We start from the raw sequence: 144,179 nt of genomic DNA on the forward strand, positions 1-144,179 counted from the left end.
TATCAGGGAGTAATCTCTGTTCTGTTTTTAACAAATAAAAAATATACAGTTTATTTCAGTAAAAAAACAATAGCTTAATTTAATCATTATGCCAAACACTCTCATTTTGCATACTATTTGTAACCTTTTAAAATCCAATTATAGGAGTTAAAATGTTCATTGAGAATATTTGGAAAAATATAAAAATAATATGAGGGAAAGAATATTCCATGGAACAACACCATTGATAGTGTTATGTAGGATCTAGGTTTTCCAGGATTAAATTCTGGCTGCTTAATAGCTAATGATTTTAGGCAACTTAATCTTTCTTTGCTATGGTTTAATCATTATTAAAATTGGGGTTGAAATAGTATCCATCCTGTGAATTATTTTGATGAGAAATAAAATAGTTCATTAAAAGTTTTATCATATTCTTTGTTACTTAGGAAACCTTGTTCAGTGTAGTTTTTTATCCTTTCTCCACTTTTTTGTATGCATATTACATATCATAAGCACATGTATATACAAAACTGTGATCATATTGCATTTAACATACCATGGCCTGCTTTTTAACTTAATATTATCTTGTCAGCATTTTGCACTTTGAACACATGGTTTTTAATGGCTGAATAGCATTCTGTTCTATGGATTTACTATAATTTACTTAACTAAATCTCTATTGTTGGCTAATTAGGCAGTGCCTATTTTTTGCTATTATAAATAGCATTGCAACGAACATCCATGTACATAATTCTTTGTTTCTCTGATAATTTCCTTGGGATAAATTCCAAGAAGTGCAATTATTAGGTCAAAGGGATCAGAACGTTTGTAAGAATCTTGATGTATGTGCCCAATCTGCTCTCCAGGAAGTTTGTCTTAATTTATATACTCTGCAGAAATATGTAGGAGCTTTTATTTCATCATACCTTGACCACTGATGGATAATGCACAATATCTCATTTTGGAGACTGCTAGCTTCTTAGTAATAGGAGAACTTCTAGCACTTTTAATTTATCAATTTTCTTTATCAGAGTGAGCTTTGGGTGATACTAGAATAGACCTTAAGGGCAGATTTCTTTTAGGCAATTACTCCTGGGGTGCTAAAATTAATTTGAAAATCTTTAAGATATAAACATGAAAAATTAAATGTAGCTCTCAAACATTATTTTTCAGACAAATATACTTATTTTTTAAATGTTTATAATACTTTTACTTGGTAATTAATCTGCAGTACTTGACACCAGCAGTTTCACCTTCCCTGTAACTTGAGGGATGCCAGAGTGTCCCCAGGAACTGAACATGAGCCATGGCTTTTAACCCCTCTCAAGATTGGGTATCAACTCTAGGTACATGTCCCTGGGTATGTTGGAGTTTGCTCTTGGTGTTTAAAATGGGATCAAAGGGAAGTCTTATTTATTCATAATGCACTGCTTCCTAAGACTTCCTGGTGGAGAAAGAAGTTGGAGATAGGATTAGGCTGGAGAGCTGATCTCATCAGAGATGCTGGACTTACTACATGCAGATGCCTTCGCTAATATTTTTGAGTCCCTTTTGTCACTTGCTCTTTAACTGGGTGAATGGTGTATTTTATATGAATTTGTGTGTGAATTGTGTGTGTGCACATGAGGTTAAGTCATGAGGGTTTTTTTTTGTTTGAAAGAATGTGTACAGTTAGAGAAGAGGGACTTGTACTTGCATCTGTGAGATGGAGGTTGTAGTTTGTGTTGAATCTCAGCATGTGTACTGAGTATGGTATAAAGAAAGTCTTTCATTTCAACTGTGAGTGTGATGGCAATTAACACGTTTGTCTGAACAAATGAGGAGCAGTTGCTCTGTGCTGTGGAGGACTGATTAGAGCACGCTCAGAGCGAGAAGCGGATGGGGTTGTAGGGCGGTTGGTATCAATACCGCCAGCACTTGCGTTGGCCAGACAGCTGGCCAACAAATCATTCAGGATGCTGAACGTCCATGAAGCAACCCATAGCTGAGATGTTGAGAAAAGGGCAGAGCTCATGTGAATAGAGCTCAGTAATACATTGGTTAACAAAATGGTGGTTTTGAAATAGATTTGGCTGGTTTTCTTCATGACTTCTTATTTATCATGCTCTCTTGGTCACAGGTTTGAGTTTGCTCTGTGTACATTTTTAAGGAAAGCCCAGGTTAGATATTGTCAGGTATTAATCTGAAACTTAGATGCTTTGGTGTTAGGCATACAATACTTGTGAAGCAATAATGATTGGTGTTTTTAGATCACATCATCATCCCTGAGGTGGAAGGAGTGACTGGATTACCATGGCAATTTTTTCAAGGTTTTGGTAGCTCTGTGCAGCAAATCCCCAGAAAGATGTACTGCGTTGCCAAACGCACTCTTTGATTTGGGTTTAGACTCAGTGGCTGCCTGGGACAGTTTTCTTTGTTTGCATGTGATGTGCCACAAGGCTCAAGCAAGCCCAGCACCCAGAGGCTGTGTGGCAACAATTCTAGAGTCTCAGTCCGAGCTGGGACTCTGACTTCCTCTCACAGCTTAAATTTGTGTTTTTGGCATGTGAATCCTTCTTGATTCTTATCTTAGTCTGTAAATAGTACAGAAATTGGACATGGAAAATGGAACAAATCATACTTTCTTTCAAAGGGTGAATTAAACATTCCATAGAATAAGGGACAGTTGTTAGGAGGAAAAAACATTCACCCTTGCTAGGGCCAGTATGAAAAAAGAAAGGAGTCAATTGGACTCAAACTCCGCCTTAAAGAAAGTCTTGAGCATTTGCACTTTTTTCTGTAACCACCCTCTTAGCCGTCCTGCCAAATATCAAATCCTGAGTTTTCCGAAGGTTTGAAAATATTCCCATTAATTTTCTTTCTCTCCTAGCCCTGTATTTACCAGGGCTTAAAATGGAAATACTGAAACCCAGTAATGAAGGGCACTGTGGTATTCCTGGTCTGTCTGAGGCCAAGCACTCCTGGCAAAAGCCTCAGGAAGTCCCATTCCTACCAGGCTACAGTGGAGTTTTCAGTTACAGACTGTTTTGAAAATTCAGGTAAATTTAGAATAAGCAGTTTACTCAGAGAGAGGAGGAGGTGAGCTATTCCTTTGACTGAAAAATAAGTAAGTGGATGAAATTCAGAAACTATCTTCCTGAAGAGAAAGAGAGACGAAGCTTCTGTGGGAATGACCTTGGGGTTGTAGGATCTTCTCATTCTTGTGTGGGAGACCCTGGGTACGTCAGGGATGATGCGATCAGAGGTCATGAACAGCATGGGTCCCCTGTGGAACTTAAGAATGTAACACTGCATATTTAATCCATCATGCCTTCAAGAGGAATCCCGGATGTGAGCTCTTCAAGAGTGTGGATATTTGTTTCACAGTGACCCCCAGCCCCCAGCAAGATGCTCAGTCCACAGCCAATATTCCGCTGATTGTTCAGTGGGTGACTAGAATGAGGGAAGGAATAGTGGATGTGAAAAGAAAACCCAGCCTCAGACAGAGCAGAGCAGCAGTGCAGGGAAGCTGGGTCTTGCCCACGTTCACATAAGCCTGGAGTCCATACCCTGCCCCTCAATTCCACATCCGTTCACCAACCACGCTAGCTCAAGTCTTTCCCAAGTATGTGGCTGGCTCCACTGCACATCACTCATCTCCTGCTGGCCCTCGATTTTAAACCCACCCCTCTCCTGGTCCACTTTCTCATCTACAACAGCGACACCATTCACCTTTCCACCCTGGCCCTCCTGTGCTTCTGAGCAAAGGGAACAATTTCTCCACCTGTCTCACTCTGTGCCTCTAAGAGGGCATCTCCAACTGTCTTTCTTTTTCTGGGAGGGGCACCCCATTCCTCTCTGGGGGAAAGCCCTTCAGCCAGGGTCTCAGTTCCATCGTCTTCCACCCTTCACGGTGTGAGCCCTTCTACCTCCAGTCATGCTGGGTCCCAAGCCATTCTCTGGACAGGGTGCACCCTGGCATGAGGGTGGGCTGCTCAGATCTCCAGTCTCTGCACGGGGAGCTCTTTCAGAGCTTCCTTCCCCTGTATTGCTTGTCTCTTATTGCTCATGGACATTTGTTTTCAGTATGTAAACTAAGATATTAAGAAAAAGCTCATTTCAGAAAATATTGGAAAACAAATCATGTAATAAAGCAAAAATCACGACAGTCCTATAAGCCATTTTGGATAGTTTCATTTTTTTCCAAGGTATTTTAAAAGCAAATTCATAATCCTGTAGAATAAGAAAACCCCACTGTATATGCTATTTATTTGATTAAAAAAACATGTGTGCTCTTTGTAGAATATATGAAAAATGTAGAGAAGCCTGAAGGGAAAAAAGTCCCAGATTTTTACCCTGCATTTCAGAGCACTTCTTTGGAAGCTTTTTTCCATGCATATATTATGAGCATACTGTATGAGTGAATTTTTTAGAATAACCTGGCACAAGAATCTTCACAGAAAGAGTATATAGAGGGAGTTTAACAACAGGTAACAGTTGCCTTGGGTGACTTAGTTATCTTTACCAGTTAAAAGAACAACAACAAAAAATCCCAAATAGTTTAGATCATTCTAAAGATGCAATAAATCATTACTCAAGTTTTTGGCAATAAAAATACTATGTTATTTTATTTACAGACATCGTGGAAGAAAAAGTGCTTTTTAAATTTAATAGTTCTCCTAGTGTCTCACCAGTATAAAAAGAACACTATCATTTATTAGACTGAGAGGCAGCACAGTTTAGTGGCTAAACATAGGATACTCCTGGCTTTATGGTTCTTCATGCATTAACTGCAACTTATTAGCTGATGGTAAGAAGTTTTCTTTGTCTTCATATCTTAGAAGAAGCTGGGTGAATCAATGTTAACAGCCACTTTTGGCCAAAATGCCCGATGGCATGTACCCCTTTCAGAGTTCTCTCAGGCTTCCCCGATCTGAACCTTACTTCAGTTAAATTAATATCTTCCTTTCTTGAGCTCTTATAGCTTATGTACTCAAGTCTCTTTCAATGTGTATTCTATTTATTTGTCTAAGTGTCTGTCATCCCTTCCTCTCCATTGCCAAAATTTACAGCCTGTGAGCTTATTAAATAATCAGAACTTTTAAGAAAAATGTTTGTGTTACCAGAGCCCAGCCTAGACCTAGTGGGTACTTAATAAAAATGCCTGTCAAAGGTGTGAATCCTCTACTTCTGGAATTGATTTTCAAACTTAAATGCATTTTACCTGTGGGGCCTCAACTTCCCAGGGGTGTTTATTGTTATTTTGGTGGGAGACAGGCAGAAGAAGTCTGAACAAATCGGAAGAACACTGCGTGTCAGTGGGATGCAGCGACGTGGCTTACCGGTCTGAATGCTCCACCTGCACTGACTCACTTATACAACATTCACTCCCTCCAGCGAATGAGGTACAGTGGAATTTACAAAAGTAATAGTGGTCAAGTAACAACGGAATTTATTACTTATTATTGTACTTTGTTCGTATTTTTACAAATGAGCCTATCGAGGCCCAAACAGGCTTGCTGTTTAAGGACAACATAGAGACTTAATGAGAGAACTGACTGCAACATGGTAGGAAGGAATGAAGTTCTGGAGATAACATGGTAAGCAGATGTTATATGAAGAAACCTTAAGAGAAGAGGCATCACAAGTTGATTCTTACAGCGAACAGACTAGAGAACAGAGAGAATTCCAGGGTGCAAAAGCACAGCAGCTGAGGATGGCATGAAGTAGAGTGAGCACAGAAGAGGAGGAAGGCACGTGAGGGTGACCAGGTGTCCCATCAGGGAAGGCGCAGAGTCACTATTCTTATGTAGCTTGTTATTCTTTCTCCTCCAGAAGTCAGCAATGGGCTCATGCATTTAAGCAGCCTACAGTTTTATCCACTGCCCCTGAAATCCACTGTCCCTACTCCCTTCCTCATTACCTCTGAATTCAGAGGGACCAAATTCAGAGTCGAAGGAATGATGCAGGTTATGAAGGCCCGGCAGCAGAGATATCAAGCTGTCCTTGGGAACTACGGTCTGAATTTTAGCAATTCATTATTAGGTTAATATACTTTGGTGCGGAAACACAACATGTTAGTTGAACTATTTTTAAAAGATCTGAGAACTATAGTTTACAAATGCAACCATTTCAGGTTATCTACTTTGAAAGTTGTTTGTATCCTAGACATGATAGAAACTTTTGACTTGTCAATGACAGGGAATATGGAAAAATAAAGGTTTTATTAAGAATGTAATACACATTATCAGAAAAATTTCAAAGTTAATATAATAAGAATTTAGAGAAACAACATCATTGTAGATAAAAAAAAAAAACCCTTTAGGGTTTGTGTCTGAGAACTGTGCGTGGCTGTGGGTTTTGCCAGGCACACATGAGCCACAGTATGCTATAAAAATTTTGTGTAAGGCTTTTGCATCCCTAATGCAGTTTCTGAGTGTTATCAATTAATAAAATGGATGCTGTAGCAAACATTTGGTAAATATTTACTATAATTACTGAATTGTACCTTTAAGTTTATTTCTTTCCACTTATGAAAACGCCTGGTATAGACTGCAGTGGAGGTAGAAGAGCAGACAGATATGATGTTTGCAGGCTGTAAATACATGGAATTTTGATCATGACTGGAAGTTTAACATTACAGCCTTACATGGTTGGAAAAATTCTCTAAGAGCAACAGTGTCGCATTTACATCAACAGCTTTATTATATTTGGGGTAATATGCAGAAGAACATAAATCACTCTGACCAGAGTTAAACCTACAAAGCAATCACATTTGAATGAGGATTTTACTGAAATTCACAGACTCATCAACTTTGAAGTGTTTTTATCTTTCACTAGAGACAAATTTAGCCTGTTATGAAAAAAATCCCTTAATATTTGCCTTTTTTTGGCTGGCATATGTGCATTGCCTCCATTGAACTTTAAAATAAGACCACACATATGAAGAAATTTAAAAAGAGGCAGAGAACCAAAACACTTGACCAGAAAATTCTATTTTTGACTCCAAATAGTAAAATAATTGAGTCTAAAGTGTTTATTTTAATTGAATTGTAAGCCTATAATCCCTTTCAATTTTTGACTTCATTTTCAGAGTGCAGAGGGTATAGAAACAGCTAGAAGCTTTTGAGATTTATCCTTCTCTTACCTTCTGTTGGTGTTGGCACCATTTCTCTCTCTTCACTTGGTGGAAGTATTATTTTGGTGGTGAAGTTTTAGAGGTATTTTGTTAAAATAGTCAGAGACTTAAGCAGCTACATTCTAAGTGCAACAGATTACAAGGTGCTTTTTTTGATTAAGGAGAACACTTTCTCATACCTTCGTAAGCCTAAGGTTGAAAACAATTTGTGTATCACCATCAAAAGTGTGATTTCATTTGAAAAATTATGTAAGTTCAGCATCTTGGTTAAATGTTGGACTAATTATTTAGCTCCTAGGAAATTTCACTCAGGCATGTCTTAGTTGCCTATAGTTTGAAAATAAAAAGCAATTGAACTTAGAAATACAAATATAGTATTGCATGCTATTGCTATTTTTATTGTAACCCTAAGTCAGTTTTATATAGCAAAACTCTGAACTTCGATTGAGGAATCCTTTATGGTTTTTAATACGTTTTAGCTCAAGTGGTTATTAACTCCATCTCTTAAAAATATTAATTTGTAAGTTTGAAGGGAATGTAACAAAATTGTCTAATCATTTGAAAACTGGTAAAACCATTTAAATGAAAGCACTCATCTACAGCACTTCATTTCTCTAGTCTCATTCAGATTGATGTTAACTTGTCAAAGCCATTCTCTTTTTTATATATTTTCCTCATTCTTAAAACACTGAATGGTGTTTTCCTTTTTTCAGTTCAGAAGTGGAGTGTTAATTCAGGAGACAGAGCTGCAAAAGTGTGAGTCTCTTTGTATTCTTTTTCCTGACAAATCAATGGTTTGTGCAGATATGAGGAGAAAAAATTGCATTTCCAAGTTGGAGTTCTTTGAATACTACTAATGCTTCTGTAAATATCAGCTGGAGATTGGAGTATAGCTTGGCTGATTTTTGTCTGTTCTTAAAATTTGAAAATTGAAATTTAGTAATAAATCCTTCACTTTGTTACACAACTGGAATTTTATACACAACCCTATGAAGCAGATACAGATATTATACCCATTGTACAGATGTATTAACAGAGGAAGACAGAAGTTACACAACCTGGCCATACTGCTAGCAATTTGAACTGATGGGGTCTGCTTCTAGAGTACACAGTATGTCATCTTGCCTTCCCGCAGTTTAAATTAGTATGACTGCATTTTGTTGTGAACCCTGAGCAAAGGGTATGACAAGTAATTCTGAACATCATTGGTTTCTTGAAGATGATTTGAAAATGAAACAAAGCAAAGAGAATGAATTTAAAATCACATGAGATTCCATTATGAAGAGGTGCAGATGATAAATATTGGGGCGTGTAATTCCAGGTTTTTCAATATGTATGGACACATCCACACATAACATACGTTTGCTGATCCCTCAGCTCTGCTCAGGAGAACAGTGTCCAGTGACCCACCATCCCTGTCACCTCTCATTCTGGGGCATAACTACATGGAGTCGCTTAGTTAGACAGCTCAATGGAAAATTAACATGCACACTTTGCCAATGTATGCCCCGTGTGTGTGTGTGTGTGTGTGTGTGTGTGTGTGTGTGTGCGCGCACGCGTGCATGCACATGTTTTGGCTATTTTCCTCCAAAATTGTTGTGCTCCTTTTAATTCTTGCCTATAGTATCTTAATATACGTAGCATTTGTCTATCAGCTGCTGGTTGCAGTCATCTTGTAACTCTTGCTTAGTTGCCCTTGAGGTTGACTGCTTAGGTCTTGGAAGTACTAAATTTTCTGATAGCAAGTAGCCTGTTTTTAACTCTGATGATCTCAAGCGTACTCTCCAAAATTTGTGTATGTTGTCTCTCTGTAGCACTTGTTAGGACTACTACCAAGTATTTCCCATTCATTGGATAGCATTTTCTGGCCGCCGTGTGATTGTCTGGGGGTCATGTGACTGACTCTAGCCCATGAGGTGCAGCATTTAATTGCTTGTGCAGGACACTCTATATCACTGTGGTTCACACAAATGTAAGTCACATGCTGTTTAAATTTTCTAGTAGGCACATTAACACAGTAAAAGAAACCGGTGAAATTCATTTTAGTAATCTATTTTCTTTAACCTAAGATATTCAAAATACATTCACTCTAAGATGTAACTAACATGCAACTGTTGAGCTATTTTACATTGTTTTCTTATTATTATTTCTACAGAGTCTTTGAAATCAGGTGCATGTGTTACACTTACAGAAATCGCAGTTCACACAGGCTGGGTGCCATTCAAGTACTCAATAGCTGTACATGGCTAGTGGCTGCTGTACTGGCTAGGAAGACTCCCTTCTCTGCCATGCTGACCAGCAATCTTTGAGACGGTGGCTGCTTCACTCTGGGTTCTGAGTGAGAAGACGTGGAGCAGAGCTTGCAGTTGTCCACAAGCAATCTGAAATATAAGTGGGATCAAACGTTTGTTTTATAAGAGACTACAATTCTGAAGTATCTGTTACATGTATGCTTAAACTGGCCCGTCCTGCCTGAGACTCCTTCCTTCTTGCCTCTAAATGGGGTCATGCCTTTAAAAAAATTTTCTCATCTACTTCTGCGTCTAACACATTTTAAGTATCCTCTGTTTGATATGCATTCTTTTACATATAGCACCTTTCCTATTATCTATATAATAGTGCATTTTATGCACACACCACAGTTTATTGAACCAGTTGCCCCACTGTAGCATGTTTAGAGTTGTTTGCAATTATACTATACAATAAAAATCATCCTTATACTTAAATTGTGTGTACAAAGGCAATTTTTTTCTTTTTAACACAAACTCCCAGAAGTGGAGTAGCTGGGATACAGGGCACAGCACTTTGTATAGTGTTTAATAATTAGCTCTGGTTATTTACTCAGAAAGTATAAGTGTATTCTCCACCCTGAAGCACGGCATAGGGTAGTTTATTTTTAATTTCTTATGAGGTTAAATGCTTCACATGTGAGTTTGGCAATTGCATTTAGCTAATTGTCCATGTCAGTTATTCCTTTTTCCTACTTAGTTGTTTATTTTTCTTTATTGACTTGTAATAATTCTCTGTGCATGCTAATACCTTTTACTACCACGAAATTCCACATGCTCATTTGTCATTTTAAAAAATTTTGAGATTTTACAAAAACGGAAACATAAACTTTGTTTTTTTAAATCAAACTTGTCTTTAAATTTGATAATTTTGGTTCTTCAAAAGTAAACCCAAGTAAAACATTACAGAACATTCAGTTAATCATTACACATTCTCCTATCCTGTTTAAAAAGCCACCTGTACAACCCTCCATATTCAGAGAAGAAGACATATATTATAAATACTAAAGCCACTCCAAGTTATGTATAAATAAATTACCAAAGTTGGGTATCTTTCACATGTAAAAATGTATAACATTTATCCAATATTTCTACAATTTTAGATTAACTATACTAACAATATCTTGTTTTTTAACACCAAAATTACTTTTGACAATAACTTAAATAAAAAATTTAAATTTTGAAGTTAAAATTTGGACTTTTAATTTCCATACATGGTCCCTAATTCTTAAAAGATGTAAAGGGTATGATTCTATTTTGAGGAAAGAAGGAAGGAGTCTCAGGCAGGATGAGCCACTTTAATGCTGCAAAGTAACAGATACTGCAGAATTTTAGTCGTTTATAAAACTAAGGTTTAATCCTCGCTTATATGTAAATCTCTTTTCCCACTTTGCCATTTTGGTAGCGACTCATCATGAATTCTTTCTAAAGGATTCTCTTGGTTCTAATTTGTTTGGTGGTCCCTAAGTCCTCTTATCATTCCATGCTTGCAATATCCTGTTGTTTCTGGAAAAGTGTATTGTGAACTACAAGCTTATGCTCTTTCTTAGCACTTGTATGTCATTCTTAACACACACAAGATGATTTGTATTCATTTGTAATCATTGTTCTTTGCAAAATACTGGTAAGAGGGTTATTATAATAACTGCCATCTTGCCCTTAGGGAAACTGAGACCCAGAAAGGTTAAGTGACTTACCCAAAGGCATACAGTGAACTGATGGCAGAGCCAGGACTGCAGATGAGAATCCTTAGAGGTTGTCTATTGTCCTGCACACTCAGCAATGAGGCCTCTTGGCTGTGTTTTCTTTCTTATACGTGTTGTGTTTTATTTTTCCTCCACTACGTGAACAATTCTTTAGGAACATGTGACATGCTTATAACACAAGGTTGGAATAATAATATCTCTTATTCTATTTTGTCTTTCTTTTTTTAAGTGTATTACTCCAACAACTTGGAAGGAGGTGGGAAATGGAGAAATCATTCAAGCTTTTTACAGGGAACAACTTGAATGGACTCACTGAAGAATCAGAAGTGCATCTAGTCTTTTCCCGCTGGGGATGGAAAATCTGCTCAAGAGAGTGACCATGCACTTTCCCAAGATTCACACATATTTAAGTAATAGGAGGTAAGGAAGAGATATTAATAGTACCACAAATACGTGCTGTGATTTCAAAAGTCTTTTTAATTTGTTTAGTCACTAAACAATGTACAGTGGAAAGTCTGTAGGGACATTAGTTTCTTATCCTTTATTTTGCACTCTAACTTAAAAAAAATTTTGTAACCACTCTAGGCAATAGCAATACTATTAAACTGTTAAATAACAGTTGTTCATGGAAAAGGCTTCAAGCCTCAGAGAACAGAACCCTTTGCAACATTCTCCAAAAGTGCAGACTAATATTGTTTTCAGCATAAGATTTGGGGAATAGTTAGGGAATTCTGCATTAGTGTATGTTTTGGAAAATCAGTTTCGTATTCTTAAAGAACAAGCTATAACTTAGAAACTGCTATCTCACACTGCCCCCATATCTTAGTTTCATTTTAAAGAAAATGTGTGTTTGTTCTATTTGGAATCCTTCTTGTGGATAGATTTCCCACAGTTTGAAAGGTATGCGTTGGCTTCTCTTTCTATATAAATTATAAGAAAATGTGATTTTAATAGGGATCTTTGGAAAGCACCTAAGGTATGTGAACAAAATGGTTGTTCAGCTTAATTTAGGGCTCTAATTTACAACATATACTTTGTTTTTTGGCCTCTAAATGGTTTTTCAAAACCCTCTGCCCCAAGAAGTTATCAATTATTCCCTGCCCCCAGGAAGCAAGCCATATATTGGAGGTAATCAGATTAAGAGGAAACTCAGTTCAGCTTACCTTAGAAATAAGTTTTCTTTTTCAAACTTTCAGGAATAACTCTTAAATACACATTTATCTAATTTTGTGGTTCTGTAAGAAGAGTATTAGGTCACCTTGCTTCCTGGAGAGGAATGCTTACCTACATTTTCTTCTTATTCCAAAATGCTCCTCCTGCTCTAGGAAAAACTGGGGATAAGAAGGAAAACTCACCCTCTTTTAGGCAGCTTTAGGCTTTAGGTTCCAGGGAATCAGAAAATAGGACCATCAATCAATCAAACAGAAAGTCCTTTAGTTGGCCCCTCAGTCCCATGGTTCATGTCTTTTATGTAAAAGCATAACCCCCTTCCTTGTCTTTTGTTATCACCCCATCTCCTCTCTGCCTTTCTACCCACCGTCCCATTTGGAGGGGGGGCACACCCCCTTTACTCCACAAAGGAGAGAGAATGAGAGACGCTTGTACCAGGGGGTTTCCTCTGCCTGGATACTGGGCTGCCCAGGACCCGCATGGAGCTCAAATAGCACCCTGGTCTCTATGCATTTCTGGCCGCTGAGGCCAGGACCTTAGGCTGCTGGCAGGAGAGGGGTTGGCCAGGTATCTTCCTCACCCTGCCCTGGGCCAGTGAAAAGCCATATGTCCTGCCCCAAGGGACATTAGAAGGGCAATCTTTGCAAACTCATTTTTTTTTTAGCAGCATAGAATGGGCCTTGCACAGATCCTTGTGTGATGTGAATTAGAATCTTTCAGGAGTCTAGAAGACTCAGAGCTGGGGACACGGAATGCTCAGTGCTGGGCTGAGTTCCTTCCGGCTCAGAATGGCCAGAGCCACCATTGCCTGCTGGGTGTTCAGCTGACCTTTGTCCTCTAATGGGTCATATTCTCATCTTCAATAGAACTAAGAAAAAGAAGGAAACTTCTCCAATCCCGGTGCATGTAAACACAATTTCAGAGGTAAACAGTTACCATGTCTAGTAATCAACATTTTGGGCTCATTTAACTGATATCCCTGACTTTGGGGAGGTCATGATTGGCGGGGCATTTTGGTGGGCCCTAAGGCTGCAACAGACTGAAAGTCCTGAATCATCCTATTAAAACCAGATATCTGGCCACATTTATTAATGCTATTTTGGCAAACATTTTTGAAACTACATTTTTTCAAGTTAAAGGCTCACTTAAATCCTTCTAATATAAGCTTCCCCGTCCTCCCCCACGAGGTCTTTCTCTGATCTGGTCCCTGGTGAGATAAAAAGCCCTATTGACACTAAATAAGGACCAGAAAGAACAACTTTGTCATTTATTTCTCTGGGATTGAGAAAAAAGTAATTTTTTTCTTAGAAAACTCTTTTGGTTTAATACAAAAACACTTCAGAAGGTACTTTGCATTATGTGTATATTTGTGTGGGGAAAAAAAAAAGGAAAATCCACATCTAGTGATTTTCTCATCTTTTCTCTGTCTTGACAATCTCTGTACTAAATACCTTTCAAAAATGAAAAAAAACAAAACAAAACCGGAAGGGCAGAAATGGGAAGAAAACCGGTGTGTGAGCAGCAGCAATCTCGCCTTCAATCTGGCCATTCCTTTGCCTGGGGTGGGCCCCCACCGCGCCGGGCTTTCAGACCAGGCTGCCCGCGACCCTCGCGTCAGGGGACCCTTGTAGGCCCCCGACTGCAACTCCCGCCCGTTCCTTCTGCTCGTCCTGGGAGCGCGGCCTCGGCCTCCCCCGGAATGCACCCGGGGACCCTACTGTGGTCCCCCTCGTCCGCCCTCTGCCACGCTGGGCCCCACCCAGGTGACTGGAAGGCACGCCCCGCCCGCGCCGGCCCCCGCCTCGCCCTCCGGCGCTCTGGGCGGCGGGCTTCCCGCAGGGGCCGCCGCGCGCTCGGCTCTGCAGGCCGATCGGTGGCGCCGGCAGGGCGCGGGCGCTGCGCCCCCGTGCGGGGCTCCGGTGCCCGGCTGAGCCCCAGCGGGGCGGTCGTGGGGGGTGCGCAGAGGCTCGCCTTCCTTTCCCACCGTCCGACAACCCGGGATGAGTGAGGGGCGCAGCGAGGGGCGCTGGGGAGGAGGCGCCTGCGAGTGGAGCCCGGTGCCCCGCATTCCCACGCGAGGCGGCGGCAGCGCGCGCAGCCCCACGCCACAGCCCGAGAGCCGCCGGGGCTGGTTTTGCCAGGGCTGCGGCGGGGTTGGGGCCCCCAGGAGAGCCGCTGCGGGGGGCGCGAGGATGTGCCTTGCGAAAGCAGAGTCGGGAGTCCCCAAGCATCGAAGGGCCGCCAGGAGCCCGAGCACGGCGGGCCTGCGTGCGCGGGGCCGGGCCCACCCGGCTGTGACCAGCAGGCCGCCCCCCAGAGCTGCCCGGCGGGGACCGTGGCCGCCGGCAGGAAACGGGCGCGGGGCTGAGCGGCGGGCCCGGCGCAGGGGCACGAGCACCCGCCGCGCCGCGCCAGGCCAGGCCCGCTTGAACCCTGCCTCTGGGGCCAGCTGCTTTTCTCCTTGGTGATGTTTGTCCGAAATGTGTGTGCTGCTGCCTTTTTTCCTCAGTGAACGAGTCTCCCAGAGAAGTTAGGGAGCCTAGACTGCAAACTTTCACACCCTCACTTTTCCTCCTGGCCAGCAGAGTGAGGAAAGGAGCGCAGACCTCGCCCTTCCTCCCCCGCCCTCCTCTCCGGCCTGCTCCACTGAAAGGGCCTTCTCTAAAACAGCAAATAAAGATCACAGCCTCAGACAAACCGGGCAAAGGCTCAAGGGGAAGGGACAAAAAGGACTATCTCTGTCGCTCCCTCTTAGATGTGCACAAAAGGCTGTGCTCCAATTCTTAGGTCTGTGAAATGCCGTTTGAGTTGAGACACAATACCCGCCTCACAGGGAAGTGAGTTTAGGCACGATGACGTAGGGCAATTCTCTTTATTTTATAAACATCATTAACTCACGAGACGATGCAAAAAATATTGAGTATTTTTCTTTCGTACTTTTCAGAAAAGTGGATTCTGGGCTACCTCAGGGAACAATCACATTTATTAGCAGGTGATTCAAAGTTGTGCACCCCAAAGGAAAACTGGTTGCAAGAAGTTGGAGGAAGAATACACCACCGTGTTTTCACTTCAAAACTCTTGCCAATACTGTTTTCAAATTGCAAATATGTTTATCTCTTTCGTAGAATATAAAATTGGAATTGAAAAGAAAGTTTATATTCCAAGACACTACTTGTATGAAATACATATTCAAAGATATCAATTGTCTATATTTCAACTACATTTAAAAATTCCAAGTACTCGAGAATTTTAAATTATTTTAAAGCAGAACTAAAGATATTTTCATGATTGCAAAATTGTGTGAATTAAACTTCGTCAGAAAGAAGTCTTATCTCTGAAGTGCACCTTGTTCTATGATTTTTGTCTCAGCTACCAAAGCTTTCTTGACAAGGTAGATAGAAAGTTTTCCAGGTTCTTGTTTTTTAGTGTTATCACAATATTAATTATAAGGTGTCAGCTTAAGGCAATTTGTGTAGTTTATCAAATCAACTGCAAAGATTAATTTGGTTGTGGCAGTTCTGCTTTTTTTTTTTTTTAAGCAGATGGCTTTCTGTTCACTGTTAAGTTTACACAAATGTGTAAAGCTTTTCTTTAACAAAAATAGTGGTCTTAATTTGAGGCACATTGTGTGTATTGAAGTTTGTGAGGGCTGGTGTTTGGTGGTGGTGGTGCGGTTTCTTTTAAATTTTTGGTTTTCTCTAAGTCTGTTAAATTTCACCATTCTTGTAGTTCTGGTCCAGTAAATCTACACTTGATCTGGGCCCAAACATATTTTGATTGTAAATAAAAAGTCTTCTTTTATGAGGATGTTCACTTCACAGCTTGAGCAGTGTAATTTTTATACAGGTCTTAGCAATCAATAAAAAAGCCACAGGAGGAATGATTTATCTTGTTGGTTACAGAGACTGTCACCGAGAGAAATTGTAAAAGATCAATTTACACAACCTGGTGTGTGAATGTTATTGATATAACACAGTTGATCAGTTTCTGGTTGTCTGTGCACTGGCGCAGCAGACAGAGCATCACCGTGCGATGGGCCCCCTTGCCAAGGTCTTAATAGACTCCGAACTCCATAAAATGGACACAGAGCCAATGGCAGCGGAGGTGGCCGGACACGCAGGCTCCCGGCAGAGGGGACCAGGCATTGGCTGCACTCCGATTCCTTCGTTAAGCAGTGTCATGCTACCCTTTCTCTTCATCTCTGTCTCTGTCTCTCTTTAATTTTTCCCCTCCTACTGTGAGAACTGTTCACTTGGAGACCCCTGTCTTAATTACAAAGAGCCCTTTTAACCACAGGTCACAGAACTTGGCTCTCCTGACAGGAAATAAGGAAACAAGCTACCTTCCTGGAGAAAAAAAATTCAAACTTCCACTTCTCAAATTAGTTAAATGAAGCTTATCAACGGTTGGGAGTTGAGCCTTTGACAGTTGGCTAATTGCAGTTGGTACATTAACTATGTTTTAACCAGAGCTGTTTGGGATGTAAGGAAATAAAAAATAAATAAAGCGTAGGCACTTCCAATGAAAGGCAAAGTGCTGCAGCAATGAAAAAAAAGAATTAAAAAAATTCAATCTGTCTTACTTGCTATAAATATTACAATACAAAATGGTGTCCTAGGTCTTTAACATTTTAATTAAATGGATTTATAAGAATTAATGTTTTTGTAAATGACACTGAAACTACTTTCAATCTAAGGATCTTCTCTCTATTCTATCTTCAAAATATATTTTATATTAAATATACCATGGAAAGTCTACCTAGTAAATATCTGGTTTTAAGTCTGTGTACAGCATTATTAAATACAGAACTTTTTCAAGTGAAGATAAGTCCTAGTTGAATTAATTTATTTTCTGATTTGCACTTATTTAATACTATTACAGAAGATGGAATATCAGCTACAGTAAAATAATAACAGAAAACACCTATGCTGGGGTTTTCTTATTGAGAGACTATTATAAGGCCAACAGAAAAAAAAAACAACAACCAAGAGTTAGGAAAATATAATAGCGTTTTATGAATTTAATTTATTATTATTTTCACTAAGACATAATGTCAGGGTAGTAATTATAGTGTAGCTTGAGCTACATGGATATAAAGGAATGAAAAGTCTAAGAAGACGAGTTATTGTACACTTCCAGCTTACACTTTTAGCTGTAATTTTAGTAATATTGTCTCATGTTGTTTTGTTTTTTAACAATTCCTCCATTTCCTTGTGTCTATGTATATGTGTGTGCATGTGTGATATGTGTATGTATTTATTTTATACTTGAATATTTTAAGTCTGTCTTTGATTTTTTCATTTTCTGGGACACACACACACACATACACACATTTCACTTGGAAAATGGATGAATCTCATGCCTTCTGAACACCTATTTAAAAGGTAAGAATCAACTAGTCCATGCATTCTATTAGATGAAATTTTAATTGCCAAATGTCCAATTAGTATTTATTTGCTTTTATTTACAGAAGAGTAAATAAATGTGATTTTACTTTCATATTTCTGTATATTAAAATTCCCTAATAGCTCTCCTTGTCTTTTCATTAGCCAAAATTAGTCCTCAAACCTCTTATCATACTCATTATAAACTGAACACAAACAAAAGACTGCTCACAAAATGTGCTTTCCCTTCATCTCCCCTCAAGCTCTTTCACGGCATGTAGATATTCCTATCAGTATCAATGATGCCTGTAATCTGGCATCAGACAGCTTGGCCGCTTATTTCTTCTTCAGGGCTGTAAATGAATCAGCACTTGTATTACGTAGCTAGGAAGGGTACACCAACTCTACAGTGCAAAGAATGTTCTCCCTCAGATCAGAAAAATAGCTCCTCAATTTCTGCACATCTGAAGAAGACAACGTTCAACACATGCCTTTTTTTTTCTTTTTCTTTTTAATACAGTTTCAATTTAGCCAAGCTCCTGATGGCGGCAGGCCCCACGAAGGTCTGGTACTGACTGTTCTCTGTCCTGGTCTTCCTCCCACCTCCACCCTCCTAACCAGACCAGCCCCACCCGCCAGGCATCCTACAGATTCAAGTTAAAATGCAATTTCCTGCTTTTGATAAGTAGATGCGATCCAGCCAGAAAAAAACAGAACACTCTGATACGATTGTCTTATGGCCAAGGGGGGAGGCAGCTCCTACCCTTCCAGTCGCCCCTCGTTTAAGCCAAGCAGGAAATGCAATTTCTGATCTTCATTCCTGTACATTTCACCAGACTCCCCAGAAACATATTGACAGGGTCTGTACATGCAAATCATTCAGGGAGCTGAGGCCAAAACCTCCATCACCTGGACGTGGTAGACAACCCCACCCTGTATTAATTCTAACATTAATAGACATTTCCAATCTTAAATAGGCAAATAATCTGAGGAACCTAGTTGGACAGTTCAAAAATGTATTTTTGTACCTCACATAATTGTCTACCAGAGTGTGCTTAATCTTAGGAGGGTGTCAAACTACCTAGAAATCTGGCCTGACTTTAGCCGAATGACTTTCTGTAGGAGCCATCCAACAACATTCTCTCTCTCGAATACTTTTGGTTCTTATTTAATTATCATTAATATTTGCTCCCTCTGCTTTTCTTGGACTACTTAAAGAACATACAATTACGAACAGTTTCCTAGAATATACAGTAGGACAAATAAATGGGAGGGAGCTAAATAATCAACCAACATGTTTTCTCTATATGCAATCATGTCCCCCAAGGAATTGGAGAAGAATAAGACATGGATTCTATCTGAATAAGCTTATAAACTGGTTGGAATTCAATGATAAAGAGTAAATATGATATTGGATTGAACTGACTACAGCAGAATATGCTTTCAATAAGATATGGAATTATCAGGAAAATTTTCCAAAATAGAAATGATTTGGTTTGAAGGAAGGAAGAACGGAGAGGATTAAAAGTGAAAAAAGAATATGAGAGATGATGTGGAGGCAGCAATGGGTCCAGCATGGTCTGGGGTCCATATTATCTACTGGGTAGTGATGGGAAGCAGGTTGGAAAGAATGGAGATAATATTATGAAGAGTCTTGGGTGGTACATCATATGTTTAGTAAATGTCTAGTAATTAAATACAAGCTCATTTAGTTTATATTTGAGGTGTCCCTTAATGAAAGAGACCCTTTAAAGCTATTGCTTAGGTATCAGTGGACATGTCTTCTGGTGTGTGTGTGTGTGTGCACACTTGTGTGTGCGTAATGGGGGGATTCAGAAGAGGCAACTGTGGGAAAACGTGCAGTGATCTAGGGAGGAGGTGATGGGAACCTTACCTAGAACAACAGGGTAAAGAAGAGAAAGGAATGGGTTTCAGAAACTTCATGGTGCTCACTAGGCAGTCAGTATAGGACGGATGACTAAACACTAATGTCATTAGAATAATATTGGAGGTAAGATGTGAATCCAAGAAGGCACTGGGTTTGGAAAGTACGGTCCTGGTCATACCACTGGCAGGGATAGAATTTCTGATTTGCTTGGGGGAAGATACACATAGTTTGGGGCACATACTGGGAAGAAATTGTGACCATGTTAAACACCCAAAAGGAAATTAGATATAGACTAGACCTTGGTTGAACAGTAGGACTGGTGATACACATGGGGAGTTGTGAACATTTGATGTTAATTGATAAATCCAACAAGCCATAGATGTGGGCTATCTATCTATAAGCATCTAATCTGGGTTTGAAGATGGATAGTTTTAGTCACGTGCTTTTTATTTTTAGTAAAAAGTGTATACAGATTAATGTAGCAGATATTGTATATACAAATATAATGTATGTACGTAATTTAAAATAAGTAAAATGAAATCTTTTTAGATCAAACCAGGCCCTCTTATTATAATTTTGAAGGTAGAGGATTCATTCTATTGCATTTTTTTTTGATGAACAAAGGTGAATGCATAGAGAAACATGAAAAATGTAACCTCTTTTTCCACTGCAAGTGCCACATAATGGAAGCTCTCCACACTGAACTCGTGTTTCACAACCAGGATTTTGTGAACACAAAAAAAAATGTTTTAAGGGAAAAGGAGTTGGTGAGTGAGTGATTGATGTAATAAAAGCAGGACTCAGGGTCAAATGATCAGAAACAAATTTCAAGCATGTAACTGGGCACCAGGGTGCTAATCAAAGGCTGACTTGTTCAGGAGAGCTATGAAGATTTTTCTCAAGCAGTGTCTTTAATTTGATCTTTGCCAGAATTAGCAATAGAAAAGAAAGCAAGCAAATTATTTATGTAACAAACATACTAATGCTAATGGATTTAACTACTGGTAGTATTGCCAGCTCAATTTTGAAATTATTTCCTGATCATGTAAAGAATATTTTAATTTTAATTCAGATTGACACTATTCAAGAGAGACATAAGTGATGTTGGTTGAGCAAACAGACAAAAGAACAAACTAGTTATAAAATTTCACTTCAAAAACTTTAAAAAAACAAATGCATAGAGTCTTATATGCCAATTAACTCCTTTCCAGAAGGTTTGATCTGGATTTGGGTAAACTCAACTTTAAATTACTTAAGAATTAGTACTAGGAGACCAAGGTTATGAGAGGCATGGCCTACTGGGCATAGGTACAAGAATAAAGAAACAAATGCGAGATAAATATATTTGTGACAAACGCTTAGGTTTCATTTAAATTTCTATGACACAGTAGATGAAGACCTACTGACATTGACTCAAAGCACTTCCATAGGACAAAACCTAGAGCTTATTTAATTAAGCATGAGAAAAACTAGGTCACATGAATGTCCTAAAAACCTTTGCAAATCAGAAAACAAAATTATGTGAAACCGAAGAATACTTAAATCCTCCAAGAGAAGCAAATAAATTTGACTCATCACCTTAGCAGAATACACTACTCATGATTAATGAGAATTTTCAAAAATATTAAATAGAGCTTGTCATTTTGCACACATTTATATTGGTTTGAGCAGAAAGATATGCTCATATTTGACTTCTTGATGTTTATTATGATATTTCAGTGAGTAGTGACACTTGTTTTTTTTTAACTCTGGTAAAATATTCACAACATAAAATTTACCATTTTTACCATTTTTAGTGTATAGTTCATATGGTTGTATAGTTATCACCACCATCCATCTCCAGAACCACTTCATCTTTCCAAACTGTAAATCTATCCCCATTAAGCAATAATTCTCCAAGCCCCTCCCTGGCAACCCCAACCTACTTTGTGTCTCTGTGAACTTGACTCCTCTAGGGACCTTATATAAGTGGAGCCATACACTATTTGTCCTTTTGTGTCTGATTTATTTCACTTAACGTAATGTCTTCTTGTCTTCAAGGTTCATCAGTGTTGCATCATGTGTCAGAATTTCCTTCTTTCCATTGGTGGTATAGACCACATATTGTTCTTTCATCTGTCGCAGATGCTTGGGTGGAAACTTTTTGGATCTTGTCAGTAATGCTACTGTGAACATGTCTGTACAAATATCTGTTTGAGTGCCTGCTTTCAATTTGTTTGGGTATATGCTTACAAGTGGAATTGCTAGATTATACAGTAGTTCTATGTTTAATTTTTTTGAGGAATCGCCATTGTGTTTTCCCCAGTGGCTGCACTACTTTACATTTCCACCAACAGTGTACAAAGGTTCCATTTTCTCCACATCCTCACCAACACATATTTTCGGATTTTTTGTTTTTGCTTTTGTTTTGATAGTAGCCATCCTGCTCAATATGGGTACTGATCCTGTAGAACCCTATTTCCCTGTGAACTGGAGCCCACCATCTACTTTTAGTCAGTTGGTTTCTAAAGATAAAAGTCTCAATGCATGTTGAGAAAGTACAAGCCCCAGATGATGAACACAAAGCATGATTCTTTTCTTTATTGTGAGGGTGGGATGTAATCATGCACTGTTACATCATCATGTATCTCTGCAAGGAGGAAGGAGCCTATGGACAGGATTGCTCATTGCCTGAAGGTACTAGGGCACTGGAGTCTCTCATGGGCTTGCTGAGTTTCAGAGCTTCTTGGAGTAGTTCTTTAAAATCCTGGGAAATGAAGATATTGTCTGGGTCTCGGTGAACTCTCCTTTCCTCAGCCACTGAGATATGCACTTACCCTGATTTCTTTAGCTATTTCTCTTCCTCTGCGAACCCTCCACCTCTTTGCACTCAGTTGAGAAACGAGAAAGTTATTTCTTACTTACGTATATTTTTTCTTTGCATCTTTCCATGCCCATTCCCGACACTCTTAGCCAGATGGCTCCAAAGTCAAGTTGAAGAGCAAGTTTGTGGTCAAAGGGCAGTGTATTTCACCACACCGAGATCAGAAAGCATTTCCATCTTTTGAGCTCTCCTTCTGTATCTTCACCCAGAAACCCTGAGACTCCAGCCACTCTGACCTGGCCTGATGTCTGGTACATGGGGAAGTAAAGAAGTTACCAGGTGGAGGATGTGCTGGCCCATGAAATGATGAGAGTCACAGAGGGAAGGGATAAGGTCTGCTGGGGATGGAACCGGAGGAAACGAAGAAATCTGGGATGTGGGGGTCCCCAGTAGGACAGCTTTGACAAACAGAATCATAATCTTTAATTTTTCCTAGGAGGTGGCGGGTGACTAGGGAGGGACTTTTATAAGCACCACTACTTGCTTCTGATGTTTGAGGCAGAGTAAAGTTTTCCAACAACGAACACTGTAAATCATCTATTGGGGGAAATGGGTGAAGTGGGATTTTAAGGTAAATGATAAAGATCAGATGTAATCCTTTGCTTTCATAAGCCCACTGTGTAATAATGTAACGTCTAAGTGAAATTGAGGCTGTGCTATGTATACATGGTAGGTAGAAATATAATTGCAATGTATGTTCTTAAGAGACAGCATTTATAAAGTATTCATATAAATCCTCTTACTGGAGCTATACAATTTGAGGACATAGCATGGGTAGATACAATAGAGATGAATTTTTTACTTTAGTTTCTTCATGATAAAGAAGCATTGTGCTTTTAAGTATATATTACTGATATTGATAATAATGCTATAAATGTAGATCCTTTGTATTATGGAAAGCCACATTGGAGGGCATTCACTAAGCTATATTTTCATTACAAAAGAGAAGTAGACAATACGATTATTTATTTAATAAATGTATATAAAAATGTTTAAGTAAGAAAAAACTTTAAATAGTGTTTTGCTATTTTCTCTACAAAACTGAAGAACTGTACTAAATATGGTAGATAAGAGCTCCAGCTCTTATCTAAAGAGGAATATCTTACGTTAATAGGAAATGCTGATTCTCTTTCCCTTTATTTTAACAGCATGAACACATAAACCTTCTTTCTACGGAAAAGGGAGAAAGAGTAAGAAAGACAGAGTTTGGTGACGGAATGTAGTCAGAAGTCGCTTCAGAAAAACCTATCTTTCACTTTCAATAGGTCTTAATGTTTAAAATCTCTGAAGTTTCCTTGTGTATTATTAAAAGCTACAAATTTATCTTTTTCCATTTCCCAAAGGAGGTTGACCCAAATCCAACAGCAGCAGTTGAAAAATTTCTCTAAGCTTTATCAAATGGCCCCTACAGAGCCCAGCTTAAAATTAAAAGCTCCCCCTACCAGAGGGAATATATGTGACTTTAATAACTGAAATGTGTTTTTACTTTCTATTACAGAGGTCAAAAGGTTTCTAAACAAACCAAATTTATCAATTATTTAGAGCTGATTTCTTCTGAAGTGGTATTTCTGAGATATTATTTGGTGGATAAATTCAATGTTCTGGAGCCAACAGCAGCATTTTATTCATAACAAATTTCCACTAAACCGAATTTGCTGGGGCAACTTAATTTCCACTACCGTGTTTGCACTGTAGAAATATCAACTGAAGTGTTATAGTGCCTAACTAGTGGGCTTTTCAAAGAAAATTCTATATAAGCATGCTTATTCAGCACCCCTCCTCCTGCTTGCTGTTTATTGCTTAAGAAATAAACTGGCTTCTCCCTCTACTGGGATTAAAATTTGTTTTTTCCTTTTTAGCTCCTGAAACATTCTTCAAACCCAGAGAGACATCTTTAGCATTAAAAACAATATCTTAAACTATATTGTCATCCTAGCGGCCAAGGAAAATGAGATTGTTGTCAAGATTTTGATAAAAGAGTTTTTTTAAATGAAGGAGAGATTGGTTTGCATGCCCACACATGTGTACCAACAAACACACACGTGTGTGTGTACTTGGAGCAGCTCAGGGTCTTTTCTCAAAAATTCTTCTGGAGTCTTGATGGACCACTTGGTTTGGGGCTGTATGTTAGAGAATTCAATAACAGTTTATAGAGCAACTGCTCTTGATTCTTAACACAGTGCATAGCCCATGTAAATATTATGTTTATTATATACTAACTAAACATATATTGGGTTTCTGCCTAAAGTCTGCCATTTGGTGTATGCAGAAAACATTATAGAACAGTTCATAAATTCATTTGAAGCTGTGTTAAATGAAAGCAGCCATCCAGAAGCTGAAATTTTTTCATCTTTAAAATAGCCCCTTCCCAGCTCAAAAGCAGTAGGTTTATTGCGGCGGCGGATGCAGCATTCCGGAGTAATCAAGGGGCTATGCTACATGGTCCGTTTTAATGAAAGCAAACTTCGTTAAGGCACAAGATCAAGCTGTATTTCCCTTACTAATATGGGTTTTTATTTTATTGTTATTATTATTTGTAAACTCGGAAAGGGTGGGAAAAAAAAGCTTTTTCCTCTCTGATACCTATTAGCCTGTTCAACATGGAAATAACCCCCATTATTGGTTGTCCAGACATCCTCTGATGAAGAGAAATGAAAAATGAAGGCAGAAAGAGGACTGTGGCAAGTGCAGGCAAGCCATTCTGCCTCCCAGGGAACTGGCTGGCTGGGGTGTTGGTCAGAGCCAGACTACTTTCACCTCTGAATGGCTGGCTGACATCCAGCCAGGACCGGCAGAGACCCTCAGAGGCTCATTTCTACCCTTCTGGGGAACGGTGGGGGGAGGTGGGTTGGTGGTCTCCAGTAGAATACCAAGAGGTTAGGATGGCTCTATGTGAAGACGGACTCAAGTGTTTTGAACAGGTGAGCTGTATGCTGCATTCCTGGAACAGGTTCATGGTAGGTTTGGCTGAGTTCAACTCCAAACATAACATTTGTGATTTTCCCTAGTTCACTGAGTTGACAGTTTCAGCCCTGCAGAAATAGAAGACTAGTGTTCTATGTCACTGCTGCCATTTTTTAAAATCACCACCTTGAAGTGCTTATTAAAGCGCCTTTGGTTGTAAGCAATATTTGGAAGCCAGTGCTGCACAAAAAAGGAACTAGGTTGTCTTGGCAACAATCTTTATGGGGATACCAGGATAAGGATGTTGCTACCAAATCAACTAACTAACATTTTTACATTTTTGCACCATGAAGGCAGGGATTTTTGTCTGTTTGATGACATGGCATACACACCTGAACAGTGGCCCACAGTATGTGCTTGGCAAAGATCTGTTGCCTGACAGGGTCTACTGCTTGCTTGAACAGTGATGTTCAATCTCTAAGCTGTGAGCACTGCTTTTCCTAAATGTTCATCCATACACTGGAAATTTAAGGTTTCTGGTTTAATACTTCAGTGTAGTCAAGCCTTTATTCTTGCCTATTGAAAGAAACTTGATCCTATGCAGGCAGATCTTATTTTGACCCTACTTACATAAAATGTTCTCTTGACAGGGGCAGGCTCCATCAGTTACTGGGGTTCTAGGTCAGTATTTGATAAATTCTTCTCATGGAAAATCAAGATCCCAAGGGGGAAGACTGTTATTCTTTCTGGTTGTTAACTTTTTAGGGACTGCTATTTGCAAGTCTTTGATATGCTACTTGGATTCCTATGGTGGGTCTCCCTCATGGGGTTCATAAAAATATTCGCTATAACTCAGAGTCCAGAAGTTTTACTTCCTTCATAATGCCCATTCCACATACAATTTAAATGCCTTGGTTAGAATAAAATCAGTCCTGAGAACTTCAAGTGCCCAGTAAGGTCATTAGTGAGTGAAGAACGCATCCTCTCAAACCGAGCAGGAGTGTCCAGGGCTGGATCTTGAGTCTCTTAAAATGTCACATGACCCTCGGCCTGTCCCTTCCCCAGTCTGAGGGTTTGCAGTGCCTACTCTCTCCAGATGTTAGATTTTGGAATATAAGCAAAGATCATGAACAGTGATTTTTTTCCACCATAAACTGTTCTTGTGCCTGTGGTTATAATCACGTGCAGGGTGTGGGTCCTATCAATGCTTGGGGAATCTCAGTAGAAGGAAAAGATATATGATCAACTTGGGCCTTTTTGCTGTTTAGTAGGAAAAACAACATCTCAAACAAGGCCAGCTAGAGACAGAGGAGCTTCCTTAGCTCGCTCCTGCACTTGCCAGGAAGGCTATTCTGCAGAGCATGTGGCTGGAGAAAAGCAGAAAGGGAAGAAGCCATGTGTTTTGGCATGGGCCTCGTCTTTCCTATGAAGGAGTCTGTCCAGGAAAGGCGGAGTGGAAAGTGGTTTTGAATCTTGTCACCTCCTCGGTGGCAGCTTTAGCTTCTCATGAGCACTGGAATCTCTGGTTGAGATCCCCCTTGTCTTCCTGCTTCCCTATGCTGTGCTCCTCCGTCAGAACGGTCAGCTCTTCTTTACTGGAAGTTCAAACAGAGGTAGGACCTGAACACTGGGTGTTCCCCTGAGTTCTTGCCTGGTGGTCCTACCAGCTCTTATTTGTAACCTTGATTCTGGGTAAGCAAGAAGAGGACCCAAAAGGTGTTGGTGAAACCATGTTATTTGACAAACTGGAAAAAACCAAAACTACACATTGATCCATTTTTCAGAAGAGGCACATTAGTAAGACATGGCATCACATGAGGACAAAATGGAGATATCAACTTTTGGAAAATGATACTAATTATTTCTATGATTACTGTTTATATAATTTTCTACTTAAAGAACAGTTTTCCAAAGTACAAGGGGAAAAAAGTCAATAATTTGTGGCCAATTGAGCTTTAAAAATCATCTTTAGGTGTCAAATCAATAAATAATTAGCCAGTTAGTATACTTGTGTCCCAGCATGAATCACACATACTCTCTTCTCCCTGCACCCCCTGTGCACATCATACACACAGGCACACATGCCTATTGTCAGGAAAAGCACGTTGTCACACGTTTACATAAAGAGGTTCATGGAAACACACAGAACCTGTGAATGTGTGCAGCACTGACAGGACAGCTTCTGTCAGTGTGAATTCTTCCTATTTTTGTTCTCAGACCCAGTTTACCTAACTAGTCTCCAATATTTGTAATGTAGGAAGATATTACCTTTAATGTAGGTCATATGCTAATTCCTACTGGTGTGTAAAAGTTGCTCACTGAATGTTTTAGTGTATTTGGATTCAATTTTCTATTGATAAATATTTCACCCAGTTGTCATGCTTATCTGAACATGGAGACAAGTAGATACTAGACTAATCCAAGTGTTTTTAGAGACAAGCTGATAACTTAGAGAGGTGTTGATTTTATTTGCAACACAGAACATAGTAAGCCTTCCTGTTTTCTAAGACTAAAACAGTAGAAAGAGTAAGTACTTGTCTTTCCACAAAATGTAAACCAAAAGCCCCTACCCTGTTCTCTGCTTTGCACATCCTTTAAAGAAATGCTGGAAGTTCTGAGGTAATGCAACTTTATGTTTCATTATTGTCAATTACAGAATGAAACCCAAACACTCCAGGTTGGATACCATGGACTGAATGTTTGTGTCCCCGCCAAAAATTCATATGTTGAAGCCTCGTCCCCAGTGTGATGGCATCTGGAGGTGGAGCCTTTGAGGGGGATGAGGGTGGGGGCCTCATGATGGGATTAGTGCCCTTACATGACAGGACAGAGATGATCTCTCTCCACCACATGAAGTTATAATGAGGAGGCTGTCTACAAACTAAGAATAATGTTCTCACCAGGAACCGAATTTGCCAGCACCTTGGTCTTGGACTCTCTAGCTTCCAGAATGATGAGAAATACATGTTTGTTGCATAAGTTACTTGATTGCTGGCATTTTATTATAGCAGCCCAGCTGAATAAGACTTTGGATGGCCCCAGAGTTGTGTGGGGCACCTTCACAGGGAGCACTACCCTGCACACTCAAATGTGGATATCCTGAAGGTCATCTTCATTCCTCATTTTGGTCACCCAAGAAGAGTGAATTCTCTTCAGTCCATTTTATTTGGAGAACGTTCTATTATGGGTCATCATGATCTCATTCATGGTCCAGCCCTGAGCAGCCAGTAGATGTCAGGTGCATCTGAGGGGAAAGTGTCCACTACCCACCTCCGCTGCCAACCTCCCAGCCCCAGCTCACCGCTTCCAACAAGGAGTCACTGCTTGGTGATCATATGTAGAATGCTATTTTCCCAGCAGGTAAGGCCACTGTAGGTTTAAATTCAGGTCCACGGGTTTACTTTTCTCTGGTGCTCCACTCCCCTTTCCTGCTGGCTGCAGAAGGAGCAGTCAGGCTGCTGGGCTACCTCTCCCCTCTGACAACTCTATCACACACACACACACACACACACACACACACACACACACACACACACACACACACACACACACACCTGGCTCACTTCTCCCTTCTTCTCTTTTAACTGTTGCTCTATCTGGTGGGAGGTTAGACTGGCAGATGGGTTTGGGCCCTGCTCTAGCCTCACAGGATATCATTTTATTTCCTGCTTCCACTGAAACATTTCCTGCAGGGACTTGTTGGGAAAAGCTGCCCTGTTTTGGGCAGGATTCAGGCGTGGGTTAGTACTGCCAGGCTACAGTAGCCTTCATCTGGTTCTTTACCTCCACCCTCTCCTCATGGCCTTGAACGGTGTCAGCATCTGCATTTGACAGGTGAGGAAACTGAGGTTCAGAACTCACTCAAGGTTCCCTAAGTGGGAAAGTAAAAAATAAAAACGTCAACAAAACTCCATATAGAATTTCAGTGTTTACCAATGCTATAAAGATAATAAGGGGGACAAGGGCAGAGTCAGGAGAAGGAATGGAGTCACTGAGTTTGGAGTTGAGGAAGGCTGAAAACACATAAAAGATCAGTTTGGCTTGCAGCTCGATGGGCCAGGTGTTGGGGTCTCACCAAACTGATTTAAATTTCACCTGGATAATTCAATCAAGGACTATTTCTAAAGAATTTGGTCAACCTGTACCAGCTCAGCTTCCTTTTGGAAAACTTTCCCATCCCATGGACATTTGTATTCTTCTGAATTAAAAATTAAGGCTATGTTTTCAGGATCTAAAGAAAAATTTAAAACCATGTTTTTTAACCAAGATATAGTTTTCCAGGATATTGTAGCTTGGTGTCACAGGCCAATGTGGAATGTCACAGAAGCACATGAAAGCTCAAACACTTACAGCTTAGGAAATGCTTAGCAGTGGAATGGGTCCAGGAGCTGTTTTGACATACTTTGCATATTTGCAGTTGCTAGCCCAGTTTGTGCATTTGTGGAAATTCGGAAAACGTGTCTCTTTCTCTAGGTTGACCAAGCCCACACCCAATCACAGGGCTTGGAGAGCCACAAATGGGCTGTGTTTTAGCTTGCTCTTCCCCCTGCTAACAGGTGCCTTTGGACAGGGCATGGTGTCCATAATTATGACAGTCCCTGACCTTTCAGGAAATGGTAATTCCCTACATTGTTATGATGCACCAAAGCAATTGCACAAATGCCATCTCATTAATTCCCTAAATCATCCCAAGTGATGAATGAGGCAAAGATCCTCACCCTCATTTTATAGCTATGGGACTCAGGTACAGAGAAGTTAAGTGAGTTACTCAATGCCTCACTCATCCTAGGTGGTTCTGACCAGAGTTGGGGACCACTGACTCTTTGTCTGATTCTTTCAGTTTTACTGAGTTTTATCCAGGCCAGAGATATTCATGCATTCATTCATTTAGCCATTAGTTCCTGAAGATTGTAAGTTCTTGTGGGAAGGACTCTGCCTCAATCATCTGTGTGTTCTGTAAGCCTATCACAGTATTTGACATATGCAGAATCTGCACTGAATGTTTGTCTCATAAATGACAGAAACCATAGGTTGTTTTGGTGACGCCATTACAGATGTGTTCTGCTGATGCATTTGGCTGCAAATGACGACTGCAATACTGCTGCACCTCTTTTTGCTCCCGAAGTGTAGGTGTGGTGGGCATCACACAGGCCCATTTGTTTTACAGTAAAAGCCAGTTCACAGCTGCATTGATCAAAACTCTGTGGAGAAGTGAAGAAGGCAGTGGAAACTCACCCTGCTAAATAGACAGACACAGGGCTGAGAGGCTGTGCAGAAGGTAATGAATCTACATATTTTGCTGCCTTCAGAAAACTGGCTATTGAAGAGATGCAACTATTGAGGCTGGTATCTGTGAACTTAGGTTCCTTTCAGAGAAGGTGTGTGATCACTGAGGTATTCAGCAGCATTTCCCCTGCTTATTACCTGCTCCTTTACCTATCAATCTGCCAGGTCCTTCAGAAAAAGGAAAAATAATCTTGGAGGGCTCAGAATAAACCAGCTCAGAGCCCCTCCCCCTGCCATTTGTTGGCTTATTAATAATTTTCAGTTAGACTCTTTGGAGCCTCAAGCAGGGGGAGATCTGGCTTCTTCTGGTGGCCTCAGCAACATGCATTCCCCTTCCCAAGATGCTCACAAGAGTATGGGGGAAGCGTCAGAATTCATTAGCCAAATGGTTAGTCAATCCTCACAGAATCGAGGGGCCTTTTGTGAATAGCTCCCAGTCAACAGAATGAAAACCACCCCCAAGTTTATTTTCCACAGGTCTAAAAATATGGGGAACCAGTGAGTTACTCTTATGAGCTCATAATAATGTTATAATTGAAAGATCTATAAACGGCATTATGCAAAGATCATTGAACAACTGCAGCTGAATGCTCTTCTATTGGATCTTTTCTTTCTCACAATTAAATGTCATTATGAGGGATTCTACTCTATTTTATATGTAATCAGGACTTGTAAAGTCTCAATATAAACACCATTTTTATCTGATCAGAGTTCATTATGAGAAGCAACTATGGTATAGAAAAATGTCTGAGATTACTCTCTGGACTAGAAGTCAGGATTTACTGAACGGAAGGGGGAAAATGGCTGTCTTGCCAACCAGGCATACCTTTGCAATCTGGCATATCTCCTTATGTGGCCTTGCTTGGGCTTATAAACCACTGGAATCAATTTCTTTTAAAAACACGTTTTTCAGAAACTTATTACGCACTTTAGAGATATATTATATACCTTCAGCAGCAAAGGAAGAAAAATTACAGGTGCAAAAGCAGCCCATTTTTCTAGCAGCTGAAAATGGTGCTGTGTACTAGTCACAAGGGAACAGTAAAAATTACACTCCGACAGCAACAGGGCAGAAGCCCACAAAGGCACAGCCAAGCGAGTGGCATGGCCAGGGAGTGCGCTAATAAATCAAGATAATTCTCTGCCTGCCTTGAACTTAGACCCGGCTACAATTCACTGGTACAGCTGGAAAAAAAAAAAAAGTCTGTTAGTGGAATTCAGCTTTACTGGGGGGACGTGATTAGTCACTGGGCAGATTGAGCCTCGATTGCATCTAAATGGTCCACTTTATGAACCATTTATCTTCTGCTCAGACCATTTTCATTACACCAAAAACTGATGCTGAGCCACCAGCTGTAAGATACAGCCTGGTGAAAATTAATAACCTTTTTTTCCCCCTTCTGCAGGACTCCTGCATATGTGAGTAGGAGCATTTATCCCTGTTTTGTTGCTATTTGCATCCCAGCATCCCTGGCAGTCTTTCAATTTTCTCAAGTCTCTTAGCCTTTGCCCCCTGTTTCGCTTTTGCAACACAAACAATCCATCCTGTGCATTTAAAATTCTCTTAGCGCCCTGACATCACGCTATAGCCTTAGAGCAGGGAGCAGTTTACACAGAAAGGGCTCTTATTAATTCCTCTGTCCTGCTTTCCTGCTAAAATATAGGGATCTTGAGATTACTGCTGGGTCCCTTAAAGACCATTTAGAGCTGTGCAATTTAAAAAAGGAGACCTTTATTAATACCTGCTTAGGCTACTGACTGTGGGGAGGGCAAAGGAGGTCTGGCTGTGATGGAAGATAGTCTCTTACTGAAGCAGAGTCACATGACCTGTAATTCACGGCAGCCCATTGAGCCTTGCGTAGCCACTGAGATATATGCTGATATGATTACAATAACATACAATGAAATTATGGAGTATTAATGGTGCTTAACCACTGTCAGGCATTAAGCAGAATTAACAGGAGCCTTTTTCTGAGCAGACATATTTTTGATAGGGCTGATTAAGGATTTGGCTATCTAAGGAAGCTCATTATGGTATTAATTGGGATACAATGAGCCCAAACTGTGTTGTTTTGGCATGTTTGGTGAGAAGCTTGGAGCTCATCGCCTTGGCCCCAGAGCTGCTGGATGCCAGATGACTTTGTTTCCTCCAAGCAGGTTTTGTGGCAACTTTGGTCTTTCATTTTACTCTTTTGAAGCATGATGAAACTATTCTGATAACTCTATTCCTTTATCCACCACAAAGGCTAGTGTGTCACTAGAATTGCCGGTAAGTTTACAGGGAAACATTTTTATCTCTGAGGGAGGATTTTGTGATGGTTCTGAAATTCTGCAAAAGAGATGCTGCTGTTTTAAAATGTTGTTAAGTTTAGGCTGACAGTGGAATGATCAGTTCAATTACATTTTATATTTATGACTATATTATGTTTTGCAGTTTTTTCCCTCAATATACATAATATGATAGCAATTGGGCTGCTTCCTCAATTTTTAGAACATTCCTTGTCCACCATGGCCTTTCTTTGATAGAAAGATTCTTGACTTTATAGCATCAAGTGAGTTTCTGCTGCTTGACAGGAAGTTCAGCAAGGTAGTTTTAGAAAATGCTTCTTGAGGTGGACTGTTTGGTGATGGGACTTGAGGTCGGAATGAGCCACGGACTACAATGAATGTGGACAATGACAGTCCTGGAGCAGGCCTTTCCCTCTGTCAGCACAGCATGGGGAGCCCTCCTGAGCAACCACGACTGTGGGGTGGCTGTCTGCTCCACTCTGATGAGCTCCACACACTCCCACGCTCATCTCTGCAATAAGCCCCGGGAAGAACTGTATCAACTGCCAGAATAAGGTCAAATGGAACTGATGAGCTGTGTCCATTCATTTTGTCTAGACGTGGCCTCAATCGGCCAGCTGGGTGTGCATGGCCTGTCTGCTCGACAGCTGCTAACTGTCAATAGGCCATATGTAGCCATGGAAAGTTGCACACTGTGGAAGGCTCAAGGGCATGGACCAAATTCCTTGGGGAGAAAGGTTTTCTGCAAGAATGTCTGGGGAATCTCATGATCCTACTCCCACCAGCCTCTTTTTTCACAAACTTCTGGCCAAAAGGGCAGTGGCTAGCCCTTTTGAAAAGCCTTGGCCAAGTCACTGTCAAAACCATGTTAGGTATTGAAGTTTCAAAGGGAGAGAGAGAGCCCAGGAGATCGCATGCATATTAATGACACCTTTGGTGCGCTTCCCTCAGATGCCTCCTTCAGGAGTTTGGATCTGACTTTAAGTTAGAAGTTGAAAGAGGGAAAGACAACTTGGCCTCTCCTCATAATAAACTAGCCAAGGTTGTTTGCAGCGAGAGAATGCAAATGGCTATATTTAAAGAAATGAATAATTACAACATTAAATTTAGTGATGTGAAGAAAGGATCAGCATTCATCTTGCTTTTTTGGGCTAATATTTTTCTTTAAATAAACTTGACAAAACATGAGGGACACTTCCCTAGAGTATCTTTTCTTTGTATTCAAAATAAGGTAATTGAGGAATTGCGTCCCAGGGGCTATTTTTATTAGTATTTTAAATTTTTATGAAATAGTGCCTACTGTTGATGTGGAATTTATAAACCTATATAGCAGTAATATTAAGGATTTCAGAAAGTAGTGACTTTTTCTGGTAATGGCTTTCTTTGTTACTATGGCCAACAGAAGATTTCTACCTTTGCCAGGAACACTCAGCTGGTAGCATTTTTGGTAGCCAGAACCTCAGTGAGTTGAAAAGGACATAAAAAGAACCAAAGCAGTCACAGTATAAGCAAATTAAAAAAAAAAATTGGAAATTATTTACCTTGCATGGGCTATGTATATAACAAATGTGAGGGCAGTGAGCAGGGAAAGGGTTCGTCTCTGTCCTTTCAGATATTTATGCTCAGGTGTTCTGTCTGCTCTGCCTTTGGCCTCCTGTCCATAGGGGAATGTACCTCCTGCAGAGTCCAAGGGCTACAGTCGGCAAGGACAGGATTCAGGGCCTCCCAGAAGGTGACTGACAACCCCTCCAATGCGTGGCTGGCTCAACAGAGAGAAGCTGCAAGAGAAACAAAGTTCTTTGCTGGGAGGCTGCTGTGGTGACAAAGACTTCTTACAGGGCACCGGGTGGGAGGAATTTCTTTCTTTTGCTTCTGGAAAGATGTAATTTTATCTCCTTCAGATGAGGCCTTAACAAACATGTATGATGTTTATGTTCATCAGTCTGAGATCCAGACCATTACAATTGTTCTTGGAAACAGTGTGTGAGTTTGCAATGACTCTGGGAGATTATGAACTATCTAACAAACCAAAGCTGTCCTATGATAGGGGCCGACTCAGTAGATTGGCAGGCAGATGCCGCTCTGGTCAATGTTTAGTGAGTGCTTACTACATGTCAGGCACAGTGCGATGGGCTGATGACACAGAGAACAGACACAAGACTTAGTTGTTGTTTCAAAGCGATCAGTCCAGGAGGCAAGAGACCCTATATCATATATCACTGCAGTGCAATGGGGGAAGTGCTATGGAGAGTGAGTAGTGGGTTCTGGAAAGGTGTAAGTCAGGGTCAGGATGGGCTCCCAGGAGGTGGTGTGCGGGCCGAGGGAGTCCGCCAGAACCACTGAGGAGTCAAAGCCACGCAGACAAAGGTGCCAGCACCCCCTCAGCCAGGCGCTGCAGCTGGAGGGCAGTAGGGGCTGGGGGGCCCAGGCAGTCATTTCGACCCTCCAGGTGGGAGAGGGAAATGAAGCTGAGCCCAGCTGTGACCACCTTGAAGACTCTTTTTACACAGAGGGTGGTGGGAGCCATGACGAATTTTAAAAAGGGGAGAGAAATCAAGAGATTGTATGGTAGAAAGCTCCTGGGAGCTTCAGCACTGAAGATCTGGTGCAACAGGAGAACGGTTGTTGACATTTCCAGTTTCCTGGTGCTGCCAGACCTTTACTTTTAGACTCATGTAAAAACCTTTGTCTTTAAAAAATGATGCCACCCTCTCAGCCCTATCCATGCCTTCTCTTAGTGCCCTTTTCCTCTTGTGAGTCGAGGATCTTAGCCCTGGCTCACAGCCTTCCTTTCCATTCTGTTCATCCCATGGTCCTGGGGTGGCTTCAATAGTCATGCTATTAATTGTCCTCGCCATTAGCCCAAGCTCGAAGTGCCTCGACTCTCATGTGCACAGCAGTCCAGTCCCTCGGCCACCTGTAACTGGCGCTGCTGAGGTGCGAATCCCCTGGACCACGTCTGGGGCTCCGCCTCCTCCTGCCTTCCCCTCACTGGCACTGCCCTTCTCTTTGGACTCTTCCCTCTGTTGCCACCCATCGCTATGCACAGTCTCATTTCCCTCCCGGTGAGCCTGGGCTCCACGCCTCTTCACTCTGGCCTCCCCTGCGGCCTCTCAGCATTCCCCCTCCCTGTCCTCCGCCACGGCTTCGTCGAGCCGTCTCTCAGATCTGTATGTGATTTGTTGCTTTTCTTGCTCTCACACCTGAGATGTGAACTTCTGCAAAACAATAACAAAAACAAAAAAACCCCCAAACCACATAACCCAATCTTTTAGTTTCTCTGAGTCCTGCTTTTCTGATTTATTTCAAGGGCTCTCCTAACCTGGTTCACTTTCAGACAGTTCCTTTTTCTCATACTTCACATAGGAAAACAAGGCTATTTGCCACAAAATGCATCAATTTCCCCTCAATCATACTCATTACCAACTTACCTACCTCCATCCTCATCCATCCTTCTTTTCCTTTTCTGTCTCCTCCTCATATTCCAGGTGGATCACCTATGAGGTGCTCCCCGTCTTACTACCAAGTTTCTCTAGTGATGAGGCCACCAGCTCTCTCTTCTCTCAGCTTTATCTTCAAGCATCCTGACCAGCCCTGCTTTGTGTTTCCATGACCCTCTCAACAGGGCCTCAGCTTGATCCCCCTTCCAGGTGACTCCTTCTTGACCTTCTCTGTTGTCTCCTTTTCTTTGGACTCCACTTTTAATGCTGGAATGGCACAAATGCTTTGCCCTTTGCTTTTCTCTCATTCTCCTCACTCCTTCTGGGTACTCTCACTCACACCTGAATAGTAATGATTCTCAAATCTAACATTTTAAAATGGGAATCTTAAGCTCTGGATGGGTATGCTATATTACCTCTGCAATGCTCATCCCTGTGATTGGGGGCCCACGAGGAGCCCGGGGCCCACCCCCAGACAACTTGGTTTGTGAGGTTTTGTGGTGAGTGTGGGAGGAGAGACTTGGATGTGGGCATTTTCTAAAGCCTCTTAGATGATACATGTAAAGCTTTGGGAAGCGCTAAACTATCAACTGCATATCAGCTCTTGGGTGTCTCATATACATCTTAACCCAAATATGTCCCCAAATGAACTCATGGTCTCTTCCCCCAAGCATGATATTCCAATGTTTTCTAAACATTGTTTAAAGTTTAAAGGTCCACATTCCAATGGATAATTCCCAGTGAGAAAACTGGTAGTCATCTTAGGCTCCTTTTTCTTATTCACACCTGAAATCTGTTGACTCTAATTCCTACATGTCTTCTTTTGCCTTCTTTTCACCAGCCCAAATACCACCAAGTTCTATTTTTAGTTCAGTTGTTTCCTGGATTGTTCCAATCCACTCCTTGTTGGATTCAGCTACAGTGTGCCTTTCCAAATCCATCCTTCATGCTGCTGGAAAGAGGTCTCTAAAATTTGTGTCTGGTCATGTGATCCTCCTGCTCAAATCTTTTGGTGGATCTCCTTGATTTACAGTTTCCTGGGATACTCACAATCATCCATAATTTCATCCCTGATGATGGCTCCAATCATCTCTTTTCCATCCATAGTGCAACATGTCAAGATGCAAGAACTCTGAGTCAGAAGGGAGCAGGGGTCACTGATGACATAGTGTATGCATTAAATGACAATGAACACATATGAATTAGTCACTTATTTTTTTAGAAAAGGTCAAAATATTCCTAAATCCAAATTATCCTCATCCAAATGTTAGATACTCATGCCTAGAAAGTAGAGGGTCAACAGATAAAACAAATATGAATAATGAAATAATGGCAATATTGCTATTAAAAAATATAAATGATGAATAAATGAATGAATGAATGAGGGCATTAATGAAAAGGGAGAGTCCAGTTAGGAGCTATTTCATAGTCTAATAGAGAAACAATAAGGACCTCAGTTTAATTTGTGTCAATAAAGTGACATTAGATTAGAGCGGGTCTTAATTAGGATTGGAAAATATCTTGATGATCAGTCTGGGAATGAATCTACCATTTGCATTTTTCTTTAGCTATGGACTTGATAGGGTGATGCTGTGAACTTTTTATTAATATGCACCATATTATTACTCAATGAACTGAATGGTCTGGGCCTTTTGTGAGGGGCATGCTGTGGCAGTCTATGAAGGCTCTTGTTGGCCTTCATAGAATGAAGATGGAATCCATGATCTGGGGAAGTTAAGGTTAAGTTTATGGAAAACCAATGGTGCAGAAGAAAAATTGCCTTAAAAAATATTAAGCAGTATGTCTGAAAGAGCATAGATTATACATCAGACTGTATTTCTATAGAATGTATATTTGGAAGTAATTTAAAATCCAAGCTTGAAAGAAAAAAGAAAAAATGGGAGCTAGGAAGAGACTGTTGCATACATGCTGACTAGCTTAGGAAAAGTAGTTTTGGCTTCCAAAGCCTCAGAAATTCTGGGAAACTGCTGGAGGGCAAGGACAGTTTCTCACACATTCTTGCATGCTCAGAAGTGACTTGGTGTCTGGCACTCTGTAAATAAGTACTCTAAACATTTTCTTAAAAAAATCAAGAGATTAAGATATATAAACAGTTCAGATAATCATACATTACTTAACCTGTAGGTATTTTCTTTTCAGCTATGCATGTGATTTAAAAAATTATTTTACTGTGGAAAGAACACTTAACATGAGATCTACCCCCTTAATAAATTTGTAGGCGTACAATTCATTATTGTCCACTAGACAATGTTATGCAGCATATTCTAGGTCTTATTCATCTTGGCTTAACTGAAATTTTATGCCTGTTGACTAGTAACTTCCCACTCCCCGCTCCCCTTAGTCATGGGCAACCACCATTCCACTCTTTGACTCCATGAATTTGACCATTTCAGATCCCGCATGTAAGTGGAATCCTCCAACGTTTGTCCTTCTGTGACTGGCTTATTTCACTGGAGCATGTCTTCCAGGTTCATTCACATTGTACATCCACATGTACATTGCAAAATTTCCTTTTTTTTTTAAGACTGAATAGTCTTCCATTATCTTTCCCTCTCTCTCTATATATATATCACATTTTTTAAGGCATTCATCTGTTGATGGACATTTAGATTGTTTCTACTTCTTGGTGATTGTGCATAATGCTGCAGTGAACATGGGAGGGCTCATACGTCTTCGAGATCCTAATGTGTCTTTGAGATTCTTTTGTGTAAATGCCAAGACACGAAATTACTGGGTCATATGGTAGTTCTATTTTCAATTTTTTGAGGAACCTCTGTACTGTTCCCCATAGTGGATGCAACGGTGACCAAGGGTTACAATTTCTCCACACCCTTGTTATTTTTCTTATGTTTTAAAATAGTAGCTATCCTAACAGGTGTACAGTCACATTTCATTGTGGTTTTGATTTGCATTTCCCTGGTGATTAGTGATGTTGAGCATCTTTTCATGTGGCTTTTGGCCATTTGTATGCCTTCTCTGGAGAAATGTCTAATCAAGTCCTTAGCTCATGTTTTAATCAGGTTATTCAAATTTTTTTTTTTTTGCTTTTACACTCTAAAAATAACCCATGGGTCATTTTAATCTCAGTTTGACACATTGTCATAACTTAATTTGGATGACATTAAATTTTATTTATATGTTAATGTAAAGACAGGCAGAATATTTGTGGCAATTTCTTGTCAAAACTCAAAGTGCCAAGCCTTGTGTTAGATGCTGGATGGGGAGACACAAATAAGAAGATTGGTGAAGGCCGGAGGCACACTCCTCTAAGAGTCTCCCATCATGATATGTGTTGGAGAGCATAGTGAGTATTGTAAACGTAAATACATTGAAACGAAAGCACAGAACATGGAAGTTCGTTTAACAAAGGAACACAACATGTATTTTGTTTATTATACTTTCTGCTTCCTCATTAGGTTTATAAATGAAACATTCTTCCCTTGGAGATCATGCCAGCATTTATTTCAAATCAATGCTGAAAATTAAATGGTAATCCTCCAGGGGAGGGGATACTCTCCCATAAACACCACTTCCTATTGGAAATCTTTCTTTCATGTTTCTGCTTAATACTCAATCCAGGGTTTGAAATTAATTAAAAGATATTCTTTTTCTAATCTTTAGATAATTAGCTTCAAAGATTTTCTTCAAAATGTTGTAATAACTTTATCTTTTTCTATCTGGACAGTAATAGTTCAATAGTAGTAATTGAGAAAAAGGAATTTTGTCAGATATTTAAGTGGTTGGAGTTTAGTTAACAAAAATAAGTATGAAGTAGGGTTTAGACATTTTATAAAAGACTAAAGGATGGCAAAGAGTCCCACATGACTTCTACAAATTGGAATTGGAGAGTGTCACGTAAGTTTTAGCATCTCACTTTGTGGACAGGGGAAATCCAATCCAAGAGAAGATGTAAATATGTTTAATTATGGAAACGACTGCTATCAAATGAAAGTTTTGTAATCGCCTCTTGACAGAATGAAGAAAATGACTTTAAGAGAAAGCTTTAAGTTAGGTTTAATTCAGCCTTTGCAAGACATTTTTACTTAAAAGAAGACATGAAGAGAAAAAAGTGGGTGAAAGTCTTTGATGTTCCTCCCCTTGACCAGCAGAGTCTAATTTCCTTTCCCTTGAATCTAGGCTGGCCTGATTGATAAAAAGAATGCAGCAGAAATGACATTTCCAAACTTCTGAGGCTGAGTCATAAGAGACTTGTGGCTTTTTCCTGGGTCTCTGAGAACAATAATTTTGGGGCCATGGGGCCATAGCCCCCAAAAGTCTGATTATCCTGATGCCACCACGCTGTGAGGCTGCCCAAGTGAGCCACGTCGAGAGGCTGTGGGGAGAGATGCCAGAAGTGTGAAAGAGGAAGCTTTCAGATGACTCAGTTTCCATGGCAATTCCCTGCAACTGTGTGAAGGTCCCCAAGTGAGAATCACTTAGCTGGGCTTGTCATGCCCAAAATGTGAGGAGTTATAACAAATTGATGTTTTCTGCCATCAGATTTTCTGGTGACTTGTTATGCAACAGCAGATAACTAGAACAGTAAATACTTCTGAAACTCAGAAACAAGTATGGAAGCAGCACTGTTAAGTGTCTTTACCTGAAGATTATGACTATGGGTAACAACATCTGACTTGAATAGCGAAGGCAAAGATTTTCCTTATCTTGGGTAATTTGGAAAAAAATATTAGTGACCTAAAATGATGGTCAGTCTGCTCTTTGTCTCTAGTTCCTTAACCTTCTCCCTTAGGTCGTTAGTGTGTTTATGTTTGTTTTCATCTCCATGAAAACTAATTTTGAGAAAAATATCCTGTAGACACTTTTATATTAAGTGAAAATGATGGCTTAGACTTACTGTTTTGATCTGTACTGATTTGTTGATTCATTCAGAAAATATTTATTTATTGTCCACTGTGTGTTAATTACTATGTGGATCATCATGGGGATGCAGCAACAGACAAGCTGGTCCAGTTTTCTGCCAGTCTTGTGCGGACTTACAGCCTAGGAGGAAGACAGCTAACTAAATAAGCAGATGATTTTGCCCAGGTCAAAGTCTAAAGCCAAAGAAATGCATATGCAGCTGTGGAAATTAAGGTATTTGGGACTTATATGCTAGAAATTTTATTTCAGAGGCAGGCAGCCTTCCTAAAATCTGAACATTGTACCTCCTTCTAAGATTGGCTCTGTGGAAGACTTTCTATTTTTCGTAATATTCCTCCCCAATCTGAGACGTTACGTTTTTGTGTTCAAAACCAGTTGTATGATCTCCGAAGCAGAGAGACAGAGAGGCTTTGGATTCACCCACCTCGTCCACCGAACCTGGCTCCTTGGCTCTCATGGAATCTGGAGCTGCCACCAGTTCATCAAACTCTATTTACCTGCTTCTGTGAGCCAGACACCATGCTGGATCCAGGGGTGGAATCAGGAAGCTCATAACCTTGTAGAGAAGAGGGAGGCATAAGCAGATGATCACAATACAGAGTAACAGATACTATGGTAAAATCAGACACAAATGCTAAGGTAACAGCTCTTATGTAACAACTATGGGATGGCGAACTGACATTTACTTTAGGATTTGGTAGATGGCAAAGATGGCATTCCAAGTCAGTGGGGAAAGGAAGGCTAATAAAAGATGCTGGAACAGTGGATATCATTTGGAAAATGATACCAGCAGACTCCACTCATGTATCTCCAAATAAATTCTAGATGAATTAAAGAATAAAACATTTTAAAAGGCCAGAAAAACTGTAAGAAAAAACTGATGGAATCTGCCTGGTTTTTGAATAGATAAGGGCTTAAAAACATTCAAAGGATCACAAAGAAAAATATTAATATACATAAAGATGGCACAGATTGTATGGCAAGAAAGATCTCAAGAAAGACAACACACTGGAAAATATTTGTAACAAATATAAAGGATAATAAGCTTAACACTTCTGATATATGAAAAACCTATTCATATTGGTAAGAAAACAAAGACTTCAGTGGATAATTGGCTAAGGATAAAAAAGATAACTTAAAAAAGAAAAAAATATAGATAGTAACAAGCAATGTTCAATTTTGCTATAATTAGGAACTCATAGTTTTAACCATGTAAAATTAGAAAGATTAAAGAATTTTGTGGTATTTAATCCTGTCATGATTTCTTTTTGGTTCAGGTATGCTGTTGGTGGCAGCATAAATTGGCATCTTCTCCCTGGAAGGTAAATTTTCTATATAGATAAAAGCCTTTAAAGTGTCTATGCCATTTGTCCCAGTACCTCCTCCTCTATGAATTAATTCTAAGGAAACATTGGATATGTTGAAGAGGATGTCTGCACAAAGATGTTCACTGCAGTAGCAAATAATACAAAATACTTGGAAACAATATAAATGAACCACCATTAAGCAGAGCATGGTAACTTGAATGATGGGATATTATGTGGCTATTTTAGGAAACATGGTTTTGATACATTTGTTTACTCATAATCCTGCTTCAGATAAAGCTCAATGGCTGCAATATTGCCACTACACAAAGCTTGCTACATTCTTAATGTCATAGAAAATGGATTTGGTATAATGTGTACCAAAAAAGCAATATACATAATAGTGGCTGCAATATGATCTAGTCTCTAAATAATTATAGAAAAACATGCAAAAAGTTAACTTTTTCACTGATGGATTTAGTAATGATTTTTATTTATATCTTTGAATATAATGCGTTTTCAAAAATTTCCTAATCAGTTTGTTTTATTTTGATCATTGGAAAAAGGCAAAATAAAAACAACATATTCACAAGTAATTTTTATGGTAAAATAGTGTATTCATTTATTTATTCAACATATATTGATTTACACTATATATCAGGCATTGTTCCAGGTGCCTCAGGTCTGTTAGTGCAGTGTGGGGCTTGCATTTTAGCAGTGGGCAGCAGAAAATGAGCAGTGAACATGTTAGGTAAGTGAGTTATACAGTATCTTAGAGGATGACCAGAGTGTGTGGCAAAAGGAAAAGCAAATCTGAATAAGAGGAATCAAAATTAAAAAAGGCAGAGATTGGGTAACATGGGATAAGGGTGACAGGTGGGCTGAGGTATTCAATCAAATAGTTGCATTAGGACTGACTGGGAAGGTAACACATAAGCAAAGATTTGCAGATGAGGTTAACCATGTAGATATCTGGGAGAAAGGACCATTCCAAGCAGAGAGCTATCATACCAGAGCCAAAGTCTTAGACCAGTGGATTGCTTTGCAGGAATAGCAGTGGTTCTGGGAGCCTAGAGCAGAATTTGTGGTAGAGAAAGTATTAACCAGGATCAGAGAGACCGGCAGACCATAAAGGCCTTTAGCAGCCATTGTAACTGCCTCTGTTTTTACTGTGAATGAAAAGGGTCTTACTCATCATTGATTCTTCTCTTGTCCTCACAACCACCTCCAATCCATTAGGAATTCTGCTGGCCTTTACTTCAAAATGTGACCAGAACCCGACTTCTCATCATGTTCATGGCTACATCTTGGTCAAAGCCACCACACTCTTGCTCAGATTATTATGTCAGGCCCCCTATGCCCTGCTAGGCATCCCGCTTCAGCTCTCATACAACTAAAAGCCCCAGGACTGCCAGAGGAAGTGTTTAAAAGCAGAAAGCATCAGAGAGAGAGGATTAAGGATGGCGGCGTGAGAGTGAGACAGAGCCTTCCTCCTAAAACTGCATATAATACGAAAATATAATTAATATGAGCAGTCCTGAAAGAGCAACAGGAAAAAGGGCTATGCCAAACTGCATATACCTGGAGAAAAGAATAAACCTCACAGAACAGGGTAACGTACCAAAGCCGTGGCCAGGCAGGACTCAAGCCCCTTCCCCACCCCAGCTCACAGTGGAAGGAAGAGAAAGGGAGCAGGGAGGGAGTGGAGGCCTGGGACTGTTGAACACCTAACTCTGGAGATCTGCTCTGGGAGCACAAACCTACATTTCATGGTGCTTTCATGGTACTCTTGTGCTAAGACAGGCAGAATACCTGGAAAGACGACTGAGATTCCAGCCGCTTGTGGAAAGTAGGGATCCATATCCAGCTACTCTGGGCAAAAGAAAAGTGGGCAGTCTGAGAGACTTCCTAACAGCAAGAGGGTTGTTAAAGGGGCAAGGACTGCACAGAGCTTACTGCTCAGGAGAAAGGACAAGTACACAAAATTGTCCGGGTGCACTCTTCCCAGCAGGTTGGGAACTTTCTTGATCTTCAGGTGCTCCAGCAACCTGGCTGGCTACACAGCTCCAAGGAGCCCCTTCATGATATGCATCCTACTGCACCTTTCTCCGGGCCAGCCCCACTGGGCTTGCAAACTGGCAAACCCTACCCTGGCATTAGGCCAGTCAGAGGGAAGTCCCATCTACAGCAACTACAAATGCAAAGCATAGAGGCTCATACCTGTGTGCTTAGCCCACTGGTTCAGGCAGTGAAGACAGGCATAGCAGCTGGGAAGCAGGAAACAGCTCTTTCCTTCCCCCAGGCACCAGTACCACTCCCCTGCTACCCCTGACATTGCTTCAGGGGGAGCAGCTCCAGAGAGTAGAGCTTCTGGGTACTAGAGGGTGCCATATACAAATATGAAATGCCAAAGAAACCTGGTTCAAAGTAAAATTATAAATACAACACCTGAGAAAGATTAGAATGAAATCAACTTCATAAATCTTCCTGAAAGGGATTTAAAAATAAAAATCATTGACATGTTAATGGAGGTACAGAAAAATATTCAAGAACTCAGGAATGAATTCAGGTCAGAGATTCAATTGTTGAAGAACATGATGGAGGATATTAGAAGCAGGTTGGATATGGTGGAGGAGACAATAAATGAAATAAAAACTAGAGAAGAGGAATTCAAAGAAGCTGAGGCACAGAGAGAAAAAAGGATCTCTAAAAATGAAAGAATATTGAGAGAACTGTGTGACCAATCCAAGTGGAACAATTTTCACATTATGGGGATACCAGAAGAAGAAGGGAGAGAGAAAGGGATAGAAAGTGTCTTTGAGGAGGAAGTTGCTGAAAACTTCCCCAATCTGGGGAAGGAGATAGTCTCTCAGGCCATGGAGATCCACAGATCTCCCAACACAAGGGACCCAAGGAAGACAACACCAAGACACATAGTAATTAAAATGGCAAAGATCAAGGATAAGGACAGACTATTAAAAGCAGCCAGAGAGAGAAATAAGATCACAAAGGAAGGAAAGCCCATCAGGCTATCATTAGACTTCTCAGCAGAAATCTTACAGACCAGAAGGGAGTGTCATGATGTACTTAATGCAATGAAGGAGAAGGCCCTCGAACCAAGAATACTTTATTCAGCAAGATTATCATTTAAATTTGAAGGAGGGATTAAACAATTTCCAGAGAAGCAAAAGCTGAGAGAATTTACCTCCTACAAACCATCTCTACAGTGTATTTTGGAGGAATTAATAGCTGTCACCAGAGGTAATAAAACCACAGTAAAGAAAGTAGAACAGTTAATTACTGAGCAAATGCAAACTTATATCAACTATCTCCAAAGTCAATCAAGGGATATGCAAAAAGTACAGAATATGATACCTGTTATGTAAAGAATGGAGGAGGAAGAAAAAGGAGGAAAAAAAACAACCTTTAGATTATGTTAGTAATAGCATATTAAGTGAGTTAAGCTGGACTCTTAGACAGTAAGGAGGTTAACCTTGAACCTTTGGTAACCATGAATCTAAAGCCTGTAATGGCAATAAGTACATACCTATCGATATTCACCCTAAATTTAAATGGATTGAATGCCCCAATCAAAAGACATAGAGTCACTGAATGGATAAAAAACAAGACCCATCTATATGCTACCTAGAAGAGACTCATTTTAAACCCAGAGATATACACAGACTAAAAGTGAAGGGATGGAAAAAGATATTTCATTCAACTAGTAGGGAGAAAAAAGCAGGAGTTGCAGTATTTGTATCAGACAAAATAGACTTCAAAACAAAAGAAGTCACAAGAGACAAAGAAGGGCATTACATAACGATTAAGGGGTCAATCCAACAAGAAGATATAATCATTATAAATATCTACATGCCCAACACAGGAGTTAAACAAATACTACATATGTGAAAGAAATACTAACAGAATTAAAAGGGGAAATAGAATGCAATGCATTCATTTTAGGAGACTTCAACACTCCACTTACTCTGAAGGACAGATCAACCAGACAGAAAATAAGTAAGGACACAGAGGCACTGAACAGCACATTAGAACAGATGGACCTAACAGACATCTACAGAACTCTACACCCAAAAGCAGCAGAATACACATTCTACTAAAGTGCACATGGAACATTTTCAAGAATAGATCATATACTAGGCCAAAAAAAGAGCCTCAGTAAATTCAAAAAGACTGAAATTGTACCAACCAGTTTCTCAGACCACAAAGGTATGAAACTAGAAATAAATTATGCAAAGAAAATGAAAAATCCCACAAACACATAGAGGCTTCACAACATGCTCCTAAATAACCAATGGATCAATGACCAAATAAAAACAGAGATCAAGCAATATATGGATAAAAATGACAAGAATAATTCAACACCACAAAGTCTGTGGGATGCAGTGAAGGCTGTGATAAGAGAAAAGTATGTTGCAATACAGGCCTACTCATGAAAGAAGATCAATTCCATATGAACATTCTAAACTCACAATGAATGAAACTAGAAAAAGAAGAACAAATGAGGCCCATAGTCAGTAGAAGGAGGGACATAATAAAGATTAGAGCAGAAATAAATAAAATTGAGAAGAATAGAAAAATAGAAAGAATCAATGAAAGCAAGAGCTGGTTTTTGAGAAAATAAACAAAATAGATAAACCCCTACCCAGACTTATCAAGAAAAAAAGAGAGTCTACACACATAATCAGAATCAGAAATGAGAAAGGAAAAATCACTATGGACACAACAGTAATAAAAAGAATTATTAGAGAATACTATGAAAAATTATGCCAACAAACTGGATAACCTAGAAGAAATGGACAACTTTCTAGAAAAATACAACCTTCCAAGGATGATCCAGAAAGAAACAGAAAATCTGAATAGACCAATTACCAGCCAAGAAATTGAACTGGTAGTCAAAAAACTACCTAAGAACAAAACACCTGGCTGAGATGGCTTCACCACTGAATTTTATCAAACATTTACTGAAGACCTAATACTCATCCCTCTTAAAATTTTCCAGAGTAGAAGAGGGAACGCTTCCAAACTCATTCTATGAGGCCAGCATCACTCTAATAACAAAACCAGGCAAAGACACCACAAAAAAAGAAAATTACAGATCAATACCCCTTATGAACATAGATACAAAAATACTCAACAAAACATTAGCAAATCGAATTAAAAAATACATCAAAAAGATCATCCATCATGATCAAGTGGGAATTATTCCAGGGATGCAAGGATGGTACAGCATTTGAAAATCCATGAACATCATGATCATCTTCATAGATGCTGAAAAAGCATTTGACAAAATTCAACATCCATTCATAATAAAAACTCTCACCAAAATGGGTATAGAGGGCAAGTACCTCAACATAATAATGGCCATATATGACAGACCTACAGCCAACATTATGCTTAACAGTGAGAAGCTGAAAGCTTTTCCTTTAAGATTGGGAACAAGACAAGAAAGCCCACTCTCCCCACTTCTACTCATCATAGTACTAGAGGTCCTAGCCATGGCAATCAGACAACACAAAGAAACAAAAGGCATCGTGATTGGCAAGGAAGAAGTTAAACTGTCCCTGTTTGCAGATAACATGATATTGTACATGAAAATCCCTAAGGAATCCACTCCAAAACTACTAGATCTAATATCTGAATTCAGCAAAGTTGCAGGATACAAAACGAATACACAGAAATCTGTTGCATTCCTGTACAATAAAGATGAACTAGCAGACAGAGAAATCAGGAAAACAATTCCATTCACAATTGCATCAAAAAGAATAAAATACCTAGGAATAAACCTAACCAAGGAATTAAAAGACCTATACTATGAAAACTACAAGACATGCATGAGAGAAATTAAAGAACATACCAACAAATAGAAACACATCCTGTGCTCATGGATAGGAAGAATTAATATTGTCAAAATGGCCTTCCTGCCTAAAGCAATCTACAGATTCAATGCAATTCCTATGAAAATACCAACAGCATTCTTCAATGACCTAGAGCAAATCATTCTAAAATTCATATGGATTCACAAAAGACCCCGAATAGCCAAAACAATCCTTAGAAGGAAGAATAAAACAGGGGGGATTATGCTCTCCAACTTCAAGCTCTACTACAAAGCCACAGTAATCAAGACAATTTGGTACTGGCACAAGAACAGACCCATAGGCCAATGGAACAGACTAGGGAGCCCTAATATAAACCCAACCATATATGGTCAATTAATATACGATAAAGGAGCCATGGACAGACAATGAGGAAATGACAGCCTCTTCAACAACTGGTGTTGGCAAAACTGGAGAGCTGCAAGAGAATGAAACTGGATTACTGTCTAACCCCATACACAAAAGTAAACTCAAAATGCATCAAAGACTTGAATGTAAGTCATGAAACCATAAAATTCTTAGAAGACAACATAGGCAAAAATCTCCTGAACATAAGCATGAGCAACTTCTTCCTGAAGTCATCTCCTTGAACAAGGGAAACAAAAGCAAAAATGAACAAAATGGGACTACATCAAACTAAGAATTTTCTGTACAACAAAGGACACCATCAACAGAACAAAAAGGCATCCTACAGTATGGGAGAATATATTTGTAATTGATATATCTGACAAGGGGTTAACATCCAAAATATATAAAGAACTTACATGCCTCAACACCCAAAAAGCAAATAACCTGATTAAAAAATTATAATTTTTAAAATTTTTATAGAGGATATAAAAAGACAATTCTCCAACGAAGAAATTCAGATGGCCAACAGACACATGAAAAGATGCTCCACATCACTAATCATCAGGGAAATGCAAATTAAAACCATAATGAGATATCACTTCACACCAGTAAGGATGGCCAGCATTGAAAAGACTAAGAAGAACAAATGCTGGCGAGGTTGTAGAGAAAGGGGAACCTTCCTGCACTGCTGATGGGAATATAAGCTAGTTCAACCATTGTGGAAAGCAATATGGAGGTTCTTCAAAACACCAAAAGTAGAAATACCATTTGACCCAGGAATCCCACTCCTTGGAATTTACCCAAAGAATACAACTTCTTAGACTCAAAGAGACATATGCACCCCTATGTTTATTGCAGCACTACTTACAATATCCAAGATATGGAAACAAACTAAGTGTCCATCAGTAGATGAATGGATAAAGAAGATGTGGTACATATACACAATAGAATACTACTCAGCCATAAGAAAGAAACAAATCCTACCATTTGCAACAACATGGATGGAGCTGGAGGGTATTATGCTCAGTGAAATAATCCAGGTGGAGAAAGACAAGTACCAAATGATTTCCCTCATTTGTGGAGTATAACAACGAAGCAAAACTGAATGAACAAAATAGCAGCAGACTCACAGACTCCAAGAAGGGACTAGTGGTTACCAAAGGGGAGGGGTGTGGGAGGGACGGTTGGAAGGGAGGGAGATGGGGATTGAAGAGTATTGCATGGTGTGGGGGATCACGGGGAAAACAGTGTAGCACAGAGAAGGTAAACAGTGAATCTGTGGCATCTTACTACACTGAGGGACAGTGACTGCATTGGGATATGGGTAAGGACTTGATAATATGAATAAATGTAGTAACCACATTGTTTTTTCATGTGAAACCTTCATAAGAGTGTACATCAATAATACCTTAATAAAATAAAATAAAATAAAAATAGAAAGCAGAAGGCATTGGTCTTCTCAAAACCCTTTTGTGAGCCATCCCCAAGGTCAAGGTCTGCACCTGGAAAAGTTTAGCATGGAGACATCTGGGAGAAGAGGGAAGATGCCCAGTGACTGAGAAAGAGCCAGGGAGGCAGGAGGAACCCAGAAGATGTGGTGTCTCAAATGCCAGGGAACCACATGCAGCAAGGACTCATGGTCAGTCATGCTACCTGCCATTCCATCGAGTAAGAGAACAGTTACTGAACAATTGGATGTAACAATCTAGAGAGTAGATGTGAAAGGTCCTGTTGGATTGCTTTGATTTTTCCAGGGAAGTGAGAGGCAAAGCCACTGGCTGAGAGTGAGGATGGAGTAGAGGGAATTCAGCTTCAAACTTCCCTCTCAGGCATTCCAGTTGAGCATTGCAAGAAAACTCTTTGTGTCTCAATTCAGTGGAGGTAATATTTCTCAGGGATTGTCTTGGGGCTGAGTCACCATGTCCAGGTTGAAGCACATTCTACAGGAGGTGAGAAACTTGGATAGCTGGTTGGCAGCTGGAGAGTAAATAAAATTGGAAATTGGTAATCCCAGCCACTAAATTTAAATAAAGTTTTCTTATAAGGAGGTTTCTGCCATTGTTTTGTATCTTAATCTGAATTTGCTCCAACCTGAGTGGTGAGATTCATGTTTTCTTTATTAAGAAATGGGCAATAAAGGAGAGCAAAAGTCTCCTTTATCATTAATCTGACATAGAGGGCTGAATGAGATCAAACATTCAATGTAAGCAAAACCACAATTTTCTCATACTTAATAAAAATGATAAGATTATTATAGCATATTAGTTTAAACCAAATTTGTTAATCTGATTTGATAGGAAGGAGCTGTGTAAAAGATTAATATAATGGACTAGTGCCTCTAATATAATTGAAGACTCTTGGATTTTCACATCACATTAGTGACTTTCATGCTCTTTGTGCAATTTTCTCATGGAATTAGTGGATCTGCAACACATGAGCATTACATTGTATTGTCTCAGGGAATTTTGCAGTACATGGGCAGTGCCCCATCTCTACACATTGTTTCAACATAATGTCAAGTGTTTCATTTTCCTAAGGGGAAGAGAAAGTCACTTGGTAAGAGGCAATGACTGCATGTTTATCTATGACAGAGTTGAGGCCCACCTCAGGAACGTGAGCCCTCTGAGCCACCCTTGCTGTCCTCGCCCACCTGGGATGTTCAGCCACAGGGACCCTCCTGCACCCCCAACCTCAGCTCCAATAATCCAACCTGCAAGCTTTCAAGTATGATGGACAGGATTGGGACAAAAACTTTGGTCTCTAAAAAGTGCTATTTAAAAAATAGAATTTATTTATCCCAATAATAGACATGAAATTTTTTTGTGGAATATTTGTGGAAGTTACTGAAATTGTTCAGATGGCCTGCTATTCTTACCTTCAGACTAAACTTCCTCAGGTGGCCCATGAGGCATCTCGTGTGCTGGGTGTGGTTTATCACTCGCTTCCTGTCTTGTCCTCCTTCTCCTCTGCCCCCTCTGTCCCTGTCTTCCAGAGTTAACTCAGTTCCCCAGAGATCAGGCTGTTCGGTAATTGACTTCGCCATGTAGTTCGGCGCGGTCTCTTGAGCCTGGGAGCCTCCTATAAGCCTCACCTTCCTCTATATGCTGTCAGTCCTTCTCTTCTGATCTTTGTTCTCCAACATGCCCAATTCACCCCATCTTTGACATCAGTTTAATTCCCAGAGCCCCCAGATTACTGCGACCCCATTGTAACTTTCACTGCAGTTCATAATAATGATAGGCTTGTATGTCTTTCTATGTTTTTAGATCATGAGCTACTTGAAGGCAGGGACTCTGCCTTTCATCCATGGATCCTGTCTTTGGTTTCTGACACAATAAATGCTTAATGAGTAAATAAATGTGTGTGGGCAAATGACAAGGTCATAAGGACTAAACTCCATCAACTTGGAAGTTCCTTTCTTATTGAAAATAAATCAGCTTTGATCTGTGCATATTTACTTAGAACATTTTCTATTTTGTGCTTTTAAAAATGAGATTTTTTCAACTTGCCTATTTGTATGTATGTATGCATCTGTCATCTATTATCTATCATCTATCTTTCCTTCTACCTACCTACTTACCTATCTATCATCTACCTATGCATAAATTGTAGGTCAACCTGAGAGTTATCTTGGCTTTTCTGCTCTTCAGAGAGAAAGGAAAACTTCAAAAAATTATATAGAAGTGATTTTGCTGGTATGAGTCCATGTTCTCTTGTCTCTTATCTCAGAAAGGCTGTGATGGTCAACATCTGCTCCAGTGGGTGCTGCTGAGGAAGGCACTAATAGGAAGTCATTCTACATATACAGTGACACTTTCCACACCAATGTCTTGATAACTGTGTGATGAAAATGAAGTAGTTTAGCCCACATTCAGTCCAAAGTCATTCTCTTTGAGGCTGGCTGGGCTTTTAAATTCTGCCAGATGTGTCTGTAACACTGGTGTGGCTATTGTGTACTCACACACATAAGACTGATACAGTGTTTAAGACCTTCTAAACAAATGGCAATTCACTGAGTGGTACACTGTAATAAATGTAACATTTAGTGAGTGTGTCAAGATATCATGGACTGATTGTTTATTTGACTAGCAATTCTAATAGAGGCTGACTGAGGGAATTGCAGACATATAGAACATGTACCAGTAAGGCAGGGCATTCCTTGGAATAGACAGAAGATTCTAAAAGGTGGTTTGTGTTGCATTTTAGATCAATTTCCCATGAGTAGTCAAACCTAAAATTATAATGGAAATCAAGTGAAACTGTATTTGTTTCTCTATATTTTGCTTTGCATACAATTTCCTTACTATTTTCACACATTTGCAAGTGTGTGGTACATGAGAATCGTTACCTCACTCTTGTTCTGAAATTGATTCTTTTTTTCCATCTTGAGAAACTCCATGAAATTTTTGAATATGTAAAATGAAAGCAGGTATTACATAATTAAATAAAGTATCTTCTAGTTTCTCCTGAAGTGGGCAAAAAAGGGAATGAAAAGAAATCAGAAACAAGGTTTGATTTTGTGTTTTCCTCCCTCAGGCAGACCAGTCTTCTTAGTGTAAAGTTCTAGCATGAATGAATGAATGATGGAACATTTGGCTGCAATAATTTATGGTGTTTATAGGACAGTCTATTTTAGAATGCTTGGGGGTTTTACAGCCTCTGGGACTAGCACTCAGACAGACTGTAGTTTAATCGTATTACTTTGACCACTTCCTCCTGTATTCCACTGCCCACAACTGCTGCCCTGTGAGGTGCAGAGGCTCAGCTTCAGCTGTTAAGTGAGGTGCTGAGTATCCTGCTGGTGTCTGGACACATTACCCTGGGAAGAAGAGAGGAGGCTCTGTGAAATATAACCAAGTCCCTTGTTCCTTATAGTTCTTTCTGAACTACATACGGGTGAGTTGAGTAGAAGGGCATGTCCATTTTACAAAACAAAAATTATAATTTTAGAATATGCACACTGAGAAAAGCATTTGGCCCATATAAGGTGATGGTATTAATGTGTATTTTCATAAGGTTTCCAAAGTAATTTCATGTCATCTGACATATTTTTCACTGTTTACCTGTGTGGGTGTAATATTATTTCTACTTAAAGATGGGGAAGTAATTTTCAAGAAGACAGATATGATTGTTCATGATTACAAGTTCATTAGATATCAAAAATCAGAACTTAAACTTAGGGCTTTTGATTCCAGATCATCAGTTCTTTTCTCCTGAATGTGTAACATAAATATATGTATAGACACACAGCTCATTCTCCATTAGCAAAGTGGCAGTTTTAACACTGAAAGCTCTTAATGAACTGCACATCCTGTTACTCAGATCCAGTGTGTGTCTGCTTCTACCAAGAATCTGCATTGCCCAATGTCACAGATGAAGGACATGGATGGGGGGCTTGTGAGGCAAGGTTCTGAAAGACTTGCAGTTTTGGCCTTAGTGTCATGGAGCCCTCACTTTGGTGTAAGGCGGCCGCCATGCAGGGAGTCTGGCACACTGAGTTCACCATGCTAGGAGGATGCCCAGCTAGTCAAGGGGCTGCCTGCAGAAAGACAGAGCTGCCCAGTGGTGCCAGTCACGCAGTCCAAGTGTAAGAAATGGAAGTGAAGGAGCCTCTAGGAGACTCAATCCCTGCCACTGTGTGGCCCCAACCACATGAGAGAGGCTCTGAGTTATTTACAGTAGCTCAGCTGAGCCAAGAACCATGAGAAACAATAATACATTGTTTGGAATCACTAAGTTTTGGGTGGTTTGGGAGGCAGCAGTAGGTAACTAGAAGATGATATAAAACTTGCCCAATTTTCTTTTGAAAATGCCATTACATTTCTATTCTTTACATTTTCAAACAAACATCAAAACCTAAGTGATCATTTTCCTGGACTGTTTTTTTTTTTAAATTACTTTTCTCTCATAAAAGGCAAATAATTTGGACAACGTTTTGGAGCACATGGAAAACTTTTATAATTCCAAGTTGCGGTTTTGAGAATATAAGTGTTGGGAATCAATGTTCCATGGGCCTGTCATGTTTCTGCACATCTTGGGAGCAAAGATACAGACCTCGTTTGTTCTGGACTGCCTTTTCAAAGCTGCTGTGTAGCAAACAGCCATGGAAGATAGAGCAAGAATCTCCATCTGGAGCAGAAAAGGAGAAAATACCTTTCTTAGAAGCTAGCAAGTTAGTTCCTCATGGTGTCATGGAATCTGGACATAGAACAAAGATGATGCTTTACTTTGGAATGAAGATCAGGCAGGCTCAGTGCCCATTATAAAATATTTGTGTTCTCTAAGCTGGAGGTTCTTGTCTTGTAACACAGCCCACAGTGCACACAGGTGATAGCTGGCTCTTTTTATCACATTGTGGGAACTGGAGCTTGGAGAATCAGTGCAAATGCTGATTCTTCTGCTATTGTTGTGAGTAATGTGCTGTGTTTTTTTTTTGTTGCTGACCTGGAGTCTCATGTCTTATCCCAGCATCCACGAAACTAAAGCAAACTGACCCATGAGCTTACAAGTAGGGTAAATTTCATACTCTTTCCAGTTCTTGAGAATCAGTTAAACTCATTTGCTAAACCAGGTTAAATGCAAGGTCAACAAAGTTTAGGAGTTTAATATAATCTTAGACCTAATTTGTTCAAATCAAGCTTTCCTAGACCTTGTTGCATTTAACTTAATGGGAAATGAGTGAACTCTTGAATATGTGGTAATATTAATGATTAAAATGAGTCCCATCTTGGAGGATATAGGTAAGCTCTTCATTCACTAGGACTCAGACTAGACTTCTAGCAAGGTGACTAGACCCACTGGGTTTAAAGAGAGATGAAAAGGAAGATGGACAAGAAGAGGAGGAAATCAGGACTTTTAGTGAAGAACTTTACCTCTTGTTTTTAAATTCCCATGAGCTGATTTCTTTTCAAGTGCTGATCAAGTAGCTGGCTCTCCTTAGTATTTTTTTTTATTAAACATTTATTTTGAGGTAGGTGTAGACTAACATGCAGTTGTAAGCAATGACACCAGAGAGATAGTCATGTATCCTTTCACCCATTGGTAGTATGGTGCCAGCCATAGGACAATTTCACAACCAGGATGTATCAAGACACAGAACATCTCCATCACCACAAGGAGCCACTCTTACCCACTCCTAATTCCTCACCTACACCAGTTTCTTTTCTCTGTCTACATATGTTGTCATTTAAAGAACACTATGTAAGTGGGGTGATGCAGTATGTAATCTTTAGGGGTGCCTTGTTTCATTCAGCCAGGTTGTTCCTCTTTATTCCTATAGAGTACTCCAGGCTATGGATACACCACAATTGTTTTACCATTCATCCACTGGAAGACATTTAGATTGTTTCCAGTTTGGGGCTATTGTGAACATAGCTGTCATAAACATACAGGTTTTTGTATGAACAATACATCTTCATTTCTTTGGCAAAAATGACCAAAAATTACAGTTGTTGGGTCTTATGGTAGTTCTTGTTCTGTTTTTAAAGAAACAGGAAAACTGTTTCCTAGAGTAATTGAAATATTTTACATTATTAGAAGCAATATATATGTGATCTAGTTATATCCTCACCAGCATCTGGTATTGTTACTACTTTTTATTGTAGCCATTTTAATAGGTGTGCCACAGTATCTTTTTATAATTTTAATTTTCATTTCCTTGTTGACTAATGATGTTGAGTAATTTTAATGTGCTTATTTGTCATCTCCATATCTTCTTTGGTGAAATAAATCTTTCTTCATGTCTTTTTACCATGCTCTCTCTGGATTTTTTTTCTTTAACTGTTGAGTTTTCAGCTATATATATATATATATGCTTGTTGATATATTTGTTAATGTGTTGTTTATATATACTTGAAACATATTTGTTTCTGGGTATGAGGTTTACACATATTCTGCTTTTGTCTTTTATCCCTTTAAAATAATCTTTCATAGGGCAAAAGTATTAAGTTTTGATGAAGTCCAATTTATCAACTCTTTTTTCTTTTATTGATTGTGCTTTTGGTGTCAAGCCTAAGAACATTTTCCCTAGTCCTAAATCCTGAAGATATTCCCCTAAACTTTTCTTAAAACTTTTATATTTTTTATTTGTTAAATTTAGGTCTATGATCCAGTAGTAGGGTCATACAATACAAGAAAAAACAGAAAAATCAATTGTATTTCTAAGTACTAGCAATAAACGATGGAAACTGAAATTAAAAATATAAAACTGTAAGAAATACTTAAATGTAAATTGAACAAAATGTGGACAGTACTTACATATGTAAGTTCCACTTATATAGTGTTCTTTAATTGACAATATATGTAGACAGAGAAAAGAAACTGGTGGAGGTGAGGAATTAGGAGTGGGTAAGAGAGGAAGCAGGAGAGGGAATCTGTGTCTTGTGATGAGGGAGATGTTCTGTGTCTTGATATATCCTGGTTGTGAAATCGTCCTATGGTTCTGCAACACATATAATACCAGAGTGTATTTGGAGATAAGGTCCTTAAAGGAGTAATGAAGTTAAAGTGAGGGAATTAAGGTAGGGCCCTAATTTAATATTACAGTGTTGTTATGAGAGGAAGAGACAACAGAGATATGTGTGCAGAGAGAGGCTACTGTGTAAAGAGAGAAGGTGGCTGCTTGCAAGTCAAGGAGGGGAGTCTTAGGAGAAACCAATCCTGCTGGTACCTTGGTCTTAAAATTTCGAACTCCAGAAATATGAGAAAATAAATTTCTGTTGCTTAAGCCATCCAGGTTGTGGTATTTTTTGTGGCAGCCCTAGTGAACTTATATATGTTTACATCACTTTGGGGCCTTCCAGTCCATGAACATGGTATGTCTCTCCATTTATGCAGACCTTTGATTTCTTTCATCAGTATTTCCAGTTTTCTATATATAAAAACTGTCCAAATTTTGTTTGATTTACATTTGTTTTTCATTTTTTTGATCAGTATTATATTTTTAATTTCAGTTTCCATCGTTTATTGCTAGTACTTAGAAATACAATTGACTTTTTTTCCTTGTATTGTTTGACCTTGCTTAGCTCACTTAATAGTTATAGAAGTTTTTTGGGTAGATTCCTTGGGATTTCCTACACAAGCAGCCATGTTTCTGTATGTAGGGGCAGTTTTATTCCTTCCTATCTGATCTATTTATATGTTATTTCCTTTTCCTATTTTATTCCTAATATTGGTAATTTGTCTCTTCTCTATCTTTCTTTGTCAGTCTTTCTGAAGGTTTGTCAATTATATTGATTTTTTTTCAATAAGCCAGCTCTTTGTACAAAGGATTCTTTCTATTGTTTTCCTGTTTTCAACTTCTTTGCTTTTTTGCTCTTATCTTTATTATTTCTTTCTTTGTGCTTTATTTGAGCTTATTTTGCTCTACTATTCCTAGGTTATTGAGAGTTCAAATGATTGATTAGGCATTATCTCTTTTCTAAGGTAGGCAATTTGTGCCATGAATTTCCCTTTGAGAACTGCTTTAGTGTTGTCCTACAAATTTTGCTGTATGTTTATTTTAGTTCATTTTTTGTTTTTTTTATTTCCCTTAAGATTTCCTCTTTAGCTTATGGTACTGTTTAGTTTCCCGATGTTTGGAGATTTTGCTGCTATCTCTAGTTTGAATCCATTGTGGTCAAAGAACACATTCTGTATATTTTCATTCCTTTTATGTTTGTTGAAATTGTTTTATTGCCCAATATGTGTTATATACTGTTATATTTTCCATTCTATGGGCACTTGAAAATAATTTACTCTCTTTTATTATCTGGTGGAGTGCCCTATAAATGTCAATTAGGTCCTGATGGTGATGGTTTTTGGGTTCTTCTATGCCCTTGATGATTTTCTGTATATTTTTATCAGTTGTTGAGAGAGGGATGTTTGAAGTCTCTAACTATTATTGTATATTGTCTATTTCTTCTTTCAGTGGATCAGTTACTTCAGTTTTTGCTTCACATATTTTGCAGCTGTTTTGTTTGGGACATATACATTTAGGGATGCTATGTCATCTTGTTGAAATGACATTTTATCATTATGTAATATCCCTTTCTGTCCCTTGTAATTTTCCTGCTTTGTAGTGTACTTTGTCTTGTATTAATGTATCCATGTCTACTTTCCTTCGATTAGTATCTACATGACATATCTGTCTACATAGTTTTACATTCTACCTGCCTATATTGTTACATTTGAAATGAGTTTTTTATAGACAGCATATAGTTGGGTATGGTAGGCTGAATAATGGCCCCCAACATGTCCACATATTAACTACTGGATCTTGTTATAATTACCTTATATGGCAAAAGGGACTTTGCAGGTGTGATTAAGTTAAGGATCTTGAGATGGAAGTCTATACTGGATTATCCAGGTGAGCACTAAATTTAATTATAAGTATACTTACACGAGGAAGGCAAAGGAGAGTTTGACAGAAGCAGAAGGTCATGTGATGAAAGCAGAGAGAAATTTGAAGATACAGGCATACCTCAGAGATATTGTGAGTTTAGTTTCAGACCACTGCAATGAAGTGAATATCACCATAAAGCAAGTCAAAATGTTTTTTTTTGTTTCCCAGTAAATATAAGAGTTATATTTACACTATACTGTAGTCCATTAAGTATGCAATAACAGTGGCCTAAAAAAGTATTTACTTTAGTTCAAAAACACTTTATTGTTAAAAAATGTTAACTATCATCTGAGTTTTCAGTGAGTCATAATCATTGATCACACATCAGCATAACAAATATAGTAAGGATGGAAAAATATGAAATACTGTGAGAATTACCAAAATGTGGCACAGAGATATGAAACAAATGAATGCTGTTGGAAAAGTGGTACTGATAGACTTGTTCAACACAAGGTTGCCATAAAACTTCAATTTGTAAAAAACACTTTATATACAAAATGCAATAAAGTGCAGTAAAGTGAGGTATGCCAGTAATAGGATCCTCATTTTGAAAGTAGATGAAGGATTCATGACTAAAGGAATGCAGTTCTAGAAACTAGGAAAAGCAAGGACACATACTTTCACCAAGATTCTCCAGAGGGAGCTACACTCTGCTGACAACTTCACTGTAGCCCAGTAAAACCGATTCCATACCTCTGGTCTCTAGAGATAGAAAAGAATAAATTTGTGTTTTAAGCCATTAAGTGTGTGGTAACTTGTCACAGTAGCAATAGGAAATTAATATACTGGGCCAGGATTTTTAATCTGCTTTCCCATTTTAATTGGTGTATTTAGACCATTACATTTACTGTAATTTTTGATATGTTAGGGCTTATGTCTGCCATTTTGTTTTGTGTTTTCTTTTGTTTTCAATTTTTTTTTCATTTTTCTGTTCACTTTTTCCTGCCTGCCTGTGGGTTTTTGGAATGCTTATTAGATTTCCATGTTCTTTTATTATAGTGTTTTTGAGTGTGTCTGTTTCTATATTGCTTTCTTTAGTGGTTACTGTAAGTATTACATTATACATAGAGTATCATGTGTTATAAATTACATTATAATTTATCACACACTACTGATACCATCATTTTACCAGTTCTTGTAAACTGTAGAAATATTATCTTCCTTTACTCTCCCCATTTCCTAGGTAGTATTCTTAAATATTGTAATATTCTTAACCATTGTTTAGAAAACTCACAAGGAGAAGAAAGCCCTATTGTATTTATCCATATTTTTCATATTTTGTCTACTGTGTTTTGTCCCTTCATGATGTTCTAAAGCCCCTTCTTTTAACTTTTTCCTTCTAGTTAGGACTCTTCCTTTAGCCATTCTTTTAGCAGAGATCAGTGGATGACAAATGATCTTATTTTTCCTTGATTTAAAATGTTTTGATTTCCCTTGCATTTCTAAAGAATATTTCTACTGGGTTTAGAATTCTAAGTCGATAATTCTTTTAGCACTTGAAAAATATTGAACTGCCTCCTTCTGGGCTCCATGGTTTCTACTGAGAATCTGCTGCCATCTTAATTGTTTTTCTGCTAAGTCATTTTTCAATGGCTGCTTTCAATATCTTTTTTTTAGTTTTCAGAAATTTAACTATGATTTATTTTAGTGTGGATTTATTTAGGTTCATAGTATATGGAATTAACTCAGCTTCTTGAATCTGTAGGGTTTGTGGGTTTTGGGAAATTTAGAAATTTTCCTACTGTCATTTGCTCAGGGATTTTTTCAGCCACATCCTATTTTGCTTTTCCTTATGGAACTATAATGTCACAAATGATAGATCTTTTGTTATATCCATACAGATTCTTGAGGTCCTGTTATTTTTTTTTTCTGTCTGCTTTTTTCTTGGTTGCACCAATCAGATAATTTATATTTTTGTTTCTTGCAATTCACTGATTTTTCCTCTTTCCCTTCTACTGCTGTTGAGCTTCTATTCCAACTATTGTATGTTCTAGTTCTAAAATTGCCATTTAATTCTTATTTGTATCTCCTATTTATTTCTGATATTTTCTACTTTTCATTTTTTTCAAGTGTTTCCATAATTGCTTATGAAAGCATTTTAATGTGGTTGCTCTAAAATCACTGGCAGATCATTCTAATATCTCTGCCATCTTATTTTTCACACCTCTTGATGGTCTTTTTTCATTCACTTGAGATCTTCCTGGTTTTGGTTTCATGACATGTTATGAGATTCTCATTTAAATCTTCTGTTTTGGCTGGTATCCTCTAATCCTGCTCTGCTGATGGAAAATGGACACAAGGAATGCTGCTTCATTTCTTTCAGGTGGAGGCAGAGAGTCAGGTTGTCTACTTGGCCTCCAGGTAGTCTCCTTGTTCCTGCTGGGCAGGGGTCGGAGTTCCTACATCCCAGGTGGTCTCTCCACTCACACTGCTGTTGTGGGGACCGCCTTGCTTCCAGATGATGGTGGAGTTCTGACTCTCTAAGACCTCTGCAGAGGAGTCAGGAAGAGGTGACTCTTCAGTAGAAATCAGACTCCCCTGTGGTCTCCACTGAAACTTCAGGGTAAGGTGCTTTGTTACCTGCTGGCAGAGTTTAAAGTCCAGCTCTCTGTTGGCCTTATCTAATACACCCTTCCAGAACATTTGGAGTATTCATTACAATCTGATTATGGTGCAAGTCTAGGCCCCCCACTTAGTCTTTGTTGGTGTAGGTAGGGTTGGGGACTCAGTTTCTTCTATGATACTTAGCTAGAGTAGAGTAGTTGTCTAAAAATTTTCTGTCCTACCAGCCTTCAATTTTCCTAGTTATTTGTCTGTGGAGACTAGGCTTTTTTTGGGTTTTCTTGTCTGTACCCACTAGATCTCATTGGTAGCTCCTTCAACTCCAAGTGTAGGATGTGCTAAGCAAAAATAAAACCCAGGGATCTCATCATCATGTCCTTCCTGTGTTCCTAAGTTCCCTTGTCATTCTACATTCTTCTCTCTATCCTTCAGTCTTCTTTTTTTTTGTTTTATATATAATATCCAGGGTTTTAAATTATATATAACAGGAAAAATAGAAGAAATACTTATACTCTGCCATCTCAGAGGCACAAGTCCCATCACATTTTAAAAAGCCTTTTCAAGTTTAGTTAAGTTTGAGAACCTCTGGCTGTTTTTGCAGAGTAAGATTTAGTGTCAGCAGGCTTTAAAGACCTTTCCTTATTTTTGTTACTAGAGTCAACATAGCTAACAGGTTACTTCCTACAGCAGCCACTTTTGGGGGCCCACTCATATCCGTCTGTTTTGCCTTATGACTCTGGTATTCCATTGCTCACTTCCACCTGCCAGTATTTTCTTCTCTGTCTGAGTGTTTTCTCCATCGTGGTAGGCTTCTCTGCCCAGAAGGCTAGTGAACTAAAATTCACTGAAAGAGCCATTGACTAATAATGGACTGGAATGAGTATATGAATACCTTATCTTCTTCACCCATCTTGAAATAACCAAAGAATTTCATTTTCCAGAGTTTTCCTGCAGAGTAAGCTTCATTTGCCACAGTGGTGGTTGGTTGGTTGTTGTACAATTTCTCTGCCTCCCCCTCTCCTCGTTGCCTTGTTCCCCAGCCTATGGGCCTTGCACCTCCCCAGTCATCTACTTGCCCTAGGATCCTTTCATCACGGTCTGCTTTTCAGCCTTGTACGCCCCTCCTCCCCATCCCAGTAAGGCTCACGCAGTACTCAGAGCAGTTCAGATCCTGGCTTCTGTCTTTGCAGAAACCATGTGAAGTCTTTTTTTGAATACAGATCTCACAGATTCATGCTAAGGTTAAAAATGTTTGAATCCTGGCTTCTCCGCATCTTAGTTTGAAAGGGTTCAGTAAGACAATGGATTTAAAGCATGTAACACAGTGCCTGACCATAATTGCTCTATAAAATTAGACAGTATTTTTATTGGTGCTCATGCCCCTTTCTGCTTCTCCTTCTTCCTTGTTGCCCATCTTTCCCAGCCATGCTAATGGCTGAGCTCTCTCAAAATCTCATCTGCAGTCCTCTTCTCGGCTTATCGTAAATGCCTCACTAGCTCAGATCCTGTAGCTTCTACTTCGACTTCACTAAGCACTGCAGATTCTGTTTCTCCATTTTCTCACCTTTCCTGATTTCTAAACTCACTTTTTCAACTGTCTCTGTAACTTTAAACTCAGTGTGCAGAAAATAAGACTTTGCCACACCAACAAAGCAAAATGAATCTCTTAGCTATTAACCTATTCCTATTTTGGTTAAAGGCATCATCTGTAGTCTAGATGTCTAAGTTAGACAACCCAGGCTAACCTTAATTTCTACTTTCTTTGTATTTTTCATATACAGTCAGTTACCAAATTCTGTGGCTTCTATTTTCCAAGTCAGTGTTTCCAAATTGAAGATGGCAGTCTATTAGTGACATCGCCTCAGTCTGACCAGTTCACCCTGCTGATGACAAAATCTTTCTAGTTGCCAACCTTTCTGTCACCTTTCCACAGTTGCCAGTTGCTGAATCTCTTAACTGGTAATAGAAATACCTTTTTTTTTTTACTCCTTCTATAAAAATTTCAAGGGGAGAATCCTGTAACAAGAAGGAAGAAGGAAGATCCAAGAGGAGTCTACAAGCACAGATTTTTAGAAACTAGGAGAATAAGGATAAGCATCTTTTTTAAAGGATGATGTGGTGTTTTACATATGGCTTTGTCCCTGATTCCTGCACAGAGTTCTTAAAACTCTGAGAACTTGGAATATTCTGAGTAATGAGAATGACTTTTGTGTGCTAATGGGGTGAGTGATATCTGGAGTCCCCTAAATAGCTTTAGGATGGGGACTGGTTGCCAGAAAGACCAAGCCATGATGAGGGAGGGGATGGCAGGAAACCTTGACTTTATATTTAGTCCATCAGAAGTGCAAGCAGCCCCTGGCATTTTCAACTGGCACCTGAAATAGGGGTGGTCTTGTCGGACTGAGCTCTTAACCTGTGGGGTCTGTGCTGAGTCTCACGATAATTAGTGTCAGAACTTATTGAACTGATGGGCAGTTGGTGTTGGAGAATTGGTGTGGCAGAACAAGCACTGGCATCTGAAAAACCCCCAAATATTTGGTGCTAGAAGTGGTTTCAGAAAAAAGACATCAAAGATGAGTAATCAGACTTTGAAGAAGCAAATTCTGCAAACTTTAAGAAAAAGATAATCATAGCATGCAAGAGATAGCTGAAGATAATATTTTGGAGAAAAACATAAGATTACTCAAAGAAACAGAGGTAAAATTTGGATAAAAATAGCAATTTTAAAATGGTAATTCCTATAAAATAGGAAATGAAAGATGAGATAAAGAAAATATTTAAGAAAAATTTCTGCCATAGCAGAATTTGGAACAGTTAAGAAAACTGATATTCCAGAAATTTGACTAGTCTTGTGAAAGATGAGTTTGAGACAATCTCTCAGAATAGAGAGTTAAAGAGCAGCCATAAGGAAACAATAAATAAGATACATATGGGGGCAATGTAATAATAAGTCAATTTATAAATAAAAAGAGTGACCAAGAAATGAAAGAGAATGAATAGGAAAACTAGAAGGAACATGTTATTCACATTTATAAATGGAAATGAACATAAAATTTTTTTTCACAAAGGACATTTCTCTTCCCCAATGAAATAATACATGGAACCCTAACAAGGAGTCAAGTGATGAAAGTATAACTATGGTGTTTGAAAAAGACATGTGAGGTTAGAAGTCCTGCCCTGCGTCCTCCTCATCCTTTAGTTATCCCGATTAAAAGGCTCACGAGGTACCAAGCAAACACCACTACTTAGAAATATCTTGCTGAACAAAATGGAATTTAAAGCTATAGAAATCATTCAAATAGGGAAAACCATAAGCATGATTAAAAAGAGGTTTGAAAAAAAAATAAGCTCAAGCTAGCCATTGTGCTGTATACAAATTATATACCAGAAATCAGCAACGTTTTGTCAGTTCAGTTGGGGGTGATATGACCTCCAAATTCTATACCAACCAGACTGTGTTTATGTGCAAAAGGAACAGAATGATATTATCACATGTAGAAGGAATTGAGGAGGAAGTTTGTAAAAAATGTTTTATTTCTGAAAAAAAATTAAAGATAGAATAAAGTCAACTAAAACATTAAACATATGAAATTCGAAACTCATGAACTGGAAAGTCATAGTGTAAAAGAATTTGGAGTAAGTATAAATATCATTTAAACAAATAAATAAGTACCAATTATTGTTATCTGGGCTATAGAAAGACTCTAATGTTAAAAAGCTTGAAAGAATAAAGATGCAATAATAGAATTATAATAAGTCAGGATAAAAATCTTAGGAAAAAAATGTGTAAAGGGATCTGGGAAGGTGGAAGATCCATTGATGATATTAACAATATGCATTTTATTTTTGTAGACAATGCTCTTAGAAATACATGTGGTTTTCTTTATTTTAAAGTGTTGAATGACTAAAAATAGGATGTATAAATCCAAAACTAGAAGAGAAAGAAATTAAATAAGATAATGACCAAATAGAAAAAAGGTGAAAACACAGAAAGTATTAAGAAAGCATTAAAAAAGTAAAAACACAAAATGTGATGCAATAAGCACACCTATCTGTCATGGTTTTAATACAAACAGGAAAACTCACTTTTTTTTTCTGTTTTGGGTATGGGCTGAGCATAGTGACAGTTGAAAAGTGCTGAGATAATGTCTAAAGCTGAATCAAGGGAGAGCAAAATGCTATTAGTTAGAAATCCCAAGAAAAACACAATGAATACAGTTAAAATACTTTAGAGTAGTTTGCTCTGGACTGAAAAATGGGGAACTGTGTCAGAGAGGTGGTCAGGGATTGTTGGATTCATCTTGTTATCATCATGTTATCACCATCTATCTTTTTTATAGAATATGTATATAGTAGGTAAAAAAATGATATTTTTAGTAACAAAATATAGACCAAATATAAAAAATGATATTTACAAGCTTTAAGCTGATAACAAAAACAGGCTGCAAGCACAGCTCACTGAAATGTCATATTTGCTCTCCTTTTCCTTCCTATTGAAATATAAATAAAATCAGAGAAAAGAGAAGGGATGCAGTGATAAAGGCCCTGGAAGTTCGGGGCCTGGAAGTTCGGGGCCCTAATTTGTGAGTCTTTGAAATGAATTTCCATTAACTTAACTATTATCATGACTAATAACTAACTTTCTATGGCGTCATGGAAGCATGGAGAGAAAGACGTAAGGCAACAGCAGAGCCACGTGCAACAGTCACTGCAGTGTGAGAGTCAGGGTTCTAGAGGCTGAGCCATGCTTTTCCTCATATACCTCAGTATTTTTCTGCCAGGTAAATATCCAGCATTATATACAAGGAAAGATGTCAAGGGCAGTGGGCATAGAAGGCACACTATACACTATAAGGATTATTGGAGAGTCATGCTTCAGGGCAAAAGAAAAGCTCTGAATGTTCCCTAAGTAGAAATATATTCACCTCAAAAGTTGCAGTGAATTTTCAACCTCAGTCTATTGAAATCAGGTAAGATTACCACAGGAAACTTTTACTACTAACATGTGGCTCACCTTTTTCTTTTAAATTGAGATATGATTAATATATAACAGCATATTAGTTTCAGGTGTACAGCACAATGATTCGATATTTGTATATATTGTGAAATGATCACCACAGTCTGCTTACCAACTGTCCCCATTCATTGTTACAATTTTCTTTCTTCTGATGAGGGCTTTTAATATCTACTCTCTTAGCAACTCCCAATATGCAGTATATTATGAACTATATAGTCACTGTGCTGTACATCACATCCCCATGACTTACTTATTTCACAAATGGAAGTTTATATGTTTGGTTTCCTTCACTCATTTCTTACTGAAATGCACATTTTAATTAAAAAAAAACTTTAAATCAAGGTTAAAAATTCAATTTTATGTTGCTTATAAGATGTATTCCTAAAAAAAGTGATTAAGGTTTGAAGTTAAAGATGATAAAAGATATATCAGAGACATTAATTATGAGACAAAATATGGTAATACATTTATTTATATACTCTAACATGAAGTGTTAACTATTATGAACCTTTGTGTGTAAAATAACAGCACTGAAATATATGAAGAAAAAGTTATTAATAACTGAAAGAGAAATGGAGAAAATATAACAGTAGAGGGGGATTTTTATACATCTATTTTTCCTTATTTTCTCACAAAAATGTACAAAAGATGTTTAAAATGCAAATAAAGGAAAACAAAAATAGTAAGTAAAAAATTAATTTTTAAAAGATAATTGTATAGCTAATTATCTCTGATAACAATGTAATAAAATTTGTAATTAAAAATGAAGCTAAACACTTTTCTTTAGTTTCTTAAAAACTTCAGAGTAAATTCAAACTGAGTATATAATACCTTAAAATAATGATGATGTCATTATTACCTATCAGTTCTCACATGACAGTCAAAATTGTATTTAGATGAAAGTTCAGTTTTTAATGCCTTTATGTAAATATAAAGATGTAAATGTATAAATAAATAAATGATAAGAATGTTACAAATAAATTGGAAAAAGAATTTAATGGATAAAACAGTTGAAAAATGAACTCAGAAATGGGATCTTGGTAATAAATACATGACAAGAGCTACAGGAAATTAAAGAAACATAGGAGAATAATTGTTCAATTTTATACTAATATATTTTAAATACTACACAAAGTAGATGTTTCTCTAGGGTGCAAATTATAAAATATATTCAATAAGTGTAGAAATATTGAATAGATCAGTAAGTGTGGGAAATAATGGAAAAAGCTAGCTCTAGGCTCAAATGGTTCCCTTTAAAACATCAAGAGGTAATTATTTCCCAATTTACATAAACTTGTGTAGGATAAAAAAGAAGCAAATTTTATGAATTCTTTTTATCAAGGTCTTATAACCTTGATATCAAATCACTCCAAAAATTGAACAAAAAAGAGAAAACCATAGATCCACATCACATTTGACTATAAATACAAAATTCCTAAATAAATAAATCAGTTTCTAGAATGAATTCAGCAGTATTTAAAAATTTTCTCCACTCTGACCAATTAAGGTTTATTCCAGGACTGTAAAAGTGTTTTCAAATGTACTGGTATCATTCATTTTATCTAGGGAAAAAGAAGAAACATTGTGTTGTAGGAGACAATGAATCATTATGCAAAATTCAACATCTGTTCTTGATTATAACAACCTGTAGCAAAATGGACACAGAGTATCTCAAACCAAAAAACCAGCCTCATGTTCTGTTGTGAAGTGTTGAATGTATTTCTTTAAATGCAGGAGAAGGATATCCACTATTACCATTCTTATTTATTTTTCATAAAGAGTCAACAAATGCAATTAGATAAGAAATAAAAACGTGACATGTAAACCTTGAGAAAGAGAATTACTGTTCATAGATGATCTGATATGAACGTAGAAAACAAAGGGGTCAACAGAAGAGGTATCAGGAATAGTAAGACAGTTTGTTTTGTAGGAAAACAAATATAAAATGGGGTAACTTTCTCCTAGAATTACAATTAGCATTTAAAATGGTTTAAAAGGCCTATATCTAGTAATAGCTTGGAAAGAAAAGTATTTGACTGACATAAACTAAAACTCTGCTGAGTGACATGATAAAAATGGCTTGTATAAGTAAAAAGATTGCAGTATTCTGGAATGGGAAGACTCAGTAATGATGAAATATTAACTTTTTCCAAAGTTAAAAAAGATCTAATAAAATTTCAATAAAATCACAATCAGAATTGGGAACCTAATTTATTTTAAGTGATCCATTAATAAGAGCAACCTCTGGAATGCAAGGGGAATTTTGAAAATAGAAATGGGGAAAGATGTGCTTAACAGACACTAAAGTATACTGGTAAGACACTGGTACAATAGATGATCGGAAGAAAATAATAGAAGAAAATATAGATAAATATGTAATTTTGCATGAGTGGGAAATCCTACCTTGGCATTGCACTGGAGGCAGAAGGTGTGAAGGGAAATCTAACATATTTCACTGTAGCATAAATAAACATAATAAATCCCCACCCCCAGTTTCTATAACATAAAAACAACTAACAAAGAAAAATAAATATTAAAAATAGAAGGAAAATAAGAAAACTGAGAAAGATTCTTATAATTAAATTTTTAAAGTTAACCATGCTTAATATATAAAAGGGCTTTCTGTATCAATAAGAACATCCCATAAACAAATGAGATAAGGTCATAAACAATTAATCAGAAAAAAACATGGGAAAAACTTCAAACAGCAGAAATGAAAAAAGAATGGTCCAATCTTTTAGAGGGATAACTGTGTGTATGTGTACATATGGTAAGTACTCTGAAAATGTATTTTCCTTTTGATCCAGCAATTTCATCTCTAAGATTTTTTTCCTAAGGAAAAAAACTTAAACAATCTAGTTCCTTTATAAATACTAATGATATTTATCTCCCTTTCCTTTTTTTTGAAAACATTGCAAGTAAATTATTTTTAGTCATAGTATCAGTATGATTCTGAATGACATTTTCTCCTTTATCATTGTTTCAGGACTGTGAATTCTAATCCATGCAGCTCAAAAGCCATGATTTATAGTTTTCAAGCATTTTCAGTGATACTCATATGAACGAGGAAAATAAATTTAAACACAATATTTAAAAAACACAAGGAAGAATCTAAAACTTTTCTGAAAAACAAAGTCTGTTAGGAATACACACCAGGACATGATCTGGGTTTTAATTCGAATTAAAGAACTAAACTAAACTCAAGACAAACTATTAGTTGCCGTTTAATTTGGCACTAGGACTGGAGTACTAATAAGTACTTGGAGTAGGAAGGGAACTGCTAAGACCATTTTTTCTCTGCTGCATGTTCTGTCTAGGGGGAACATTCCAGGGAAGGATCTCCGCAGAAGGGAAGGCAAAAAACAAGTGGCGCTGGTGACTAGAAGCACTAGGACTGGCAACATTTTGAGAGACCCTTTGCGGTCTGCTTCATCGCGAGAGAATTGCAGAGGTCTACAGTGTGGCTGGTTGAAAGTGGAAATAGTGGAATATGCAGGGCGCTATGTCTCTGACAGTGTAATAGTAATTTATTGCAAGTAAACTGCCACTACCAGGATTCAAAAAAGGGATAATAAATGACACTGTCGTTTTTTTTATAAAAAATTAGAAAACAAATGACCACTTCCTAGTTGCACTGAAATGCTAATGAATTACTGTGGGATCATTTTCAGTTAGACAAGTTTGCCCCCCTGAAAGCTAGTTTTGCCAGTACAGTTCAGAACCAAGACCATATTGCTGATATGTAGATCTGTCCAATGTGTATTAAGTGGCAATGAAAGGTTCTTAACTGAAAAGGTTTCCTTTACTAGCTCCTCAGCCATCACAGGCCAGGGTGAGCAGACAGCCTCTGGGAACATCATTTCCTGCTCGTTGTTTTAAAGAACGTATTCCATATTGGAAAATAATTGAAAGGATGATCTATAAGAGGGGTGGTGGGAGGGACATAAATAATAAAAATAAAATTGCAAGATAAGGGGAAATTAGTCTTTGGAAAATATTACGATATTTAAAGAGGGACATTCTTTTTCTTTCAGCCACTAAGAACTAACCCCTCTTTGTGGTCAGTTTGGGAGAGAGGCACCCATGAGGAGGTTTTCATGGGTTTGAAACTGTGCCATTTAACTTGCCTCATCCCCCCACAACCTCTAAATCCTTGCCATTTGCTGCCATTCTCCTGTCTAGGGTCATACTATGCATATATGTACTTTAAAATGAAAATAATCCCAAGCATTAAGAATTAGTCTCCCTTTTCTTCTGTACCCCGTCATTGTCTCTTTCCTTCCCACTGCCACCCCTAGCCCACCCAACCTACCGCCCGCCCCACTGATGCAAACAAAGGGACCAGTCCCAGCTCTTCCTGGAGCAGCTGATACCAAGGAAGCAGGGGAGTTGGTGGAGTCCCTGCAGCAGGCACAGCTGTCACTCAAGAAGCGTTGCCCTGCCCCGGCCAATCCACTGCACAATTGCACTGGGAAAGGCACTTGCTTAGAAAGGTGTAGAGGCAGAAGGCTGCTTGACTGAGGGAGATCTGGGCCAGCCTGGGAAGAGGGTGCACGCCTGCCAGTTAATTTCCTTTCGAGAGTTTCCATTTCTCACAGGAGAGCTGCTGTGGTAAATGTGTGCATGCACGCGCACACAGACATACACACACGTCCCTTGAGCTATCTCACTCGGTCCCCTCTGTCATCTGTTTTGGAATATTCCTTCCCGTTCCCTCCAGTTCATATATAAGAATCGTAGCTTTTGTGCAAACCTATCTGCTAATGCCAATGCCTCACTATTTCACCACTGAAGAAATTTGAAATAAGCAGCCTTGTTCCTACCCACTCTTGCTCAGCAAAACCAATTACCAATTGAGCACAAAAGTCTCAGTGAAAAACAAACACATAAACAAAAAAACCTCAAACTGTGGAGTAGTCACATTTTGGGGGAGGCAACAAAGGCTTTGATTTGCAAAGACCCAAAGCTGGAGAGACTTTTAAAATTAGCAAAGGCACACTGCTCCTTGGGCACAGAGGATGCCAGGAGCCCCTGGGACACCAGGCCACTTCCCTCATTTCTGTGGCAAAGGAAAAAGCCGCTTTAATTGCCGAAGTTTATTTTTTCATAGCAGACTTTAGAGGAAGACCCTTGGCAATCTGCACTTTGAAGATTTATACATGGCAGTTACCAACTCCACTTTTATATATTTGAAATAAAAATAGCTCTGCAGTCATGTGCTTCTTCTTTACTCTTGTTTTAAAACTCATCTCTCTCCTACCTTTGAAGTGCAGAGGACTCTTAGTCACCAGCCTTTTTGGATGGCAAAATGTTAATTATAAGAATTTATTTTCTGTGCTAACAAATAATTTTCCTTGGAGATTTTTAAAAAATCATTTAGACGAAACTTTTTTAAAAGATATAAATTAAATCAGATTTCAGAGAAACTTCCCTGAGGAACAACACCTTCATATATAAGATTCTGTGTCTCTGAAATAGTCAAAGAGCTTATACTTCCTACAGAGAGAAGAAAATACTGCCAAGACATTAAGTCAACAAGTATTTTCTTTTAAGGAGATTTTTATCCTAATGATTGAAAAGGCTTTTAATAATAATAGTAATAAGGGGAAAAATGTAAATAATGAAACACACCAAAATATCCCACACATTTCCAGGAAGGTCTTCTTTTTTGCCCAAACTTTGCACAATTGCATATGAAAGATTATGAGGCGTTTCTCAAGAGCTCTCTGATCAGCAGATTTGATATGCGGATTTAGATCAATTTTTTCTTATGGCAAATCTATATGTTATTCTCCCTCTTCATTCGGCTCTATTTGCTGAGTGGCTGTTACTCAGGGGCAAAGGTCGCTCTCTGGCGGTTGAAGCAGCCGAGTAATCTTTTACTCCTCAAGAGAGGAGTGTGAGATATTAAATCACACTTGACATACCTGAGGAACAGCAACTTCATCCATATTTTATCTGCTGTAAATTTAATACCACAGCACTTTTTAGGGTGATGTATTTATTAACTGGCTGGGGATGAGTAGTAGAGAAATTCAGTTTGTTCAGGAAAATAAAATGAAGACAGTCTGACAAGTTTATGAAGTAAGCACAATAGCTATTTATTACTTTTTAAACACACAGTTTGCTGAAATGTCTTTAGCAGTGTTTGTTCAATAAATGCATAATGCTTTCTAAATCATCTCATCTTACTTTTCCCTTTGAATTTTAATAAAGTCCTTTCCCCTTTGAGCCGTCTGCTGCCCCCCACTTACTGCGGCTCTGTTTCCGTTGAGCTGCTTTCTGGGGCTCTTTGGGGAAAGAAGCACATCTTTGTTCTGCTTGAACCACCCCGCAGGATTGTGGGAGATGGAGTCATTCAGACCCACAGGAGCCGGTCTACTGCCCTGAAAGTCAGTTGACAAACTATTTCAGAGAGACGTTTACCAAGAGCCCCACTTCTCTCTCTCTCTCTCTCTCACTCTTTTTTTTGACCTTGAATTTTCATTCTTCTTTTCCTTCCTTTCTTTTTTCTTTCTTTCTTTCTCTCTCTCTTCCTTCTTTCCTCCCTCCCTCCCTCCCTTTCTTCTTAACATTCTCTCTGTTTCACACTTGTGCTCCCAAATACTCCCAAATTTACCCTCAGATAATGACAGGCTTTGCTCCTGTGACCCACAGGCTGGCCTCAACTTGTCTTTCTCTGTCAGGTGTTGTGAGGTGCCAGCTATTTCCTGAAAAGGAGAACGAGGTCTGCTCTGTTTATCTGTATAGTCATTAAGTCTGGTAAAACTTTCTTTTCCTTTCCTTTCTTGAAAGATACAATCTTGAGCATCTGGGCTGAGTTGAAACTTTCGTATGTTCTAGCAGATTGGGGACAGCCTTCTTGTGTTTATAATGCTCACCTTCCTGTTGTCATAGCGGATCATTCTCATTGGTGTTCCTTGGCATTCAGTCAGTTTGATTGCTGGCTTGCAGCTGCTATCTCTAAAGAAAACCGGAAGGCTCTCTGCTTTACCTGTGCAGTTCAGTCCATGTCCCCTAATTCCACAAAATGGGAGAGAGCAGTGGTTCTCAAAGTATGTTTCTAAGTGGAAGCAGTGTCCTCTGGGAACTTGTGTACCTGCAAATTCTCTGGCCCCATTCACTGAGTCAGAACTGTGGGAGAGGGTGTGAGAGGGTCCATGTTTAACAAGCCCTCTAGGTGTTCCTAATGACTGTTCAAGTTTGAGAATCACTGGACTATACATAGTCTTGATGGACTGCAAACCAATGATTTATTTGCAATGTGAATTCCTTGCCCCCACTCCTCTGTACCACCCCACACCCTAAAGCAGGCTTCTGGGAGGCTCTGCCACATTGTGATTCTTCAGAGTGGGCTCAGGTTTGAATGCCTGTGGAATTCTGCCATCACAAGCCCATCTGAAGCCAGATGCTGTTTTGGATTACCCAGTTTATGGAGAATCATCTCTTGGAATGGCTTTCTGTGAGATGACTTCAGAAAGGGGACAAGCAAGGGGACTAACATTTTCTGTGGGAAAGAAAACTGATGTCAATACATCTCTTTAAAAGGCAATTCTTACAACTCTTTAATGCTGTGGTGATATACTTATTTGCATCCCTTTGGTCTTTATGAATCTTTTACTCCTATAAATAGGATCTGAATATTTTCAGGAAACATTTCAGCCCATTGTGCACTTTTTCTCTTTCTAGATATAACTTAAATAAACAGAATGTATAAATAGAGAATGATCCAAACCTATTTTTTCATCATCCTTTTAAAATATAGTACCTTCTTAAGCACATCATTTCAAAATATTTTAATTCCTTCCTTGATGTTTTTCCTCTCTGCCACATTGGAAGATGCAAATCTCCAGGTCATACTGTTGGCACAAGATGGAAATTATCAAACCAAATTGTTGGAATGTGAGGTTTGCATCCTCTGAGAAAGTAGATGGCATACTAGTTGATGTGTCAAGAAAATAAGGTTACTACAGTACTGGAAATTCACAAAAGAATTCGAATTCACCTCCAAAATTTTGGGGTGCACTTAAATTTCACAATTTAAAACTTAAATGGGAACATAATCTGATACGTGACCTGACTTGTTTCTTTCAACTATAAAATGTTTTCCTCTTAAAAAGGTCGAATCCAATGAAAGGAAACATATTGATATGACTGGAGAGAAATAGAAAGAATTTCCAGAGTTTCTGAAATCTGTTAGTCCATTTTACTCCAGGCTAACAACAAAGCATTCAGTTAAACAAACAAACAAACAAACAAAAACACTCTGAAAGCTTTTAACTGTATACATATTATAACATCTTTACAATACTGAACATCAGCAGATGTAGGCAGAAGAAAATGTACCTATTCCTATTAGGTTAGCCTAATATATAAAGCAGTTTTGTCTTTCAAACAACTAACTGTGACCAAATTGAGGCTTATGAAGACAATTTTGTTGTCATGATCTGCATTAAAAAATTAAATGATTAGACAAACTAGACTGGCCTAAAATAGAATATAATAGAACACACAGAATACATTACAGTAAATAGTGAGGCTAAGTATTATTTTCAGGAAACTTGTTTTACCATAAGAGTGTATATGAGTCTTGATGAAAACACTTATAGTAAAGTGTTGAATATTTATAGTTAGTGGCTTTATTGTTTGTGTGATTTTTATGCAACCTCTTACCCTAAGTGACAATAAAACAGTAACAAAGACCTTCCCCTCCCAAAAAATAAATTCAAGCTAGAGGTTGTTGGAAAGAGAGGGGTGCAGCTAGGCAGAGTTTAAGCTTGAAGCTTAGAATAGTCTTTGGATACCTTGATTCATTCATTTATTCATTTATACAGTAGTGAACCTTGAGTAAATCAATAAGTGTCTCAGTGCCTCATTTACCTTATCTGTAAAATGCCATTGACAATAAAATCTATTAAATTATTGTAAGGATTAAACAAGTCAATTCAACTGAAGTACTTAGAGTAGTTTAAGTACTAAGTAAAACGTTAGTTATTAACATGAACATTATCTATATTTAATGTATGCCTACCATGTTTAAGACACAGTGGTAGGTTCACGGGGAGCCCAAAATGGTTGTCCATTTACTTCTATGACCCCTCATAGATCTTTGGGCATAAGTCAAAATGAAGGGGATGTCATCTGGTGTTTGCTAAGAGTATCTATTGATCATCTATGTATCTATGTATCTATCTAATTTATTTATACTCTCTGAGAAGGAGAAAGCAGAAGACGAGTCAAGACTCTGGACTGGAGGCTCTAGTGTGGGGGAAGGACTAAGAGCATACTGCCAGTGGCCTGCACTGGAGCTTTTCACTTGCAGAATGACCCCCATCTGTGCTATGAAGGTCCCGTACTATGATTTTTAAGGCCCCTTCTGCTATGGAATGCATAGTGTCCCCAAAATTCACATGTTGAAACCTTAACTCCAATGTGACTGTGTGGAGAGAGGGCCTTTACAAGGTAGTTAAGGTTAAACGTGGTCATGGGAGGGCCCTAATCCTAGAGGACTGGGGTCCTTATAAAGGGAAAGACACTTCAAACATTCCTCTCTCTCTCTTCAAAGAGAAAAAAGGCCATGTGAGGACAGTGAGAGGCTCCCATCCGAAAGTCAAGGCGAGGCCTCATGGGATCCTGGATTGGTTGCAACTTTGATCTTGGACTTCTTGACTCTGAAACTATGGGAAAATAGATTTCTATTGTCCAAGTCCCCCAGCCTATGGTTTTTGTATGGCAGCCTGAGCTAAGACAACTGCTGGCTCTGAAGTTTTGAAGGTGGCTACAAAGTGTGGAGACTGGACCTGTGCCACCCTCTGTCTTATCCTGACTGTCCTAGTGCTACAGTGTGGGGACCTTCCCTCTGGGGTGGGAATTGGTCCAGGAGAGACTGTTGTCCAAGTAGGGCCGCACACCACTCTGAATCACTCTCTCATTGTGCTCCGCACCAAACACCCTCCTCTCACTAACTGTGAAGACCAAAGCTTTAGGGAAATAAAAATGCACTTTTTCATAAAAGACCTGGCTGAGGAGAATTTCAGTGTACCACACGTACTTACGTTCTCAGGAGAAGACAATGCCTGTTCTGTAGTGTATCCCCTAAAATCATGTCTGCCTGGAATTTGTGAATGTAACTTATTTGGAAATAGGGTCTTGGCAGATGCAATCAAGTTAAGAGGAGATCATACTAGATTACCATGAACCCTAAATCTAATTTATAAGGAGAGAGAGATGTGGTCACGGATGTGTAGGAGAGAACATCATGTAAACACGTAGGGATGTTTTACAAGCTGAAGAGCTCCAAGCACTGCTGAAGAACACCAGATAAAGATGAACACCAAGCCCAGTGGGGGCCAGGAAGGATCCTTCAGAGGGAGCATGGCCTTGCCGACACCTTCATTTTGGACTTCTAGATTCCAGGCTCAGGACAGAATAAGTTTCTGTTGTTTTAAGCTACCCTGTTGGTGATAGTTTGGTACGGCAGTTCTAGGAAACAAACAGTGCTTAAGTATAGGCACTGTATTATAAAAACATATGTGCAAATAGGTTATATTTTGAAACACTAGGTAAAACTTGATATAAATCAATGCTCTCCAATTGTAGAAATTCCCAAACGACACCACACAACCAATGGCTGTAGTTTAGAAAGGCACTATTGAAATGACCAAAAGGCATTGCTATCCCTTTCATATGTATCTACTGGTTGCTGTGTTATGTGTTAGTAATATATAATTTTACATTACAGGACACATTAGGCCTAGATAAATCTGGAAGATTTCCTAAATTCCTTTTCCTGAGGCACGGAATAGCCAGATTCTGTCAAGAGTGTTAAACTGGGGGTGGTGGTGGGGGTCAAGCCTGCATTTGTCAGAGGGTCACCCATGGCAACAGCTGGAGGAGAGAGAGATGTGGAGAAAAAAAGCGCAAAGGAGAGCCCCCCAGTCTTTGCTTCATATCTCAGATGTTCCGGTGCAATTTTTTTTTTTTTTTTTTTTTTTCACATGGAGTACAAATTCTTACATAGTGAATAAGTTACATGGTGAACAGTACAAGGGCAGTCATCACAGAAACTTTCAGTTTTGCTCATGCATTATGAACTATAAACAGTCAGTTCAAATATGAATATTCATTTGATTTTTATACTTGATTTATATGTGGATACCACATTTCTCTCTTTATTATTATTATTATTATTATTATTTTTTTGAGAGGGTATCTCTCATATTTATTGATCAAATGGTTGTTAACAACAATAAAATTCAGTATAGGGGGGTCAACGCTCAATGTACAATCATTAATCCATCTCAAGCCTAATTCTCGTCAGTCTCCAATCTTCTGAAGCATAACGAACAAGTTCTTACATGGTGAATGAATTCTTACATAGTGAATAAATTCTTACATGGTGAACAGTACAAGGGCATTCATCACAGAAACTTTCGGTTTTGATCATGCAATATGACCTATAAACAATCAGGTCAAATACGAATATTCGTTTGATTTTTGTACTTGATTTATATGTTGATCCCACATTTCTCCTATTGTTATAATTATTTTTATTTTTATTTTTATTTTTATTTTTATTTTTTTGAGAGGGCATCTCTCATATTTATTGATCAAATGGTTGTTAACAACAATAAAATTCAGTATAGGGGGGTCAATGCCCAATGTACAATCATTAATCCATCTCAAGCCTAATTCTCGTCAGTCTCCAATCTTCTGAAGCATAACGAACAAGTTCTTACATGGTGAACGAATTCTTACAGAGTGAATAAATTCTTACATGGTGAACAGTACAAGGGCATTCATCACAGAAACTTTCGGTTTTGATCATGCAATATGACCTATAAACCATCAGGTCAAATATGAATATTCATTTGATTTTTGTACTTGATTTATATGTTGATCCCACATTTCTCCTATTATTATTATTATTTTTATTTTTAATAAAATGCTGAAGTGGTAGGTAGATGCAAGATAAAGGTAGAAAACATAGTTTAGTGCTGTAAGAAGGCAAATGTAGATGATCAGATGATCAGGTGTGTGCCTATGGACTAAGTATTAATCCAGGCTAGACAAGGGCAGCAAGACATCCACGGATGCAGAAGATTTCTCTCAAAGCAGGGGGGGTGAGGTTCTGAGCCTCACCTCTGTTGATCCCCAAATTCTCACCTGATGGCCCCCCTGCGACTGTGCCTGTCTTAGGTTGTTCCTCCCTTGAGGAATCTTACCCGTCTCTGGCTAACCAGTCATCTTCCGGGGCCATACAGGGAAATGTAAAGTTGGTAAGTGAGAGAGAAGCCATATTGTTTGCAAAGGTTAGCTTTTTACTTCTTTGCAGATTTATGCCCTGTGGCTTCTATGCCCAGCACTTGTCTCGAGGTATCTTTACCACCTGGAGGAATTATGATACTCGGTAAATTCGATATGAGGCACGAATTCTATTTAAGCGTTGTAATTAGGAAGGAAGAAGAAAAGCTATCGATGTAGCATATGAAGGAAACATGGGAGGATTGATTATTTCTTTGACATATCTTCTTGTATAGTACCTTAAGTATGTATAGGTTTTAAACTACTAACTAATTTGCACACACATATTAACATAATAGGAATACGGTGACATAAACAAAGCAAATCTATAATTACCAGCCATCTCCAGTGAAGCCAAGAAAACCATTTAGGCACCCTAGGCATTTGTGAAAATTTATCTATGATATGATGGATATTGTCCAACTGTACTTGAACCATCAGACAAATTAAAGCAGCCCATTTCTGGGATCTGTTCACATCCCATATGTTCTTTTAACCATAGATAGTCTATAGTCATGAGATTTTGGAGTGCTACAACTTGCACCCCTCCCAACTCCTGGTTGAGTTCCAACAGTACAGATCCGGTCAAATTCGTTGTCTCACTCTATGCACATGCCAGCCTAGACATCTCCCTCCTCATTCCTATGGCAAGTCCAGGAGACGGTGGGCTGGATGCAGCCACAACTGCAGCATCGTCCGGATCCCTGTGGAGGCTTTTTGATGATCATCCCCTGGCACAAGTCCTCCAGTGAGTGCTGATGCCAGAAGCTCCTCCTCATATCGTATCTTAGTTCATTTTCTGGGTATCCAAGCTAGGCCTTGATCTTCTGCGTAGAAACAAACTGACCCTTTGCCCACACTTTGACATGCCCTCTATACCACTGTGCAGAACTCATTGGAGGTCAGCACACAGTAACTGCTTTTTTTTTTTTTTTTTTTTTTAATTAAGAGAAAGGAATATTATCAGAAAAGAGTACCTCCATAGCTGATCATCTGACACCCTTTAAGTGATCAACATTAAGGATATTTAAAGCATGCGTTGATCTTTGATTTACCAATAGTTTTATCCTGTTAAGGAGTAATCCCCCTTTTCTTTCTTTCTTTCTTTTTTTTTTTTTTTTAATTTTTAATCTACACTTACATGAAGAATACTATGTTTACTATGCTCTCCCCTATATCAGGTCCCCCCTAACAACCACATTACGGTTACTGTCCATCAGCTTAGCAAAATGTTGTAGAGTCACTACTTGTCCTCTCTGTGTTGTGCGGCCCACCCTCCCCTTTCTCTCTCCCCCCATGCATGCTAATCTTAATACCCCCCTTCTTCTTCCCCCCACTTATCCCTCACTGCCCACCCATCCTCCCCAGTTCCTTTCCCTTTGGTACCTGTTAGTCCATTTTTGGGTTCTGTAATTCTGCTGCTGTTTTGTTCCTTCAGTTTTTCCTTTGTTCTTATACTCCTCAGATGAGTGAAATCATTTGGTATTTCTCTTTCTCCGCTTGGCTTATTTCACTGAGCATAATACTCTCCAGCTCCATCCATGTTGCTGCAAATGGTTGGATTTTTCCACTTCTTATGGCTGAGTAGTATTCCATTGTGTATATGTACCACATCTTCTTTATCCATTCATCTACCGATGAACATTTAGGTTGCTTCCAATTCTTGGCTATTGTAAATAGTGCTGCGATAAACATAGGAGTGCATCTGTCTTTCTCAAACTTGATTGCTGCGTTCTTGGGGTAAATTCCTAGGAGTGGAATTCGTGGGTCAAATGGTAGGTCTGTTTTGAGCATTTTGATGCACCTACATACTGCTTTCAACAATGGTTGAACTAATTTACATTCCCACCAGCAGTGTAGGAGGGTTCCCCTTTCTCCACAGCCTCGCCAACATTTGTTGTTGTTTGTCTTTTGGATGGCAGCTATCCTTACTGGTGTGAGGTGATACCTCATTGTAGTTTTAATTTGCATTTCTCTGATAATTAGCGATGTGGAGCATCTTTTCATGTGTCTCTTGGCCATCTGTATTTCATTTTTGGAGAACTGTCTGTTCAGTTCCTCTGCCCATTTTTTAATTGGGTTATTTGTTTTTTGTTTGTTGAGGCGTGTGAGCTCTTTATATATTCTGGACGTCAAGCCTTTATCGGATCTGTCATTTTCAAATATATTCTCCCATACTGTAGGGTTCCTTTTTGTTCTATTGATGGTGTCTTTCGCTGTACAGAAGCTTTTCAGCTTAATGTAGTCCCACTTGCTCATTTTTGCTGTTGTTTTCCTTGCCCGGGGAGATATGTTCAAGAAGAGATCACTCATGTTTATGTCTAAGAGGTTTTTGCCTATGTTTTTTTCCAAGAGTTTAATGGTTTCATGACTTACATTCAGGTCTTTGATCCATTTTGAGTTTACCTTTGTATATGGGGTTAGACAATGGTCCAGTTTCATTCTCCTACATGTAGTTGTACAGTTTTGCCAGCACCATCTGTTGAAGAGACTGTCATTTTGCCATTGTATGTCCATAGCTCCTTTATCAAATATTAATTGACCATATATGTTTGGGTTAATTTCTGGGGTCTCTAATCTGTTCCACTGGTCTGTGGCTCTGTTCTTGTGCCAGTACCAAATTGTCTTGATTACTATGGCTTTGTAGTAGAGCTTGAAGTTGGGGAGTGAGATCCCCCCTACTTTATTCTTCTTTTTCAGGATTGCTTTGGCTATTCGGGGTCTTTGGTGTTTCCTTATGAATTTTTGAATTATTTGTTCCAATTCATTGAAGAATGTTGCTGGTAATTTGAGAGGGATTGCATCAAATCTGTATATTGCTTTGGGCAGGATGGCCATTTTGACGATATTAATTCTTCCTAGCCATGAGCATGGGATGAGTTTCCATTTATTAGTGTCCCCTTTAATTTCTCTTAAGAGTGACTTGTAGTTTTCAGATATAAGTCTTTCACTTCTTTGGTTAGGTTTATTCCTAGGTATTTTATTCTTTTTGATGCAATGGTGAATGGAATTGTTTTCCTGATTTCTCTTTCTATTGATTCGTTGTTAGTGTATAGGAAAGCTACAGATTCCTGTGTGTTAATTTTGTATCCTGCAACTTTGCTGTATTCTGATATCAGTTCTAGTAGTTTTGGAGTGGAGTCTTTAGGGTTTTTTATGTACAGTATCATATCATCTGCAAATAGTGACAGTTTAACTTCTTCTTTACCAGTCTGGATTCCTTGTATTTCTTTGTTTTGTCTGATTGCCGTGGCTAGGACCTCCAGTACTATGTTAAATAACAGTGGGGAGAGTGGGCATCCCTGTCTGGTTCCCGATCTCAGTGGAAATGCTTTCAGCTTCTCGCTGTTCAGTATAATGCTGGCTGTGGGTTTATCATATATGGCCTTTATTATGTTGAGGTACTTGCCCTCTATTCCCATTTTGCTGAGAGTTTTTATCATGAATGGATGTTGAATTTTGTCAAATGCTTTTTCAGCATCTATGGAGATGATCATGTGGTTTTTGTCTTTCTTTTTGTTGATGTGGTGGATGATGTTGATGGATTTTCGAATGTTGTACCATCCTTGCATCCCTGGGATGAACCCCACTTGGTCATGGTGTATGATCCTTTTGATATACTGTTGAATTCTGTTTGCTAATATTTTATTGAGTATTTTTGCATCTACATTCATCAGGGATATTGGTCTGTAATTTTCTTTTTTGGTGGGGTCTTTGCCTGGTTTTGGTATTAGGGTGATGTTGGCCTCATAGAATGAGTTTGGGAGTATTCCCTCTTCTTCTATTTTGTGGAACACTTTAAGGAGAATGGGTATTATGTCTTCTCTGTGTGTCTGATAAAATTCCGAGGTAAATCCGTCCGGCCCCGGGGTTTTGTTCTTGGGTAGTTTTTTGATTACTGTTTCAATTTCTTTGCTTGTAATTGGTTTGTTTAACTTTTGTGTTTCTTCCTTGGTCAGTCTTGGGAGGTTGTATTTTTCTAGGAAGTTGTCCATTTCTTCTAGGTTTTCCAGCTTGTTGGCATATAGGTTTTCATAGTAGTCTTTAATAATTCTTTGTATTTCTGTGGAGTCTGTCGTGATTTTTCCATTCTCATTTCTGATTATGTTGATTTGTGTTGACTCTCTTTTTCTCTTAATAAGTTGGGCTAGAGGCTTATCTATTTTGTTTATTTTCTCAAAGAACCAGCTCTTGGTTTCGTTGATTTTTGCTATTGTTTTATTCTTCTCAATTTTGTTTATTTCTTCTCTGATCTTTATTATGTCCCTCCTTCTGCTGACTTTAGGCCTCCTTTGTTCTTCTTTTTCCAGTTTTAATAATTGTGATGTTAGACTATTCATTTGGGATTGTTCTTCCTTCTTCAAGTGTGCCTGGATTGCTATATACTTTCCTCTTAAGACTGCTTTCGCTGCATCCCACTGAAGTTGGGGCTTAGTGTTGTTGTTGTCATTTGTTTCTATATATTCCTTGATCTCTATTTTGATTTGTTCATTGATCCATTGATTATTTAGTAGCATGTTGTTATGCCTCCATGTGTTTGTGAGCCTTTTTGTTTTCTTTGTAGAATTTATTTCTACTTTCATACCTTTGTGGTCTGAAAAATTGGTTGGTAGAATTTCAATATTTTGGAATTTACTGAGGCTCTTTTTGTGAGCTAGTATGTGGTCTATTCTGGAGAACGTTCCATGTGCACTTGAGAAGAAGGTATATCCTGTTGCTTTTGGATGTAGAGTTCTATAGATGTCTATTAGGTCCATCTGTTCTAGTGTGTTGTTCAGTGCCTGTGTGTCTTTACTTATTTTCTGCCCGGTGGATCTATTCTTTGGGGTGAGTGGTGTGTTGAAGTCTCCTACAATGAATGCATTGCAGTCTATTTCTCTCTTTAGTTCTGTTAGTATTTGCTTCACATATGCTGGTGCTCCTGTATTGGGTGCATATATATTTAGAATGGTTATATCCTCTTGTTGGACTGAGCCCTTTATCATTATGTAGTGGCCTTCTTTATCTCTTGTTACTTTCTTTGTTTTGAAGTCTATTTTGTCTGATATTAGTACTGCAACCCCTGCTTTCTTCTCACTGTTGTTTGCCTGAAATATGTTTTTCCATCCCTTGACTTTTAGTCTATGCTTATCTTTGGGTTTAAGGTGAGTTTCTTGTAAGCAGCATATAGATGGGTCTTGCTTTTTTATCCATTCTATTACTCTGTGTCTTTTGATTGGTGCATTAAGTCCATTTACATTTAGGGTGACTATTGAGAGATATGTACTTATTGCCATTTCAGGCTTTAGATTCGTGGGTACCAAAGGTTCAAGGTTAGCTTCTTTAGTATCTTACTGCCTAACTTAGCTCACTTTTTGAGCTGTTATATACACTGTCTGGAGATTCTTTTCTTCTCTCCCTTCTTATTCCTCCTCCTCCATTCTTCATATGTTGTGTGTTTTGTTCTGTGCTCTTTTTAGGGGTGCTCCCATCTAGAGCAGTCCCTGTAGGATGCCCTGTAGAGGTGGTTTGTGGGAAGAAAATTCCCTCAGCTTTTGCTTGTCTGGGAATTGTTTAATCCCACCATCATATTTCAATGATAGTCGTGCTGGATACAGTATCCTTGGTTCAAGGCCCTTCTGTTTCATTGCATTAAGTATATCATGCCATTCTCTTCTGGCCTGTAGGGTTTCTGTTGAGAAGTCTGATGTTAGCCTGATTTGTTTTTCTTTATAGGTGACCTTTTTCTCTCTAGCTGCCTTTAAAACTCTTTCCTTGTCCTTGATCCTTGCCATTTTAATTACTATGTGTCTTGGTGTTGTCCTCCTTGGATCCTTTCTGTTGGGTGTTCTGTGTAATTCCATGGTCTGTTCGATTATTTCCTCCCCCAGTTTGGGGAAGTTTTCAGCAATTATTTCTTCAAAGACACTTTCTATCCCTTTTCCTCTTTCTTCCTCTTCTGGTATCCCTATAATACGAATGTTATTCCTTTTGTATTGGTCACATATTTCTCTTAGTGTTGTTTCATTCCTGGAGATCCTTTTATCTCTCTCTATGTCAGCTTCTATACGTTCCTGTTCTCTGGCTTCTATTCCTTCAATGGCCTCTTGCATCTTATCCATTCTGCTTATAAATCCTTCCAGGGATTGTTTCACTTCTGTGATCTCTTTTCTGACATCTGTGATCTCCTTCCGGACTTCATCCCACTGCTCTTGCATTTTTCTCTGCATCTCATCCCATTGCTCTTGCATTTTTCTCTGCATCTCTGTCAGCATGTTCATGATTTTTATTTTGAATTCTTTTTCAGGAGGACTAGTTAGGTCTGTCTCCTTCTCAGGTGTTGTCTCTGTGATCTTTGTCTGCCTGTAGTTTTGCCTTTTCATGGTGATAGATATAGTTTGCAGAGCTGGTACAAGTGACCGCTGGAAGAGCTTCCCTTCTTGTTGGTTTGTAGCCTTTTCCTGGGAGAATAGCGACCTCTAGTTGTTTGTGCTGGGCAGCTGTGTGCAGACAGGGCTTCTGCTTCCTGCCCAGTTGCTTTGGGGTTTATCTCCGCTGTTGCTGTGGGCTTGGCCTGGCTGGGGCTGTTCCTCCAAAATGGTGGAGCCCCGTTGGAGGGGGGGCGGCCAGGAGGCTATTTATCTCCGTAAGGGGTCTCTGTGCTCCCTGCTGCCCAGGGGGTTAGATTGCCCAGAGATCCCCAGATTCCCTGCCTCTGGTCTAAGTGACCTGTCCTGCCCCTTTAAGACTTCCAAAAAGCACTCCCCTTCGCAAGGCGCTGGGTTCTTGCAGGTGTGGATGTGGTCTGGATGTTGTCCTGTGTCCTGTGGTCTCTATTTTAGGAAGATTTTTCTTTGTTATATTTTCATAGCTCTATGTGTTTTTGGGAGGAGATTTCCACTGCTCTACTCATGCCGCCATCCTGGCTCCGCCCCCCCGGTGCAATTTTGAGGTGTTTTTTTCATACTTTTCTGTGCTAAGAAATCCAGAGTTCAGGGTTTGTTTACATATCACAGAGGACCCGGTGCCCATAGTGCTCTGGATTCAGGGGTGCCAAAGACAATCTTCCCCATCCAGAAGGAATGTCAGGCCCAGTGGATGGGGTGGACATGAAAATGAGCAACAAAAAAGCAATAGGGTACAAAATGGGAAAAACAAGCCAGCTCAGAAAAGTCAGTGATCATCTGTGCAGGCCTCTGATGTGGGCATTGCACATGAGCCATGGTGGAAGGGCTTATGAAGAGGAGGAAGCAGGGAGCACGAGGCCATGCAGCCTGGCACGGTCTGTGTCAGGACCTGGGGTTTTACCACATGCAATAAGGCAGCCTGGCCGGTAGAGGAGGGCTGGGGGCAGGATGGAGCAGGGGAATGGGACCATTTCACAGAGGAGCTCATTCCTTGCTCTAGGACCTTCAGAATGGCAGGAGAGGTTCCAATGCATTGTCTTTTATAAAGATAACTCTTGCCAAGATGTTGGAGAGCTGACTGGAGGCAAGTGATGATGCAGGCAGGGCAGCCTCTCAGGAGACCATTTCCTTCATCTAAAGTTCCTGAGATTCAAGACTGGCATTTTTTGGAATAATTAAGAAAATATATATATACATATTTAATTCAAGTGTCATTGATATACAATCTTATAAAGGTTTCACTTGAGCAACATTGCGGTTTCAACATTCACCCATAGTATCAGGTCCCCCCTCACACCCCACTGCAGTCACTGCCCATTAGCTCAGTAAGATGTTACAGAGTCACTACTTGTCTTTGTGCTGGACTGCCTTCCCCGTGACCTACCAGTATTGTGAGTGCTAATTATAGCGCCCCTTACTCCCCTTCTCTCTCCCTCCCCACCCATCCTCCCCAGTCCCTTTCCCTTTGGTAACTGCTAGTCCCTTCTTGGGTTCTGTGAGTCTGCTGCTGTTTTGTTCCTTCAGCTTTGCTTTGTTTTTATACTTGTGTAAGAACTCTTTGATGTTAAGGCAAAAGATGAATTTCTACAGGAGTTTTATTTTCTCTTAAAATCACACTTCACAGAAGCAACTGTTGGGTTTTGAGAATGAGTTCAGAACAGCTGAGGTACTAATAGAGCTGCTCACATCTCTGGTGTGCTCAGTGTGTTCAGCCCCAGGCCCCATGGTTACTGGTTTACATGCACACACTAGTCCCTAACCAGGCCCCGTGAGATGCCTGTGAGGGTAGTTTCCATGCCACCCGAGAAGGTATCTAGAGTTAAGAGCGGGAAGTTGAGTGTTTCATACTGAGTGTGGAAGAGGAATCAGAAGGCTCCGTGTCTATGCCAGCCTTCTTTCATGTGTCCTTTGGAAGATCTGCATTTCATGCTCTGCTTTACAGTCTCAGGCACCACCTTAAACTTACTGAATCGAATTCTATAGGGGAAGACCTGGGAATCTGCATTTCTACCAGCCCTCCAAGGTGAATTTTCAGGCTTACAGACGTTTGAGAAGCATGGAGCTATGCTGTGGGTGGGGCGGCATGGGGTGGGGGGTGCTGGGGACAAAGCTGCCTTCATGTGTCCCCTAGAGGTGAGATCTCATCCACCATCGTGAAGCACCTGGTGAGAGATTCATGGCAAAGTGATTTTGATTTTTCTCCAGGAGGATTTGAGTAGGGGAATGGGAAGTGAGAGGGACACAGGATCAGAAGAAGTAGGAAAGTGGAAAAACCTCTGAGATGAGAAAGGCAGATGAAGCACAGGAACAGCACAAAAGGCAAGTGAAGTGGCGGGGAACGTGTTTCTGGGCCTCTCCTAAGGCAAGCAAGAGGGGAGGAAGTGCTCCCACTTGGTGGGCTTCCTTGCTCCTGGGGGAGCCCATCACCCCCCACTGTCTACCTCTTGTCTTAATGGAAGACGTGAGGGTGCAGGAAAATCTACCTGCTAAAGGAGATGAGGGGAGCTCTCTCTTGTGAATGATTTGTGCTGTTTTACTTGGCAGAGAATGGCAGTGATAAAAAAAATCACCTCCTCTCCCTGTCCACCCACATGGTGGTAGCAAAACACGTACTCCACCGGCCACATTCTAATTTCCGTACCGTTCAATGCTGTTAGAGAATCAGATTCTCTTGTCTGCCACGAAAACCTCTTCTGGTGAATCTGATTTTGGTGTGCACCCCTACTGAACAATCCTGGGGCTGAATCATCTCCAGGGTCCTTTCTAACTCTGACAATAGATTTTTTACCAAGTGTTCTTAGCACGAATGTCACAGGTGTGTGGGGAGGAACTGAATCCTACCTTAGGATCTAAAAGAGAAGGCTCCAAGTGTTTCTTAATATGTAGGCCAATGTTCTCCTCTGGTGCCGTCTGCGACACTGTTTGTTTTAAGTGTGGCCTAATATTCTGTGTGGAGTGCAGCCATCCCAGAATAGAATAGAATGGGACAGACGTATTGCTATCAGCTCCGGGGACGAGAAGGCGGCTTGAATGCTGAATTCCCCAGAGAGCCTGGTCTCCTTGAAACGGAGTTACCCCTCCAGTTAAAAATAGGCTTCAAAAACAAAGTGCTGGGGAAAAGCAAGAGTCATTCTGCTTTTGATCAGAAGGGGTGGAGTGATACACTCCGGCCAGGGAGTGTCAGTCAGTCCTGCGAGCGCTGGAAGGGCCACACAGGCCAGCGCCACACAGACAAGCCGCGGAGGGAGGCGTGGGTGGCAGAGGGAGGGCTTTTGCCAGGACGGAAGGGGTGGGGGTGCTACGGCCTGAATGTTTGTGTCCTTTCAAAATTCATAGGTTGAAACCAAATCCCAGGGTGATGGTGTTAGGAAGTGGGCCCTGGGGTGTGATTAGGTCCTGAGGGCAGAGCCCTCCTGACTGGGAACAATGCCCAGTAAGGCAGCCGCCAGGGAGCCCGCTCTTCCTTTCCACCATGCGAGCTCACAGGGTCCGACGCCAGACACTGAATCTGCCCGCAGCCTGATCTTGGACTTTTAGTCTCCAGAAATGAACTTGTTCTTATAAGCTCCCCCATTATAGCAGCGGACCATCCAAGATGGGGACCCTGGGCAACCACATCTCCCTCTTCACACAACTATCTCTCCCTCAGACTCTGCAGAAGGTGTTTCCTTATGTGTGGTTTTGGTAAGGTTGAACTCGGCCCAAATGGTCTCAGACTTTTTCTGCTGGCACGAGCTTGGGAAGGCATGTGTGTATCCATGTGTGTGCCCCATGCACACGCCGTGTGTGGTACGTAGAGGTGGGGCCTTTGGGAGGTAATCACAGCTAACTGACGTCATGAAGGTGGGGCCCTCATGATGGGATTACTGGCCCTTACAAGTGGCTCTCTCTTCCTCCTACGCTCCCCGTGAGGACATATGGAGAAGCCAACCATCTGCAACTCGGGGAAAGAGTGGCCGCCAGGGGGCCAATCAGCCCGAACTTGGTCGTGAACTTGCTGCGTCCAGAACTGTGGGGAATACACCTCTGTTGTTTAAACCCCAGCCCATGGTCCTCTCTCTTGGCAGCTGGAGCTAAGACAGTGAGTGTGGGAGGAGCAGGCACTCATGTACCCACACTCACATAGACACATGCAGCTTCAACACAGGGCTTCAACAGGTGACTTCTGGGGAGACACAGATGTTCAGTTCCTATACCCTTATTGACTTCACCAGCAGCATGAGAGGCAATTAGTCCCCAGTGCACAGATGGCTCCCTGGAGGGCCTGGGAGTTACAGAGAGGAGCTGGAGACGAAGCCTGGCTTGGTGTCCTTCTGCAAACCCAGTCCAGTTCTCCAGCATGAGGCCTGGAGACTCCTCGTTGGCAAAACATACTTGTGCCAGACGTATCTGCTCTCTGTGTTGGCATCTATCAGAAACAGTTCAAAACTAGGCCTTCAGGCTCCAAGCTGAGGCTCATCCCACTCATTTCCATCTCAGCATCCCAAGCATTTCAAGTTTTTAGCTCACGGGCTCCCTAGTTGCCTTGTCCGCTGGGTTGGGTCCTTTCTTCCTGACCCTCATCTCCTGACAGGGTGAAGTGATCAGAATGCAGCCTTTTCTTTGACCCCCCTGCTTCTGTCATGGCTGCCTTCTAGGCACACAGATGCTCAGCATTCTCAAACTTCGCTGCATGTTAGGGTCACCTGGGGATTTGTAAAAAAAATCAGCATGCTCAAGACACACCTTATTCAGTGTATTCAGAATCTCTCAGGGATGGGACTATGAGAGGCAAAAGTTCTCCTCAACCCTCGGAAGATTGAAGTGATAAAGACAGATTAATAGTATAAACATATACAAATTCAATATAAACATCTTCAAGAGGGAATGAAGACACACAGGAACAATTAACCTAAGTGTATCTATGCTAGTTGTAGAAAAATAACCAGTATGCCAAGGTGCCATACTTTGAGGGCCTCATCAGGACCCAGGCATCAGTATTTCTTAAAGCTCCCCAGGAGAGTGCCAAATGCAGCCAGCTTGAAAAAACCAGTGTGGAATATGACTTACAAGTGGTGCTTTCCAAATACATTTGTTGAGCATCTACTTTGTGCTAGGCACTTGCAGACACAGATGATAACTTCACCACCTTATACTCAAGGTGTGGGGTAGGACTTATAAAATGCAAATTATAATGTTCCTCACCTACTCACTTTGCTAGAGCACTTTGAATTAAAGTGTTTTTAATCTTCTTAAGTGTATGGCTAGATCTTACTCATCCACAATAATGGGAATAGGAATGCCATAGAAACATTAGCTCCACACATAATTTATTTTTCTTATTGTACCATTACTTTTGACCTCTTCCCTCCTCAAACCTTCAACAAAAGCAATTGATGTGCAGCAAAATTGACTCATTTGAGCCTCATCTCTATTTTTCTTGCTCAACCTTTTTGTGGAGCTGCTAATGAGAACTAAGTTGCTCAAAAGGTGGGCAGCAGCAGGGGGTATACATAGATTTAAAGAGACTGCACCATCTGCCCCAACATGATCAAGATATTTTCTAAGTTCTATTTATTTTCAAGAAGATAATTGCAATGGTATACAAAGTGCCACTGGTGTGAGTGTTTATATCATATTATGATTATCTTGCCTGAGGGTTTCAGCCCTGGGCAAGTTCACTTTGAATTCGATGAGACCAAAAAATGACCACAGAACATTGCGGGTAAAGGGGTTTATACCCAGCTTTATTCTCATGGTGGCAGGTCACACACTAGAATCCTGTCTGCCTCAGGGCAAGTCTGCATGTAGCAAGCAGGTCTCCACCTTTGGGTCTGTCCTGCCTGCCAGAGTGCTGGACAGAGCTCCTTACACAGTAATAGCTCAGGGCCCGCACATGTGCAAGCCTGCTCTTGTGAGCGCTGTGCATATGCTGTGGGCAAGTAGACCAGGGTCAGGTGAGCATACTGGCCGTAGATCTTCCATTTTCTTTACAATCATATACTCCTATCAGATTGTATTTATTGTTGATGCAGTCCAATCACTGAGCTCAAAGTAGAGCATTCAAGACTGATGGCTACCAACTATATTGTCAAGTTCAGGGTCCCCCCAAAACCCTGTATACCCATTTGACCTTTGGTGGGCATTCTGTATCAGGGTTACAGCAATATTCCAACCCAGGGCTTTTATAGATCTGTACCTGGCTTTTCACCATTTTCGATGCTCCTCTTTATTTCTGGGTTTGTAACTTGCTCACTCACACTAGTTCTGCCACATTTATTTCCCTATTTCTAAATCGGGTAGGTTTCCCTAATACTCAGGAAGAAATGTGGATTACTGAGATCAAGCCAGTAAAGGTGCTTCGCACAGCAGCCGGCCCCTGGCCTGGCGTCTAGGCCCCCAGCCCGTGTTCGCCTTCCTCTCTTTTCCTGTGAAGTTTTTTCCCTCTTGAGTTTTAGAATTGAGAAAACTCAATGGTTTGAGTTTCTCTGAATGCTTCAAACAGCAACAGTTACATGATGTGCTGTATTTCTTTATCTCTCCTTAAGATGTTTATAGAATAAAACAAAAGGCCCACCTGAAATTAATTAGCTTTGTGAGGCTCCTAATGCTTAAGGAATTCAACCTGTTCAGGGGCATCAACTTCTTGGTTCAAGACTCTTTCAGCTGAGAGACTTAAGTCATCATTGCTTATTCAGTGTTGGGGGCACTTCTGGGAAAGAGTAATAAAATGGCACCCAAACAAGAACATCAAAGTCCTCAGTAAAGGATTCCACAAATGAAAACAATATTCTAAGAGGATTTCTTGCTGGAAGGTGTATATCTAGATGTTAGGCTTCTGGAGCTGAGCAGAGCTTGTGTTAATGAGCTCCCAGAATAGAAGGGGACCCAAGTGCGGGACTGAGGTCCCACCATTGTGCCCACTGGCTGATGGCTGGGAGCACACAGCCAAGGGCAGGAGAGGGGTGCAGGGGACATTCATCCTGGGTTTGTTTTGGGTTGCCATCTGGGGAGCCCATGGCCTGAGCACCAGAGCACAAACAAGAAGGGATCTTTCTGTCAATCTCCTGACCGTGCACCCACTCTACGGAGGAGGGTCTTTCTCCACTTCTGGGGTCCACCTGGGAAGGCTGCACATGTAAATAGAATGGCTACTTTTGTTAAACAGAGCTTAACTATTTTTGAAACAGCCATTTATTTGTGAAGACTATTTTATGTTAATTTAATTATAAGAAAATTGAAAAGTGTAATACATAGCTAAGCCCTTAAGGCCAGTTAATCTATTTGGATTGTAACAAATATAAATTTTATTAGCTCAGCCTATTCGGATGGTAACGAGTATAACCTTTCCATAGACATTACAGACTCTGAGTTATGGTCTATTTTTATGTAAAACCAGCCTTGAGTAGAATAAAAAGAAAGTTCTTTCATCTGTCATTGTGTTATGGAATCATTCTATTAATGAGAGTAGAACGGAGCTATTGCTATTATGTTAGTGTGGAGCTCACGTCTTCTCTAGGTGTGATTGTAAAAAAACTACCCAGGTGGTTATTAGAAAAATGATCAGCTTTACAAAGAGGTAAGATATTCTGAAAGCTGCCTTGGATAAAATAGTTGATTTTTAAGAGGGAAAGTTAATCATTTTTTCCAAGTCAGTTACACTATCCAGAACCTCAACTATCTTGGAACATAGCAACAAAAAAGGACCCCCCAGAAGCCAAAAGGTGTCAGAAGGTCTGAGTGTGACAGAACCACAGGTGCTCTTTCCTTTTGTAAGAGTCTCCTATTTTACCTGGTTTCCCAGCCCTGAACAGACAACAAACGGACAACCAATGGGCTAAGATTTACCTGGTGAAGGCTCTCAGCAGGACGGGGAGCACAGACTCTGGAGCCAGACTGGCTGTGCCTCAATCACAGCTCTGCCACTTCCTTCCTGGGTGCCTTGATTTCCCCTTCCATGAAACAGGGACAGCAGCACAGTGCTCCCTCAGAGAGTGGTGTAAGGCATTAACAAACGTAAAATGCACTAAACAGCCCCTGGCACATAGAGAGCCTGATGCAAGTATTAGTAGTACATTACTACCTCACAAATGAAGGTAGCCTGGTTATTTTCTTTTCTCCAAAATGCCATTTTATCTTATAGGTTTTGCTGCCCACGTGACATAACAACATTGCACACTCTGGAACTTGTCTTTGTATCAGATTTTTTGTACTGTGCTTAAAATAGTTTTGAAATGTACACACTTTTAAAAGTTAGTGCAAAGTTTGGGAAAATTCCATAAATTTGCTGTGGTGCTTAATGGAGCACCCACTGTGTGTCAGGCCTGGAATGAAGTATTTTCAGTAGTAGGAGAGCATATGGTATTTTGTGTAAACCTAGAAACCTTTGAGAGCAAAAGTAGGCCTGTGGATAAAGAGCCCTTGGCTCTCCTTAGGGTTACATGGTTGAATTCTCACCAGAATTCCAAAAGGTAGGTAGGACTTGGTGGGTGAGAAACAAGGGCTTAGAGCAGTCGAATGTAATGCCCAATGTTAAACAGCTAGAATGTGGCAGAGCCCAGATTCAAATACAAGTTTACTCTACTTTAATGTTTGCCTTAGGCACAAGACTGCATTGCCTGTCTTAGCTCAGGCTGCTAATCAGACACCAGAGACTGGGTGCTTAAATAACAGAAATTTCTCTCTCCCCCAGGTGTGGAGACTGGAAGTCCAAACCCAAGGCCCAGAGCACCTGGTTCCTCATGAGGGTCCTCGTCTTGGCTTACAGCCAGCCTCTTCTTGCTGCCTCCTTGTATAGGAGGGGGAGGCTCTCTCTCTCTCATATCCCCTCTTATGAGGGCACTAATCCCATTCAAATGACTGGATCACTCCTCCTCCAAATTCCCTCACTGAAACTAGGGCTTCTGCCTATGAATTTGGGGAGGGCAGAGTCCAAGCATTCAGTCCCTAGCATTGCCCTTCACCTCTTGATGTGGGTCTCCTTGACTTGCTCACAGCTCTAATCGAGGCTGAAATGGCCACTCACTTATTTAGCCTGTTCCTGAAGTGTGATAATCCAGGAAGTGTTAAGGTGGTTCCATGATACAAAACATGATTTTCCTTGGTTCATAAACATGTCAAGTCAGAATTTCAGTGAATGTAACTTCAAGAGGACTTTATATGATCTAGGAAGCCTTGTTTATTTGAGGGAAACTTGAGTTACTTGAATCAGCCAGTCACCTTGCCCACACCTCCTTGTTCACAGCTCCTTGGGGCACATCCTGGAGCAAGTGCTGGGGCCTGTTCCTGGGTGTGTACTCCTGCGGGGTAGGGATCAGGGGCTACCTCTTCTGAGCCAGAGCCATTTATTTATACACTCACATGCTCATTTATTCAGTTAGTATTTTTTTAGCTCCTATTCAATGCCAGATACTGTACGAGGCTCTGAACAAAATCATTTAAGGGGTCTTGTCTCTTTCCCTTAGTTGTTCAGTCGGAGGCCAAATCTTCTCTGAGACTTCTTGGCAGAGAGCAGGCAAGCCCTGTGACCAGGATGACCAGCCATCCCTGTTTGCCCAGGGCTGAGGGCTTCCCCGACTCTCCAGGGCTTTCCAGACCTGCTACAACAGGGAGAGTCCAGAGCAAATGGATCCTAGTGCTAACAGCCTCTTGGGCTCAAAGTTCCCACTTCTCATTCCCTAAATGGGAACTAGATTGGAGCTAGTTTCCAGTTTAGCGCATATCCAGCAGATTCCTGCATGAGCACTTGGGCATCCTGGAAGTGCCTGAACAGAAGAGACACTAGGCTGTGGGATCTCCCAGTTCTCTCCTGACAGGAGGTGGTGGGAAGGGGACTAGCTTCATACTGAACCCCATGAGCTGCACACCCACAGCAGTGCCGGATCCCCAGGCTGGCAGCCAGAGCTGTGGCATGGCCAAGGCACTCCAGGGAAAGAGCATTTGCGGCACTCACTCTGCCCCTGTGCCTGTAACTGGTTGCAGAGGCTGCGGTGGGGGCTGGCATGGGCACTGGAGCTAGACTGCCAGGTTGGAAATCCTGCTCCACCCTTTTTTTAGTTATGGTCATGGGCAAGTTATTTAGCTTTCCTAAAATCTGAAAGATGAAGTGAGTAATAGCACAGTAGTCACTCGTACTGATAGGGTAGACACGTGTCTCACACCCAGAAAAGAACTAAAGCTAGTGGATTAGAACCTTCCTGGCTGGGCAGGGTGGAACAACTGCTGACATAGATGCAGAGACGCAGGGCTGTCTTTCACGAAGCATCACCGGTGCAGGTGTGGTGCCCAGGCAATGGCCCACATTCTTCCCTCCTCCCAGCAGGAGGCAGAGATGAAGTTGCTCCTGTGTTGCTCAGGGCTTGGCCAGGTGGCTTGTCTGGGTCTTTCCAGCATCAGCAAGTGAGGAACAAGCAGAAACTTGGTAAACGCATGCCAAGAGGCTGCCCTGAAGCCTTCACACAGTGAAGCCTGGGATGGGCCATTCTGCAGAGGCCCCTCTGTCCCAGCGGACACAGCCCTCAGCCACCACGATGACTCAGTTACCTGCCCAACTCCCATAAAATGACCCAGAAAGCCCACAATTGTGAGAAATAATCTGTTGTTTTTAACTGCTTAGTTTTGATGTGGTTTGTCACACTCCTCTAACAGTCATTTTAATCCTTATAAAACCACAGGACAAAAAAACAAAAACAAAAAAACCCTCACAGGACAGTAGATATTATTAGCTCCATTTTACAGATCAGGAAGTAGATTCAAACATAAGCACCTTGTCACATGCAATCAGTGGCTCTTTCATGCCAGGGCTGCCTGACTTTAAACTAGGGCTTTACGCTGTCTTCCGTGTTCTTCAGAATATTACAATATTTTTTCTTAAGTAAGTCTCCTGTAGGTCAAACCTGTCTTTATCTTAGTAAATTTAATCTTCTTTTTATTTCTTCTGAGGGTTTCAAAGCAATTTAAAGATTGTTTCCTCAGTAATCTTTCTGGTTAGGTAAGGAGAAGCAGACAGTGCTCTAAAAATCAATAGGAAGTTTGAAAAAATTGCTCCTGAATTTCATGGGGTGTCTTCATGGGAATCCATGGAGAAGTCCTGGCATAGTGTGTGGAACCTGTCCATGAAGATGGGCATCCTTAGTGTACTGGCTTTGCACAAGCCAGGGGCTGGCAGACCTTTCTGCCAAAGGTCAGACAGTAAATATTTTAGGTTTGAAGAGTCATGTGGTCTCTGTTATAACTACTCCATTATGTTCTTGTGTGGAAAGCCACCAGAACACATAAGGGAATGGGTATGGCTGGAATTCCAATGAAACTTTATTTACAAAAACAAGCAGTGGGCCAGATTTGACTTCTAGCTCTAGTTTTGGAACCCTGCTCTAAAGAAACTGCAGTGGCAGATATGCCCTTGATCTTGAAGACTTTACCAATTACTCTCTTCAACGTTGGGAGACTTTCTATTATTTTTCCTCTTGCCCTCTCCCTTACCACCAGTCTCTTTTGTGCTTCTTCCTGGCTTCTCTGCTCCTGCCTTGGAAAACATGGGCCCTGCTTTGTCTCGGGGGACCCCAAGGCTAAAGGGTCTGTTGACCCAATATCAGCTAAGCTGCTGTGTGACTTTGATCAGCTCTGTTATCATGCATGCTAAATTTTCTTTTTCTGTTGGGGGCTTTCTCTATCATGTTTTTTTCCTCAACAAAGTACCATTTGGGGAAAACTTTATAGCCTGATACCACTTCAGTTCTGGCTTTGAGTGCTTATGGAGAAAGATAAGCTAAGGATTTCCTGTTACTTTGTAAGCTTAAGAACTTTAAAATCATATTTCATAAAATACGAGGTAAACATACTTTTGTGGGATAGGTGAAATAAACAACTGTTCTTTTAGTCTGTGGGATAATGGATTAAAAATGCTGTCTCAAACAAATTAAATGTAAATAGAAGTGATATACACACCAGGCTGATTTAGATGATTTAAAATTGGCTTGTCTAATGATGGCAGACTTTGATGGTGTTTGAATCTTTTTTTTTTCATAAAGAGTCAGGTTGAAAACAGTAATATTTCTAAATGAATGTATTATTTTCTATAAGAGGTTTGTAATATCAAGAATTTTGATAATGATACCTATTTCATAAGATTGCTGTAAGAATTATATGATAGTGAATGTTAAATACCTGGCACCTAGGAGGTGTTCAATACATATTAACACCCATCTTTCCCCCCTTTAATAATAGAAGGAGACACTTGGGAGAGAAATAAGTTTAGTCCAGTATTTAATCCAAACAACTTGTGTTTCAAAGAACACAGTTTGGGAATCGCTATGGTTAATTTTATGTGTCCATATGGCTGCACTGTGCTATCCAGATATTTAATCAAACATCACTCTGGATTTTTCTGTGAAGGTGTCTTTTGGGTGATATTAACATTGAAGTTGGAGGACTTTAAGTAAAGCATATTACCTTCCTTTATTGTAGGTGGGCCTCATCATATCAGTGAAAGGCCTTCAAAGAACAAAGTCTGACTTCCCCTGAACAAGAAGGAATTCTGCCCACTGGTTATTTTTTGGACTGGGACTACAACTGTTTCCTGGGTCTCTAGCCTGCCAGCCTCCCAGGCAGATTTTGGATTTACCAAGTCTCCACAATCTCATGGGCCAATTCCTTAAAAGAAACTCTCTTTTTTTCTCTATGTCTTGTTGGTTCTGTTTCCTTGGAGAATCTTGACTAATCCATCTACCCTCTAGGTAACATTTTAGGAAGCAGATTAGGTTAAAGGAAATTAGGAGGAAATAATGAAAAAGGTGGAGAGAAAAATCAAACTTTGGATAAGGAAATGATTTCTGTGTCAGGCAGTCTTCATGATAGTCAGAATTTCTTTTAAAATGATTAACTTGTATTTGGATATTGGATCCATGTCCTGTCTGTTGAGATTGCCCATTGCCTTGTCTGATAATCAGGCTGATGTGATGGGAAGGCTGTGTCATTCTCTCTGAATTTGACTGTCTCAGGAACTGTGTGTGTGTGTGTGTGAGTGAAAAAGGAGAGTGAGAAGGAGGGAGATATTATTTAAAAAAACACAGAAAGGAAGTAGAGAGGGGGAGGAGGGGAATGAGGAAAGTTTTGAGTTTCATATTTCCAACTTGGAAACCATTGTGGGAAGTATCAGTGTCCTTCAAAGGAAAAGGAATACAAACTTGAAAGGGGGCAGGATATGGAAAAGAGAGGGCATGATGGGCTGGTGAGTGGGGACAGGAAGCTCACCATATGCCCTGGGGGAGTGAGGGTAAACAGCAGGAGATGGGGGCTCTTCCGGAAGTCAGAGGGCTCCAGCGAGCAGAGCAGCTGGGGAGAGGGGTGCAGGGCAGGCAGCTGGGGAGAGGGGCACAGGGCGGGCAGCTGGGGAGAGGGGCACAGATGCCATTCCGAGGCACTGAGGGCGGCAGGCAGCTTTCCACACATGCCCCAAACCATTATGAGCCACATGTGGAGAGAAAGATAAGCTATGAAAGCACTTTATAGTAGAATCCACAAAGGTCATGAGTGCTGAGGGCAGTCTGTGGGAGAAAGAAAGTAAAGCCACTAGGATTTGGATTCCTAGGGAAAGGCACACAAATTTTGAAAATCAACTGGAAATACTGGGTGACCAGGAGACCAATATTAACAGTGTCCGATAGATGGCCTACCAAGCAATCACAACAAAGACTGACTCTTTAAAGATACTTTTCATGAAGGATGTTGTCTTGCCAGTGGGTTTCAGTCCCAGGCAAGTTCGCTATGGATTCAGTGTGACCAAAGAAAATGATAGCAAAACGTTCTTGGGGTGAAAGGGTTATACCCAACTTTATTTCCAGGTGGCAGGTCAGTCACTAAAATCCCGTTCACTCAGAGCGAGTCTGCATGCAGCAAGCCAGTCTCTGCCTCTGGCCCTCTGTCTGCACAGTTGTCCTCTGGGCCCATCTGTCCACACAGTTGTCCTCTGGGCCTCCGTACTCAGCGCTGCCACCACTCCAGCCTCTGCTTTACTCTGCTCTCCTGCAGCCTTGCAGCCCTGCCATCGTGTCGTGCCCAGAGCACTGGGCAGAGCTCTTTTTATAGAGTCAACAGCCATGTTTTGCCCACAGGTGTGCAGTGAGCCAGTCAACCACAGTCAGGTGAGAATCCTGGCCACAGGAACTCTCATTTTATCCACAGATGTGTTACAGAATTTTAACTAGGAGCAAAAGATAAAATAATACTTAAACTTGAAGTGTAAGACAATGATTGGAGGGACTGAGGAGTTAGAGGCATTTTAAGTTAACTTAGCTCATGTTGTAAAGGAATCTACCCAGGATCTGTACTACCTGTTAGTATGTCCACATTAAAATAATTAAAATAGAGGCAATGAAAGCATTTTTTAAATGTGGATGTGCTATAATTCAAGAAGAGAATAATAGGTTTGTGTATATTTCAAAGAATGCTGACATGTTTCAATGAAATTATACATCATCTTGGAAAAAAAATTAGCGCATGATAAAAATAAGTGGCTGGCATAAAACCACAATGAGATATCACCTCACACCAGTTAGGATGGCCAACATCCAAAAGACAAACAATGACAAATGTTGGCGAGGATGTGGAGAAAGGGGAACCCTCCTACACTGCTGGTGGGAATGTAAACTAGTTCAACCATTGTGGAAAGCAGTATGGAAGTTCCTCAAAAAGCTCAAAATAGAAGTACCGTTTGACCCAGGAACTCCACTCCTTGGAATTTGCCCTAAGAATTCAGGAGCCCAGTTTGAAAACGACATATGCACCCCTATGTTTATTGCAGCACTATTTACAATAGCCAAGAAATGGAAGCAACCTAAGTGTCCATGAGTAGACGAATGGATAAACAAGATGTGGTACATATACACAATGGACTATTATTCAGCCATAAGAAGAAAACAAGTCCTACCATTTGCAACAACATGGATGGAGCTGGAGGGTATTATGCTCAGTGAAATAAACCAGGTGGAGAAAGACAAGTACCAAATGATTTCAGTCATCTGTGGAGTATAAGGACAAAGAAAAAAACTGAAGGAACAAAACAGCAGCAGAAACCCAAGAATGGACTAACAGTTACCAAAGGGAAAGGGACTGGAGAGGATGGGTGGGAAGGGAGGGATAAGGGGAAAAGGGGCATTATGATTAGCAGACATAATTTGGAGGGGGTATGGGGAGGGCTGTACAACACAGAGAGACAAGTAGTGATTCTATAGCATCTTACTACGCTGATGAACAGTGACTGTAATGGGGTATGTGGTGGGGACTTGATGATGGGGGGAGTCTAGTAACCATAATGTTGCTCATAACTGTAGATTAATGATACCAAAAAAAAAAAAGACCAACAACAAAAAAAGTGGCTGGCAATCTTTCCAAACCCTCTAAAATAATCAAGTGCAAATGCATTTGATAATTGCAATGATTCAATGCAATTGATTAAATATCCTTATGATTTCAAAATCTCAGAAGGACTGTATACAAGAGTATCGTAGAGGTGCAGGCATGAATATCAAGAAGCTAAAACCTGTCACAAGGGTGAGTTAACAGTGGAAGGAAAAAAAAGGTTTTGCTGTGCTTACTGATATTTAAAATTTTTGAATCTCAAAGTTGCCCTGACATTTTATTTTTGAAACAGTAGAGGTGAATTAAGCCTAACGCTCTGGGCATAATGTGGTACCCTGTTCTTTGTGTGAGTTTCTAAAATGAAAAAAGGAAAGGAAGGAAGGAAGGGAAGAAAAATAAAGAAAAAGGGAAAGAGAAAGAAGGAAGGAAAGAGAAAGGAAAGCAAGAAAATCTCTGTTGGGTGCATTTTTTCATGCTAAAGCCTCTGAATGAGGACGTCACCTACTTCTGTAGGTGAGCAGCAGCAGGCACACATGTCCCTGGAGACTTTCTTTCCTTCTCAGGGATGCCCTGAATATGTGCGTGCTTCAGGGCTGGTAGGGAGAGCAGCTTCCTGCCTTGCGGAGACATTGCTAGGCTGTTACCACTGGCATATATTGTGCTGTGATTTTAATTAAAGCATTTGAATGCTGGCAGGTCAGTATTGTTGGAAGGGATGTCTGATTAATTGCTTACTCCTTTGTCACAGCTATAAATGGGATGTTAGGAGGGTACATGTTATAATCCAAACAATTCTCCCTCGAGTGGATGAGTAAGTGGACTAGCCTTCCAGTTGGAGTGTGAGATAGGAAAAAAGCCAAAATTGCACTGGTCATCCGTGATCCCACTGAAAGATGTGTGAGGTTAAAAATGCTTCCTAGCGATGGATTGGTGAGCCAGGGTCACTCTTTATGTGTGACGCCACCAGCCCCAAGGTACAGGGAGGATCAGCAGGTAAGGAACACTGCTCTCCGCCGCCAAATTAATAAATGTGCAAATTAAAAAGGATGTCAGAGCACTAAAGAAACATCTGCTAACCAAGTAAAAAAATAATGATAATGATGATAAATAGGGAGAGACAAAAGGGATTTCTGCTCCAGGCACATTTCCATCCAGCTGTACATGCTGTAAGGAGCAATCAGAGCTGCCCATGAGGTTCTCGCACTGTTGAGACCTTTAGAATGTTCTCTTTGAGTGTCCAGGTAAGAGACTTTTAGACTATTGACACTTGAGAAATGTATCAGCAGACACTGATAACTGTCCTGGTTCCCCCTAACTCAGGGTTTCTCATATTTGGCATTGCTGACATTTGGGGCCCAGATGGCTTTTTGCTGTAAGAGCTGTTCTATGCACTGTGGGGTGTCTACCAGCATCCTTGGGCTCTATCTGCTAAGATGTCTGTGTCCCCTTGCTTTGCCCCAGTCTTTGAAAGTAAACGTGTCTGCAGACACTGCCAAGTCCCCTGCAAAGTTAGCCCCGGCTGAGGACACTGCCCTTGCTGAACACAGCGTTCCCAGACACTGGTGGACAAACTATTTGCAGTAGCACAATGGCAGAGATGGCTCATTAAGGACTTACTTGTAGTAGTTCTACATGGTAACAGTTAGGGTTGAACTGCAGCTACTGAGACATATGTTATGTATAATAGTTGGAATTGATAAACCCTCAGGAAATTAAAAATATTCATATGTTCCATGTAATAGTTGCAATTGATAAGCCTTCTCAGGAAATTCAAAATGTTCACCTTGTAGAAGCTGGGGCTCCTGTGTACACTTATATGCACAGTTTTCTATTTGCAGTGCTTTCTCTTTGCTCTTTCTGGTGGAAATTCAGAGCAAGAATGGTATCTTCCTTGGCAATGGTTTGAACAGTTTGGGTTTTATGAGGCAATCCATCAGTGACTCTTCTCACAACTTAATATGTGCAAAGAATCTTGTTGCTAAACACTTGTAACATCCTGAGATCTTCCCTATGAACTTCTTGCTTAGAAACTTCACAGCAATTACTAATTGTAATTATGTACCAATTCTCTACAACTAGTGTTCTGAGCCTTTTGTTGTTCATGAAACAGGTGAAGTCGGTACTAATTTTTGGAATCTGCATGAGTCACCTGGGACAATTCAGCACTGATTATTCATTATGACAGTTTGCTTTACCTATGTACTCATTTTTAGAAAATGAATTTCTCTATAGCACATTATTTAAATAGCATAGCTTACAATTGATATCTAAAGATATGACTGTCACTTTGTGAAACTAGAAGAGGGCCAAGTGCAGTGACAGGTAAATACTGTTTGGTATATTTACATTCTTTTGCCAATGGAGGGTCTTGGCCATTATTTCTGTAAATAATGGCTAAGTTGATAGTCAAATCTATCCAACACAAAAACTGTATAAAGTATATTAAGCACCCCAAAGGAATGTCTATTTTAGGTTTCTGCTCAGTTTATTAAAACATTCATCATAAAGTGGACTATTAATATGTGGAAAAACATGATGAATATAACCTGGTCTCCACACTTATGCATGCACACACACACACACACACATGCACACACAGTCATGATCTCCAGAGAAACTGCATTTTAAAAGTTTCAGATGAGACCTTAAATGTAATCAGAACGTTTCTCAAATCAAAGACTTCCTTTTGCAAATACAGTGGGGGCTTCCTTAATACTAAACAGTTGCAAAAACATATTATATTTCCTCCATGATAAAATATGATATTTAGCATACCCACTGTGATATGCTCAATTTGAAAACTGATATGACCGGTTTTGTATCGTTCTCTCCTCCTGCTTGGCTTTGGGAGTGTCTCCCAACACTGTACCACTTAACCGTGCTACCTCAAAGTTTATTTTATAATCTGATAGGAAAAACAGCAGATGAAAAGACATGTCAAAGTCCATAATATTTACAGGCTAACCCCTCACTTCAAAACAATTCAGCAGTCTACAGAAATTTGTGCATGATTTGAATAAGCAGCCAAACTTTAGGGTCCTTGTCCAAAGGCAATCTTGCAGTCTTTTAAAATTCATCGAGCTGTGACAGAAACCAGATAGTTCTGCCATCTTGGATCACATAGTAGTAAGGATGCCAGCATCTTTATTAGTAAGCTTCTCTGAGTACCTGTGGTATAGCACAGGGATACTAAAATTATGCTCAGTTCTTTTTTACATACTGTGCATATACTTTGAATATTCATTTGTGCATACACATGTCCATTCAGTTACAAGATGACAAAAATTTGGGAGAAATTACAATGTGAAGTAACTGCAGAGGGAATCAAAGAGTCACAGAACTTAAAAGCACCTTGGAAGATCACCTAGAAAATTTCCCCTCCCATTTCAGAGGGGAACGGGTCTCCTTTTTTTTGGAGGGATTCTCTGGAGAGGAAGCCCCACTGGCCTCTTGCCTGCCTCTGTGACGTTGGATGATTTCTGCTGTTCTGATCTAGGAACTTTCCTCTGACACCCATCCCTTTGTGAAGAGGCAGAGAAATACCAGGTCTTGGCTACTGTGGAATGCTATTTATTGTAAACTATCTGTACAATACAGTCAAACAGCATTTGCACTGATTGTCTATGGGCTGTCACTGACCGACCAGAGAGCTAGGCTGGGCAAAGAGCTGAGAAACAACTGTACAGATGTGGGTCAGTGACCATATAACCTCCTATTGTGCTGCCTGGCCAAGAAAACCATTTTTGACTATTGTAATTAAATGATGATGTGAGGTTGAAAGAAAGGTATACTGTTCAATAAATGGATTCTTGGTCAGATAAATGCCTTAGGAGGGTTGAGGTACATACCAACTGTGAAGTCTAATTCAATCGACTGAATGTTCTCGTGAGAAACAAATAACACACAATGTTTGTATGAACGGGAAGCACATCGTTCACAGCTAAGCAACAGCAGAGGCAGTGTGAGTGCAAAAAGGCTAGTAGATGGAGGTCCACTCAGGGAATGGGCTGGAAGTCTGGGAAGTAGGTGGGCCTGGAGGAAGGTCATGGGTATCTATGGCTTATGACAGATAATACTCTAGTGGAGCTGTGTGTTCACGCTTTTGACATGGTGGCCAGGTTGCTGTGCTGGTAGGTGCCTTAGGACTGGGTCTGGGTGTGGGAACACCTCCAACTTCCAATGGAGACTTTGAGTGAGTTCCTTTATCACTCAGCAACTATGTCAATGCACTAGGCGACATGAGCCCCTTCTTGCCCCTGGTCCTTCCCTTCCTTGTCCCTAGTGTGTGTGTCTTAGGATGAATACACAATCATTAAAAACACGCAGGCTCTCTCTATAAAGTCCAGCTGTGGAGTGGGATCTACATCAAAATCCTATCAGTGTAAATCAGGATGGCAGTGGTGAATAGTACCTAATTTTTAAAAATTCATAGGCAGGGATGTATTCTAACCCCATCTCCTTGCACTGTGCTTGAGTAATGTTGATTTATTAGTACAGTAGAATCCCACCACTTAGCACTAAGGACAAAGGAATCCACTGTGGATTATAGAACTTTGCAAGTTAATGAGTACATGAATAAACAGCAAAAATCAGGAGTCCTGCAAGGCAGAATGTCCTTTTCCACTCATTTTGACAGGAAAGTATTTGATGTTATTTACAAAAATTTTTCATCACACATCACTAATGTTAGAGTTTGTTAAAAGAGGCATTTGTGAGGACTAATGGGATAATGCTTATAAAGCAGTTGGGTAAACAGAGTGATACAGGGGCAAAACCTTAGGGTGCTGGTACCTCGTGGAGTTGTAGGGATGGAGAAAGGAAAGTTTCAAGTTTTAGATGAGAAGCATGGGGGCAGCAGGATGTTTTGGGAATACAATTAGAAGAGTGATCTCGTGCTTGAAGATTAATAATACTTAAATATTAAATGACTATAAAAAATAGATCTCGGCCTGTGCTTGTTGTTGAGGTATTCAGGTGACTAAATGTCTTATGTGAGCTACTGTGACAGTTCTGGCTTTTCAGGTGGCATCTTCTAGCAAAAATGAATGTATGCAGTATACAACAAACAGAAGGTTCCCAAATGAAATGGTGTAAGAACTCCACTTAAATTCAGATAGAAGACTGGGGACAGTGTCCAAAATTGGTCAATGTGTGAATTTAGTCTTGAGAATGATCGATCCTGCAATCCTAAGGAATCATGCTAATTAGTGACAACGATTTAGGTGCTAATATGCTATCTGTGAATAAATACCAATGTTGAAGATGAGTTATTCTGCTAATTAAAGAGGTAAAGGTATGCCATTAGGAGTAAAATTTCAGGCTAAATCAGACTTGAAATAGGTTTGAAAGTATGTGGTACTAGGTTACAATTTTGCATACCTCTAAGTAAATACCGATAAGATGATAAGAACACTCCTCAGACTGAAGTCATGTACCCAAAGCCATTCAAATGGAGCTTGACCATGCCAGCTCTCTGCTGCTTCCTCAGGCTTGCTCATTCACACCTTAGAAGTTGTAGTGGCATATCTGCCAAATGACGACAAAAGCATAATTCCTTAAAGCATGTAAACTAACTTGTTCAAGCACATTTCAGGGACTCTAGAGCCTTGAGATAGAATAGATATGCACTACCTCAGCTTCCTGTTAGTCCATGAGCCAACATTTTCCAAATTTACCAGCTAGCCAACTTGATTTTCTGGAGAAGTAAATGGCAAGAGAAAAGTCCCCCAAAATAATCAGCTGGGCATTACTGAAAGGATAGGAAATCAAGGTTGAGAGGCAGGAACCGGGGATGGGAGGATCGAGTATTTATTCTTTTTCCTGTCTGTTGCTCTCTGAGCCCAGAGCATACATGATGCTTCCCACAAAAGGAAGTGGGCAGGTTAGCGTATGCAGAAAGACTCATGAAAGTTTATTTTTAAATTGCCCATTTGCGCTGGATAATAGAGTTTAGGTATTTGTTGGTTTGATCGAATTCCCATTAGAAATGCCAAATCCCTTTTCAGTTTTGTGTCTCACACTTTGAAGTGGTTGTTCTTATACAGAATTACCAAAAAAATAAGGCTGTGAAGGGGCTCAGATTTTCCTCATTCCAAGACTTCCTGCTGCTTGGCATGTGTACACACCTCTGATCCAGGGAAGGAAAGGTTTAGCTTCACTTGGTGGTCTACTTTGACTCTTAAATGAAAATTTCTTTTGATGATGTGTATAACCCTATTCTAACTCAGTTTTAATGAGGGCATGAGTTTTCCAACATTTTTGCTCCTTTGATCTACAAAAACATCACTAAACATGTCAAGATACAATTAATATGACCCAGAAGGTCCTTCCTAGATTCAACCTAGAAACTATACTTGGGCTTTAAACAAACACACACAGATACAAACCAACCATCCCACGAATAAACTAAAGAATATTTGTAAAAATACCATGGAAAAATTTTATGTTTAAAACATATTTTTGTGAATCAGTGTTTGGTTAGCAAAGGATATCGCTTAAGCATTATTGGATCCTAACTATTAATTGCTCATGAGAAGAAAATGAAAATATTAGATGTCTTCAATTATTTTTCCAGCTGCTTTGCCCATAAAGTTTTAAACTATTCTTCTTATTTTTATTTTTTTACTATGTATAGTGATTTACAGGGAACTGTAACCCCACGTCCCCAATCCATTTATATTTAACTCAACAAAGGCATCATCCATGAGTTGCACTGGATGCTCTGTATCTGTTTAACACGGTTTTCCCCCCAGAAATTAGAAAATTAGCAATAATAAATGGAACTGAAACCCAAAGGGTGCTAGTCAGATCCAGTGCTATATGAATGTTAGACATCATTGGAAAGAGGCAGAATTAATTTTTCATCCTTAATGTACGTGTTTCTCAGGCCAAGTGAGTTTTCTCAGCAGGCTGTTGACTCTCAGTGAATCACTTACAAGCAAGCAATTGCTGAAGAGAAACATTGCCTCACGATCCATTGACATCTTCAAATAAAGCATTAAATTTTACTCATGGGTACTAAGGCCATATGCCCAGTGGAATAAGAGCCACGTTTCTAGCCCACAGGTGTTTTTGAAGGAGATTACCTCAGGGCCAGTGCTTCTGTGTTCTGGGCGTGTTCTAGTATTGCCACCTGTGACTCCGACTGGAGCCACAGGTTTTCACACCCCAAAAGGAGTCAAGGTTGTCAAAACATATCATTTCGTCTTAAGTGGAAAACATAAAACAGAAAACTTACGTATGTAGGATACACACACACACACACACACGCACACACACACACAGGCAGCATCCACATGGGGTGCATTTGCACCCGCCATGTGGTGACGCTGCTAGGAGCATGCAGGGAACATGGAACTCTGGGAATTCTGCTCTCTGGGAGTGACACTCACTACTTGCCCAGAATCTCTGTCCTTAGTTTCCCACTCAGTTGCCAAGTTTGAGGAACTATATGTTTCTGAGCAATGTTTGAGCTTTCCAAACAGTCATGTTCCTTCTTTCAGGCTTACCTCTCTGTGTCAACAACAAATAAGAATAATTATTATGGAGAATTCTTAGTGTTCTGAAAGCTACCACTGTGATGGTAAGTACTCTTCACTGGGCAGCTGAACCCCTCAGTAAAGATGGGTTCTGCTTGGTTCCGGCTTGAGGGTTTTGGAATAGAGTAATGTATTAAGGAATCACTGAATATGAGATTTGTGTTTCTGCAGGCAGAGTTTGGGGATGAAGACATAGCCAGTGGGTGTTTTTTTTTAGTACATGCTATTTCAATTTCATTGATAAGCAAAGGCTGCTATCTGGAGGCAAAGAAATCAGGCTATTGGCAGGAACTGAGATTGTGGGTGGGTTCATCACCCTCCTCATCCTTTCTCTTCACTTGTGGACAGAGCCGTAGACACATCTCCTCAGGTAGGAACCTTGTTTTAATTATTTTACAGATTGCTCTTGGGAGCTTCAGCAGGTTGGCTTCCTATGCCAAAAACAGAGAATGATGGCTTCTCTGGGAGCTATGCAATTTATTTTTTAATTTATTTTTCACATGGTATTCAGGTCACTTTACTGTTCTCACACTTCTTTCAAATATTGATCTTAATGTCCCAATTTGATGTCAGGAGCAAAAACATTTAGATTTTTACATATTTACACAATTAAAGGCACCTGAGGTGTGGCTATTTCCATACATTAACACACATTAGTGACAAGTATGAACTGGGGGGACAGTAATACATGAAACCAACTTGTAGGAAGAGGAAAGACGGGTTCTGGTTCACAATCTCTCCTTGACTTCAGCTTAAGGACTTTTTCATATGCAAAAACTCGGTGCAAAACCTGTTTGGTGCAAACCAGCAACAGCTGAGATGCAGGAACTGGTTCATGCAAAGTTAGCGTGGGGGCTGATGGGCCTGAAGGGTGGAGAGCTTCCTGGAGGTGGAGATGCAGCTGGATTTACAGCCCAGGGACAGGATCAATAGTTTAGAACAGCAGACTGGAAACTGGAGATAAAATGGTTAGTATGTTTTCTAACAAGCTGGCAGGATAGGGTGCTCTTCTCAAACAGGGGAGCTATGCAATTTAGTTATTTTAGCTTAAGGTTTTTTTCATCACGTGTGTCAGAACAAAAATGTAGAAGGAAGGCCATTCAAATCCTTCAGCTTCTTTCTCAGTTGCTTTGAGGAAAAGTCTTGGAGAGAAGTGCACCCTTTATTTTACAGACATTTTATTTTAAGCTCTCTTTCCCTCTGAGTTGGATCAGACCTTCCACAATAGTAGTAATAAGTGAACATAGAGTCAAGTATGAATCTACAATATTTAAATGCACATTCATGAAAGCAAAGTTTACTTAGATGTCCATTCACTCACTCGCATACAAAGCAGCCCAAACAGAACAGGTTTCAATGCATTTTATACACCAAAGAGATTGATCCAATCTAAGACTGTGCCCACGGCCACACGACAGAGTGCAGGACATGAGTGAGGCTTTTAAGCCCCAGATAACTGAGAAACAAATTCTCTGTTTTCCTCAGAAAGTTCCTCTCCTGGGCAGTATTTCTTCCTGTGGAATATTTTCATCTAGTGGAAACCTATTGTTTTGGTTGAGTGAAAACCTACCTAGAAGAGGAATTTCCTTCGGATTTCTCTGCCAAAGGTCTGTTTTCCTGATGGCATCTGACCAGGTCACAGGCCCTCGGACTGGGCCTTCCACGGACACTTTCCCTATTTGTTGCTGGGAAACTGAGTAAAGCAACACATTTTCTGGGATTTTCTAGGTGTTTTCATGTGTGATGACAACAGTACACAGCAGACACTGCCTGCTTCCCTGTGCTGGCCCAGCGTGGGGAGGGTGGCAGGGGCTGCCCAGCTGGGCACCCCTGCATTTGTGACACTGGGTCCCAGCCACATCTGCCCACAATGTCTAAAGGCCGCAGGTTGCAGCACCACTGAAGGGCAGGTGCATGAATCAGGGAGGCCCTGCAGCTTTGGGGACCCCTTGCTTTCTCTGGCCCCCACTCTGTAGTGGTCGCAAGTGACAGGAAACTGACAGGTGGAGTCAAGACCCCCGCAGGTTCCATAAATCCCAGTTCAGAGGATGGAAATAAATACCTCAAAAAAAAAAAAAGGAACTAAATACAACCTTGATCTATTCCTCCCTAGTAAACAAAGCCTACATTCGGGCATCCAAAGGTTGTCAAAATTCATACTTTATTGCTTCTTCATTCAGTTTTTGCAATTCCTGCAAGTTACTGAGAATTCCATCCCTCCTTCTTGGGATAACTGACAGGATTCATGGAGAGAGACCATTAGCCTCTGGGAAGGGGGCCCCAAGCACAACCTCTGGTCTGAGAGCAGGTGCAACTGTAGCCCTTAGCTACAGGGAATAAAGGGCTGCAGAGCAGAAAACAAACTTGCCCAGGGCCACCAGCTTTACATGACACGGCTGGGGTTGATTCAGCAGTGGCACCGCTGGGGTATATTCCCCTTGCCATTGAGAAGTGACACATTCAGAGTCCTCTGACAAGTGCCCGCCCTGTCTAATGTTGGCCCAGGAGCCTTGGATATGACACACATCAGCCCCGCGCCTGCTGTTTGCAGAGCACTGCCAGGGGAGGCAGGGCACACACCTGAGGGGGATGATTCTTCCTTCGGGGTGCTCCAGTCAGGGCTGGTTGGTGCCCGAGGAGTGGAATGCCTGGAAGCAGGCAGATGGAGGGCCGGGAGGCGCCCCTGCTGGGGAGTCTGCTGCAGTGGTGCTGACCAGGAGGGGAGTTTCAAAGCTGGGCCTGGCTGGTGACACCCCAGGCAGAGGGACAAGCCTGGGGAAATGCAGAGGAGCTGGAAAGGTAGTATGTTTAAACGAAATAGCTTGCTTTGGCAGCAGAATGGTTTGAAGCAGAGAAGCAGGTGAGAAGCTGGAGAGGTGGAGGGACGTCTGGGCCAGAAGGCCCGTCAGTGCCCTGCTAAGGCTGGAGATCTCAACCAAGATGGGAGGAGAAGCAGAGGAGGTGCTGAGGTAGAGGCTCCAGGGTCTGGCGATGGTTCCCATGTGGGGAGTAGTGAGTGTGGCCGCAGGGGACTGTGATGCTGGTGCCAGAGACTGAATGTGCAGGAGTGAGAACCTGGCTCACCAGCCTTGCTGTGAATCCTGGTGCTTGTGGGCAGTGGGGGAGCCAGGTGGACCAGGCGGTCTTAGGGGGATGCGGAGGGCTTCCTGAAGATGGGCTGGAGCTGACAAGGGACCCATGTGGGATCGTTGATTCCGAGACATTGGTTGAAAGTGTGAGAGTTAGTCTGTACTGAAGGAGTCCAGGATAAGCCCCTGGGGCATGTGAGCTGAAGGCGTTTGAGAATAGGTTCTGCCCTTTCCTCCTGCCCTCTCCCCTCCTCTTCTCTTCCTCCCTCCTTCTGTTTCTGAACTCCTTTATCTGCATAAGAGTAAAGTCTCCCCAAAAGACTGAAGTGTCATCAGTCCTCTCCCTGGAAGTTTGGAAAATAGGGAATCTTGATTCTTAACGGCAAACAGGAGAAGTGTGCACCCCACCTAAACAGACACTGTCACAAAACAACCATTTCTCCCACCTCTTCTCCTAAGGGTCTATTTAACTTACCTGGAAGTCTTTTGTTTTCCCTTAATGCCTTTTCTCCCCCCATTTCCTGATTAAAAAGTCATATATTTTCCCAGAAATATCCTTTCCCCCTCCTTTTCCCCTCTTAAGATGGTATTTAAATCCCAAATTCTAAGCACCTTGAGTCATATTTCTCTGTGAACTCCTGCATCTGTGTGTGAATTAGCAAAGAAATATCTATCCTTTGCTAATCTGTGTGTCAGTTTCATTAGCAGGCCCCCAACTACTAAACCTAAGAGGAGAGAGGGAGAGATTTCCTCCCTGGCAGTATCACCACCCAAGGAGAGAGAGGACGGCTGAGGCCAGGATACTCGTGGAGAGCTGTCCAGACGAGAGGAAAGCCAAAACTGGATCAGATTGAGATGGAGTGGTCAGAGGAGCAGGGCCCTCAAAGGTGTGGGAAATGAGGTTTCAAGATTCAAGGGTAAGGAACAGTGACAAACCTTGCAGAGAATTTAGAGGGACTAACATTATACTGTGTGTTTGTTTCCTGCTTACTACCCTGCACCAAGCTTGTAAAACATTATGTCCCTTAGTCCTGACAGCAAGCTGGTGCCAGAGAGAAGGCCACTTCCTCTTTTCACAGGTTCAGAGAAGCTGAATGACTTTGCTAATGCCATTCAGCTATGAGGGAAGGAGCCTAGCTCAGGCACTGGGATGTTTGCCTTTGACACTCCTGACTTTCGGCTTTTGATGTGGCCTGGGGTCTGTGTCTCCAAACTAGGACACAATTCCGAAAACCATGCTTGCAGCTTCTGAGTCATCTTCTTTTCTTGTCCTAAACTAGAGATCAACAAAGTCCAGGCTGTGTGACAAATCTGGCTCACTGCCTGTTCTTGTAAATAAAGTTTTATTGGCACACGGCCATGTCTGTTGTTTATGTATTGTCTGTGGCTGTGTTCGCCTTACAACAGAAGGGCCAAGTGGTTGTGAAGGAGACACACAGAGCCTAACAAGGTATTACTGGCTCTTTACAGGAAACGTTTGCTGGTGTTGCCTTAAACCAGTAGGTTGCATAAACATGATAGTACAGATTGGGAATTTGGATTCACTCTAATGTAAAATGCTCTTCTTGTAATGAAAATATACCTACAGAGAAAATCAGATATAACACCAACATGATTTGCATCTACCAGGATATAACACCAGGTACTCAAAATTATACTTTCTTGGGCCATTATTTTTTTCCAGAGATTTGGAAGAGGTAGAAGACAAGTGGCAATTCAGTGACATTCATGAAGCAGTACACAGCCCAGAGAAGAAGTAAATCAGGTGAACCCTCTGCATCCCTCCAGAACATAGGAAGGGTGGGTGAGTGGTGGGTGGGGAGTTAGGGAAGATGAGGCCTGAAAAGACAACAAACCATCCCCAAGGGCTGTGAATTCAGCACATAATAGGCCACCAGCCAACTTGTGGCCCGTCCATTATCCAGGATCCCAGCACCCTGAGGAAGGACATATGTCTCCCTATTCTTCTGCTGTGTCTGGAAGTACAACCGGCTCCTCAGAGGCGAGGGGGCATCCCATGGGCTGGCAGCCTCTCTGCTGTTGGTAGCACAGCAGGCTGTCTGAGGTGGCAGTCCTGCTGGGGCACATCTGTCCCTCTCAATATTCACGCTGCTAATGTCTCACTCTAGTGACAAATGCAAATTGGGTTGCCTCGTCCAAACATGTCAGCCTCATTAGCAGGTGCAGAGCGATTGGCACAAGATGCCAGCATCGGCCTCTCTGTTTCTTCTCTTCTTACTGTCACCCACCTTGGGGTCTCTTATCCTCAGGACTGCTGATGGGGAGCTCTGGCTGTGGGGAGCAGGCAGGGAAATGCTGTCTTAAAAGAGAAAGGTCTGTTGTTACTAGCAGTTGTTTACCAGGGTTATTCTCTGTAAATTAGACCTCCTTTGCACAAAAATTGAGCAAAACCAGACTATACCTAATTCTGGAAGAAAACTTTGGCATCTGTGCCCCCAGGGAAGAATGGTATGCAAAATTATAACTCGAGAGTGAGATCAGGACAAGATGGATGTTTAAATCTGTTTAAATACATACTTGTTAATTCAAAAAACATTTTTGGGTGTGTGTGTGAAAAATTTGATGAATGTAATTGATCATTACAACTTTGCTTTTCCTCCCACCCAATCGAATCTCAATTCCTAAGTAATTTTCTCTCTTAGCTCAGAAATTTAAACGCAAAGAAGGTCTTTGGGTTTCTCAAACATTTGATAACAACAGCCTGGAATTTCAGGTAAGGATAGTACTCTTATCATGAACAAGTGCCCCATATTCTTAGAAGTTGGAGAGTTTTGGGTTTTCCTGTTTCAATTGAGATATTTTTAAAGTCTCTTTTGATGCAGATGCTATCCTTGCAATGGTGTGTTTGTTTTATAACTAGAGGGGAAATATGAAAGTCTGGGTAACAAGATGATTAAACAGAATAGTATTTGATAATGATTTCTGCTTTGCATTTATTTGACTCTTAATATATATTTCATAATACCATGTAAGTCATTTTTACTGCTAACATTTCAATGATAATTTTAAAGGGATAACATTAACTCTCTGTTCTCTTTTCTGGAAATTTTGTTTGGGACACAAGAATTGCCCCTTTTGAGTTTGAGGTCAATATTTTAAATTTTATGTAGGAAGATAATAATATTATCTTTTAGTAAGGAAAAATTTGAATGTCCCCTCTAACCCCCAAACTTTGTTTTCTAGGAACAACTAAAATTTCAGAACTCCTACAAGAAATTATTCTTGCTCTGCCTAAGTTTATACAAAACAACCAATGAAAAAAGGAATGGAGTATATGATTTTCCTAATGTTTGCTTCATCCTTTACTTTCACAACATCAAATGCTCAGATAAAAATTAAGCCATTTGGCCAATTGTTTGGATGGCCCAACATACTGGCATTTGACATCAGGGACAAATCATCGTTTGCTCATGTCTGTCTGGGTGTTGTGCGGTTCGGTTGATGTATATAAGCGTTCCTTTTCAAAGATTTTTGAGAACATTCCTCACCTTTTAATTGTAGCACAAATCCAGCACAGTTATTGTTTAAATATTTTCTTTCTCAAAGGCCATCTCTCCCCTGAAATCAGATCACTGTGTTGCCTTCTTTTTAAAAGAATCAAATTGCCCGTGTGGGGATTCACAGAGCCCACATGCTGTGTGTCTGTCTTGGGAGGACAAAGCAAAGTGGACAGAGAAGAGAGCTGCCTGAGAACCAGAGGGCTGGAGGGCAGGGGCCGCGGGCGGCTCAGAGACCAGGAGGATTGTCAGCAGCACAAGGAGCTCCCTCTGTCCCCTCGGCCACTCGGCTTGGGGCTCTGCTTCCCATCAGCACCACACCCACCACAACCGCATAACAGTGACCAGAGCTTCATCCTTTCCTCTCTCTCCTTAGAGCACGTATCTTCTTGGGGTGACAGCTGATGTGCCCTTAGCCCCTTCCTGCCTGATGGGGACACCTGCAGGCTGCCTCAGCCCTTTCCTCCTCTGCTGGCGCCAAGTATTGCAGCTCCTGTGCCCCTTTGTTTATTTTTCTCCCACCACTTCTGCCCAAACCCCAAGTTTAAGGAAAAGGCATTCAGTTCTCTCAAGTGCTAAGTGCCCTCATCTGCATCTCTCAGCTCCTCCAGCCACATCTAAGGCTAGTCAAAACACAGGCATGAAGTGCCACCCCACTGAGACCAGTCCAGGTGTGGCAGACAGGTTCCAGGCATGCTCAGGGACAGGCCTCTGCTTCCTGCAGCCGCCCCTTCCAGCTGGAGAGCAGCCCACTGCATAGGCCTCCTGGCAGGTGAGGCAAAGCCCAGCTCTGGGGTTGGCACTGAGGGTACATGGGGACCTGGGGGAGATGGCACCTGCACCCTGCTGGCCACCTCCCCCCTCAGTGAGCAAACTTTCACTAATTTCTAGAATGGAAGGAGAAGGGGAAGCATAGGGGCAGGTGTTCTGAGCAGTGACTCCTTTTCTGGGTACATAGTCACCCTGTGGAAAGATTCTAAAATGTCTGCATGGAAAGCTGATGTTCACCTGGGAATGCCTCCACGCCAAACCCTCGGACTGAATGCAGCATCACTACCACCCCCAGGATTTCTTCAATAGCTGCAGGGTGCTTGGGCTGATACTCAGCACCAAGGAAGTACAGTTTTGGGCCAGTTTCATAACTTGAGATGTAATACCTACCTTTTAAAAAACCTTTCCTCTTAACTAACCCAATTTCTTGAATGTCTGTTAGAAAGAGTTGTGCCAATTTATAGGCCCCTTCAAAAGAGTTGGATATTTAGTAGATGAGCACAAGGAATTAAGTCTTGGAAAGGCCTTGGGCACTGAATGATTTCAGGTGCTCCATTCAGAATAAAGAGAGAATTTCAAGATCTGCAAGGAGTGAATGATTTTTCTGTACAAATATTGGAAAAGATCTGTCATTCGGAGTTAGTCTGCTGAAGTGTGGGGTCTGGGAGGATTTCGGGTGTATGAGGCTGCAAACTTAAATGACTTCAGGGAGGAAACCGCGGTGGGAACGGCAGGTACCTGCGGGCCCTGCCAATGGCGGTCAGGTTTCATTGGTGTGAACACGGCTCGGTGTGAACGCAGAGCAAAAGGCTGACCACCTGACAGTCTGACCCACTCTGGCGTGCGAGGAACAGAGCCAGCACTGCCCCGAGACCTGCCCAGGGGCACCCAAGGCAGCCCTCGGAGCGCCGACTGAAACGCGGGGCCTCTGACTCCAACCCTGAGCGCTCTCCACCCCACCTCAGCTTTCACCTCATGGAGAAAAGACCCAGGGAAGTTCACGTACTCTCCTCATTCTCCTCTTCTCAAACTCTAAATTACCCGAGACAACTCTCCCGTGTGTGAAATGCTTATAACGTTTTTTACCCATAAGGCTGAGGCAAGGATTAAATAATAGATATTTTTAAATCCCACAGGAGCTGGAGTGCAGTAGATGGCGAACATCCCCCCTCTCACAGATCCTCGCCTCTGCCTCTGCTTCCTGCCTCCTCTCCTCTCCTTTACCTTCCCATTAGCTCTTCTTCGCCTCCCTCCCCTGCCTCAGTCTCATTTCCCCTTTCCCTCCACTGTCTCACTTGATTTTGTAGCTCTAGAGAGGGCAGAGTGCTTGGTAGGTAACAAACATTCAAGACATTTTCAGCCGGAGGGTGTGTGCAGACGTGCTGACAGACAGCCACGGGCCAGACAGCTGCCACCCTGCTGGGCGGTGGAGGTGCCCATCCTACTGTCATCGCTCTACTTCCCTTCAGGGCTACAGGTCCTGAGCCGGAGCTTCCAGTGGTCTTTTCAGCAATGCTAATAGATCATCCTGAACCCATGCGCAACAAGGCTGGCAGGGCCTGTGGAACAGTCTGCCGATTCTATGCAAAGCTAATTAAAACATTTGTGAACTGAAGATGCAGCGGCCCCATTAGCATCACGCACCACGCCATTGACTTTTTTCTCATCTATGAATTCAGGTCTTGGTGTTTGCTCCTGGAAGGAAAATGAGCAGAAGGCAGTCTGTCGCCTGCCATCGGAGGAGGTGGTGGGTCCCTTCACGCTCTGCCTCGAAGGTGCAGGGATGCCAGGCTGCCCTGACTTTGGGGGAACCCCGCAGTTTGGGGGATGCGGATGGCTCAGCAGCACAGCGGTCCTAAAGCCCCGAAGGAGGGTGTGGCCAGGCACATGAGCCGCCCCACGGGCAGGCACGCTGCAGACTCCCGGTGCTGGGCAGCCTGCTGCATGTGCTGTTGGCTTGTCAGGCTCCCACCTCTCTCTTTTGCTCCTTTACAAGAAGATGGTCTTGGGAGTGGTGGGGGGCCACGCTGGGTGGAGCTTGTGCACTGGAGGAGAAATCTGTCGCCTAGCTTGGCTGTCCCTTCTCTCCTCTTGAAATATTCTCATTTCAATGCAGTTTTATACCCTCTTGCCAAAAGGCATGATGAAAACTTTAGGAACTACTCTCGGCAAGAACAACAATGTAAAAACTGTGTTTATGTAGTGCTTATCACCTGCCAGTGATCCATTCACTCCGCACGCTTTGAGGCAGCCGCTGTCATTTCATCATTCTCCCTTACGCTCGTGGAAACGGGTCAGGTACTGCCCACATTCACGCACTGCTAATAGTGGGGTCTGGGTTAGCACCTGTGCCATTCAGTTTCAGAGTCTTAACCTGACGCTACACTGTCTTCACCAGTTACACCGGAGAACTGAGGCGTGAGCTTGCCTGTCCAAGGCTCATACTCTGAGCTAGAGCGGTCCTCATCCCAAAGACGTCACACACACAGCACGCCTCTCGGCTGCCCCCCTGGCGGCTCCCCATCCTTGCCTTGCCTCAGAGTCCTCAACGTGGCACTGTGCTTTCCTCTACAAAACAGCTGCTGTTCTTGCCCAGTTGACATGTATTTCTACAGTTCTCAGAAAAAAGCCATTGCCAAGGTCTGACCTACTTATTTGGGGAAACTTTGAAATATTATTCCTGAACTTGCTGATCAGAATAATTACACTGGAATGTATATGTTGGCAATAATGTTTTTCATGTGTGTACATTTGTATATATTTTTTCCTGGAATCTCCAAAGAACTACGTCCTTCAGAAATTGTTGGCCCCCAGGTAGTGTTGAGCAGTGTCCCTCCCTAAGCATAGATATTTTTCAGCATGTATTGTGGCTTGACACATGCCACTGTGTCAGGTTCCCAGTGATAACATGGATCCTCAGTCCCTGAGAAGGTCACCACTGAGAACAATTAATATAGTGGGTCTCCAAATAAAAGCACCGAAGTTGAGTCAAACCTTGTTCTGGGTTCAGCCTGTAGCAATTGGCAGGAAAAAATTCATTACTTGGAACTTTAGATTTGGAAGATTCTTTTTTCATTGTCATTAATTTTTTATGGAGATATAATTGACATACAGCATTGTACAAATTTAAGATGTAAAAACATGTTGGTTTGATATGTTTATATGTTGCAATATAATTAGGACAGTAGTGTTAGTTAACACCTCTATCATGTCACATAATTACCATTTCTTTTTTTGTGTGTTGAGAACAGTCAAGAGTTAGTGTTTTGGTAATTCTGAGGTTTGCATACAGTCTGTTGACTATTATCACTATGTTGTACATTAGATCTCTAGAACTTATTTATCTAGTAGTTATAAGTTTGTACCCTTAAACAACATCACCCCAGTTCCCATACCCCCCAACCCCTGGTAACCACCATTCCACTTTCTGTTTTTACAAGTTCAGTTTTTTTAGATTTCACGTAAAAGTGAGATCATAGAGTATTTTTGTTTCTCTGTCTGACTTATGTCACTTAGCATAACACCCTCAGGGTCCATCCATGTTGTCGCAAATGGCAGGATTTCCTTCTTTCTAATGGCTGAATAATAGTTCATTGTGTATATACACCACATATTTATCCATGCATCCATTGACAGACAATTAAATTATGGGTCAAAACCTCAAGAAACATTTTAAACTGGCCTCATAACATAGCACCAAATCAGTCCTTAAGATTTCAGTGCTCTGTCTCTCCTTTTTTTCCTTTGCCATTGATCATCCCCTTTGGGCAGACTCATGCTTGGCTTTTTTCCTCTTCTTTACTGTTAGCACCTTCTCTTTTCCATATAGTTCTGAAGGAAACCATGAGCAGATGAGAAATGACTTATTTCATTGCTTTTTCGTAGCTACAAGGTATGTGAATAATTTTATATTTATCTGCACTTACAAAAATGATGAAGATAGGGCAAGTGTCTTGGTAGTGGGAGAGAGAAAGCTAAGTAGGCTCTTTAGGAATTCTATTCACAAAGTAGACATTTTTCAAATTTTAATAAGGGAATGCATTTTCTATTTTTAAGTTCAAAGCTAAATAAGGAGTGGATGTAGTAGTATTTGCCAGATTTTATATTTATTAAAAGCCGGGATAGACAGGGATAATAGCATAACTCAGTATTTATGATGCAGCCACTTCAACATAAATATTAAAATGAGACTGTTATCATCAGAACTATTTGTTGTTTATATTTGCTTTCAAATTTTAATGAACACAAATGCTACTTACGTGGTAAAGTTCAATACCTGAAAAAACAACTCATTTGTCCATTAACAAATCCAGCGATAGAACTGTCATGACAGAAAGTCTCTTTCAGACTAAGTAATAATTTGAGAAGACATCAAAGACTTCTGCTTCCAGGAAGATGGAGTAGACACACTTTTCCCTGTTTTTCCTGCTAATGGCATCTAAAAACTGTGAACATTATATATGAAGCAGACATGCAGACACTGCTAGGTGGGAAGAAGACCGGCTGGCTAGGGAGCATAAAGCCTGAGAGTCGACATTCAGTGAGTTTCCTGGGTTTTCTTTTTGCCTGTGGATCCCAGGCTGGAAGCTGCAGAAGCCAAGTTGGAAATGCCAATGGGTGCAATGCAGAACAGCCCTGAGAGAAGAGAAAGGATGAGGAAAGGGGTAGCCTAGCCTAAGCAGACAGAGATATTTACACAATAAATGGATGACTCTTGACAAACACCATGGGAAATTGGTGACCCCATCCCTCCTGTCAGCAAAGGCTGAGCAGGTATCTAAATTTCTACCCTGATGGGGCTGTAGTGGGATGCCCAACACCAGCCCAGTTTTGGTTGAATCAGCTAAGGCCAAGGGAAACTGGCATTCTCATGCCACTGGGCAGTAATGAATGGCCCTGCACACACACATACACCCTTCCCCATGGTGATGACTGCAACCCCACTGCATGCACTGTCCATGGAGATGGTTTGTGGAGCCTTGACCCACCTGGCTGTGGGGAGGTACCCTTCATCTGCTCTCTGGGGGTGGAACCAGAGGAGGCCTGGTGGAGTATCAGGACTTTTGCCACCACTTAGCAGGAACAAACTGTTCCCCAGACCCCTTTGGTGCCCATGGAGGACACACAGAGAGTACCAAACAGGGCGGCATCTGTAGAAACCTAGTGGGGAACCTGAACTCCCACCTTTCTCAGCAATAAAGGCGCCCCTCCTCCTCCTCCAGATGTCAGTGGGGGTCCGGTAGAGAACCTGGGCTCCATAACCACCCAGCAGACCCGGCGCCCCTCCTCCTCCAGATGTCAGTGGGGGTCTGGTAGAGAACCTGGGCTCCATAACCACCCAGCAGACCCGAGATGGTGACCTTTGCCCCTCCCAGAGCAGAGCCAGAGGAGGCCTTCTACATCACAAGATTTAAATAGAAAGAAGAGTTTCGTAATATCCAGTATTTTCAGATTTCAATTTAAGATCTCTTGTCATAATAAGTACTGGAAAGATTACAAATGGAAAGAGAAAAGAAAATCAACATGTTCTAATGAAGAGATGGCACAGATTTTAGAATTCTTTTACCAGGTTTTAAAGCAGCCACCTAAAAATGCTTTGGTGAGGAATTACAAACATGCTCGGAATAAACAAAAACTAAAAAGTCTCAGCAAAAAAATGGAAAATATGAAGAACAAAATGAATATTTTAGACTTGAAGAATAATTTATGTGTACACTAATTTGTGCATTTTATTGCCAGTACCTCAATATAAAAAGTAAATTAAAAAAATGAAAAATATAATAACAAATTAAAAAACTCAGTAGATCAAGAGTTAAACTCAACAGCTGGTAAAGTGAACAGAGGGAAGAGTCAATTGACTTTGAAGATATATAAATAGATATTATTCAAGCTGAAAAGCAAAAGGAAAATAGACTGTGGAGAAAAAAGTAAACCCAAAGTCACAGAGACATGTGCAGTTATAACAAAATACCTAACATTTGTGTCACTGAGGTTCCAGAAGATGAGAAAGAGTCAATATTATCAGACTTTGATAAGTTAAATATATAGTGAAATCTAAAGCAGCCACTAAAAGAAAAAAAAATCAGACAATGAAATATACCAAAAAAACTATAGAAAAATCAAAATGAATTCTAAAAAGTCCAAGTAATCCATCAGAAGGCAGGAAAAGAAAGCAAAACTAAAGCACAGAGAACAAACACAAAATGAAACATAAAATGGCAGACCTTTTACTATATCAATAAATACATTAAATGTAACTGATCTAAATACATAAATTAAAAGAAGTTGGCACACTAAATAAAATCATAACCCAACTGTATGCTTTTTATAGGAAGCAGCACATCACAGATAATAATATATAGAAGTTGAATTAAAAGAATGGACTCCAATCAGTAAAATCCAACTGACATTTACAGAACTACTTCACACATCAACAGTAGAATATATATATATATATATATATATATATATATATATTTGTAAGTGCCCATGGTACATGTATACTGGGCCATAGAGCAAACTTGAAAAATCTTAAATAATTGAAATCATAAGGTGTGTGTTCTCTGTCCACAGGAAACCAAAGTAGAAATCAACAACAGAAAGACAACAGAAAATTCTCCAAACATCTGTAAACTAAACAACACATGTCAAATAATTTATGGATCAAAGAGGAAATCTCAAAATATACCAAAAACACCCATTGAACTGAATGAAATTAAAATATAACACATCAAGATTTGTTGGAAACAGTTAAAATAGTGCTAAGAGGGAAATTAATAGCACTAAATAATCATATTAGAAAAGAGGAAAAAGTCTCAAGTCAATAGACAATCTCCCACCTCAATAATCTAGAAAAAGAACAGAACAAACCCAAAGCTAGCAGAAGACTGGAAATACTAAAGATAAGAACAGAAAGAAATAGAAAAATTAATGATAACAGAGAAACAATAAAAAATTAATGAAGCAATCTCATTCTTTAGGAAGATCAATATAAGAGATTATACATTGAACATATGGCCTTGCTGACTTATTATCTCTGAAAGTATTTTTGTACATCCTATGAAATTTTATATGTAGACCATCATATCATCTACAAATAGGAAAAATATTATATCTTTCTTTCTGATCTGTATGCATTTTATTTCTTTTTCTTGCCTTACTGTGTTGGCTCAACTCCCAGTACAACCTTGAATAACAATCATAAATCAGACATCCTTGCCTTATTAGCAATTTTAGAGGAAGGCTCTCAGTCTTTCAGGTTTTTGAAACATGTTTATCAAGATGAGGATCTCATTTATTCCTATTTTTCTGAGAATTTATATTATACATAGTGTTGGATTTTTTAAATACTTTTTTTGCAGAAGTTGATATGATCATGTAGTTTTTCTTCTTTAGCCTATTAATATGGTGGATTACACTGATTGACTTTTGAACACTACACAATCCTTGTATTCTTGGACAAACCCCACCTGTCATGGTGTATGATCCTAAGATTCAATATTAAAAAGTAATTCAGTTATAAAATGCAGTAAAGTCATGAGAAGTCATATTCACTTTCAAAGAGGGTAAACAGTAAATGAGCACATGAAAAGATGTTCACTATCTTTAGCCATTAGAGAAATGCAAATACTATAGCGAGATATCACTACACAATTATTTAACAGCAAACTAAAAAGAGTGAAAATATCAAATGTTTGTGAGGAGGCAAAGGAACTGTATCTCTCACACATTTTTGGTATAACATAAAATGTAATATGATTCAGCTGCCCTGGAAAATTTTCAGTTTATTTAAAAACTGAAATACATTTTACCATATGACCCAGTACTCTAAGTCATTTATTCCAGAGAAATGAGAATTTGTGTGCATACAAAAGAGATACATGATTGTTTATAATAGATTTATTTGTAATATCCCAAACTAGAAATAATCAAAATGTCCCTCAATGAGTGAGTGGTTACACAAACCTGTAAATCCCTACCTGTAAATACTACTCAGCACTAAGAAAGGAATGAATTAGTGATCCATGTGACAGTTTGGGTGGATCTCCAGGGCATTGTGCTGACTGAAAAAACATGGTCAAAATGCCATGCACTGTATGACTCCGTTATATAATATCCTTGCATTGACAACATTACAGAGATGAAAAACAGATTAATGATTGTTAGGATTTAGGGCTAGTCAGGGAGAGGGGTGAATGTGATTGCAAAGAGGAAATGGGATAGTGCTGATGAAATAGTTCTTTACATAGATTGTGGATATACAGATATAAGATGGGCAATGTGATAAAACGAAATAGAACTATACATACCTGTTGTACAATAGCAAAGCCAGTTTCCTGCTTTTGCTATTGTGGCATGATTGTGTAAGATTGTAACCATCAGGGGACACTGGGTGAAGAATACACCAGACCTCTCTGCATTATGTCTGCAATTTCCTGGGAACCTATAATTATTTGCAAAATAAAAATGAAATAAAAACCCAAAAAGGCAAGGAACAAAACAAAACAATAAGACATCTTAAATCCCCTCAAAATAAAAGTAGAAATTCTATACATGAGCTTACTCTATTTTTTCATGTGGCGTTAGCGCTACGGATTATAACTGAGAACAAGAAGAGCTGAATGAATGAGTGATCAATGGGAGATTTATTTACTGTTTTTTTAAAATGTTGGATTCTGAACATTTGTCTTTCATTTAATGTCTGTTGGATTTTGATTTCACAGTAACAAATGGCTTCCAAAACATTCTGTGGAGACCTTCTCTACAAGAGGAAGAGGATCTTAGCAGCCTCTGCTAAGCATTCTGAGGGAACTTCCAGAACTGAGATGCACAGATATCATATCAAACACACCTGGAACTACATATACAGAAGAAGGAACCTGAAGCCCAGCCCTACCTGATCTCCAGTTTATCTATACATGAGGATTCATGAAAGAGATGGAGATGTTGCTGGCTTCTCAAACATACCCATGTTCAAAAGTCTTTTCAAAATGCATCTCTAAGGTAAGCCTTCCTCATTTATTCCTATTTTTCACAGATACATTAAAACCTAGAATTTGCCGATGATATTTTTTGCCTCTTAACAGTAAGAGGTACAAAAGAACAGTAACTACAGCCCAAATTTCCTACCTTTTGAGAGGTAGTGAATGTTTCCCTGAGCAACACCATATCCTCTTAAAATAGTGCCACCCTGGCTTCCATGGCCAACCTACCCTCACGGTGCAAGCCACACATCCTGTCCCTCAAGTAATAGGAGGCTGACTCCTCTGGCTATCACCTCTCCATTTGCAAATAAAGGAGGCAAGTCTGTGTTCACGTCCTAATGCAGACTTCAAGTTTTTCCACATGGGACTCGGACTGTAGTCCCAATTTGACATGTTGAAAACGCAATAGGTTCATCTAAGTGATCAAATAAAATTAGCGTTCACGGCTGCTGTCATAGAACAGACAGCATGGAAGGGAGAAGCAAAGGAAAACGAAGCAACTGGTATTGCTACCCAGTGCTGTAACCATCATTATTGGCGAGGTGTAACTATTGAAGCGATACTTGCAACCTCCCTGACACTTAACCCCACCCAGGCTAAACAGTGCAAACCTAAAAAGGAAATTATTGTTATTATCAAGGACGTGTCATACTTAGGAATATATCTGTGCCACTGGAAGAGATATGGGATCTTTAAATTACGGGGTAACGTAGATAAAGAACGGGAGCTCTGCCAAGGTAAAAGTTGTAAAACTGGATTGATTTTTGCTACAGCTTGCTAAGGGCTCCCTGGAGACGGGATGCAATGCTCAAATACAATAATTGATAGCCTGAAAAAATATTTCTGATAGGTGTGCAGAGGTAACGCAGAGCCCTGCCTGAGATGAAGTGAGGCTTTGTGCTTCCGCAAACCCAGGAACCGCAGTGACCCAGATCCACCGCACCGCTGTTCGGTCTCTGGGTCTCTGATTAGAGGCGCCTGGCTTCCTCCCTCCCTCTGTCCCCCCCTCCACCACTTGCTGCTTTCACCTCCTTCTGCCATTCCTGCAGCTTCCTCCAGCTGTAGAGAAAATGGTCTTGGCCTTCAAATAGGGGCATTTGTTAAATGCTGTTGTGGAAAAGTAATTATCCAACAATCAGACCTGTGTGAGTGTGGGGGAAATCACATTCGTTAATACCACCTTGGTAATCCCAGGGGGCGGAGGGGTTCACGTTAATCTGACCCCTTTTCAGTCTTGTCTTGGTGAGCTGACCACCCCAAGCTGTGAGTGTGTGTGTCTAAATTGCTCGGGATTCAATTGCACACATTAAAATTTAAAAAGGATTTAACTGAAATTTTTCAATAGCTTCTGAGAAGGGGGATAATTTATTAGCTCGGAGTAAATTAAAATCTCAAGCAGGGGTAAAGACTTCGAAGATTGCTTTAATACATTTTATATGCTTTCAAAAGAAATGTTCTTTTAAATGGTCCAAAAATCAGCTAATTTTGTCCTATTTAGCAAATTACCTCCTAAGGCCACAATGTTGAAAAACTTAACAATTATTTTTTTAAAGGGAAAAATAGAGGAGGGGTAAAAAAAATCATACACCTTCCATGGGAATCAACCAAACCCTAAATTGCCATGTCTTTTATATGCCACAGTAAGGATTTTTTTTTTCTTTCTTAATTCGAAAGTCAGTGAAACATTTGCGTTACCTTCTGCCAGGCCACACAGGGGACCTTTTTCTGCATGGTGATTGTAGGCAGAGGAAGGTGTAAGGTTAATGGCAGGGCAAGGCTAAGCCTCCCTGCACTATGCTGATAATTTATACCTTTATTTCAGGCCACATTCACCTGTGGAGCTGCGAGGCCATGAAGGTGACATGAACTTGTTGCTGTTCAGCCCAGAGGCTGTCGCTGCCCTGACAGAAGATCTCTTCCTCTGAATTATCTGTGTTATTAAAGACTCCTTTCCAGCTCCAACTGACATTCTGAGGCTAAGGGAAGGAGACTCGATTTTTCCTCTTTTTCTTCCATTCCCAGTTTTTTTCTAATGATAAACAATATTTTGTGGCTTACATTTTGGAGAATTTTCTTGTTTTTAAATTTTTTTCCAGTTATTGAGAAATAGCTGACATACATTACTGTAAAAGTTTAAGGCATGGTGGTTTGATTTACATATATTGTGAAATGTATATATGTTAAATCACATGAAATGATTTTTCACAAATATGTGAAATAGGTTCAGCTAACACATCCCTTTTCATATGGACACAATAAAAAGAAAAGAAAGAAAATGAATAAAGGAAAAATAATTTTTCTCCTTGTGATGAGAACTCTTAGGATTTACTCTCTTAACAACGTTCCTTTATATCACACGGCACTGTTAGCTATAGTCACCATGTTGTCCGTTGCATCCCCGGTAGGTATTTATCTCATAACTGGAAGTGTGTACCACTCTTTCACCACTTTTCTTCAATTCCCCCTTGCTCTCACCCCTTCCTCTGGAAGCCACAAGTTTGGTCTCTTTCTCTGTTTTTGTTTCTATTGTTGTTAAAGATTCCGCATGTAAGTGAGATCATACAGTATTTGTCTTTGTCTGACTATCTCAGTTAGTATAATGCCTCAAGGTCCACCCATGTTGTTGCAAATGATAAGGTTTTCTCATTTTTTCTTTTTATGGCTGATTAGTATCCCACTGTATATGTAAACCACAGCTTCTGCAACAGTTCATCTGTCAGTGGTCACTTAAGATTGTTTCCATGTCTTGACTGCTGTAAATAAAGGTGCTATGAACATGGATGGGGGTGCAGATAGCTTTTCAAGTTAGTGTTTTCATTACCTTTGGATAGAATTGCTGGATCATATGTTAGTTTTATTTTTAATTTTCTGAGGATCCTCCATACTGTTTTACATAGTGGCTGCACTGATCTACATTCCTACCAAAGGTACACAATGGTTCTCTTTTCTTCCCATCCATGCCAGCATTTGTTATCTCTTCTCTTTTTGATGAAGACCATTCTAACATGAGTGAAGTGATATCTCATTGTGGTTTTAATTGGCATTTCCCTGATGATTAGTGATGCTGGGCATCTTTTCATATGCCTATTGGCCTTTCATATAGTTTCTTTGAAGAAATATCTATTCAGGTCCTCTGCCTATCCATTAATTGAGCTATTTGGGATTTTTTTGATATTGAGTTATGTGAGTTTTTATGTTTTAGGTATTTACCCTTTATCAGATATATGGATTGCAAATATTTTTTCCCATTATGTAGGTTGTCTTTTCACTTGGTTGGTGGTTTTCTTTCCTGTGCAGAAGCTTTTTTAGTTTGATGTAGTCCTGGTTTATTTTTTATTTTGTTGCTTGTGCTTTAGGTGTCATATCCAAGAAATTATTACCAAGACCAAAGTCAAGGAACTTTACCCCTCTTTTCCTCTAAGACTTTCATGATTTCAGGTTTTACATTTAAATATTTAATCCATTTTGAGTTAATTTTTGTAGTGCTGTAAGATATGGGTCCAGTATCGCTCTTTTACATGTGAATATACAGTTATCCCAGTATCATTTATTGAAGAGACTATTTCTTCTCCATTTTAGAATTCTTGGCTCTCTTGTCAAATATTAGCTGAACATATATATTTGGGTTTATTTCTGGTTTCTTGAGTCTGTTACATCAGTCCATGTGTCTGTGTTTAAGCCAGTACCATACTGCTTTGATGACCATAGATTTATAGGATCGCTTGAAATTAGGACGTGTGTTGCCTCTTTGTTCTTTCTCAGGATTCCTTTGGTTACTTGGGGCTTTTGGTTGTTTCATATACATTTTTAGAGTGTTTTTCCTACCGCAAAAACTACCGCTGGCATTTTGATAGGGGTTTTCAGTGAATCTGTAGCTTTTGGTAGTATTGATACTTTAATAACATTAATTCTTTCAATCTGAACATTTATTTGTTTCTTCTTTGAGTTCTTTCATCAGCGTCCTGTAGTTTTCAGTGTAGAGATCTTTCACCTCCTTAGGTAAATGTATTCCAAAATATTTTATTGTTTTTGATATTGTAATTGAGATTGACTTCTTTTTTTCCAGAAATTCCATTATTAGCATATAGGTATACTACTGATTTTTGTATGCTAATTTTATATCCTACATCTTCACTGAATTCATTGATTAGATCTAACCATCTTTTGGTCAAGTCTTTAGAATTTTATATATATATATACAATCATGTTGTCTGCAAATAAATATAATTTGACTTCTTCCCTTCCAAGTCTGATACCATTTATTTCTTTTTCTTGTCTCATTGTTTTAACTAAGACTTTCAGTACTGTGTTGAATAGGAGTGATGAGGAAGGACAACCGTGTCTTATCCCTGTTGTCAGAGGACAAGCTTTCATCCTTTTACCATTGAGTATGATGTTGGCTGTAGGCTTGTCACATATGGCCTTTATTATGTTGAAATATTTCCTTCTATGCCTAATTTGTTGAGTTTTTATCATGAATGGATGTTGAATTTTGTCAAGTGCTTTTTCTCTATTTAGATGATGATTCTTTTCTTTCATTTCTTTCATTCTATTAATGTGATGTATCACATTGATTGATGTGCATATGTTAAGTCACCCTTGCATCCCAGGGATAAATCCTACTTGATCATGGTGAGGGATCTTAATGTGCTGTTGAATTCAGTTTGGTAGTGTTTTATTGAGAACTTTTGCATCTCTGTTCATCAGGGATATTGGCCTGTAGTTTTGTTTTCTAGTAATGTCATTTTCTGGTTTTGATACCAAGATAATTTTGGCCTCATAAGATGAGTTTGAGAGGTTCCTTCCTCTTCAAGTCTTTTAAAAGAGTTTGTGTGTTTTAGTGTTATATATATTTTTAAGTGGTAAAATTCAACATTGCAGCCACTTGGTCCTAAACCTTTATTCACTGGGTGAATTTTGAATACTGATTTAATCTCCTTACTAGAAATTGATCTATTTAGATTTTCCATTTCTTTCTTATTCAGTCTTCGTAAGTCATATGTTTCTAACAAATTTTCCATTTCTAGGTTGTCTAGTTTATTGGCATACTGTTGTTCATAGAGCCTCATATGATGCTTTGAATTTCTGTAATGTCTTTTCCATCCCTTCACTTTCAGTCTACACGTCTTTAAATGAATCTCTTGCAGGCAACAAATTGTTGTATCTTGTTTTCTGTAAAATCCATTCAACCTGTCTATATCTTTTGATTGGAGAATTCAATCCACTTAAAGTACTTATTGATAGGTAAGGACTTACTATTGCCATTTTGTTTTCTGGTTGTTTTTAATTGTTTTCTGGTTCTGTAGATGTATTGTTCCTTGTTTCTTACTTGCTGTCTTTTTTTGTGTTTTGATTTCTTTTGTTATCAGCATGTTTAGATTTCTTTATTGTATTCTTTTTTGTAATTAGTACATGATTTTTTCACTTGAGTTTACCATGAGGATTACATAAAATATCTTAAATGTATACTCCCTATTTTAAACTGATAAACAATTTCAACAGTATTCACATACTTCTTTTCCTGACATTTTAGGTTATTGCTGTTACAATTTACATGTTTTTAAATATTGTGTAACTAATAATAGATTACTATAACTATGGATTTTTGGCTACATTCATTTTTTAAAAAAGTTTTAAGCTACAGTTTTAAGTTGTGTATCACTCTTACGTATTGCAGATCTAACTTACCATTATCAGTGAAACTTACACTACATTTTTGCATTTTTATAATGTTAATTAATATTCTTTTACTTCTACTCAGAGAGCTCCTTTATAGAATTTCTTGTAAGGCAGGTCTGGAGGGAAATGAACTCCCCCAGTTTTGTTTGTTTGGGAAAGTTTTTAACCCTTCTTCATTTCTGAAGGGCAGCTTCCCTGGGTATAGAATTTTTTGGTTAACAGTTATTTCCTTTCAATATTTTTAATATGTCATCCCATTCTCTCCTGGCCTGTAAAGTCTCTGTTGAGAAATCCGTTGAAAGCCTCAAGGGGGTTCCTTTGTGTGTAATTCTCTTGCTGCTGTTAAAATTCTTTCTTAGTTTTCGGCTTTTCACAATATTTAATTATAGTGTGTCTCACAGTAGCTCTATTGAGGTTCAACCTATATGTGGTCCTTTGGACCTTATGGATCTGAAGGCCCACTTCTCTTTCCAGGTTTAGGAAGTTTCAGATGTTATTGCTTTAAATGTACTTTCTGTCCCTTACTCTTTCTTTTCTTCTGGAATCACCATAATGCAAATATTGTTCCTTTTCACTGCATCCCAAACTTCCCATAAGTTTCTTCATTCTTTTTTTTCTTTTTACTCCATCACTGGCTAATTTTCATGTGCCTGTCCTCCAGGTTGCTGATTCTTTCTCCACATGTTTGTCAGCTTTTGAAACTCTCTGTTGAATTCTTCAGTTATTATATTTTTCAACTCAAAGATTTCTGTTTGCTTTTTTTTGATGGTTGCTATTTCTTGGTCAAACTTGACCTTGTCAAACACATTCACTGTTTTTAAACATATTAATAACTATCTCTTTGGTATCTAGAAGTTTTTAAAAGTTTATTAAAAGTGTCTTTTTATCTCTTGTTCTTTGGTTATGACATATATCTTTTAAAATTTTTATTCATTTTCAGCGTACTTATTTTCTAGTCTTTTACTTATTATTTAGCTTTTGGGGTCCAAATTCTGTACCAATAGTAAAACTTTGTCTGGTGTGCTTGAATGCAGTCTTCGGGTTTTTTCCCAGTTCGGGGTTGACTCTATGCCCCCTATGTTCTTCAGTTGTCCCTACAAAGCAGTTTTCTTCTTTCCCCCTTCAGGTTTCTTGGTATTTCATATTACAGATGAAATTTTCATGCTAATTTCTCAATTTGGTGGTCCCATAGCACATAGATAGTAATATGAATTCAGACCTCAAATACACTCATGATACAAGCCTGCGTTTTTAATTTCTTACAGGAGATCTTTTCTTTCCTATAGCTGAAGGCAGATGGAAAATTGCATTGCAGCTTCTCCATGTTGGTGAATTGAGTTTTTAATTCTGTTTTTCATGGCCTATGTCGCCCATCATGACTCTAGGCTTTAAAAAATGACTTATTCCAGCTCTCCACCTTGTGTAAGTGTCAGGTTTCCTTTTCTGTACCAGTGTGTGGTGTTCAAGGTTTAGTTTGTAGCCCTTGGGTCTGTGTCAGAAAATATACCCCAGTGAACAGTGATGGGGTCTGTTCTAGATTTTCATGAGCTCCCAGTCTCTCATACTTGGAAAATTCTTTTTGTTCTTTTGAATTCACACATGTGTTAGAACTTGTTATATCTTTTCAATGTATTTATATGTTCATATCAAGAGGGAACTTCTCCACATCAGCTGTATCTGCCATGTTGCTGAGGTCTCACATGTATTTAGAGTACTCAGAGCTGCTATGTGATGGTCATTGAAAAACATTGTTTTTATTGCAATAAAGTTGGCATACAATATTACGTTGGTTTCAGATGTGCAACATAGTGACTCAATAATTGTATACATTACTAGATGCTTGGTACAATAGGTATAGTTACTCCATTATCATACCAAGATATTACAATGCTGTTGGTTAAATCCTCTATGCTATACTTCCATTACTATGTGTAATGTATTTTATAATTTTCAGTTTGTACCTATTTATCTCCTTCACTTGTTTCACCTATTCCCCCACCCCCTTCCCTATGTTAACCGATAGTTTGTTGTCTATATTTGTGGGTCTGTTTCTTTTCTTTTCTTTTTTTTTTTAGTGTCTATATGTAAGTGAAATCTTATGGTATTTGCCTTTCCCTGCCAGGCTTATTTCACTTAGCATGATACCTTCTAGGTCCATCCATGTTATTGCAAATGGAAAGATGCCCTTATTTTTTGCAGCTGAGTAATATTCCATTGTGTATAAGTACCGTATCTTCTTACATTTTTTTTAATGTTAAAAAGTTCCTTATTTTCCAAAAAGTTTGGAAGAATGCATGTATTTGATTAGGATTTTAAGCGAGTGATATAGGTGTTTTTTTAAATTAATGATTCAATAGTTATGTCCACATTCGCCAAGCATTTACAATGTGCCAGGCATTGTCCTAAGCACTTTACTGCAGTATCTAATGTAATCCTCACTAAACCCTGTGATGTGGATACTATCATTAATTTCATGTGGATAAATGCTTTCTGCTGTTGAGAAAACCCAATCAGAAGGAAGGTAGGCAACTTGTCCAAGGTAACTTGATTGGAAAGTTTGGCAGTAGGATTTAAGCCTAAACAGTCTGCCTAGAGTCCATACTATAGGTATAAAGGAGTAATAATAATTAATAGTATTGATAATAATAATAATAATTACAGTTAATATTTATTAAATGGAAGTACATTCCAGGAAATTGCTGAAAAGCATTTTATAAATTACCTGACTTACACCATCACAACAATCTCATGAGACAGTTATTATCCCTAGTTCGTAGACAAAAACAATCTTAAAAACCTGAGGCATAGGCTAAAACTCACATAGCTAGTACATGTTGGAATTGGGTTTTGAATCAGGTAGACATACTCTAGAACTCACCCTCATAACTCATCTTAGTGTTGAGGAAGGATGACACACTATTTAGCTGTGTGGTCTAGCTGTGCAGTAAGGAATTAACCAGGGTTTGTGCTGGAATGGTGGTAATGAGAATGGGGGAGAGGCAGATATGACAGCCATGAAGGAGCTAAAACAACACCATTTTGTTTCATGTAGGTCCAGGAGAAGAAAAGTCTGTGGGTCAGGGAGGACCTAAGGGTCATTTCCTGACTTCTGGCCCATGTTGGATCACAGTGCCTTCACCCAAAGTGAGTAAGAACAGTTTGGTACAAACATCTGCTTTGATCTATAAAAGAAATAAGAGGCTTAAGTTTTGTCAATTCAACTGTATTTTCAGTATCATTTAATCAAGGATTTGCTAATTGAATAACTTAAGAACATTTGTAGTTGCTTTTTGTAAAATTAGTTTTCTGCAAAGTGCATGTTCATGTTTCTATATATAAGTATTTACATTTTGTTTACTTATAGTGAAGGGCACTTCACCCACCACTTTGTGTAACATATTCTCATTCAACTACATATTTTCCAAGGATATATAAAATTCAGTGACAATTCAACAAGTTATTCACAAAATCCACAGACCATGCATATCTAAGTAATGTTTGCTGTCCTTTTAAAATAACGGTGAGTTTCCTCATCAACCACCAGGAATTCATAGAGGGGTTGACTTCCCAGAGTCAAGACAGATTTGCAGCAATTTATCTAGACCCTTTTACATGGCTTCTCCTCCTGACCATAGACATACATTTTCAAGGCAGGTGGCCAGTGTTGGAAGTTGTCTGGGGACGTGAATGAAACAAAAGTCAGTGGCCCACATGGGCCCTGAACCCCTAACCTTTGCCTCATTATCATGAAGCTCTGACCATCTGAGCTTACCCGCCACAGACTAATGATGTGTAAATCGAGGTACAGCCAAATCAATCACATTTTCTGAGCAAAACTCACTACCCTGGAACTAACCAGAAGAACCATCCATATAGATCTCATCATGGAGGGAGCACAGCACTATCCTAATGGATGGCTGAAGTGCTCTTTTCTACAAGCCATTTGTTTATCATCCCTAGGTCCTAAAAGGACTTGAAGGTTCTAGGAACTCAGATTATATAACGGTTGCTTGAAACTGAAGGTGTACATGGCTTGTAGAAGCAGCTTCATTACCTGTGTAATATAAGAGTCAGTGTACCTCTCACCAGCCAGCAGTGGGGAAATTCGATGAGAGTTTACACTTGGCACTAAACCTCCAGACCCCACATGAGAGATCTTGGGGATTTAGTAGGATTGTTTACTGGCTAAGTTTTGTTTATTGAAAGTTATTGAAAATTTTAAACAAAAAAGTCTACTTTGAAAGGAAAGAAAAGGGGAATTAATCCACAGACTTCCAGTTCTCTCTCATTCATATTCTGGAAGATTGCCAGAGGTACTGAAGGATTAGAAAATGTAAATAACCTGGCATCAGAATAAGGAGAAGTTATGCTGGAGGAAAATAAGATTAAGAATGGAAATTGGAATAGTTCTGCTGATAGCAAGTTTGTACCTGGAAGACACTAAGCCCCTTATATATGTATCCTCTCATTTAATTCTGACAACAGCCCTGTGAGATAGCCTGATGTCATTATGGCACTTTTATAAATGGCAGAGAAATTTGAGTAAATGCCCCAAGGTCATGCAGTCATAGGTTCTGGTGTCAGGATTTGAACCTAAGCAGGCTTACTCCATCCTCCATCCACAGTCTGTGTTCTAAGCCAGGGGTCAGCAAACTGGCCCACAGGCCAATTCCAGACTATTTTTGTGAATAAAGTTTTATGGGAACACAGTCACTCACGTATGTTTACATATGATCTATGGCTGTGTTTGTGCTCTAGTGGTGAAGGTGAATGGTTGTGATAGAAGCTGTCTGACCCACATAGGACTAAGGCCCAGAGCAAAATGAAAATGCAGGGTCTCATGTTCATAAATCACTAAGAATTTAAAGTGGTAACAGCAGTGCATTAACCAAACACAGTGCCCTTCTAAGTGTGGGGCCTTGTACAGCTGCCCGGCAAGCCAGCTTTGGGCCCACAAAGTCTCTACTATTACCATAGGGCACGGTACAAAAAGCCTGCTGAGCTCCAATGCTTTTGCATTTGCAGCTGTGGTAAAGCTTCACGGGTTCACTGTAAGAGCCACGGTGAGGTTTCCCACACATCTGGATTATCTAGATGTAGTCAACTTGAAAACTGTCCTTTAGCTTGAGAGTCTAGCTGGCTTTTAGACGTGTGGTGTTAAAATACTTTTTGATGAAATTATAGGAAGAGTAGATGGTAGATATCTTGTTTGTCTTATGTGCTGCATTGGCAAAATAGAAAATATACCTACAGATGTTACCTATGTCAAGGCAAAATAGACATAAAATCTATGTGAAGACCCTAAGTAAGAAATAACTACTGGTATAGTAGTCACTAGTGGTATATGATGATAAATGGATAGACTGCAATAAAACAAGGTGTTGAGTAAAGCACAGAGTGAGGTCTAATACACAATATCACACACATATGAGTTAAAAATACTGTATTTCAAAGATTTGTGCAAACCAAGGATATATACCAAATTTGGGGTAGGGTAGGGGAAAAAAAGATTGAGAATGGAGTCAAAGGGGAAAAATCGTAAAGTAAGAGAAAGGCCTTGTACCCATGGAGGCTCATAATACATCTTTATGGATCTTTCAGCACCTGAGGTCCAAAATGCAAACCGTCCCCCTACTGATGCCTGAAATTCCAACTGGACAAACACAGCACCCTGTGATGGGCAGCCACCACCAGGTACCATTTCTCACATGACCACAAAACCGGCATGCCAACACCACTTCATGGTCAGTGACATAGCTTCTCATTAACCAGCCCTGTGGGCCCTTGCAGTCCTCTAGTGTTGTTGACATTATTAGTCTCCTTTTACAGACAAGGAATCTGAAACTCAGAAAGACTAAAGTAAGGAACCAACCAACAAAACCGTGGCAGAATCTGGAGTCAGAACCAGGTCTTCCGGTTTGAGTTACTACACTTTCTTTAGTCTCCCCACGAGGGTAGTGTTCCCCGGGGGGAATGAAGCTCATTATACATTTTAAGTGATATCAAAATTAAAAAGATTTGCTTTCATGAAAAAATCTATTGGTGGCAGCATTGAATGCACTTACAAATGAAGAAGGCATTCGTTCTTCAAGGTCTCTGACTCTATCTCAGTCCATGTTGTTTCTCTCATCCTCATCTCAGAATTACATGGCCAAAATGGGCCCACAGAGACCATTCTAATTTTGTTCCAGTGTAGGATAAGAGTGAAAGAACTAAGAAAGGAAATGATTGATGCTTTAAATGAGCTAATCCTCATTCTTAAGAGTCCTGAGTGTCCATGTCATGTCTATAGCCTTGCAGACAGGCTGTTTGCTCATGACTGCCTTGAATTCCTCCTGGTGCATTTGTAACCTCATTGCTGTATAATAAAACTGGCTGCTCATATCCAGTGCATACATGAAGACTGTTAGTAAGTTATTCTCTCTTAGCTCTCCTTCTTTAGGCTAATGAAACCAAGACCCTTTTGCATCTTCTCACAGACTATTCCCAAGACATTAATCAATTTTGGTTTCCATTCCTTTTGTACTTCACACTTTCCTGTCCTGCACGTATTCTTAGACGTTGCCCAGCATCTCTAGATGCCAACTGTGATAGTTTAGATGAATGATTCTCAGAGTGTCATCACTGGACAAGCAGCATCAGCATCCTAGGGAATTTGTTGGGAATTCAGATTAACAGACCCTGCACCAAACTGACCAAATCAGAACCTTTGGGGATGGGGCCCTGCAATCTGCTTAACAAACCCTGCAGGGCACTCTGATGCAAGTTCAAGTTTGAGAATTAGTTTTCAGCACTCTTTCCCCTCCCACTGTGGGCAGAAGCACTTATGAGCATCGTTTATTTTGGGTGTGATCACATGACTTACATTGGCCAACTGATTGTTAGTCAATGTTGTATAAGCCTTAAACGGGCTTGTGAGGCTTGGTTTGCTCTTCCACCCCAGAGACTGCCCATAAGCACATGTCTCAGGCCCAAGGTGGTGTGGAGCTAAAGGAAACAGTTCAGTTTGTTTCAAAAAGTAGAGCAGACTCTTTAGATGTCCATTTCCCTTAAAGTCTAGACTCCTTGATGCACAGTATATAATGCATCAGAAAGCAAGTACTTGCCCAGTGAATGAGAAGTCTGTCACATGCACTGCCAGAAATGAACGAAGAACAAATTACATGGAGAGAAATTATTACATGAAATATATTATACACATTAAGCTTTGTTTAGATAATCTTTTGGTTTCTATAGGAGTAAAGTAAAACCCCAATCACAATAGATTAAATAAGTAGAGCACACCAAATTAATAATTTTCTCATGTTACATGCATAATGTCTAGAGGAGATGGATGGTGTCACCGGTTCAGTGGGTTAATGACATCAAGGTCAGCAATGTGTGGAGAAAGGGTAGGCACTGACTGGGCTGGTGTTAATCTAGGTATTTCAAATGGATGGTATTTAATAAAGGACATGGCTGCATAAGCATTGAAAGAGCAAAAAATCAAATGGGAGAATGAGACCCCTGCCCTCTGATATTAACAACAGCATGAAGGGCCAGAAAAATAAAAAAAGGACAACTGTGAGTTATATTCTACAGAGATCCCCAGTGATTCCCAGCAGAGCTGAGCTCACATGTTGATGGATCCTCCCGTTCACAGGTGAGTTCTTCCTAGATTTCTCCTGATAAATCACTTGCAGCCACATTCTTAACTAAAGGTGTTAAAGAGCACACATTATGGTGCAGAAAATATTCTTATTAAAGAGATGGGTTCTACTGCCATGATAAGGACTTTTAACAAAATGGTACCTGAAACAGAGTTGAGGGGTCTTAGTGTGTTCTTCCACAAGCAGAAGCTGAGATAAGAATATGGTTTACAAATCTGGACCAGGGAAATCTAGAGGACTTTTCTAAAAAAATTAATATTGTGTTAGATTACACATAGCATAACATCTTTTATCTTAACTATTTTTAAGTGTACAATTCAACAGTGTTAAGCACATTCACATTGTTGTGCAGGCATCACCACCAACCATCTCTAGAATTCTTATCATCTTGCAAAACCAAAAGTCTGTACCCACTAAACAATAACTCTCTGTGACCCCTTATCTGAGCCCTGGGCAATCACCTTTCTACTTTTTGTCTCTATGAATTTGACTACTTTAGGCCCCCATTATCTGAGTCTGTGATTTTTTTGACTACTCTAGAAGTTCCCTTGCTTTCATGAAGTTTACAAACTTAAATTCCTCATATAAGTGGAATCATACAGTGTATGTCTTGTTGTGACAGGCTTATTTCATTAACATAAAAGGTTCAGCCATATTGTAGTATGTGTCAGAATTTCCTTCCTTTATAAGGCTGAATAATGTTTCATTTTTGTTTCATTTTGTATATATACCACACTTCGTTTATTCATTCATCAGTGGACACTTGGGTTGCTTCCATTTTTTGGCTATTGTGAACAATGCTTCTACAAACATGGGTATACAAGGAACTGAACAATTCTTACACATAGCAGTCTTCTTTAAGCATCAGATAAAGAAGAGAAGTCTACTGCAGTTATGCTAAATTTGAATTAATTAATTGTATCTAGTTAGTTTATGGAGACATAAACAGAAATATCAAATTGGATGCCATGGGAGAGGTCAAGCATGAAAATAGAAATTTAAAAATTCTGAACAGAAAGGACATTTATAAAATCTTTAAGTGGTTTTCACTGGGGCTGGGTATGACTGCTGAGGGAAGGGGTGTGTGTTGGATTTCTAGGTTCATCCTTAAGACAAATGACTGAAATCTAAGTTCAACAGCCCTTCCAACAGGGAATAATATAGAGAAGTCATGGACAAAGCACATGGACTGAAGAATGAAATGAGAGGCAATGTTTTATAAAGATAATCTATGAAAGAGCTAAACTGGTAAAATATAAAGGGCCATTCACAAATAGGACAGATTGCAGTTTCTAGTGGAGAGTAAAAAATATTGGACGAAAAATACAGTTGTTTGAAAACTGGGGTCAAAGGAAATCTGTAGAGAAATAATTGAGGAGGTATTTACTTGCTTCTTTTGCAAACAATGCCTGGAACTCTCTGACAGGTCAGCCTTCCCAAAGATGGCTGTAACATTACCTCCAGCATCCAGTGCACTTCTACAACTTTGCCACATGCTCAAAAGGAAACAGGAGTCTAATTCCCCTCTCCTAGAACCTGGATAAGCTGAAAACTCTCTTGTAACTGAGAAAATTCAGTGGAAATGATCTTGTGGGACTTCCAGGTCAGAAAAGTTGTCATAGCTTCCTCCTTGTTGTTGGAATATTCAGTTTTGAAGCCTTCAGTTGTCATGTGTCCACCTGTCTCAAAACAGCCATGTTGTAAGGAAGTCCAACTAGCCAAATGAAGAAAGGCTGCCCTGAGAGGCCTTGAGACTATGCAGGAGAAAAAAGATGCCTAGAAAGTCCTTAGCTGTTGTAACTGCCTGTAAGTGCATGGGAAACCTTGGGGCAGAACCATTGAGACTACAGGTCAGGGATGAGTATGCTCTACCTCGTAATCCACAGACCCTGTGGGAATTAATAAAATAACTTTTGCTTTAAAGGACTACATTTTGGAGTGATTTGTTACACAGCCTTGGATAACCAGCGCACCACTTCTGACCATGCACTATTTTATGTACACGAAGTACAGTGGTCTGAAAATAGAGCTGCCCCTGCTTTCATGAAGTTTACAGACCAGGTAGAAACAGAATAAATGAGGATATATATATATATGTAGATCACTAGGAGAAGCACCTGTCTAAGAGAAAGGATGGAATGATTAGGGAAGAATGGTATAGAAAAATTCCAGTGACCAGGTGTGGATGGAACTTTCTTGGCATTTTGGGGTGAATGAGAGGAAAATACTCCTTCCCCCTTTGCCTGCTGCAGGACAGGACAGGGGCTAAAGAGGACCAAGCACCAGGAAGGAGAAAGTAAGGTGGAAAGAGAGACACTTTAATGCGTCTCTAGGACAAATGTAACTGGGAGATGCTCAGGTGTTTAAAGTCAGTTCCTAGAGATGAGCTAAATGCTGTTACCATAATCCCCCTTTTGGGGGCACTCAGGGGTCATGCTTCCTTTCAGGTATCATTGTGAAGCCATGGGCAGAACCATGCCCATCTGTGGAGGCTTTGTGGCCAGAACAAAGGGCAAAATAAGTGTAAACTCCCAGCTACCCTCCACACATAATTTATAGCATTTTAATCTTCCTACTCGTCTCTGCTTATGAATTTCTTATAGAATTATTTAATGATGTGAGTTCAATGGGCAATTTTATAACCTACTTAATTTACCATTCCTTTCCCCAGTGATGCGGTGAGGCACTGCATACCGTACTGCAGAGGTAGCAGCCCAAGCGTCATCAAGAGAAAAATCATCCGATGCCAGACAATTCATACTGAAGCAGGCTGCAGTGCTATGTCCCTGGACCCCAATAACCATGACAGGAAGCGAGAGAGTTTTACAGATCAAAGAGTGAATCACGTTAAAGAAACAGCATCAAACATATCGTATGCCCAGTCTTGGAAGGACCCCAGTGTCTCTAGATGTCCTACAATGTGAAGGGAATGAGTTTTACAGGGCAAAGGCAATAAAAGCACAGAGCAGAGGATGTAATCTTAAATTGAGTCAGTAGTCTGGAAAAGGGGACATGAAGTATATGCCCAGTAGCATTGGAGAAGCTTGTTACTGTAATAAGCTCTGGAATCCCATGTACAGATCTCTCACATTAGTGAATATATATTAATAAATTAGGATGACTATGAATATTCAGGATACTTCTGAACGGACGGAGCACAATGACTGACAAAATGAGACAAAGGTAGAGCAGTGGGAATGAGAGATGCACAAGCAGGTCATCAGAGCCCTCATTTAGCAGATACATCTGATTCACTCCTATTAACTCTTCTCCCAAGACAGTTCCCTCTCAAAGTTGGCAAAGCTGATGGGCAGCAAGGTGGGTCTCACCCACAGGTCTCACCCAAGGTGAGACTCACCCCAGTCACCCTAGGCAAGTTTGAGCAGCTCATTGTGTCTAGGGGCGAATCCATTTCAGTGCACCTGTTCTTGCATGGGGCAAACTGGGAGGTCGCTGTTTCACATACAGGTTCGTAATAACTGAAGAACATCACCTCGCCTGGGAGAGGCATCAGATGCCTCTGCCCAGCCTCCTGAAGTCTCAGCTCACTTCTTGGTAGAGAAATGTCTTCACTGCTCAGTTGATGCTAACCACTGATGGAAGGAAAAGGTAGACACAAACCAGGGCTTCCCATCCACATCCTGATAAACATGGAGATGGTGAGAATGTGTCTGTTCATGTGGATAGAAACTTGCAGACATCAGAATTGTCAACTGAGCCCATTCAGAAGCAGAAAATTCAAAGTGGAGAGAGATACTCAAATTAGTAACCAAACATGCCTCTGTTTCCTAATGCTCATTCAGACAGAGGTTCAATGGCTGGAAATTATTGAAATGAGGCAGATGTCAAGGGGATGCCGCTCACACAGCTCCTTCCTAGCAGCAGTAACTGTGTGCCTACAGCTCCAGGATCCTTGTTAAATCTCCACAGAGTGAAGAGTCCCAGGGAACCTGCGGGTGCAACTTTCCTCACTGTCACCAAGTTGAAGAAACGTGTATGCACGGAGCTGAACGCTCTGGGATTTGCTTGCAGCTGAATCTAAGCTGCATTTTTCCAGTTGTTCTCTTAGGAAAGCTGGGTGCCCCGATGCTACCATGCACGTCATTTCAGGATGTGGTTTACCTTCTCCCTCTGTTGTTGTCTCCATTGAAACTGGCTGGTCTCAATTTACAAGGCACAACTAGGAAAAGTGTTGAAATAAAGGTTTTCCCTTGGTTTCTCGACTGAGTACCATCAGAGTTGTTTTCCATTTTTCACACCAACACATGTAAAGCATCTAAGAAGTGAGGACATATTCTAGTTTATGCTGGGATTTTTGTTATTGCTGTTTCTAAAAAGTGGCCCACACCAAGGCATTCATGGTTCTGCAGGGGACAGGGAGGTGATGGTGGGAGGGGGGAAGCTTAAATACAAGCCTTTTAAACAAATCTGACCCCACAACGATTCCTCACAGTGTTGTGCCGATTCAAGGGCGGCAGCTGATGTTGGTAAAGAAACTCAGTGACACCTTTTACTTCAGGAGGGGTGAGGGGCGCTATCCAGAGGTGGCAAGCTCAGGTCCATGGTGAAGTTCAGCTTTTCTTCAATGGAAAATAATGTCTTTATATTCAGGCAGGATATATGACCGGGTACCAGCAAACGCTTATAAGGGGGCTCTTTGTGTTCTAAAATGTTACTGATAAAATCTTTCCCCCTGAGATGCTGGCCCCTAAGCAAGGGCTTGCCCGGCCACCTGAGGGAGGCACCTACTGCTCACCCACCTGCTTCCCCACGACACTGTGTCACCCTAGGGGGCAGCTCCGTGGACACACCTGCCTGCTGCAGAATGCCAGTGCCTTACAAACACCACCGACGCTTGTTTTTGTTTTGAGGCAGTGCGCGTATCAATATGTTAAATATTGTTCCTAGGTTAAATACTAAAAATATGAAAGAAAAAACATCATCCAATTCAGCATCTGACCTCACCTCACTTTAGGGCAAGTTTGCCAAAGACAGAACTGCTTTCTTAAAACTAACTTATAATAACTTTCACTCCGTAGGGAACATTACTTAGAATATATGGGGTTTTTTCCCTTCCCTTCCACCAACACCACCAGAAAAAAAACAGGAAGAAAAATAGTCTGTCATACATTACATTATATATTCTTCAAGAGTTCAGGTTTTTAAATGTAAAGCTTTTAAGTGCCACATAAAAGAATAGTTGAAAGATACACATATGTTTTTGGCTTCACAAAAGAAGCACTTCATAATTTATACTATCCATTCTTGAGGAAAGAACAACTTCACTACTCATGAATTATTGGTTTATTCTTCAGCGTTAAATAGTTGCTGCCGATCTGTCTGGTTCACATTTTTTCCATCATTTTTTAGCACTCTTAGAAATAAGGACTACATGTGAAACTCAGTGCACAAAGAATTTTATTATAAATTGTGGTAAATTGGCAAGACTTAAAGATCATGTGTTAAACAACATCTACAAACCGACATGGGAAGCTGGGCTGGTTAGTTCGTGGTGATGACTATGAATATGCCATAGATCATTGTGTAGGATCGCATCCCTTAAAAATAATTATATCCATCTAACTTTCTTTAGAAAAATATGCTTACAACTTTTTAATGCTATAATCTGTTCAGATTTAGATATATGAGGTTTAAAATCACCACTAAGCTAAATTATCTGTATGTTCAAAGTCATCTTCAATTGCAAACAATCACTTAACAATAGTTGCAATGGCAGCATGCTGTTTCTGGAAGTTTGCCTGGACGTGATATAAAAATGCCCAAGTTGTAAACTTCATAGGTAATTTATGCACCATTTACCGTGATTGCAAATTCATGAACTTTGTTAATTCTTCACTGGTGTGTTTGTGTAAGTGTCACATATATAAAAACAAAAATAGGTGTAAAGATGCTCAGAAAAGCTTGGTTTTGGAAGAGATTGGAATTTGGGTTTTAGTCATCAAAGATGTGATAAACAACACTGGGCATTAATGTAGAAAACAGATTGAGCTTTTTAATGGGACATCAAATAAGACTTTATTAGCATCTATTAGGTTCAACCCAAAGCTCAGGAAATAGCATTAATGAGCATCATATATCAGTGTGTCTGTTATTAGATAACAGTATCCCTTAAAACTAGCAAGCCATATAGTAGTTTTTACTTTTTTACCTTTATCTTCAGAATTAGCTGACATTCTATCCTGT

This window comes from Manis javanica, chromosome 1 (genome assembly GCF_040802235.1).
Source record: "Manis javanica isolate MJ-LG chromosome 1, MJ_LKY, whole genome shotgun sequence".
Lineage (NCBI taxonomy): Eukaryota > Metazoa > Chordata > Mammalia > Pholidota > Manidae > Manis > Manis javanica.